Raw genomic sequence first — 144,179 nt, 5'->3', positions numbered from 1 at the left:
TACACAAAGTATACAATGGATTTCGACGGACAGGACAGCGGCGATGAGCCATTTATAACTGCTGTTGACTGTGTCAGTTCGAGCCTGTTGTTCATATTGAACAAAACGATGTGAGCAGTCAAAACCAATCGGACTCCTCTGAGGAAAATTCTGAAGCTGAATCTAACTCCTCTGACCTGCAAGACAGCCGGATGGATAACTTGGCATGGTATGGTTGATTGTCTAATACTGTCTAACATGGTTAAATACTTCACATTACCAAGCCTCCTTAGATGTAAATATGTTTTCGTCCGTTTTTTGTTCTTTATTAAAATAGGGGGTTTGCATGTATATCATACACATGTGCATATAGTACTAAACACTCGTATATTTAAGGTAGATAGGGTGTCTTCCTCCATTTTGGATTTTGAAATACAAGAAAACAATGTCTAGATTTTTGATGAAATGTGCAAATTTTGAAATAAGTAGGTAATTCATGAGAAAGATTTTTCATTATAATATATAATATGTCATGTTTTATCATATTTGTAATTGTATTTAACCAAAAAACCAATACTTTTGCTTGATTAATTTTTTCCAACTTTGTCAAATAAGGGGAGACAACTCAAATGCAAGGGCAGATAATTCAGATAGTGTTACTTTTACCATAGAATGTGTTAGGAATTTACCCATTTTATTATGTAGCAAAAAAACGAGTCCGGTGACCCCATTTTTTCTTCTTCTTATCTGATAGAATAATTTTGGAGCTATCTTCTCATATTTTATCTCAAAATTCTATGGTGTAGTTTTCGTTTTATGACCGAAAATTGGGTTTTCCATGCATAATCTATACAAAATTTGACAATTTTGCACAACCAGTAGTGTGAAAATAAGTCCGGTGACCCATTCTTTTTATTAGTGTTCTTCAACAAGCAGGATATAAACTACATTTTGGCAAATTTTTAAGAAATTCTATGGATTATAATTTAGACACCCCATCTACCTTAACAGTTCCTAAACAACATACAGAGTCAAATAAGACATATTAACTATACGTTTTGATTAAAAAAAATATTCACTTTACACAATGATATTGAATTGATGTTAAAATGCACCATGCTATTCATTTCACATTGATGCATTGTCACTTTTTTTATGAATAACGTTACTGTTTTTTTTACAAATTTACATAATGATGGATCTTACCGAGGATTTTTTGTAAAATATTTGCAAGTCAAATCTGCATGTACATTGTACATTAAATTTCCCAGGTGTGACTGTAACAACTGCACTGCAATGCCCACTGTGGACGAATGCCTTTGTTGCAAGGAAGTTGGTCCGGTTTGCAGAAAAAATGGAAGATGGGGACCTTGATTGTATAACAGACCATGAGGGGTTCACTGGAAACTGTCTAAATAGACATGTCATTGAGGTCTCTTTGTATGACTTTGTTGAAAGGCAGGGACCAGTAGACGATAATGAACCAATTTATGAGCAAGTTCAATTTAATATTGATGATTAAACATAAATTTAACTTCACAACTATCATTTTTCAATAACAATTTTAATCAGAAACATAATAAAAAATATGTCAAGACCAAGCTGATGATGAAGTGCAAAAAAGGCTAAATAAATCAAGCTCGATAAACATACAAAATATACATGTATCTTCATGAAAATATGAACTCATCTTGATGACTTTTTTCAGCATACTGATATATGTCATATATCTGTTAAAATAATATCCTTGTTCAAGCTTTGAGTATCACTGTATCACTTTGTAAAACGAATATGAATAATCTGTTAAATATGCTATTTTTTCAGATTATATAGATATGTTGCGTACAGACGGTTCACTCGTTGGATCTGGCATATACTTGGTAAAAAAAAGAAGAAACGTGATACCAGCATGTGCAGTATTAAAAATTTGGGAGGCATTCCCGTCTGAGGACTTTACTGGGTTCAAATATGCCAGGTCATGATAATTTGAAAAAAAAAAAATTAATTGTGGTTAAAATCTGGGTAAATTTCATGTTTCCACAAACAGAGCTTTGAAAGATAAAAACACTTGACTACATGATGTAAAGTGTGGTAAATACAATGTAAATGGCGAAGAGTTATATGGAACAATAATCGCATAACATATTTAAACAAATGCACGAGAAATGATGTCAGTTTCTAGCGAAACGACTTGTTCGATGTCTTATTAGCTCCTCCTTATCAAATTACGGGTTTGATGCTTAGTGGATGAAGTCTCTGGCACATGATGTGTATGCTGTTTGCAGTCTTATAACTGAGCGTTCACTAATGCATTTTAGTTTCATTTGATCAAACAGTCTTACAATCTTGGCTGTATTATTCCCGCTAAACATTATGGCACTTGCAAGCAAATGATTTCCCCATGGTAGTCTTTCATGACAGTTTTGGGATTTCCACTTATAGATATCATTGTCCCTCTACTGAATTCAATAATTGGAACTGTTACACTCTCTGCATACTGATAGTAACTGAAATAGTGCTGTTTCAGAGACCATGTAATACTTTTCCTCAACTGGATCATTACATTCTTCCATTCTGTAATTGCTTGTTTCTTCCTCATCGTCAGATCCATACTCATCGTCTCCATCTTCTTCCTCGGACTCGTTATAAATATAATCCGGATCATTATCATATTCATCTACATCATCTTCATCATCATTAATCTCATCATTGTCATCCAAGTTTTATTCGGTCGCTGCCAGTACAAGGCTACTGCTTTTAATATTTGCGGTTTTCTTTGATGTCGCGACTATACTTGCTCAATCATTATCTGAAGGGTTACACTGAATGCCTTTAGATTTTCTCTTGGGTTTTAATGTTTGGTTTCTTCTTGATTTCTGTGGAATGGCATCTGTTTTTTATTTTTTTTTATGTTCATGTTTGTGTAATTGGTATTAAAAGATTTGACTCGAATGTTTTTGGTATACCTGCCGGAATTTCTTCCTTTTCCTGAATCTCCATACTGTCAGGTGAGGGTGGCGATTCAGTTTCAGTGTCAATGGAGTCTACGGACTTATCTAATGAATCATTAAAGGCCTCTTCAAGAACCTGTAGGTGAAATTAAATTTTTATTTTAAAATTTGCTTTCATAAATAAACCATACATGAATGTAAAAAAATCATATCCCGTAAATTCACCTTTTTTGTCGTTGTATTCGGGAAAGGACCGGGTCGTAGATTTCCTGTGGAATTGAATAATTGATATGTTTTTGTTTTCTTTAGTAAGACTCACGAAATCTTTATTCGTATATTTCAATGGCAATATACGAACTTCTTCTACAAGCGACTGATTTCATAAAAAAAAAATACGAGAAAAATATAAATCCCAGAAGTCCTGAACATTTCAGTATGACTTAAATAATTTTTTTATTGGATCGTAATATAATGTAAATGAATGTATACCTTTTCATGTAAATAAAATAAATGCCTTTGACAATTTTTTCTAGAACCAAAACGGGAAGAAAGATATACGAATATAATAAATAATAAGTATTGAAACCATACAGATAACCATGAACATATTTTTAACAAAAGTTTCGATGGAAAATAAAGAGAATCAATTGTACCTGACGTTTTTGTCTTTTTCGAAGGCCGACCTAGGCTTTTTAGGAGAAGATGGTCCTTTTTCTGCATCCACAACTACAGGAATGTAGGCATGGCGTCATCTTTTAAAGCTGCCTTTGAACCCGGATATCCCAATTCTGAAAGTCTTTCAGGGTGTCTGCTATACTGATGAAGGGTAAAATGTTTAGAACAAATTCTGCTGTGCTTTGACGGTTTAAAGTCCTGTCATTTATAATAGTGAACCCAAGCACGATTTCTCTGAGAATCTTTTGTCACATTGAGAATTGCTATTGCAACCGTAAACCACACAATACGGCATATTTACACTTATATTTACGAAATAAAAAATAATTACTTCTTACTTTTAAATAATTCTACTACGTAAAGATTTGCTTTTACATAAAACTAAAACATGGATGTAATATGAGATATGAATGGAACCCTACACTCCTGGCATTTATGTTTTATCTATATAGTATTACCACTGAGAATATAAAGCTGGTAACACAAGTGATGGCATAGCCGTGAGCCTCGTTATCATGTCTGAAAATATGCATACAAGGGCGATCAATGCCATCTGTGTATACACTACTGATTATCACATTCCCTGATAAGAAATACACATAACAAAATGAATATATCGATTTTATTAACTCAGAAGGTTTTATTTTACACATGATTATTTGAAGTGGCCGGTGTCCTTTAAGGCCTTGTTGATAAAAATCTAACCGAAAATGCCTTCAACATAGTTTGTTAGAAAAAATGTGTTTTTATATGAAAGGTCAGTTTTTACGGCTTGCGATGAGTCAATTATTAATCCATTAAAGTGTTGATCCGTGTACAAACACAATTAAAAATGTCTCTAATCAGTTCCGTAGGATTCACCGCCATTACAAATTTAATTTTCCACAAAAATATAACGATGGCAGTAAAACAAAATTCCGATAGTAAACACAACAGACCTCAAGTACTCCCTATTCTCAGCGAAAAGGGAAGAAAAACATGGACGTTGATAAAATACCTCACATGTCATGGTTATAGTTAAACTTCTTATAATCGCATTTGCCACTGGACTTTTAGCAACCAACAGTCATTCATAATACTCGTTTGCACATTCACATTGTTTAGCTTATGTTACATGACAGAAGTGGAGATTAGATGTCCAACTAAAGTAACATCTTCATCCGTGGCTGGGCGTGTTCACCTTTAAAAGGGAACGAACATATGTTCTGTCAACCGCCAAATTGGGCTTTCGAAAGGATTGACAAAGATGTTGTGCTGAATTTGAATAGAAGAATCAACCATGTTAAAATTAAAAGTGGTTTTTTTCCCACAGTGAAAAACGTTAACGATGAGTTGGAAATTAGCCTTAATGAAAAAATTGTTTGGTACACATAGGATAAATAGATGTGTTTGTTTAGTCCAAGTTATGTCATAACCTAATGACAATGCGCACGTGATAATACCTGACCTCATTTCATATCGTGTGAATTTTTATAAAAATCTTTTTGAATTATTTGCTTAATATGCAACATTGTTAACCATAAAAGAAAAAGAGCGAGGTTGTTGATAAATTGTATTATAAAGTATTTGAAGCACAATTTCTTCTCTTCACAGAAATTATGTCTGCCCAACGAGGATAGCGATAATTTTCTGAGAGTCTGAGAGTGATTGGATCATTTGGATCTTGATGCCCGTCCAAATCAACAAGTAAAGGGATGTGCTGCCCCGGATTTAATTTTCCTATGGTTAATTTACCAACACCGTATTGTTAGTTATATGTCATATGACACCGGATACGTTTGATGTTCACATTGCGCTTTGTCAAAAAACATAGAATTTAGGTGTTGGCCCCTCATGAATTTTGTACCTTCTCCGGGGGTTTGAATAGCAATTAAGCATAGAACATTGCACGGTACAAAATTCATACAAGGAACTAGCTACACATCAGAACAAGTCAGATTCAGAGTGGACATCGGACAAATCCCTTAGACGACAGAGGAACCTTACAGAAAAGGCATACAAAGTAATTGTTCAGAAATATTGGACAACACTTACCGGAGTAAAACCAAACATTCATTTGTTCATTCAAGCTATTTGTGAAGGTACCTGCACAGTATCAGATGTTGATACGCATGTACGCTTAAAACTTGAACTTTATCGTAGAAACTCGGAAGGTTTTCATAGATCCTTATCATAAATTCGCACAAGATTTAGTGACATTGAAATGGCAAATAATGATCAGGAACTTAAAAACATTGATAAAGAAGTCCAGTTCTATCTTTATAGAGTTCATGAACATCCAGGAACCTCAAAACAGGATTCAATGTCAGAACAAAACATTACTGTGACTCAGAAGGAACAAGATTCATTCTCTGACACTGTGAACGAGCTGAGCCTCTCGGCATCTGAGGAAGTTGCATAACGATCTTGGAGTCGTTCCCATATTCTGTCACGTGCTTTGGACAGGTCCAAATAGTTCGCTGAGCGGATACTTATAGCAGACTTTGTTGACTATGGTCCCAGATACTTCACCAATATGGATCCCTTTCCTCAGATGCTGAGAGGTTGAACTCCTTAACAGTGTCAGAGAATGATTTTTTCCACGATCAAAAAATAATCTGCCCCTTATCATCAAATCTTTGTATTCGAGATATCAAAATATCTTTTTAAACAATAAATTTTGCCAATTCCTCACTAGAGTTATTGATGGCGTATACAATGTAGACACATATTTAAAATCGATCTTTCTGGAACAAAACCTTTTGATTTTCTTTGTATTAAGATTCCACGATCAAAGACCTCAGTGTCCATTATAGATATACATATTTGAAATCGATCCGATTCAACTAAAAACAGTTGTCATAATCTATCAAATTTTAAAAAGTTTGTAAATACAAGTGTTAGTTGAATAGTTGCATTTCTTAAATCAATCTTTTTTGGGGGAAACAAATATTTTCTTACTTTTTTTTCTTTCAGTTATAATATTTCAAATTTTAGAACTCGAGAAGGATGTTATTTTTTTTAAATTTTTTAAAAATTTCTTCTCGCCTTATTCAGCTGAATATATTTTCGATTTAGAAATTAAACTTAGAAATTATAAACTTTAGTGAAGAAAATGAATTATATGATATATTTTTTACCATTTTTAACGTTCTAGATACCCTTTTACAGAACTATATTCCCTTTCCTGGAAAGGCGATGATGTTTCGGTGTTTTGATTTTGTAGACGCGAATCGTAACGCATACCTGAATTAACACCCCGACTATAGATTTTCCAATGCTATTATATTGCATTATGTTTAGATTTTTAATTTACAAAAACTAAAAAAATAAATAGAATAAGAGAAATAATTTACTACACATTTGATTAAAAACAATATTACAGTGGAGTCCCCGATGTCCGCGCGGCCCGTGATATCGCGTATTACCTGATTTCGTCATATCAACACAGTAACACAAATAAAATCGATCTTATTATTGTTTTAGCCTTCCGAAGGGATGAAAAAGAATAAAATTGATAAGTTCAAGAGTTAATTTATACCTGCTATCCAATGATTTACCATATTTGGCCAATTTCCATTAAAAAAAAATACACTATCAGATAAAATTGGTTTTATTTGCATCAGATTGAAATAATTTTTGCTCGGCATCCTTGGCAGTGTGCTTGGTTCAAACCCAGCTATGTTTCGTAGTACAGAATCTTTTCTTTATTCAAAATTAGCTATTTTTTGAAGGCATGCGCGAAATCACCGGACATTGGAGGAGCTCTCAGAACAGGAGTTTCCCTTTTTTTGGACACACATTACATACAAACAGAATATTTTATGAAATAAAAGAATGTTATGAATGTGTTCACACAATCTTATCCAATTATTGGTTTTATCAGTTGCATGAAGTGAAGTCATAAGTCTTAGGTGCGCGGATACATCAGACTGCACCGTACTTGTGGTGTAAACACAAACAAGTGTTCAGACATAATTTCTTTGTTTTAGTCTGTGTACATTTCATATATACACAAGGTGAAGGTGAAGGTTGATCATGGGCAATCACATTGAGTCGAAATGCCGTTGGTACTACATGTGGTGATCACAATTTGTTATTTGGTAGGAATTAATGTATGATGTATTTACAATGAAAGAATGATAAATGTGAAGAATGCATGTAAAAGAGAAAGAAGAAAAACATGCGATGACAAAAATACTCTAATAGATAGAGTAAATGAACTATATTGTACACCAGAGATTATTGGAGTTACTTTAACAAACATAGGAATTGACAAGCAGTTATTCATTAGAAAAGCATGCTGCCCAAATTTGAACAAATTGATGGTTAAAGTAGCTATTGAGCGCCCCACAGTTATCACAGATAGCAAAGAGCTGATAACTCTTTGGTCATGCGGGTGCGAAAAAAAAATTTGTAAGGTATGATAAACCCATTTGTAAGAGAATACGTTGTTTACACATTTGTCCAATGATTTTTGATTGCATATCTGTTTGTCAGAATTATAGTAAAATGAGCTTACATTTATGAAGTTGTTCAATCATAGTCAAAATTAAATCACTTGACAAAAATACATTAAACCCTTACATATTTTTCATGTTAGCATGATTTAATTTGTAGAAGGTAAACATCCCTCTAATCCAGAAAACATCATAAGATCTTGTAGTTTAGTGCATTTTGTAATGACAACTCAATACGCTTCCATAGCTATATCAAAGAATTTAATAGATTTATTTACTTAAGACTAAAACTTAACAGACACTATACCCCCATTTACAAGCTGAAATTTAAAAATGAAGTTTGAAGTGAATATACAGGAATTAGGGGTTTTATGATATGACTGCTTATTTTTACTATCTGCTTGTTTTTAAAATTGCTGATAATAAATTTACCATTATGAAATTGAAGTATGCAATAAAGATTGTTTATTACACATTATTAATATGTTTATACATTGTATATTTACAGATTGTTCCCATCCATACCACCACTACATCTACACCACAAACGTTTACTACCAAACATCAGACACACCCTTCTGCATCTAAACCGCACTTTAACCAACCAACTTTAAAACCGGATTAAGTCCAACCAACTGTAAAACAGGAGCAATATACTACCAGTCGTGATTCTATTGACCATACATTTGAACCGGTACATGCATCTTAACAGCACCTTAACCAACCAACTTTAAAACAGGAGTATGTCCAACCAACTGTAAAACAGGAGCAGTACATTACCAATGTCGTGATTCTATTGACCTTACGTCTGAAACTGAACACACATCGCATTTTACCAACACCAATGTACTGACTCCAGTCTTAATGCAGTATCTATTAAGGAGTATTGTTTATGGATAGTGATTGGTTTAGTATGTAAGTATTAGTAATTTTCAACGATAACAACATATATATGTATATACAACTCGTCTAAACATCAACCCATGCACTGTAGCCGTCCCGATAGACCACACGACCACTTGGGCTTCATTAAAATGAAGCTTTCGGTGGCCGAGTGTTACCTTTCCACATCAGTTTTAATCTAGCGTCGTACTACAGTACATGATATATAAGGCATGAAGATGTATATAAGAAAACTATTAAAAAGATAATAACGATTTAATTTGGCGGTTCAGGGAGACAAAAAAACGGACTTGGAACTGTCACTCCCTGGCACATATCTCTACCCTACCGGCTCTTTAGTGGAGGGTATCACATAATTTCCGATGGTTCATGTCATCAAGAAGAATCTCCTCCACTTCTGGTATCAGAAGGAAGGTGTCATCTCAGCAGTAAACGTAATTCAGGTTGTTTGCATTTAAAAAATCGGACAGACTTGTTTTCAGAGATATGTGTAAACAGAGGGGGTCTCCGTCCAGTCCACTCTTGCACGTACTAGGGATGTGTTTACACTTATGTTATCATAGGGTCACCGGTATGCTCTTTTCAATGCTTTGGCTATCGGTTTGTTTGTCTCCCTAGAACTGGTTAAACATTTTATCTGCGGCCTATCAAATATCCACACATACATATTTTGAACATATACTCGTATTATTAGTAATAAATATTCTATATTCTTTCTACAATTTGTATTGTCGGTTTTTCAGCGCCAGTAGTCCGTTTATTAACATAGTTATGTATTTTTTTGTGTGTATTTCAACCGTCTTTGTTGTAGAGACCACCAATTTGACAAGTTATCAAGGAAACGAGGCTAGCAAAAACGGAAGAAAGGAGACGTATCCCAACTTAATGAACTTGCACGAGGCATTCCTCCAGTCAGACAATTTTATAATAGAGACGAAACAAAAATACTGTAACATGTTCGACGTGGTCTTTATTTTAATGAATATCAGTAATACTCTATTTAAAGAAATGAAAAAAATGTATTGCATAGTTACATTATTTTTACTGTTTTATGTTATATCCCCAGTCCTAGGGAGGAGATACTGGTTTAATTCTGTGCCTTCATCAATTCATCCGTCCATGATTTGTCCGACCGTCCCATGCAACACATCTATTCACATGTAGCTGTTCAAATTCACTTTTCAAAAATCTTACATCATGTGGTAAAAAGTTGGTTCATCGGTTTAAAACGATAAAATGAAGTCCCAAATGGAGGAGGACTGTTGTTACCATGGTTATCATTTAAGGGAAAGACACACTAGATGTCGTATGGATATATTAAATACATCTATATCTGCTAGATGAAATCATGAGTTCAAATTTTCAATCAATTTTGCTACAATCCTTCAAATGTATTTACCAGTTATAACCAATGATAAAAAAATGATCAAAATAACAATTATAGAAAAAAATAACGTGTTTCCCGTAGTAACATTTGTAGAAAAAATAAAGTACATATATAAGGGAGCTACCATTTGATTTTAGGGGGTAAATTGTGATTAAAAGGCAAACCAGATGTTTTGATTAAAAAAAGGCAGGACAACAATTAATGTAAAAAAGGGATACGTTACTAATTAAAAAAGAACCAAATAGAGTGAACAATAAAAAGCTGGAAAGAGAAAAAAACTGAAAACAAATGCAGGACAATTTTGTTCACTCTAGCCCCCCTTTTTTCATCCTTAAAATAAAGAAGTAGCTCCCTAAGAGTTATCTATGAATATAACGGAGGCTTAAAAATTGATACGACTTAATAGATCGTTAATCCTCAATAACGTTTTTTTCTAGTATAATTATACCTGTTAGATCTGTATCGAAAACCTTTGTTGCATACTTCGCAACAAAATTGGGCTAAACCTTTCTTGTGCTTTCCTGTCACATGGTCAGTTTGTAGATCTGTCCTGTCAAATCCCTTAGGACACATTGAACACTGGAAAGGTTTTGCATTGAGAGTGTAACAATCCTTTTAAAATCAGTTTGAAGTTAAGTGAAATAAGGAATACGCCTTTTATTATGAAAATGTGTATTACCATGATTACCTATGTCCAAAAGTGCCCGTTTAAAATAAATTTTAACACGACTAGTTTACTTTACAATAAATATATATTTAAATTCTTTCGAAAGACAATGTTCAGATCCGTGTTAACGTTGCTTTATATAAATTGTTGGTTTTAAAAAATTATAAAAAAAAAAAACTTGATATATAAAGACGAAATTTTAATTTGACATGACCAATTTCTTTCGTTCCATACACAGAAATACAATTATTGAGATGCTCATAATAATCCAACGTGCTAAAGATGACGATAGAATTACTACTATTTGTGTTAGCATTTTGTTCTTTTTTGGCAGCTGTAAAAATGTGTATTATAACATGGATCACATTTGCACAAAATACTTTGGAGACCCTAACTATAAGGCTGATCCAAGACCAGTCGAGAAGGATGTCACACTTTAAGGAAATGCAAGAAAAACCATCTTCAATGTTCTGTCTAGAGACATGCAAATTACTGTCAGCAGTGAAAATACACCTAATTTATAAATATTTTCAATGCCCAACTATTAAATCTAACCTTTTAATCCATGTTTCTATCTTGTCATGCGGTTCATTCAAAATAGATAGATTTATGGGACTTTGGTGGCCAGAAAATTATCACATGACGCACCAACTGTATAAAAAGTAGAGGTACATTTGTTCTGATCTTCAATGGTGGCAAAGATATACATGAAGACATATCAGATTACGTAGGACTTGGTGGCTGTCAAAATCAAAACCAGGCTGGGGAAATGCCAAATGCGCGCATCAACATAGAACTGGAGGTTCTTGAAAATGTAGCTGCAGGAAAGCTCTTATAAATCCAGCAAAATCAATTACAGATCTAAAATTTCATTCATGCTGGGAGAGGAAATGCCAAATGCGTGTGCCCACATAGAAATAAAGGTTGCTGGTTCAGTTGAAATAATAAAAGCTATTGCCAAAAGTTATCTGGGGTCTAGGGGTAAGGAAATCCTCATGTTTTCTACAATTCAAAGATTTGTTAACAGGAAATTTAACCAGATGCTCCGCAGGGCGCAGCTTTATACGACCGCAGAGGTTGAACCCTGAACGGTTGGGGCAAGTATGGACACAACATTCAAGCTGGATTCAGCTCTAAATTTGGATTGTGATTAAATAGTTGACACAGCATAGGTTTCCGACACAGAATGAATGTGGTCTAATGAACTTAAAAAAAAATGTTTGCCTTTGAGTAATTCACTATGCTGTTGAATATTAATCCTCTCAAAAAAATGTTTGAAGAAATTTTCTTTTTATTTATGAAATCTGAAATGAAAAAAATTGACCCTCCAATTTTTTTTTCACATCCCCCTTTCCCTTATTTCAAAACTGATCTCAATTCAAATTTCTAATGAAGTTTGCAACAATAACTACTCATTTAAATACATCATAAAATATTAAAATGTAAAAAAAGTGCTTGTTATCACTGAATGGTAAAGATTGTTTTAATCTATCAGTTGGTAGTAAAAGTGAATATACATTGTATATTGTATAAAACAATGATTTAAGTTGATTCAACTACTATTCTGGACAAAGAAAGATAACTCCAATTGAAATCCAATTGGAATTTTTTGCTATTGCACAATATTGTGCAATTAGATATTTCTTGCTATTGTGCAATACTGTGCAATTGAAAATATTTGCTATTGCACAATACTGTGCAATTGAAGATTTCTTGCTATTGCACAATACTGTGCAATTGAAGATTTCTTGCTATTGCTGAATACTGTGCAATTGAAAATTTCTTGCTATTGCACAATACTTAATATAATAATTTTGGATCCTGATTTGGACCAACTTGAAAACTGGACCCATAATCAAAAATCTAAGTACATGTTTAGATTCAGCATATCAAAGAGGCCCAAGAATTCAATTTTTGTTAAAATAAAACTTAGCTTAATTTTGGACCCTTTGGACGTTAATGTAAACCAATTTTAAAACGGGACCAAAAATTAAGAATCTACATACACAGTTAGATTTGGCATATCAAAGAACCCCAATTATTCAATTTTTGATGAAATCAAACAAAGTTTAATTTTGGACCCCGATTTGGACCAACTTGAAAACTGGGCCAATAATAAAAAATCTAAGTACATTTTTAGATTCAGCATATCAAAGAACCCCACGGATTCAATTTTTGTTAAAATCAAACTAAGTTTAATTTTGGACCCTTTGGACCTTAATGTAGACCAATTTGAAAACGGGACCAAAAATTAAGAATCTACATACACAGTTAGATTCGGCATATCAAAGAACCCCAATTATTCAATTTTTGATAAAATCAAACAAAGTTTAAATCTGGACCCTTTGGGCCCTTTATTCCTAAACTGTTGGGACCAAAACTCCCAAAATCAATACCAACCTTCCTTTTATGGTCATAAACCTTGTGTTTAAATTTCATAGATTTCTATTTACTTATACTAAAGTTATGGTGCGAAAACCAAGAAAAATGCTTATTTGGGTCCCTTTTTGGCCCCTAATTCCTAAACTGTTGGGACCTAAACTCCCAAAATCTATACCAACCTTCCTTTTGTGGTCATAAACATTGTGTTTAAATTTCATTGATTTCTATTTACTTAAACTAAAGTTATTGTGCGAAAACCAAGAATAATGCTTATTTGGGCCCTTTTTTGGCCCTTAATTCCTAAACTGTTGGAACCAAAACTCCCAAAATCAATCCCAACCTTTCTTTTGTGGTCATAAACCTTATGTCAAAATTTCATAGATTTCTAATTACTTAAACTAAAGTTATAGTGCGAAAACCAAGAAAATGCTTATTTGGGCCCTTTTTGGCCCCTAATTCCTAAAATGTTGGGACTAAAACTCCCAAAATCAATCCCAACCTTCCTTTTGTGGTCATAAACCTTGTCTTAAAATTTCATAGATTTCTATTCACTTTTACTAAAGTTAGAGTGCGAAAACTAAAAGTATTCGGACGACGACGACGACGCCGCCAACGTGATAGCAATATACGACGAAAATTTTTTCAAATTTTGCGGTCGTATGAAAACAAAATTACCATATATATATTGCTGCTGATGCATATATATTTTTTTGCTAAAGACATTGACACTGAAAATCTAAAACAAAAACGTAACGTAAACAATAATAACCATTCTTATTCTGAATGATTTCAACATTTAGGTGTCAGACCACCAATTAAAAATCCCTATCTGTTCAACCAAATATTGCAATTTTCACAGCTTTCTAAATATTTTACCTTAAGTTTAACTTCATAGAAACCAGGTATATCCTTAATTGTACATGTATCAGCTTTCTACATGCCAATTTTCACCATACCTTTAAAGCCTTCTAACAAAATAACTGACCATCAAACAGAGGTACTCCAAAACAAAAACCTGATTTTCTGGAAATCTAAAATTAGTATACTAGGGAGCGCATTAATCCTCAATTTTTAATGCAAACTCATAGACAAGTAAATTTTGGCTCAAAATGATCAAGATATATTTCTCTTTCACCAAAAGTTTCATTTCTGCAAATTTGTTGGTTAGTTTTAGTAAACAAGGACTTCAAAAGCACTATTTTGTGTCAGAGTAGGGCTACTTTTACATACGTTCTAAATTGGAGGGAGTAATTGGTGGTCTGACACCAAGAAACGCGTAAAAGCGATAAACTGGTTTGAAAAATTCGATATATCTTTTAATAAGATTATTTCATTCTCTGTACAGGTTTTAATTTACTTCTGTCATTGTATGATGATGACTACCTTGAAGAGATAAAAAATTGCAATGCTACGTACTGTGGAAACAGAATTAAACATAAATATATAATTACGTCATTCAAACATTATTCAGTTCTTAGCCGACAATACAATTGATCTCGTGCATGAGTTTATCAGGTTTTATGGGATGTAATATTGCGGATGCTATTTTTAGTGAAGAAACAAAGTATGACATGGACATCAAAGCTGTGGAGCAAACCAACTAGGGATAAATCAACCAATCTTACGTTACTAGTACATACAGTGACAAAACTTTTATTTTTATCTGAAGGTTAGACTTGAAGAGAAACTCAATTATATTCGTCGAGTAAAGAATACAGTTGCCACCTACAGAATTCCTCTTCTCAGAATTCAAACTCGTGGATCTTTTCTGAAATTAAATTGTTTGGAATCAGCCTCTAATTACATAATTCCAGCAACTCCAATATTGAAAATTCATCAGATTTTACATTGGAAAATTCTAAAATTGGTTATTTAAATTCATATGAACATCTCTGGCTCTTGAAGACAACGCAGGACTCCAAATTGAACAGCTGAGTGTAAAGTTACCGGACTACTACAAGTTATAGACTCGCACTTTTATCTAGACCAACTGTGCAAGCAGATGGGTAGTGTTGCTTTCAAGGATCTGGATGACCTTGGCTCTCAAAGCACATATAAAACAGAATTAAAATATGCCATTGCCAACTTTGTTTTTCCTTCATCGTGGCCAAACTCAGCGCAGCGAATTAAGAAAGAATAACCGGTTGAGTGAGATTCACCTTTGTTATTCCTCCTATGAGCTCATCATCGACTTCACCTCTTTAACATAATTGGAATGACCTTCAAAATTCACTCAAATCAACACAAACAGTGGCAGTTGGAGATATTGACTTAGATGATTCTACTAATCCAAGAGATTCCGAACGACAGATAAAATATTTCAGAAAACAACTTTATTTGGCAACAGAACTGAATTCAACTGAAGTAATTCAATTAAGAGGAAAACCATTACTGTATGAACACGTTTTGGTCACATTAAAAATATGCAAACCAGATCAACTAATTCATTGGGATTGTTTTACCTGTACCACTCAATTTTATTCAGCAGCCGTTAGCCAATTTTCTATTATTGCTTTTGGCATTACTCCATTTATTTTGAAAGACCAGTATTCAAATATTGTAGAAATTGAGATAATCTTTGTTGTTTTGGAATCAGATGCTAAGTATATTCCTCTTCATTCTTACACTATTGGAAATCCCTACTCAGTACATGCAGTGGCACTAGACATATTTGAGCTTTTACAGCAACCAATTGAAGGTGTCTTCAGGATTACTAGTGAAAATTCTACAAGAATCTACAAATTACAGTGAGATACGAATACTTGTGACTTAATATTTATTGGAGTTTGCGGTCCTAATCAGACGCAAAACGGGTATTTAAAAGTTATAGGGAAATTTCGGGAAGAAAGTCCTGAAGTGAAGGAGTATTAATGGAAGTGTTCGCCAAAATTCAGTAAACTAGAATTCAAAATCAAAAGGTGTCGAACTGGAGGAAATATTGCTGGTGGGTGGAATTCATAATTCCAGGGAAAACATTTGCAAACTTGTGCACTTCAGTGTGGTGACATGATTCAGGAGGAAAAAGAAAGAGAGGGAGGCTGGGATTATATGACCTTGACCTCATTTTCTTGGATCATGTTATGTTTATGTGCGAGTCATTTCAGCGTGTTTTTCTATATTTAATGTTTATAGTTATAAGTCATGTAAGTATTCAAAGATTAAAATATTTATTTTAGGTAAAAAAAAATCAACAGCTGTATAATGCAGGAGGAAATTGAAGAATGTGTCAAGGCTGGGCAATCTACACGTTCGGCGCCACCTAAAAAAAGGGAAAAGGCAAATGAGACAATTGGAATAAGAACAGTTTAAAGATCTCATTACCCTTCCGAAGCACCTGAGATTACCCCCGGTTTTTGTTGGGGAATACCCGATGATAATATTATAAAGGAAAGTAATTAAAATATTTCGAGAATTAAATATTTTGTACTGATTACCCTTCCGAAGCACCTGAGATTACCCCCGGTTTTTGTTGGGGAATACCCGATGATAATTTTATAAAGGAAAGTAATTAAAATATTTCTAGAATTAAATATTTTGTATATTTTAATACATGTAGTTGATTTATTTGTCACATTTTTAAAGAGCATTGAAAGACTGCTCCATCCGTCCGTTATAACCGTTCAATTGTTAACAAGGTTCAATTATTTTCCAACTGAATTTTGTTTGCTTGGATACAGTAAACATTTACTTAGTTTCAATGAACACTTACTTAGATGCAGTAAACAACTCCTTAGATGCAGTAAACACTTACTTAACTAACTTCAAAATGGAATCTGAATTGAGAAGATGTTATTTAGTTAAAGTGTCGGATGAATTAGAAAAACTTGAAACATTATTGGCAAAACGTAATAATACGATAAATTTACAAGATATGGAGATGAACAGCATAAAAAAGGAAATTGAATTGTTAACCGAGAGAATAAATAAAGCTAAGGAAGATTTTGATGACAAAAACAAGAGACGGATTTGGTTACGATTAATAAGACAAAAAGTTGGTGCAAAGACTAAGCTCAAAAAATTGATAACAAAAAGAACCTGTGAGAATGAAGAAAAGACTACATTGGAAATAAAGAGAAGTGAATTTATTTCTGAAAAGAATAGGATAATAGAACTTGTTCGTCAAGACAGTAATTCCTAGTAATTAACTTCTTTTTGAATTTAAAGCAAAGAATTTATTTATTTCATCCCATTGTTGATATGCTTTCATTCCTTGACTGTATAGTTGATTTGGAACACCTTCTATTGTCTTTTGTTATGTTAGGATTATAATAAGTTTCTGTACTTGTTCTTTCAGGATCTTCGAACAACATTAGAATTCCTTTCATACTTCTAGCTGGAACATTTAAATTAATATTCCACAATGTATCAGATTTGTTTTTGGTTATTTTTCTATGTCTTAGTATTCTATCGTACAAAATAACCATCTGACCATCAACTTGTTGTCTTATCTGTCTTGCTAATTCTGTATCAGAAACCATATCAAATTCCAAACAAATGTTTTTGATTTTATAACTTGCAGATGTATCTGTTGATTTAATAACTATGTTGTAGTCGTTGAATGTAAGTTCATATTCAAGTCTATCACCAAGACCTGCTTGATAAAAAGGCATATATGAGTTTCTAGTAGTTCAAAATCAAAATATGTGTTTTAACATGTTTGTTTCACCAATACACAATCTCAAACAAAAACAGAAATTTTAAAAGTAGGAACAGGATTTGATGCACAAAAACAATTCTTAGCAAATGTACAAGATGTTATTAATAGTCCTATTGATTTGCCCACTCAGATATCAAATTATCAAAATGTTTTAAAATACGCAAGAAGTAAAGTTGATTATGCTTATGGACTTGGTTTATATATGTCTCCCAGTGATATGGTATTACAAATTGGCACCATTGTTGGTTATAATAATAAAATTGTAATTGCAACAGAAAATCAAACACTCGGTTTAAATGATGATTTAAATAATAAAAATGTTGATTTTACAGGTCTTGATCCTGTTGATTTTAAACCAAAAAAATCAGAACAAGTTCAAATAGAACCAGTTCAAATAGAACCAATACAAAAAAATGAATATAACGAACACGAAGATAATAAAAAAGCAATAATATTTAGAAGTATTGTATTAGGTATTACAGCACTTATTATTTATAAAATTTATTTTTTTAAATATTTCCTAGCAGCAGCATACAATAAACCAACAACCAAAACAAGCAAAGCCCATAAGTTGTTTGCAAACCAATTTACTACGTCTTTTGTTGCAGACAATAACCAAGATACAATAGAACCTATAATACCTGGTAATGCAGCTGCTAATTTTCCTGCAAGAAAAGATAATAGTTTTCCAATATCTTTTAATTGTTTTTTTATCCAGTCTTGTACAGCACCTTTTGATGAAGAAGGAGAAGTAGTTCCACCAGTAAATGCCTCAACAATAACACCAATAATCATTCCAAAAGCAGTTAAAACACTAACTATTGTTATTCCTTGTTCTCTGAATAATGTTCTTATTCTTTCAACTAATGTTTTGTCTTCGTATAACACTTTATTTATTGTTTCTTTAATTCTGTTTACTTGACTACGTAGTTTTTCTTTATTAATATTAATTACTTCTAGGTTTGCACTTCTCTCAGATTCCAACTCTCTTATTCGACTACTTATTCTATCTATTTGAAATTCATCATTGTCTTCTTTAGCTTGTTCTAATTTGGTATTTTCTTTTGCTAAGTCTTTATTTGTTTTATTCAGTTTTGCTAATTCATTTGCAATCTCTTCTTTTACTGATGTCATTGCACTGATTATACCATCCATTTCTCTTTTTGTCATATCTGTTTATGTTCCTTGTTCAATAAATGAAGTTTCTATTTCTTTCACATGTGTTTCTTCATTACTTGCTATTTCTAATAATTCTTGTCCTTCTTGTTGTGTAGATATTTCTTGTAATGGAATTTCTATATTATCGAGTTCATTTAACATTCTCTGAAACCCTGCTCTACTTTCTATTATTCTATCAGATATTAACACCGTATTCTCTTTGAAGAGTGCTAAATTTATAAAACTTTAATACTCCTTTTTGGTAATATGTTAATGCAATATCATTACCTTTTTCATCTTTTACATATAAGATTTGTCTTCCCTTATGATCTTCCCCAACAAAAAAAACCTCTTCATTACGCATAGTTTCACCATTTTTTTTTTATAAAATCGTTTTATCATTTTTTTTGTAGTTTCTTTTTTACGAATTTTAGCATCATTTTCTGATAAATCTCTTGATTTTTCAAATTCCTTATTTATATTATTTTGAAACTCTTCATCATCTTGAAAAGACGTTTCTTCTTCTTCTTCTTCATCATCATAATCATTATTTTTAAACTCAGGATTATCAAACTCATAACCTCCTTCAACCATTTTTTTAAAGAGAATTTAATTCATATTTTGGAGGAGGGTCATTAACATGATTAACTATTGTAATTTTGTTAAAAAAAATTAGATATTTTCCATTTTTTTTTTTAATTCACTTTTTACCCTAGCTTCTGTATCTTCAATTCATTTTTTTCTTTCATTATCATTCATTACTGTTTGTGTTTGTTTTGTTCGTATATTTTCTTTCATTTTGTTGTATTTTTCTAATTCATCCAAAACTGATTTAAATTCTTCTGCACTTATCTGTCCGTCAGTTAAAGACAAGAGTATGTTTACATGTGATTGACAACGTCGTCATCACATGTAAACATATAGCAGACTGGTGCGGTCTTTCGTTTCAAATTAACAGTGGTGAGACATTAATTTTACCTTCAAATCAGTGTGAACGTGAAGCAGATATGGAATCAGAACAACAATGGACTTTTACCCAAAAACAATTGATTAATGATTATAGAATTTACTATCAAAATATGGGATTGTTGGTTAACGAAATTGATTCAAATGGACCAACCGGAAAGATGCCGAAGCTTCCTAAAAAACCTAAACAACGGCTTAGTGACGTTTATGGACCGAAAAAAGTGAATAAGGAAAAAATGACCCCCCAAGAACTGCACAAATATCTAACAGACAACATTGCTGATGTTAACCACACAATTTCTAGAGAAACATTCAGCCAGGCTTATTTGCTTTTTGGCAATGAGAGTGAGACGAACATTGTGGAAAAATTAAATAAAGGGATACGAAATCTAAAACGGCAGGATGCTCAAACACTTTTAATTCATATTAGTTTTGGACATTTTTTAAATCTTACCAAAGCCTGGCTGGAAAATGAAAGGAAAGAAGGAAGAATTAAACAATCTTGGTCTGCATGGTTAAAAGAGAAGACAGGGTATTCCGATGACCACGCGAGGAAGCTACGTGCTCTCACAAAGATTCTTCACGAATACCATCAATTTTTTAATGTGGGATTACCTCTAAATTTCATTTTGAGAAAACTAAAACAAATAGACATCATGCTACAAATTCCAGAACTCAATGCATTCTGGATGAGACCTGTGGTTCTACCAACCACCAATGATCTTCAATCATCGCAAGACGATCCAATGATATATTTAGAAACTTAGAACTTTCTCAATCTGTAATTGTGTTTTTTAATATAGTATATGTTATATTGATTTTCTTATTCCATATAAGGAGTGATCATACATGATCAGTGGCTGGGACAACTTTGTATATATTCCGTATAAGGAATGACTATTTCTCAATGCTATATTTAGAAACGGTTATGCATAACCGGGTAACTTTCAGTGGATGTGACAGTTCTTATCATGAGCGGTTTGGACAAAAGAACTTTGAACAGTTATATTATGTTTATAGTGTTTGACTTGTATGTATTTATTGCACTTTTGTTTTCAAGATTTAAAACTTAGTCATTTCCAATTCTTGTTCATAGAAAGAACCTGTTATTTCTTCGCCTTTTAAATCATTTATTCTATAAGTAAAAGGAATTGTGTTTAAAACTTTTTTAATTACAAATATTTCTTTAGTCCAGCGAGTAGTATAACCCTTTTCAAATTTACCCTTTTTTTTTGTTATTCTTACTCTAGTACCTGCTTTAAATTTAGGTTTTTTAATTTTCTCTTCCTTTTCTGGATATAAATTTTTATACACTGTTAAATCATTTTTTGATTTACTTGCTTCAACAGGTGTCATTTTAATTGAAGAATGTACTGTATTATTATAATTTTTAACTAATTTATCTAATATATCATAATATTTAAAAGTTTCATTAGCAGTAAAGTATTTATACATATGTTGTTTCATTGTTCCTATCCATCGTTCCACTACACTGGATTTTTCTTCATTCTCAGTTGAATATAACTTTATGTTATTATCTTTTAACAATTCTTTTACTTGTCGATTATAAAATTCGGATCCTTTATCTGACCAAATATATATTGGTTTTCTTTCTTTAAATAATGTTTTAAAAGCTTCACTGACTGTTACTCCTGTTTTATTTTTCAATGGAATCAACCAACCATATTTACTAAAAATATCTATAACTGCTAATAAATATTTATAGTGTTTATTTTGTATTGAATATGGTTGCATATCTATTAAATCAACTGCCCATGTTTGATCTATTGAATGAACATAAACACGTCTTTTAGGAAAAGATTTTACAACTCTATGATGTAGTTCATCAGCTAATTTATTTGTTAGATTTGTTTTAGACATTTTTAAGTAACTAAAATGTTTTCTTAAAAATGGAAATAAGAAAACATTGTTCCAAATGTAATGAATACAAGTTACTAAGTGAATATTACAAAGCAAAAGACAAACCACTGGGAGTTAAATCTGCATGTAAAGAATGTTTAAAACCTTCAAAACAAAATCAACACCATCAGTAACATTAACTCCGCGTTTATATTTCTTGTATAGTGATTTACGATTATCTCTCTCATTTATTAGTGGAAAGACCAATTGTTTTTCTTCTGATTATTATTTTTTTTTTTCTTCCGCCTAATTTTGTTCTTGCGATAATTGTTTCGCAATATGTCGCTTTGATATTTGGTATATGATATCAAACAGTTTATGCGCTTTTGAAATTTACCCTGCGTAACCGAATACTTTCTTTGTAGGAGTTATCTCCCCAAACACTGTTTTCCTTGTGCTCACAACTCCTTCGCAACCGTAAAAGATAACGACAAATTTATTTTACAAAATTGCTCGTTATATCCTTTGCACGATTTGTCCTATTTTGACCGAAGCAATATGACCGCTCCATATGAGAGTTATTTCCCCTTATGCATCTGATATAAGTGATATGCATTTCTATCTTATAAACCATAAGTGATAGAGAACTAGGATCTTTTGATTTGAGGTCCTTGGTCCAAAAAAATGAAAATTAGGTCAAGGTCAAAGGTCAAGGTCATATTCTAATATTTGAATTTGGCTTATTTTCACTTATATTCAAAGACCGAAGATATCAACAAATTATTTTTACTAAATTGGTAGTAGCGACATGTCGTAACACATAAATTTTTATTGCAAGGACATGTTGAACATAAAAGGGAGTTTTCTCCCCTCTTGTATTTAAAAATACGTGTTTGGTGATATAAGTCATTAACCAAATATAATTAAGACCTATGGTCTTTTGATTTGAGGTCCTTAGTTCATGAAGGTCATAGCTTAATTTGACGTTCTAGATTTTTACCTTTGCTTTTATTTTATATGTATACATGATAAAGCTATGAAACTTTTGGAAAAAGGTATCAAACCATTTAACCTTGAAAGAAACAACCGGAAGTGACCTTTTGTAAACCGGAAGTAGCTATTATTTGTACTTTATTAATATAAAAGTATATAGAACCAGATATTTTTGGAATCAGTGTCGAGTAAATAATCAAATATAATCGTAAGTAACATTTTTCAAACCGGAAGTAACAAATTATCTCCCTTATTTAAAAAAAAATGTTTGGAAACCAAATATTTTTGGAATCAGCGTACTAGAAGCTATCATTTGACGATTGAAATGACATTTTAAACTTAGTTTCACAACTTTCATATCAAAATACATTGTTTTGATGGAAAGACCTTCAATTGTTCTCTGAACAATTGGTTTTTAATTAATGTTTTTTTTATTTCTGTTATTTTTTGTAGTCTATAATTTTGTCCATCTTCTACAGGTAATTCTGGATATAAATCAGGAGCTGTAGGTTGTTTTCTCTTAAAATCCACATAATTCTTTTTCTGCCAGTTCTCCCGGCTTTTTTTTTTTTTTTTTTTGGGAATTTTTTTGGTTTTTTTTGGGGAGGATTTTTAAGGTGTTTTTTTTTTTCGGGATAAAAATTTTTTTTGGGAGTAAGAAATTTTAGTGTTTTATTTGGGTGTTTTTTGCTTTTTTATGAAAATTTAGGCTTTTTTACTTGAAATGTGGGGGTTTTTTTTTGGGGGGGGGGTGCGCTAAACTCGCTCAAGTACTATACTACTCATGTTACCCATTAGTAAATAAGAAAAAAAGTCAATCTTTTTACAGAAAAATGAGACATTTTATTATGAAGGTGTTTGAGCAGTTTCAGCACAAAACCTGATGATTATTTTTATAAAGGAAACTAATTTAAACGGACGAAGATATCAGCAGGTATTTGGGACATTTTTAAGGCTTTTAATAATTGAAATACATTGTTGTTTGTTTTCTTATTGATTAATTTAGTGTTTTTTTTTTCATTTTAATAGTTGACTATTCACAATTGTAATGGAGCGTTGAAAGACTGCTCCAACTGTTTGTTCATCAGTCACAAAATCAAGTCGTGTCTTTTTGTAACAACCATTTATTTGTGAACAAGGTTCTGAATACTATAAAGTCAAATGCGAAATGGAAAGATTGTGGGACTTTGGTGGTCAAAAAATTTACCACATGACGCACCAACTGTTTATAACAAGAAGGGGTACATTTGTTCTGATATTCAATGGCAGCAAAGGTATTCATGAAGAAATATCAGACTACATTGGACTTCCTAGCTGTAAACAATCACAGGAATGCAGCAGCTATGTTACTATAAGTGAGTGAGAAAAAAGTTGTCTATGTAAATACAAATAGGACATGAATAGTCTGACGAAAGGTGTTTCATCTGGTTTTTTTATAAATGGAAAGTAGATATAACATTAAGACTTTTATTGATTTGTAATAAATTTTATGTTGGGTTTTTTTAATTGACTTTGTTTTGTTTCTTATCTTTTTTTTTTAAATTTTAATGGTTGAATTTTTTATCACATTTAAAGATTGCTCCGTTCGTCCATCACAACAACTAGTTGTGTCTTTTTGCAACAATCATTTATTTGTGAACAAGGTGCAATTGTTTTACAGCTGAACCAACTTGTCAGTTTTGAATACTATAAAGCCAAATGCGAAATGAAAAGATTATGGGACTTTGGTGGTCAAAAAATGTATCACATGACGCACCAACTGTTTATTACAAGTAGGGGTACATTTGTGCTAATCTTCAATGGCGGCAAAGGTATTCATGATGAAATATCAGACTACATAGACTTCCTAGCTGTAACGATCAATGAAATACAGCAGTCATGTTACCCATTAGTAAATAAGAAAACAAGTCATCTTTTTACAGAAAAATAAGACATTTTATAAGGAAGGTGTTTGAGCAGTTTACCACAAAAACTGACGATTATTTTATAAAGGAAACTTATTTCAACAGACGAAGATATCAGCAGTTATTTGGGACATTTTAAAGGCTTTTCATCATGGCAATACATTGTGGTTTGTTTTCATATTGATTTATTTTTTTTAATTTTTTAATTTTAATAGTTGACTTTTCACATTGTAATGGAGCGTTGAAAGACTGCTCCATCCGTTTGTTCATCGATTGTGGGACTTTGGTGGTCAAAAAATGTATCACATGACGCGCCAACTGTTTATGACAAGTAGGGGTACATTTGTGCTAATCTTCAATGGCGGCAAAGGTATTCATGAAGACATATCAGACTACACAGACTTCCTCGCTGTAACGATCAACGAAATACAGCAGTCATGTTACCCATTAGTAAATAAGAAAACAAGTCATCTTTTTACAGAAAATAAGACATTTTATAAGGAAGATGTTCGAGTAGCTTCAACACAAAACCTGACGATTATTTTATAAAGGAAACTTTTTCAACAGACGAAGATATCAGCAGTTATTTGGGACATTTTTACGGCTTTTCATCATGGCAATACATTGTTGTTTGTTTTCATATTAATTAATTTTTTTTTTTATTTATTTTAATAGTTGATTTTTCACATTGTAATGGAGCGTTGAAAGACTGCTCCATTCGTTTGTTCATCAGTCACAGCATCAAGTTGTGTTTTTTGTAACAACCATTCAATTGTGAACATGGTGCAATTGTTTTACAACTGATCCAACTTTTCCATTCTGAATTCAATAAAGCCAAATACGAAATGGAAAGATTGTGGGACTTTGGTGGTCAAAAAATTTATCACATGACGCATCAACTTTTTATTACAAGTAGGGGTACATTTGTTCTGATCTTCAATGGCAGCAAAGGTATTCATGAAGAAATATCAGACTACATAGACTTCCTAGCTGTAACGATCAACGAAATACAGCAGTCATGTTACCCATTAGTAAATAAGAAAACACGTCATCTTTTTACAGAAAAATAAGTCATTTTATAAGGAAGAAGTGTGAGCAGCTTCACCACAAAACCTGACGATTATGTTATATAGGAAAGGTATTTCAACAGACGAAGATATCAGCAGTTATTTGGGACATTTTTAAGGCTTTTCATCATGGAAATGCATTAATTAATTTTTTATTTTTTTTTATTTTAATAGGTGACTTTTTACATGGTAATGAAGCGTTGAAAGACTGCTCAGTCCGTTTGTTCATCAGTCACAAAATCAAGTTGTGTTTTTTGTAACAACCATTCAATTGTAAACATGGTGCAATTGTTTTACAACTGATCCAACTTTTCCATTCTGAATTCAATAAAGCCAAATACGAAATGGAAAGATTGTGAGACTTTGGTGGTCAAAAAATTTATCACATGACGCATAAACTGTTTATTACAAGTAGGGGTACATTTGTTCTGATCTTCAATGGCAGCAAAGGTATTTATGAAGAAATATCAAGACTACCAATGACTTCCTGGTTGTCAAAGCAAAGCAATACATCAGATATGTTACTAGTATCCATTTATAAATGAGAAAAACACAAATAAGACATTGCATAGTCTTTCGATAAGTGTTTGAGCAGGTTTACTACAATATCTGATGGTTATTTTATAAAAGAAAGTAATTTAAAATGCAGACAAAGATATCAGCAGTTATTTGGGACATTTTAAAGACTTTTAATCATTTTTGACAAGTTGTGATCCAAACCTATTAATTCAGCAGAAAACAGCTGCACCTCCATGCTGGGGAGAACAAATGCCAAATGTGTGTGGCCACCCGGAACTAGATGTTGCTGACTTAGTAAAATGAAAGCTTCCAGCACAAAACAATCAGAGGTCTAACATTTGAAAATTGATGCTGGGGCGAAAATGCTATATGCGTGTGTCCACCTAGTATGAAGTAGTTGTCTAAGTAGCTGAATGAAAGCTATCGCATTTATAACATTGAAGTCATGCTGGGGGAGAAATGCCAAAATGCGCGTGTCCACCCAGAACTTGAGGTGTTGGCTGACGAAAGACAGATAATGAATGTCAGAGTTTATAAAACGGTCCATGTGTTTTTTTTTTTTGCAACTGTAAATAGTTATCAAATCAAAGCTACCAGGATTGTAATTTAATACGCCAGACGCGTGTTTCGTCTACATAAGACTCATCAGTGACGCTCAGATCAAAATAGTTATCAAAGAGCATTGAGGACCCAAAATTCCAAAAAGTTGTACCAAAGGTAATCTATGCCTTGGGTAAGACGTGTGTAAACTTAACTTAAATACTTAAAAACTTTTTTAAAGTCTATTTTAGAAAGTGTATATATATTCACGGAGTGTGTACATAGTTAAAGACTTTTATCCATATTACCCTCAAAAGAGGGGTGTTCCTAACAGAGGAAGCTCATACGAAGAAGAGAAGAAGACAATCATTAGTAAGTTTTATAGAGGAAATTTAAAAAAATGTCCATAATATATAATTTTAAATTCACTTGATAACTATATACGTTGGCTGAATTTAGATGTGTTTGTCACGTTCAGTGCAACATGCAGTGCACGATTTGCTCACCCTTCCGGAGCACCTGAAATCACCCCCAGTTTTTAGCGGGTTTCGTGTTGCTCAGTCTTTAGATTTTTATGTGGTTTCTTGATTACTATTATTTGCCGTTTGTCTTTTTCATTTTTAGACATGGCGTTGTCAGTTTATTTCTTTTTATGGGTTTGACTATTCCTCTGGTATCTTTCGTCCCTCTTTCAGTAAAACCATTTTATCATCTATTTCGAATAAAGCTAGATGTATGTTGTTATATTGAGATTTCGAGAGTGCCAACATTTGATATGTCTTTAGAACTAGATAACTGTAATTAATTGTCGATAGCTTAATGTCCTGTTGAAACAGGTACGATGAGGGTATATCACATAGGGACAGAAATTAAGCCTCAAAACGGACCACGAACGAAATTGATTGATTGTTGGTTGCTTAACGTCCAGTGGCAAATAGTTCATGCATATTCGGGACGAGAACAAGTTCACAATAAATACAATAGGTAGGTCTTGTCACAACGGACGCCATCTGGGATGATGGTCGGGGAAATTTGGACTGCCACTTGAAAATGAGGGTAGATTGGATAGGGACAGAAATTTTGCCTTACAACAGGCCATCTACGGACCCCTCAAAGGGGTGTTGCAAGGGTTCTTAACGTACAAAGAGCGTGGCATTCTCTTTACAAAAGGCATCAGATTTAACGTCCCCATTCTGACCGAACCAGATGATAGATAAAATAATTAATCCAAAGATAGGTCCAGAAATAAGGTCGATATAAGAATTTGATTACTACTGCACAGAAATGCTTGCCAGTCACATTATACTTATTTAATTCATTGTCTTTGTTTATTTGACTAAATGTTATTCTCGGATGATGACGATGATGATGATGATGGAAGTAATTATCGACTTAGAAGAGGACAAAAATTGCACAGCTGCGTACTGTGGAAAACAATAAACATAAACTCAAAATTGCGTTACTGGAACATTATTCAGTTTTGGCTGTTGCTTGAGCCGACCCTACAATTTATCTCGTGCATGAGTTTAGCATTGGATGCAATATGGAGGCTGCTATTACCAGTTCACCCTTGAGTGCCTCGAATATAAAGATAACGCAGTCATATTGTGTTCTGGTCAGTTGCCTGGAGTTAGCGGTCGTAATCTGACAAGGGTGACTGAGGAATAGAAATATGGTCACGGTCTTTTCCCGACCGGCAGTAAAACGCTTGCCAAGTGGGGCGTCCTGTTGGCAGTGCGGGATGTATCAAGGTCGCAGTCACGTCCAATCAGAATTGGACGTTAAATCTGATGCCTCATGTAAAGAGAGTGGCAAGCTCTTTGAACGTTATGAACCTTTGCAAAAACTCTTTGAGAGGTCCGTAGGTGGTCTGTTGCAAGGCCATATCCAATATACCCTCATTTTCCAGTTGCAATCCAAATTTCCCCGACCATCATTCCAAATGGCCTCTATTATGACAAGACCTACATATTGTATTTATGGTGAACTTGTTCTTGTCCTGAATATGCATGAAATATTTGCCACTGGACGTTAAGCAACCAACAATCAATCAATCAACAGACGCAATTTTGCACTACAGTGCCGTAAAACGATTCAGGAAGAGGTGGGGCTGTGCCATCTACACGTCCGGAACCACATGCAAATGGAAAAGGCAAATGAGACAATTGCAGTAAGAACAGATTAATGATCTGCTCACCTTTCCGGAGCACCCGAGATCAGCTCAAGGTTTTGGTGGGGGGGGGGGTCGTGTTGCTAAGTCTTTAGTTTTCCGTGTTGTGTCTTCTGTACTATTATTTGTCTGTTTGTCTTTTTGTTTTTAGCCATGGCGTTCAGTTTACTTTCAATCTAGGAGTTTGTCTGTCCATCTGGTATTTTTCGTCCCTCTGTTTTAATCTGTGAAACAAGAGGCATTTTATTAGATAAACTAACAGAAAGTCACAGGACATAAAGTTACGATTTTGATAGGATAAAAGTCACAATTAATTTTTGGACGATTGTGTGAATATGTAAGAGAAAGTATTGTATTTTTTTCTACATCTATTCGTTTTTAAGTGTAGGACATTGTTTATATACTATGTTTAGTGAAAATTTATTAAGTTTTGCTCATGCAAAGGAGATATTTTTGGCACCATGAAGCCATTTAAGTACAAAGTCACACTGACATTTAGTTTTCATAACAATTATTAATCACTATTGATATCTATTGAATAAATTTTAATTACGAAGTTGTTTTAAATATAATATTAACAGTTCAAGAACAAACATTTTTTTTAATTATTTTTGTCTTGTTTAAAGAAAAATATTCTAAAAACTGAATTGTGACATTGTCCTGAGACTTACTGTCCTATATTCTTTTGTTAAGATGCTCATAGGGTAGGAATAAGTAACATTAATCGGTTCTTCGCTGATGCTCAAGCCGACACTACAATTTAACTCGTGCATACGTTTAACTTTGGAGGCAATATGGAAGATGCTGTTTATCGTGAAGAACCAAAGCTTGACACGGATCTCAAAGTCAAAGAGCAGCCCCACTAGGGATTGTTCATTTCTTACTTTACTAGTACATACAGCGACTAAATATTTTTTATTGAAAGGTAACACATCTAGACTTTGAACGTAATTCTTGATCTTAAAGAAGAAAGACGAATTCCGTTCCTTTATAATTAAAAACAGTTAATGCAGCGATTTCTAGATTTTCTTAAAAACTAGTCTGTGCTATTTTTAATATTTGCAACAACACAAATACATAGATAATTAAGATAATTAAGGCGTAACCGGCATGTATTTTCCTTTGTCTCTCACCTAGTTACATAAAGCGACAAAATTATTTTATTTACCTGTATGACAGAGTTCAAAGTACGATATTTACTAACTTGGACACCTGAAGGGATACAAGTTCATTTGGAACTTGATAATGTGTAGAGATTCATTGTTAATATCGGTAATGCGTACTGCATTTCTAGGTGAAGAGAGGGCAGTCGTCTAAATATCTTAGTATAGAATATCTGTCCGAGTACATCATGTGTGAACAGGTATCGAAAATATTTTTGTCGCTGGATGTATTTAGGATTTTAAACTATTTCGACCTTTTAATATTACAGAAAGTAGACTTTGTATACATGATTAACAGGATAGTTAAATGAAAAATATAGTTCATATTTTACATTTCGAAACTTCATTCTCGCGTCTCCATTTAAATATTTCGAAATTGTGAACAACGATTTCAAATATTATGTTTACAGGTTTGTGCAACTGGGTATACTAATTCCACCCGGGATACTATTTAATCAGCTTAGGTACACTTAATTGTCTATATCGCTGTTTCATACAAACTATAGCTGAAGATATGTGAATTTAATGAATGGTATCGATTTTTTTCACTATCATACAGGTGTATAAAATAATTTTGTTGCTGTTAGTATTTTGCAATATCTGAAAGGTGGTTACCGTCCATCTGTTAACAGACTAAATAAACAAACAGTTTTGAAGACTCAAAGGAAAGTAAATAATATCTCAAATAATTTAAAAATATTTATTGCATGTTTTCATTTAACAGATGACATTAATGTTCATCGATTTGCATAACATTTTTGCAAACTAAAAAAGATTTTGACGTTGTTAGTAATGATTGTACATATACCGGTGGGACAAAAAGTCTGAAATAATTTGCGGACAAATGCTTGAATATATGAGAGAAAGATCTTGACATATTTCCTGTTTGTAAGATAAGCAAATGTTTCATAAGCCTAGATAAATGAAAAACTGTTAAAATTTAATCATGACACGGTTGACTGAATAGAAGTATGGTCACTTGGTCTTTTCCCGATCAGCAGTTAAAAGCTTGCCGAAGTGGGGCATCCGCTTGGCTGTCCGGGTTGTATCAAGTTTGCAGTCACGTCCGGTCAGACTGGGGACGTTAAATCCGATGCCTGGTGTAAAGAGAGTACCACGCTCTTTGCACATTACGAACTCTTGCAACAACTCTTTGAGGTGTCCGTAGGTGGCCTGTTGCAAGGCCAAATTTCTCTCCTTATCCAAAATACCCTCATTTTCCTGTGGTAGCCCAAATTTCCCCGACCATCATCTCGAATGGCATTGATGGAGACCAGACCTACCTATTGTATTTATTGTTCTCGTCTTGAAAATTGCATAAATATTTGCCACTGGACGACAAACAACCAATCAATCATCTTAATATACATGAAATAGAATTAGAGAATGTCTTTTTAGTCTCATTATTATGTTAGGCTTATTGTCATTATCAAAAGAGCTGTTGTTTAGTGTTCAAGTAGTACATCTTTCCTCTTTGCTTACGTCTGATGTTCACGCACTTGCATTGAAACCATTGATATGGACATTCCATGTTCTCACATTTGATCATACATCCATATTCTGGTTCAATGCAAAGGTATCAAGTTTCTGTCACGTTGTTGTTGTCATCTTTTGTAGTTGAAGTTGTGGCAGGTTGGTTTTCAAGGTCTCTGGTAATTATTTTTTTCACAAGGTAGTCTTCGATAAACCTGTTACATTTTACCATCATTTAATTCCAGAAGTTGATGTCTAATAGCACGCGTATAACTAAACTAGGTAACGGCTTACATTTCGTATAAACAACAAAGTCACAGTAATTTACTTCCAAAATATACATCTTGAACTGTATCTGTAAAATATATGTGTTTAGTTGTCAAATGCAAGTTTTTGTCAAGACAGAAAGTGAGGTCAGTTGCTGCAGCATGTTCATCTAAACAATGCTACGACCACAACACTGGCAATTTGTGATTACATCTGGACTTTTTCCAAGGAAGGAATTTTCACTGCTATCATGAGAATCACTTTGTGTACAAGTAAAGTCTAAGTGCGGTTGTGCTGTTTTGCACAACTTTGACGACATTCTTCGTGGCCCATGCCAAACTTAACTGCCACCTTTTTAGCTCACCTGGCTCGAAGAGCCAAGTGAGCTATTCTCATCACCCGGCGTCCGTCGTCGTCGTTATTTTTTTACATTTTGCACTTCTTCCACTGCATGGAATGAAACCAAACATAGCTTGAATTTGCCTTATCAGGTGCTGACCAAGTGTTGTTACTTTTTAGCCGATCTATCATCCAAGATGGCCGCCAGTGGGTACTTAGTTTAACATCGGACCCTATGGAAAATGCATACACATGTCTTCTTTAAGAGAACCACTGAATGGAATGAAACCAATAATAACATAGATGTTACTTATGAGGTGCTGACCAAGTGTTACTTTTTAGCCGATCCATCATTCAAGATGTCTGCCATCGGGGTTCTTAGTTTAACAAAGAACCCAATGGGGAATAAATACACATGTCTTAATAAGATGCTGACCAAGTGTTGTTACTTTGAAGCTGATCCACCAGCCAAGATTGCTGCCATGGGGGATTAGTTTAACATAGGACCCAATGGGAAATACATGCAACTGTCTTCTTTTATAGAACCGCAAAACGGAATGCAATATTGAACCAAAGTTGGTCTCCATCATTATGTAATTATCTGTTATGATTTTTGTCTTTCTCGTCAGCTGTGCGAGAAGAAAATGGTTTAAAACCCTTAGAGGTAGACCCTGGAGGTTTGGAAAACTCATTAGAATTACTACCCTTTGATTTCAAATATCACAGTTGAATATGTGGTACATCAGTTCCCCAGATCAACTTAGGACATCGCAGGTTGCAATTATTGCAACCTGCGTACTCTATCATAAAAGGGAACCGATGTTACATCATGAGAAAGAAACAACTGATATGTACGAGTGACATATGATAAGTAGTCAAGTATGTTATTCTGGGCTAGATGACCCTCTTCTCATAACTTACATTTAATGACTCTAGCTTAGGTTTGTTAGGTCCAGACTTTATAATAACTGACCTGAACCGATTCGGACACGATCCGTTCATCGTTATTACAACTGTTAACCCCTGATAACATGATAAAATCAACAATGTCTAAATAATTGGAGTTACATTAGTTATTTCCTAATGATTTTATAAATACTTGTGGGTGCTACCAGCACTGAATGTGACTAAAACAAGCAGTACCTTGATTTATGACACTTGCTGCTGTTGCAATTGATTCAAAACATTTTCAACACACGTATCTGTCAATCCGGATGTATGATCGTTTTTGTTATTGTTGCCTCAAAGGAAGGAAATGCTAACACATTCCAAATTTCTATTTCAAATGAATAATTATCCAAGGTATTCATGGAATTCAGATACAATACTTGATTGTACTGAAACTATGAAATCTTGTTATTCCAAATTCAATATTGATATTTTAAATGAATCATCTTCATGCTTTTCCAAGGTATGCAGTCATCCAGTAATGTGGTCCTTTAATAGATATTGTAAATTTCTTATTTGTACACAATGTACAATTTTCATCTTTTCCCATTTAATCAGAACATCATATCATCATCATGGAAGTGCAATTCATTATTTCCGAAAATAAATAAATAAACACAAAATAATGAATGAATCCACTGTTTCACAATTTGCAACTATTAGATTAGAGATGCACGGACTCGGTGACATCTATATTTCCTATGCATCAAACTGCACATGTAACAGGCTTCTTATTCTAACTGGGAATCATGCTCACACCAATATGAATTCTCCAAAAACACAGCTGTAGACTTTGAGACGAAGAATGCCCTGGGTGACCCTTTATCTAACTTTGATATACCACATACCGATTTAAATCTAATATTAGAGAATATGTTTTTAATAAATTGAAAAATTAATGGAGTAAAAAATATGATAATAAATTAAAAACCAATTTTTCAGAGAATAAGAAGTAAGGATATCATTTGATATGAAAATATTAAAATTTGGTTTTAAATATCTATTTTAGCGTCAAATGACAGCTTATTGAACGCTGATTCAAAAAATATATGGTTTCTATGTAAAAAGATATAAATAAGGGAGATAATGTTTACTTCCGTTATTATTAGAAAGTTTACTTGACACAGATTCGCAAAAATATGGTTCTGTATACTTTTGAATTAATAACGTACAAAAATAGCCACGGTGCATAACCATAACGGCCACTTCTGGCGGAAACGGATACTGCCACCAAAACCAACGGCGACTTTCGGCGTTTTTCCTATGATGGACTCGGACGACGATCCGAATAATGATGATTTAGACAAATCTGTTAGGTAAGTGATACAATTGCTGTGTCCACGGAATCCTCGGATGTGTTTATGTCATCTAGAAACCACTTATCCCAACGAACATGTATTCCTTTTATATTTGATTAGCATTTTAAACTAGTGACTTTGTGTTGTGCAACTCTTTTTCCACCAAAATGATAATTATTTCCGCTTTAATTAGAACAGTATTAGCCATACTTACATGGTTTCGACGTAAACTTTCTTTTGTTAATAACATTTTGTGCATAATTCAAGATTTAAAGTCAAACTCCTTCCTTTTCAAAATTATTAGAAACGGACCCTTTCGCCTAGATCAATAATAATAATTTTGAAAAGGAAGGAGTTTGACTTTAAACTTGAATTATGCACAAAATGTTATTAACAAAAGAAAGTTTACGTGTGTACCATGTAAGTATGGCTAATACTGTTCTAATTAAAGCGGAAATAATTATCATTTTGGTGGAAAAAGAGTTGCACAACACATAGTCACTAGTTTAAAATGCTAATCAAATATAAAAGGAATACATGTTCGTTGGGATAAGTGGTTTCTAGATGACAAAAAAACATCCGAGGATTCCGTGGACACAGCAATTGCATCACTTATCTAACAGATTTGTCTAAATCATCATTATTCGGACCGTCGTCCGAGTCCATCATAGGAAAAACGCCGAAAGTCGCCGTTGGTTTTGGTGGCAGTATCCGTTTCCGCCAGAAGTGGCCGTTATGGTTATGCACCGTGATAGCTACTTCCGGTTAACAAAAGGTCACTTCTAGTTGGATTTTTCAAGGTCACATTGCTTGCAATCTAATGCAAAAAGTTCCATGTCTTTTTGTCGATATCTAATATAATTTCTGAAAATAAGAGATAAGCTAAAATCAAAATTTTGAACATGACCTTGACCTCATTATCATTTTTTGGACTAAGGACCTCTATCAAAAGACCCTAGGCCTCTTTCACTTATGGTTTTCCAGTTAAAAGTACATTTCACTTCTATCAAATACAAAAGGGGAAATAACTTTCATATGGAATCTCTATCAAGCTTCGGTCATAATAAAAGAGATCATCCTGAGGATAGAACGAGCAATTTGGTAAAACAAATTTGTCGGTTTCTTGTACGGTTGAGAAACCTTAGAGATAACGAGAAAAATAGTGTTCGGGGAGATAGCTCTAAATGGGAAAGTATTGGGTTAAGCGGTGTCAGTTTTAAAAGCGTATGTACTGTTCGATATCATATTCGAAATATCTAAGCGACATCTTGCAAACAAGAAAACAGCGAAGGAAAAAAATTAGGCGGAAGAAAAAAAAAACAATAATAATTATCAGATGAATAGCAATAGGTCTTTCCACGGAAAAGTGGAATTACCTAATTACATGAAATTAAACCTAATTTAAGTCAACCTTTCAATAATTTTATGTGCAGAAAAGATCGGTGTGTTATTTCTAGATGTCGTACTAAAATAACACACGAATATCTTTTAAAAAAGGAAGTAGAACCACAATGTATACCTTGTAACTGCAAGTAGGCTATTAAACATGTTTTAATTAATTGTAAAACATGTTTAATAGCATACTTGCATGTTTTAATTAATTGTATTGACGTTGCTGATATTCGAAGCGAGCATTTCAATGTCAATAGTTTGTATGATTTATTTAATAATGTTCCATTTACAAATATTGTTTCATTCTTAAAAGAAGTTGGAATATATTATAAAATATAAAAATGTTATTATATTTAAAACTTTAAATTTGTATCACGTTATCTTACTGTTCATTTTTATTTGTAAATAGTCAATTTGCTTTTATTTAGTATTTTAGTTTATTGAAGGACCTTTTGTATGATTTTAAGAATACGCTTTAAATTGTAAAAACATATTCGAATTAGCTCTCTCCGCGATATAGCCTTTTTGTGCTAATGCAACGTAACACAAAGCAACATACAATCAATCAATCAATCTTGTCTGATTCAATCAGGCCATCACATCATCATGAAAGCACTATTCATTATTTCCGAAAATAAATAAATAAATAATTATGAATTAATCCACTGTTTCACAATTTGCAGCTATTGGTTTAGAGATACTAGTACACGGCGACATCTATATTTCCTATGCATCAAACTGCACTTGTAACAGCTTCTTATTCTAGCTGGGAATCATGCTCAAACCAATATGCATTCTAAAAAAACTTAAAATTGAGACAGTACTTAACTGTAAGGTTTAAGTTTAAGGTTAACTCACATAGTCAGTGGACGAGATAAAGCTAGACCATCTAAATCTGTTGATGAATGATACTTTGGTAAATTGTTATCAATTTAAAGTTCCATCAAATGCGGCCTTCAAATGCTGGGTTGTCGGTCAAAGTTGAGTTGTATAACTCAGCCGGTACCGTCGTACCTGTAATGTATTGCTACATTGAGTTGATGACATCATTGATTTAACGCTCAGCAACAGTGCTGATGTTCAGGTAAATTCCGGTAACAATATATGTTGGATTTTATTTCCCGAACCTGTTAGCTTTGAGAACAGATAACTGGGAACTGCTTTAAAATTTATAGAATAAACGGTTCCAGTATATTTTCTTTTGAAAACTCAAATTATGCAAACATTACTAAATGCAGGTAAATAGCAATTTTCATCAGACATTTCACACAGAATGATGAAAGGACTAAATTGATAAAGGACGAATACCGCCTCTTACTCTGGTAATAACTGACCTTGGTCATAATATAACTTAGCCAAGCGAGTGCAGAGCTAAACACAAGGTACTCTTCACCACCTTTACCAATGGCTGTTTCTCATAAAAAAAAAAAAACTATTGAGGACCTTACGGCATTGACCTCTTTTAGAGACTAGATCGATGCCAACTCAGCATTCTTAAATTCATGGTAGACGCGAACATTTGAATTTTGCTCTCCCCAAGATGGATTGTCAAGGTTTCTTAAGATTTTCTTCGGGACCTCTATTTCTGGATCAGTTTTGTCTGTTGCATTGACAAAGATCATATTCAGTATTAAATCAATAAACAATGATTACCCTTTATAATCTCATATAATAATAATTTCAAAAAGGATTGACTCTTAATTTTCAATATTGATTTCATTAAAACACACATGTCAGATAATATACAAACGAATACTGTATTGTGTCGTAACAATTTCCTTTTCCTAAATTCAAAGTCACTAGTGTCTAGATAATCTTGCTTAATGCTTTCTTGGAGGGCAGTGCCTGTAAATAATTGCAATTTCGCAAATTGTGTATTGTATTGGAATTTGAATCATTATGAAAATATCAGTTCTCTTTTTGGAGTACATTTCAAAATTTTGAGAGAAGTTATAATAGTTAACATCCGTTTGAACAATGAAAAACCCTAGATATTTGTGGTGCAATTGAATTTCAATATGTTTAAAAGAAGTTGGCCTTATTAGCAAAAGAGATAATTTTCATTCTTCTAAATTAATTTACAAAATTTTAAGTCATTTAATTTTCGATCCACTCTTGCATTTGTAGTAATTGAGTTTATAATTGTCGATGCACTCTTGCATTTGTAGTAATTGAGTTTATAATTTTCCAATGTCGAGTCTGATGGTTTCTGAAGAGTGTTTACTTAATCTGATACGAAAGTGAGATGATCTTGAAGGTCAGATGACTGATCATTGAGAGTTATTACTGTATCTGATACGGAAGTGATATTAAGGTTAAATACAGCTGTAACAGTGTATCATAAAAGATGTCCCAATATCGTAATTAGAATTATTACTTGCTGCAGTGTCTTCCATATTTATTAACATCTGATGGTGTAACAGCATTCTGGAAAATTTGGTTCCTGGTTAAAGTGTTGTTAATAAACGGACTACTGGCACTAAAAGAAAGACAATACAAATTGTAGAAAGAATACAGAATATTTATTACTAATAATACAACAAGTATATGTACAAAATATGCATGTGTGGATATTTGATTGACCGCAGATAAAATGTTTTACCAGTTCCAGGGAGACAAACAAACCGATAGCCAAAGGATTGAAAAGAGCATATTGGCAACCCTATGATAACATAAGTGTCAAAACATCCCTCCTACGTGCAAAAGTGGACTGGACGGAGAACCCCCTCTGTTTACACAGACCTCTGAAAACAACAATCTCTCCGACGTTTGAAATGCAAACAACCTGAATTACGTGTACTGTGGAGATGAAACCTCCCTTCTGATACCAGAAGTGGAGGGGATTCCTCTTGATGACCGGAGTGATTCCTAAGAAAGTATTTGATACCCTCTACTAAAGAGCCGGTAGGGTAGAGATATGTGCCAGAGGGGACAGTTCCAAGTCCGTTTATTGTCTCCCTGAACCGCCAAACATTTTCTGCGCTCATTTATCTGGTGAGAAAAACTATGCAACACCGAGTACGAAAGTTTCTATGGCAGCCTGAATGTTATTAAAGACGATGCCAATACCGACTTGTGACAGGTGGCATTGAATTCAGAGGCTTTGGTAGGTGGATACCTCAAAATATGTTGACCTTCGATCTTCATAAACAATCTTGCGGCAGAGTTGACTCTTTTTCTTTTGGCCTTAATGTTCCATGCCAATAGGGCCTTGATAAAATGTCTGACCATATTATTCTGATGTCAGGTGCGAGCACTGTTATTCTCAAAATTGAACGTTTAATGTTCTCTTTTAACTCTTTTGATTTCATAAATACTAAATCATTTGCGCCTAGATGTATAAATATATAATTTGGGGCTGGCCACTTTTTAATTTCACTTTCAAAAGATGAATCCAGATCTTTCCATTTCATTCCTGATTTTTTATCCATTTAACTTGTACTCCTAGCCTATCCATATTAAGGGTATTCACACCAGTTTGGCTAGCAGCTGTTATGCCAGCCCAATGGGGAATAAAAGATCCCATTATCCAAACAGTTGACAGCAGCTCATGACCAGATGATCTATATTAACTGCACTAGCTTGTTCTTTCTCCTTAGGGTCGGCCAACCTTGTCGCTTTACCCCCTGCCCTCTAGCTGGATTCCTTCTCTTCGAATTCCCTCTTGGCATAGTAGATTGGAAATCAAATGAAAAACTAGGATGGCACTTACTTTAGAAACTGGTCAGTAAACAAACGGCTAGGATGGTTCGCAATTTAGACAATGGAACGTCACACTTTTTATACAGGCTAATGTTTCTTCGGTATAAAAAAAAAAGCTCTAAATGTCAACAAAATGTTTGTTTGCGATGATACTCCGGTAATAATAACTAGGCGTTCCATTGTGAAAATTGCACAAAAAACCAAGAATATAGACTAAGCCAATAAATATGTTTTGTTTAACAAAATGTTTGTATGAAGCTAAACTGATGCTATATGAAAAAGTTATCAAGTGCTTTACACTCTTGAGAACTAAATGCACGTGAAAGTAATCATTCAGACTGTACATTGACCTATAATGGTTTATTTGAAGAAAAAAAATGTTATTTGGATTTAGAGTTGTCTCAATGGCACTCCCATCACATCTTCCTATATCTATACTAACAGAAAAAGGCGTCCCTAAATGCACGTGATAGTAATCATTCTTAACAGAAAAAGGCGTTCCTAATTGTAAGACAGTGTAAACGGACACTTTACAAACACATTATAATCCAAAAACAACCTACGACAGTTGCCTAATTAAATTCAGTTATCTGATAAACAATAATTGCTATTATAACAGGTATTTTGTTTCTTTTTTTCTGGTCTACTAGTCGTGATAGATTTCTAGATTGTTCTTTGCCCGGTTTGATTTAGTTTTTGTAACTGACAGTTTTGTATATGTATTTCCATACTGAAAATGACTTCTTATAGAGTTAAGATCATTATCAAATATTATCCGTACATCTTGGAAGATATGAATAGCTACACTATGCTTCTTCGGTGATATTTGTAAAAGGTCCTTCACATATTCAGCTGATAAATCCAGTGAAATACTTATATTTTCTGAATTTTGTTCAATTGATTCAATATTTCCAATTAAAAAGTATCGTTGCATTAAAAGAATGAAACGTTGATTTCACAGCGGTAAAACTGTTTAGTAAAGACGTGGTGATTGCACATAATCCATTTATGAGGAGCACTCAGTAACACACTGTCTCGTCCGAGTCTTATCACTTATAAAGATTGGTGACTATGTTCAGCAAAGATCTGTTTACATAAATAAGATGCAATATACATTTCCAGAATGTACAATGACGAATGTTCATGCACACCCTGCCTGTCACTCAACAGCAAATATCTGTATTACTTTTTTTGCTGTTTTTTTAGTACACATACACACACACACACACACAAACATATATAAGGACGGTAAAGAACTGTATTCTTATAAAATATTGTTTCATAAATGCATTTATAGCTGCGTGTAAATGTAAGCATATTCAAAGTATATATATATATAACTTTATAAGTGTTAGAATACAATACATGTATCTCATAGTACACATTCTTACATAAAGTGTCTTATCATTAATAGTGAACCACTGAGTTTCTTATAGCCCCACAACCATCATAAAGTTGATGTGTTTATACCACTAACGATCGGCTGTATATTTTGCACTCGTGTGTACATGTACATTTAATTTTTATGAGATAATTAGTTATTTTCTTTTGTAAATTACCTTATTTTTTCTACATATATCACGGCTCATCTTATGCTCAACTTTCTATTTCCTTCAGTATTTAACTGTACTCTATGATTGTCTAAAATGTCATATGTTGTGTACTGAATCCCACGATGCACCCAAAATATCATTCTATTGTTGAAGAAATGCTGTAATTGCTGCAGCTTGCACTTTAAATCAATTACCAATACTCTGTCATTGTACTGGGACACTGGAAGTCCTCGTTTTGCCAAAACCTTATTCTAATTGAACAGTAACCCTTATGGAAAATATGGCTTCTTGCAAATATCCGCAACAATATCTTCTCGTCATAACATTTGAAATTGTCTTATGCTTAATACAACTTCAGCATCGTATGAAATTGAAACAAGCAGTTTATATTGGGGACACTCATTTGTTCTCTGTTGGTGCCCTTTTGCAGGTGTGGATCTTTAAATTCAATTCAGCATTGAAGTCACTGTCTTTAACATTAAATTTGTTGATTATGTATATGTGAAAAATGAAAGTAAAACCATCTAGTATATGAACGTACAATCATACTCAAGTGTTATAACATAATTGCACGTATGAAAGGCTACTTCCTATGTTTTATCAATTGGTCTTCGTATCCTGCTCGTACAATTGATTCTGTGATTAGCCTTTACTTAAATATAGTTTATAAATATATTGCTCTCAATCCCTTGTCACAACTAGGAAGAAGAGTTTAAACAAATGTAAAAATGTCATAAAAAAGAAAAAAAAACATGACGTCTATATATACGGATATATATGTATAAAATGATTGTTTCAATAACTATTCTTCATCTTAAAAGGGTTGGCAGGCATATTCTTGTTGCATGAAATAAACGTGGCATGTATACAATTTTGATATATATATATATATATATATATGTATTTTTCTCTGCCCAGATCCAGGAAACTATTAAAAAAGGAAAGTGATGAACACCGTTTAACATTTATATATATTTTTCAGAACTTTCTATGACGACCTACAACGTATAGCCTGAATTATTTTGTTGTTTCTGAGACCATTGGCCTTCTGCCCAACTGACTCCTGTGGCTCAACAAAGCCATCGAACTTTTTTATGGTGAACTAGGAACCTTTGCCATTAACTTACATATTAGGGTTGCCATCCACAATTTTTAAGCTGATGTACATTTCTTGTAAGACACTTAATACTTTCCCCTCTTCAATACCAATTACCAATATGGCTGAACGTAAACTCGATTTTTTATTGAATATAAGTGAATCAGCATAAACAAATTAAAACACATGATTTCCGGTTTTCAAAGCTCTAGGAAAAAGCACAACAATTAATAGTAATGCACAAATGTGGATGTCTGTCTATCCATTTAAGCAACAAAAAAAAACGATAACTAACTTCCAGAACTTGTCTGATTACTATTATAGATAAAAAAAACACAACAGTTTTCCACTTTCCAACTACGAGAGGTTTAAATATTAATAGTGACAAAATGGCCGACTCTTATGCCTTAGCACTTAACACAACAACACTAATAAAGATAATGTAGAGCCTGATCGTGAAATATTCATCGTCAAGCCTGTATTCATTTTAGAATCTGACATTTTTTGGTAGCTCGAAACCGGATATAAAAAATTACCTAACACATACATAACACTTTAAATGCATTGATCTGACAATACCAGTTAACCACCTGGACTTCAGAGTTTTTGGAGATTTTGGCAAGTATACCCAGACATTGAGGAAGACAGAGAAAGATCTGTGGTTAATTCAATTACAGTGAGGGAAAACTCATTAAGGTATACCCAAGAAACCCAAATATGTTGCAAAAGAAAGTCTGTGAGAATAAAAATAAAGAAAAACTCATTATCCGCTGATGATTGGCAATTGGTAAGGTAACTACAAAATATGCACCTCGAAAAACTTAACTACCAGAGATAAAGGTTACGGATTTACGGTTTCGTGATAAACTGTCAAACAGGTGACCGAATCATTCATTGTGAACCCTTTCTCCATACAATCCTAGAAACCAATTTGGCAAGTACTGTGGACCCATTTTTTTTAAGAGTCAAATAAATCAGAACAACTCAGAATTTACATATACCAAATGCCTGCTAAACGGTCAAATGGACTGAAGCAATGTCCGGAAATGTAAGACATGTGGTACATATGGACACATCTCTAACAATAGCACACCTGAGTTTGAAGAAAACAGTCAAGCTGATTCAGAAGTGTCGTCAGATGAAGAAAGGGAAGATGAATCTAAGGAAGTTGAGGAGATTGTTTTTTTTTTTTCACAATCGACCTAAAGCCCTTTAGATACACAACATACTGAAGAAACCAGTAAAAATGCAGATCCCAAATACATTAAAGACACGTGTACCAGAACAAAACCAATCTGAATAAGAGTCTGAAGTAACCACTCTATGGTATGTAGATATAGGAAGATGTGGTGTGTGCCAAGGAGACATCTCTCCATCCAAATAACAATGTATAAAAGTAAACAATTATAGGTCAATGTACGGGTTTCAACACGGAGCCTTGGCTCACACCGAACAAAAAGCTATAAAAGGGCTCCAAAATTACTAGTGTTAAACCATTCAAACGGGAAAGCCAACGGTCTTATCTATATAAAAAACGAAAAACGAGAAAAACATATAAAACATAAACAAACGACAACTATTGTACTTCAGATTCTTGAATTAGGACAGGTGCAAACATTTGCAGCGGGATTAAACGTTTTAATGGTACCAAATCTTCTCCCTTTTTCTGAAACAGTAGCATAACATCACAACATAGAAACCACAAGATAAAATATCAATTGGAAGGGATAACTCAATCAATAAAGTAAATTAACATACTATGAACAAATAAATTTGCATGCTTTCCAACAAATTATCCATATGTTTTTTAATCCACATATTATAATTCATACATCGTCTTTTTTCATTTCACGTAATAAACATTCAGATATATTATTTAATCCACATATTAGGAATACTTCAAAAGTCATATTTAATCCACCTGGTAAATGCCATCCGTCTATCCTCTGAAATCCACATATTATTAGTCAATATGTTCCTCCATAGAAATATACAAGCACTGCTGCTGCAAACTATAAACATTTTGATTGTTTCTAAACTGATTGTAAATTCCTACACCATGTACATGGTCCAACAATTTCTTCCTACTGTCTAATTAGTTATCAAAGGTACCAGGATTATAATTTTGTACGCCAGACGCGCGTTTCGTCTACATAAGACTCACCAGTGACGCTCATATCCAAATATTTATAAAGCCAAACAAGTTGAAGAGCATTGAGGATCCAAAATTCCCTAAAGTGGTGCCAAATACGGCTAAGGTTATCTATGCCTGGGATAAGAAAGTCCTTAGTTTTTCGTAAAATTCAAAGTTTTGTAAACAGGAAATTTATAAAAAGGACCACATTATTGATATTCATGTCAACACCGAATTGTTGACTACTGGGCTGGTGATACTCTCGGGGACGAAACGTCCACCAGCAGTGGCATCGACCCAGTGATGTAAATAGTTATCAAAGGTACCAGGATTATAATTTTGTACGCCAGACGCGCGTTTCGTCTACATATGACTCATCAGTCACGCTCATATCCAAATGTTTATAAATACTAGTATCATGCTCTGCACTAGGAATGTAAACATCAATTTTTGGTAGCATTTATTGTAGTTATTACGAAGATAACTGAGGACCCTTGTCAGAAAATAAAATCTGTATGTCATGGTAAACTGTGTTCTTGGTAATTTCCCCTGTTAGAAATGCAGGTTTCACTTCTAAAGCCAACCTGTGCATGGTTATTCCACTGTTGTAGGATAAATTCTCTATTCATGTCATGTGTCTTGTCTCTGTTAATCAACTGTTTGAAAGTCTCTTGAAGTCCTGCAAAACACTGAGGTTTTATTTTATATATATATTCATCACTATTGTGGCCTTAGGAATCTACTCAGCTAAAAAAAAATGGTATTTGCTCCATGCCTAAACCAAGAGCATAGATATGTACCTATCAGGATGCCTATGAGACAATAATGCCCATCAATGATTGACATCAGTCCTTTTAAAAAATCAGATAGTGTTATTCTTTGTTTCGTTACCCAGTCTCATTACTTTGAATGTTAGTCATCTACGAGTAGGCAGTGTTGTTTATGATATTCTTATAAGTCTACGGCAAGTTCCGACCAGGATCGCTGTACGGGTTTTATTAAGTTTGTAGCCAATTCCGGTCAGAATGGGGAAGTTAAATCCGATGTGATTGACTTCGTCCATTTTGAGACATTTTCCAAGGTTGTATTCACTGATGCATCACGATCACGTGACCGTTAGATAATTAAGAATCATAGATTACGACAAGCGCTGGAATCTTTCACCTAAAAAGTCCATTATTCGGGTTTGACAAGCAGAATTTATTAAATCGTGTTTTTAGAATAATATTAATTAATTAAAAAAAAGCCTCCTTTCAAGGTTTCTGAAGAATTTCATTTGTTGACCGGCAGCCTTCTATGGTTCAAGTGCTTGTTTTACAATAGCGGCAATAAAAAAGTCTACGTTTTTCTGTCTCAGCAGAGGTAAAGATTGTTCAAATGTAATCCTAATTCCTCATTGCTCGTGGTAATTTGTTGTTAAAGTTGCAGTATCAAGAGGGTAATGAACTGCAAAACCACATTTTACTAGCTGACCAACTGGTCTTCCAGGTATAAGTGTCAAAGTGAAAAATACATTAACTGGTGATATCAATTGTTTCTCAACAGGGCTCAAGTCAACTTATTTTCCATTTTCTCAATGTCTAAATTGGCCAAAATAAAAAAAAAGTGAGACCTGTCTAGAATACTCAGCATTACATTTGTCACACTGGAATGTATCCACACTTCGGGACGTCGTTCAGCCAGAACATGTCTCCTGGTGCCTTTTTTTAGCTCACGTGGCCCGAAGGGCCAAAGTGAGCTTATGCCATCACTTGGCGTCCGTCGTCTGTCGTCGTTAACTAGGGTATCTAGTTTATAAATTGTATCCGAAATTTTGATCTATCAACAAACAGGGTCGCCATTGTTAAAAATAAAACATAGGGGTCAAATGCAGTTTTTGTCTTATAACTCAAAAACCGAAGCATTTAAAATAAAATTGATTATCAGGTCAAGATCTATCTGCCTTGAAATCTGCCCTGAAATTTTCAGATGAATCGGACAACCCGTTGTTGGGTTGCTGCCCCTGAATTGGAAATTTTAAGGAAATTTTGCTGTTTTTGGTTATTATCATTATATTATAGAATATTATTATAGGTAGAGATAAACTGTTAAACAGCAATAATGTTCAGCAAAGTTAGATTTACAAATAAGTCAACATGACCGAAATGGTCAGTTGACCCCTTTAGGAGTTATTGCCCTTAATAGTCAGTTTTTAACCATTTTTCGTAAATCTTAGTAAACTTTTACAAAAATCTTCTCCTCTGAAACAAATTAATCCAAACTTGGCCACAATCATCTTTTGGGTATCTAGTTTAAAAAATGTGTCGGGTGACCCGGCCATCCAAACAAGATGGCTGCCACGGCTAAAAGTAGAACATAGGGGTAAAATGTCAAAAACCAAAGCATTAAGATCAAATCTGACTGTGTGGTTGAATTGTTTATTAGGTCAAAATCTATCTGCCCTGAAATATTCAGATGGATCGGACGACACGTTGCTAGGTTGCTGCCCCTGAATTTATAAGTTTAAGGAAATTTTGCAGTTTTTAGCTCACCTTGCTTTTCTCATCACTTGGCGTCTGTCGTCGTTAACAATTTTTCAAACATCTTCTCCTCTGAAACTACTGAATGGATTTGGATGACACTTAGCATGATTGTTCCTTAGATTATCCTGCACAAAGTTTGTGCTTCGATTTTTGATCCGTCAAAAAACATGGCCGCCGTTACTTAAAATAGAACATAGGGTTCAAATGCAGTTTTTGGCTTATATCTCAAAAACTAAAGCATTTAAAGCAAATCTGACAAGGTAAACATGTTCATTAGGTCAAAATCTATTAGCCCTGACATTTTCAGATGAATCAAACAACCCATTGTTGGGTTGCTGCCACTTAATTGGTAATTTTAAGGAAATTTTTTGGTCATTATCTTGAATATTATTATAGATAAAGATAAACTGTAAACAGCAAAAATGATCAGCAAAGTAAGATCTACAAATAAGTTAATATGACCAAAATTGTCAATTGACCCCTTAAGGGGTTATTGTCCTTTAATGACAATTTTTCACGTTTGTTCATCATATTTTCTAACTTTAAAAAATCTTCTCCTCTAAAACTACTCAACCAAATTCAACCAAACTTCATTTGAATGATCAGTAGGGTGTATAAAATAAAGTTTGTGTTTTATTTTCTATTTCGTCAAAAAACATGGCCGAAGGCATTGTATACCAGGTGAGCGATTCAGGCTCTTGAGAGCCTCTTGTTTAAAGATCCTTTAGTACTGAAATACTCATTACACTTTTTCACATTTGTACTGGAACATGTTATCATGTTTTATACTATAAAGGCGTAGTCAATGTTGGGTTTTGTATTCGTTGGTACAACGATGACTATGAACTTCTTTGACTTCGGCAATGGCTTGATTGACGAACATTTGACATCTGTCTTTTAAAATTACTTTTATTATTTTTAAAACTACAGGTTGCATTTCTGTAAGTATTGACAATGCAATTTCTTATAGGAACTCCTTTTACGGTTAAAACTGTACCACTTTTACTATGAAGCTTTGAAAAAAATCTTATCTTAGACTGGAAAGTTCATATGCACTAGAATTTTTTTTCAAAGGTCAAAATATAGGGCTGTGCGGCATATTTTCAACGTTTATATGCCCTAAACTTTGCAGAGTTTAAACTGACACTAATTTTCTTAACTACCCCTACCTCGAATGAAGGGTTACCACATATTTCAATTTAAACAGTATGCACATGTATATTTACTGGTAACATTCCCAAGTTATGTCTCTATGAGATGAAACCCAGAGAGCATAACTTGGAACCAGTATGTAAACCAAATTAATTTTCTTTGAATATTCTAAATCTCCCCAAAAGAGGCGTGGTTTGAGAAACAGCTGTATTTACAAAGTCCAACCTATACAAACATTTATTCAAATAGAAAACTCTCTAAAATCAGTTTTCTCACATTATTACTCATTTATCAGAGTTATAGCCTGAAAAAAAATCACTGTGTATACTCTATAAAGTTTTTTTTACTGAACATTTTATACCCATCCCCTGTTTCTATTTTTAAAAGAATTTGAAAACAAGACATTATTTATTGCCAGCTTACCCTATTTGCATATTTTCTGATATAAAATGCCTAGAACCTGTTTAAAACTGTTTTGATAACATATTGAAAGCATATCAGAATACTATAAATGTTATGTTTAGAAGTCAATCATTACAACATTCAAGATTATATAACATATCAAATCCTGTCTCTGTCTCCAGTCCACATCTTACTGTATGCCTATTTGTCAATTAAAGTTCACATTTTCTAAATTCACTTAAAATTTTATAGAGATGACTGCTAACATCTGATTTTTGCATAACTTCCAAGCATAGTTTTTGTTTTCTATATCAAGAACTTAAAAATCATAAAATCATAGCATTTACAAGCTAAATTATCTGTTTTATGACCCAGGGGGTAGGCAATTTTCTATGTTTTTTGCCCCTGAGGCCTCAAATTTCCTAAATTATTTTGCTGTTTCTAGTAATTTGGAATTTTTAGTACATATTCAGAATTCACTATTGTAAGTTTTGTTGAGATATTTTGTATTTCTAGTTTGTATTTTTTATGCCGTGGTGGCAAAAAAGCAGATTTTGGTGTTACGGCTTACTTTTGGGTTATTAAGAGAACACACACACCCCATAAATAATATTCAGGAAGATCGATGAGTTTCAATGACTGCGAAGAGTAAATATAAGCACTTCTTAACAATTTAACTTACAAATATGGAACTATTATGAATTAATTTTGTATTCAGGACTTTAAGTAAACTATCCCTATTAAAAATGGTAAGTGGAATTTCACTGGAATCCCGTTCAAATCCCACTTGGGAATTCCAGTGAATTCCACTGGACAATTTTGTCGGGATTTTTCGAAGATTCCAATGGGAATTCCAGTGGAATCCCAGTGATATTTTTGAATTTCCACTGGGATTCAATTAAATCCCTGTGGAAATTCATGGCATTTTCCACTGGGATTTTAATAAATTCTAGTGGGATTTCCAGGCGATTTTCACTGGGATCTCAGTGAATTCTGATCGGAATATTTTGCAATTTCCACTGAGATTTCAATGGAATCCCAATGACATTTCAATGAATTCCAGTGGGATATAAATAAATTTCAGTGGGATTTTCATGCAATCCTGTGAAGTGTAATTAGATTCTTCAGATATCTTTAAGTAGTGGTGTTCAATATCCCAGTGATATATATGAAGTGTATAAATCGGTATTTGAACTCCTTTTTTTATTTCATGTCTTGTGCAGTCAACCATCTGTTCTTTTTTATAATGCAATACACGCACATGCTTTTCTACTCACAGGTCTGACCAATGTTAACAGTGAGATTACTTGGCAAATTTTAATATGGAATACCAAAATGAAAACAACTGTAAAATATCGAAATTCTTTATTAAATATACAATATTTGAATCAATAAAATCAGCAGACATTTACACTTATACATTTTACATTAAAACAAGGGATTCAAAAACAAATTCTTATTTTAATTATCCTTTTCCTACAATATTTGTGGGTACACAATACTATCTTCACAATATTTCACTAAGGAAAAAGGAAAATTTAATGGTTGAAGTGTATAAAATGATTAACAACGTCAATATTTACTTGTATATCATCATAAAATTTATACAAAAATATCATTTGGAAACTATCTTTAAAATATTTATCATGTTGTAAAGAGACCAATTACTTTAAACCAGACAATACATTTTCATGCATCGATAACCCTGCAATTTTTTATTATAAATAAAAATGATGTACATCAGAAATAATTACTCCAGGTACCGGTACATTATGGAAATATTTTTTTTAAGTTTGATTTGGAAAGATGGACAGAAGTGGGAATTAAATTTTTCAATCCTCGAATCTTATCGTTGATTCTGACAGTAAGCTTTTCCATAACTCTTCTTTTTCTTCTTTACTACTTTCTCCTGCTTTTTCAAACACAGCACCTGTTAAATGAAAAAAACACCATTAAACACATACAATATATGCTGTATTGTTTTTTATCTTGCCATTTAAATTCCCAATGTATTCCAGATTACATTAAATATTTTCAGACTCTGACACAATCCACCCTTTAATCTATTTAATTAGAATTTTGTCTTCAAGAAGCACTAGCTAAAAAAATATATTTTGGGATTGTTCAATCATTGATGAAAGTGAAATAGTGAAATAATAATTTCGATTTTAGAAGCAAGCTTGTTCAATTTTGTCAAAATAAGCTAAAAAAATTGATGGTGAATTATCCACTTGCAATCTGTAATAATGTGAACTCCAATGTAACCCCTTAGCTAGATATTGATTATGCACGGTTGATGCGCTATTAAAAGAAAATAATGCCAATAAAGAAAGTGAAACAAGTGTAAATCATTTGATTGACTTGTTAGATCTAAGAACAAATCTTTCTTTTACATTTAATTAGTTTTGAAATCCACATTTGAAGTAAGACTATATTTGTTTTGTCATTCTTACATCTAATTGCTTTCCTTTTCTGGTCGTCCACCGCTCCCTTCTTAAATTGATCGTTTCCATATAGAGTGCAATTACTGATCTCATAATCTGATAGGACAGGAGTTATCAAATTTAGAGCAAGCTTTTCTGGAGTTTTTGATGATTTCAATATTTTGTCCAGAATAACCTTGCTCAATTTAACACCATACGTGGGTGCTCCCACATAGGCCATTTCTACAAGTTAAAGCAGGAATGTCTTTAATGAGATATTGTGTATGTACAAGACTTATTTTGGACAAATATCTTTAGACTTAAGAGTATTTCTGTTTTATATCATCCGATGCATCTGGCGTTAATAAAAATAAATGCTATTAAGTAAAATTCAAATCTTTCTTATAGCAGATATTAAAACATATATGCTCGTAGGATCATGTAGTCACTAATTTTAAACAGTAATTTTACTGCACAACAATTCTAGACAGTTATACTAGACCGGATTGGACTAAATAGTATTCAGGTGTATTATTGTAGTATGTAACCAATTTGGCAAAAAATAAAAATTCAGGGATTTGCCATTTATTTTAAGATATTTTTTTTATTAAAGAATTTCAAAATTGTACACAGCTACAGCTAAAGTCTACATGCCAAAGAAATGATTTATTACCTTCTTCTCCACCACATGCTGAATTGTCATCTTCAGATTCTGCTGAAGGTCTTTGTATTACATGTATTATTGATCCTACAAAAAAAAAAGAACAATTATCCTTTCTTATATTCTCCCCATGGTCTTATAACATAGAACAAATGACATAATGTAGGTGTGCTACTCGATCGCTATAACCTTTAATTCTATATATTACATGCATGTATCAAAAACAAACATAATAACCAGTATATCATAATTACAATTCATCGGGGAATACATGTGTCTCTTCTTATGCTATAGCCAGAGTCGATGGTCAGAAGGATGACCGCACAGGTTATAAGTGCAAACAAATGGTCACATGTCATGAATATTCGTGAACGTACAATGAACTAAATTTTATTTAATACAAACAGACAGGCAATTGCTAATCAATAAAAGATTTTGTAATATGATAATACAGATGATCTAACATCAACACCAAGGATTAATCAAGTAGCTCAAGTAACTTATTATTCTAATAAGAAATAATCCAATACCAAATCATAAGTGTAATTTATAATTAATGTTGTTATAAATTCAAATTTAACTGGAGAATTATTGTAAGAATCTTTGAAATCAATCTACAATTGCCATTTCCTACTCATTAGCAGTCGTCTTATCCTCAAAAATCTTTTTTGTTAGGGTCAGTGATTGTTTACTTCATAACTTTCAATATCGACAGTTTCCATAAAAAAAAATACCATCCTCTCTTTACTTTTCATGATTGAATTTATGTTAAAAAAGTGGTATATGAATGATTTTTTTATAAGTTTCACATAATCTTAAAATGAACAATGATCAATGTTACTGAGTTCAGGCTGATTGAACCTAAACGTCTTATTATGGTGTTGGCTTTTGTTGTTTTCAGCCTTAAGTTTGTCACATTTTCTCAAGAGAGAGCCTTCAATAGCATTGTTAAAAGCCGTACGGGTGTTACAATTTTTGTAAATTGGTCTAATCGTAGTTTCTTTATTAGAAACCATACCGAATCTAATAATGAAATGTGTATGTTTGAATTACTTAATTAAGTTATACACTTTTAAAAAAATATATTTACATTAAATTGTAAAAATATTCGAATTAGCTCTGGCCGCGAAATAGCTTTGTTGTGCTCATGCGACGAGAAATTATAAAACATGTCTGACATAGGCTGATCCTTTTGCAGAAAACTTCTAAGGTTAAAAATTATGTATGTATTCGACTTTCAGAGTTGCTGATGAAGGTAAATCTTTTAAGACTTTTGAAATTTATAAAGATTTGCTTTCCCGTATTCAAATGTAGAATTATTGGCAATGAGACAACTTTCAAACAGAGAACAAAGGACGTGGATTAAATGGCCATGACTTCATTACACCAATAACCACAAGGAAATGTTTGTATTGAGAATGACAGTAACGTTGTGTTTTGATTTCCTAGTTAGTATATTTATACAAGTGCATAACACTTATAATAAGTTATTTTTGATACTCTTGGTTTTGTACATTCCCAGAACAAGTTTTGTTTCTCTTTTCCCTCAACTTTAAATAAGTACAAAGCAGCGCCGGAGGTCAATACTTGTGATCGTGATAGATGCATTATCTATAAGTAGAAAACTGAATAAAATTTACCTTAAAACTTTTCCGCTAAGACACATATCTGTTTCTTACGGAAGAATTTGATATGAAACTAGAAATGTATGGCAATTTTCTCGGAAGACAATTGTATCTGTATGTATTATATATTGAAGCGTTAAAGATGACTTGCTTGTAAGATTGCCTGGAAGACATATATATATCTACAGATCTAACATTGTTGGGTTGATGTTTAGACGAGTTGTATATACATTATGTACACAGCCATGTATCATCATCATTGATGGCGATCCGATGGATACATCTGTTGTAGAGTTGTCACTGACTCAGACGTACTTATAAATATAATTATTTTCTGTGACTGTATATTACATTAATTTGTAGGATCCTTTACTATAGATAATTTAGCTGATCTGTAACATAAACATCTTCATGCCTTATATATCATGTACTGTAGTACGCCGCTAGATTAAAACTGACGAGGAAAGGTAACACACGGCCAGCGAAAGCTCTTTTTTTAGAGCCCAGATGGTCGTGTGGTCTAGCGGGACGGCTGCAGTGCAGGCGATTTGGTGTCACGATATCACAGTAGCATGGGTTCGAATCCCGGCGAGGGAAGAACCAAAAATTTGCGAAAGCAAATTTACAGGTCTAACATTGTTAGATCTGTAAATTTGCTTGTTGTTGGATCTGTAAATTTGCTTTCGCATATATATATATATAACTCGTCTAAACATCAACCCAACAATGTTAGATCTGTAAATTTGCATTCGCAAGTTTTTGGTTCTTCCCTCACCGGGTTTGAACCCATGCTACTGTGATATCGTGACACGAAATCGCCTGCACTGCATATATATATATATATACGTCTGAGTCAGTGACAACTCTACAACAGATGTATCCATCGGATCGCCATCAATGATGGTGATACATGGCTGTGTACATAATGTATATACAACTCGTCTAAACATCAACCCAACAATGTTAGATCTGTAAATTTGCTTTCGCAAATTTTTGGTTCTTCCCTCGCCGGGATTCGAACCCATGCTACTGTGATATCGTGACACCAAATCGCCTGCACTGCAGCCGTCCCGCTAGACGAAAATTTTTAGTTCTTCCCTCGCCGGGTTTGAACCCATGCTACTGTGATATCGTGACACCAAATCGCCTGTACTGCATATATATAGGCAAGTTATTTTAATAACTTATTTTATGCAAACGACGAAAACCATTAATTCATTTCTTTTTGATTATTTTCATAATCCTTTGGGGAACCCCTGCATTACGCTCTTTTGACTGGATGCCCATTGGTTAGTTTCTTCACTATGTATCTTATTACACTTTCTTACTTATCTACAGATCGATAGTTTTGTAAACAAGATTTTTATTTTGAGATTTTATAAACTTTGGACTTTTATACCGACACAATGTTTGTTATGTGTAAGCAAGGAACTAGGTAAATTTTATTTAAGCATTCGTTCGTGCATGTTATTCCGTTTGAACTGATGAAGGCACGAATGTAGTGATGATGCAGCTCTCTCGATCGCCATCTTGGATATTTTATGTGCACGAACATAGATTATGAATATGTAAACATATCGTACACATTATAGGAACATTATGTAATAGTGTATTCCACAACAATGATCATGATGATATATACGATAAATCTTTTAAGCACTTGAGTTTTTGAACTTTTACCACTATGGTTGTAAGTCGGAATTTATTCAAGCTTTATGCGGAAGTTGATTTGTATGTTCGTTCTCGTCGTCCTAAATATTGACATCGTACCTAATGTTTTGATACTAATACAGTTTTATTTCACGTCTCACTCAAGCTTTTTCAAATGAACCAAAGTTACAACCTGTGTTTAATTACGCGTCATGTAGCTATAATATGAAATGGCATTGTTGGATTTTATACAAACTGTATTCAGAAGATGTTTCGTTGGTTCGCTCTACAGTAGTCGTTCTATTAACCGACTTTTTTTGTAAGGTATTGATAATACAAGAAACAAAAAATATGATTTTACGTCTCACTAAAGCTTTAACAAATTACCCAAAGCTACAACATTTGCTTTAATACAGCACAACGTAGTGGTAGATATATAGTGTGAAATGGCATTGGTGGATTTATTCCAACTTTATTTTGAAAGAGTGTTGTCTGTTCGTTTCTCATCGTCCTATAAATTGGCGTTTTATCGAATGTATTGATACTAAATAACAGCTTTATTACCTGTCTCACTTAAGCTTTAACAAATGACTTGAAGTTACAACCTAACCGGAATTATGCGTCACATACATGTACATGTAGATGAGTGTGTAATGACATTGGTAGATTTGAAACATATACAAACTTTATCCAGAGGACGTTTCGTTTGTTCGTTCTCATCATCAAGCTTTAACCAATAATTGAAAGTTAAACCTGGCTTTAATTCAGTGCAACTTAGTGGGAATGTAATGGTATTGGTGGAGGCACAGTGGACAAGTTGCAAAATAATGCAGCCTACATTATACAGTTTAAACCATCAGTGATCGATTTGAAAATAAAAGTAATGGCATGTGCGATGCAATCTTAAAACCTCATACATGCATAAGCATGTAGATTTGATGTGAGATTTATAAAATAAATTATAATTTTGTAAATTTTGTTTGTGTGAAAACTATTTTCATGAACAACCCCTGATTCAGTACAGATTGAAAAGTCAGAGAGAAAAGAATACAATTTAACTATACAAAATGCATATACATGTACATGTATTGTCATACAATATATTTGGTTAAAAGAATGAATAAAACTACAGGGACACTTACTGTATATTTGGGTTATTTTATTGAAGAAGCATCAATGGTTCATACATGTGTTGTTATGTTAAACATGTTAAATGTATTTGTTTAATAAGGTTTATATATTTGAATTTTAAAAAAAAAAACTAAAAAAAACATAATTTTTTAAAAACAAAATATTTAGTTAATCAGTTGATGTTTAATTAAACACTGTATCTATTTAGACCATGTTCATCATGTTCATATATATATATTCCTTTATAGAACATAAATTGGCATATATATTTAATTTAGTTAAACATTGTATATTAATTAAAGCTGCATGTACATGCACTTGTTCAATATTTGTTGGTTAAATATTATATACTCATGATACTTGTTCCATAGACATAATAGATTTATATAACGTATGTACACTGTATTTGTAAATTGATGTTCATAAAAGATTGATTGATAGGTGTTTCATCCCACTGTTGGTAATATACATGTACATGTACATATCGCTAGATGGAATAGAATTTTTAGATATACTCAATTTTCTATTTACATGTACTACCAATGTCAATAGAATATTCTAGTTTTGCATGTTAGATATATATAATGTATATACATTGTAGATTAGGTTGAACATGTTTATTTTCAATAGAATGTGATTTTTATATTTATACATTTTATTCAATTTAATTTAATGTATTTATTCTCAAAGAACATTTTTTATAAATACAATATGTATATACTTTTTATTTATATCATTTATTCATTCAATAGAATATGAATTTTATTTATTATTACAGATATATATATTTGATGTACACATTATACATGTATTTGTTCATTAAAATTTGATTTTTAGATACATACAATTTATGTAAACTAAATACAATGTTGCATGTTGGTAAAAGACCAATTTATATTACTTTTAAACCATGTATTTGGTCAATAGATGTTAGTAACAGACCACGGTTTTGGTCAATACATGTATATGTTTATTATAATACAGTATATTAACCATGTATTAGGTCCATGAGGTTGGTAACCAACTATGTTTTGTTTAATAGAATAAGATTGTTATGTATGATATGTATTTGTTCAAAAGAATATGAATTGATTTATAAAGATATGTACTTTTTATGAACAGAATCTATTTTTATTAAATAGAATTTATTTTATTTTTTGTTTTTGTTTTTTGTTTATTTGATACATACATTTAATACTGTGTGTGTTTTAATTTTGTTATTATACATGTATGTTTCGTTTTTGGTCATTTTATAGTATTCATTGTATATTATAGTAAAAGACCATGTATATGGTCATTATATGTTACATAGACCATAGTTTTGGTCAATAGATATTAGTAAAAGACCATAGTTTTTATCATTATATGTTACATAGACATGGTTTTGGTCGTTTGATATTATTATAGTAACAGACCATGTAATTGGTCATTATATGTTACGTGAGACCATGGTTTTGGTCGTTTGATATTATACATGTATATTATAGTAACAGACCATGTATTTGGTCATTATATGTTACATGAGACCATAGTTTTTGGTCGTTTGATATTATATTATAGTAACAGACCATGTATTTGGTCATTATATATTACGTAGACCATGGTTTTGGTCAATAGATATTAGTAACAGACCATGTATTTGGTCATTATATGTCACGTAGACCATGGTTTTGGTCGTTTTGTATTATATATTATAGTAAAAGACCATGTATTTGGTCATTATTGTTACGTAGACCATGGTTTTGGTCTTTTGATATTATTATAGTAACAGACCATGTATTTGGTCATTATATGTTATGTAGAGATCATGGTTTTGGTCGTTTGATATTATATATTATTGTAACAGACCATGTATTTGGTCATTATAGGTTACTTAGAGACCATGGTTTTGGTCGTTTGATATTATTATAGTAACAGACCATGTTTTTTATTTTTGTCATTATATGTTACATAGACCATGGTTTTGGTCAATTGATATTATATATTATAGTAACAGACCATGTATTTGGTCATTATATGTTACGTAGACCATGGTTTTGGTCATTTGATATTATTATAGTAACAGACCATGTATTTGGTCATTATATGTTACGTAGACCATGGTTTTGGTCATTTGATATTATTATAGTAACAGACCATGTATTTGGTCATTATATGTTACGTAGACCATGGTTTTGGTCATTTGATATTATTATAGTAACAGACCATGTATTTGGTCATTATGTTACGTAGACCATGGTTTTGGTCATTTGATATTATTATAGTAACAGACCATGTATTTGGTCATTATATGTTACGTAGACCATGGTTTTGGTCGTTTTATATTATATATTATAGTAACAGACCATGTATTTGGTCATTATATGTTACGTAGACCATGGTTTTGGTCATTTGATATTATTATAGTAACAGACCATGTATTTGGTCATTATATGTTACGTGGACCATGGTTTTGGTCATTTGATATTATTATAGTAACAGACCATGTATTTGGTCATTATATGTTACGTAGAGACCATGGTTTTGGTCGTTTGATATTTTTATAGTAACAGACTATGTATTTGGTGATTATATGTTACGTAGACCATGGTTTTGGTCAATAGATATTACTTTTAGACCATGTATTTTGTCAATAGATATTACTTTTAGACCATGTATTTGGTCAATAGATATATATATATAAGTACGTCTGAGTCAGTGACAACTCTACAACAGATGTATGCATCGGATCGCCATCAATGATGGTGATACATGGCTGTGTACATAATATATATACAACTCGTCTAAACATCAACCCAACAATGTTAGATCTGTAAATTATATATATATATATATATATATATATATATATATATATATATGAATAAATGACTGCACTCATCATCACGCATCGTTTGTTAGTGTAAATAAAAAAAGTTCGTGCGGAATAAATAAATACCTATCTCGTTTATGTTTTAATTAGGATGGTTATTTAAGCATCCAAAATTATACAAACGGTCAGACAACGGTCGAATTGATTTCAGGTCAACTCTCATAATGGTAGTAACAATTTATGACCTGTATATAAAAGAAATATTTCAAAAAAGAAAGTTTACATTAGGAAAAATGTATACACGTACGCACTTCGTATGTAGGTATGCAATTTTTGTCTCGCCTTGACGGAGCAAAAAAGCGAGACATAGGTATGCTGTTTCCGGCGGCGACGGCGACGTCGTCAACAATGTATTAGTTTGTTATAAGGTCTTGTTTATGGTGAACCACAAGTGGTATGTCATTCATATTTGGTATGCAGTTGTATAAGCATTAAATTTTGCCCCGCCCCCTTAGTCATGGTCTATTGACTTTGAAATTTTTTCACAGTTATCATGTATTAGTTTGTGATTTGGTCAGTCCAATGTAAATTAGTATTCAGTTGTATAAGCATTGGCACATCTCATTTCCATGAAGAATATTTGGCCTCGCCCCTAAGTCACAGTCTAATGACTTTGAAACTTATCTTAGTTTACATGCATTAGTTTCCATTGATATTATTTAGCCCCACCCCCTCTACATGGTGCATTGACTTTGAAACTTTTACATAGTTTACAAGTTAATGTTTGTATTTAGGTTTGGGAACTACTTATACTATATAATAAGTCAATGGTATTTGGTATGCAGTTGTATTAGCATTTGCACATCTCATGTACATGGAGATCGTTGACCCATGTAACTCAGTCGTGGCTCATTGACTTTTTATATTTGCATAACTTGTGTAAGATGTTAAAGTATTGCTATAATTGTGATTTCAACATTTGCAAAATCAAAATTAAAAAAGGCGAGACATTTCTCTGTGATAACAGTTTATTTATGAATGTGAATAGTAAAAGTGTAAAACATGTGTGAGGAGAGATTGGTATTCAAAGATTGTCGTTTATTGATGGCTACCATAAATAAAATAAACAATATATAAATAAAATAAAAAAATGGATGTTTTTTTTTAAATTTTGATATATTTAAATAGCTAGGGGCCTTTAGAGCTAACTATTCGGCGCAGTTTATGGTCGAAAGACTGGTGACGTGTTACATTATTTAGTGTATGTAGTGAAACTTCTATTTACAGTCGTTCCAAACTGATGCGTCGCTAGTGAGTTAAATCAAAAACACGTTTTCACGATCTTAGATCTTTAGAAACATGAATACGCGTCTTATCTGTAAATTTACCAGTTATGTCATATTCACGTTGGTTGACCCTTGTATGAGTCTCGATTTGCGTGGTGAGAAAATACGTTACCTATAATTCACAACACTGATTTCCTCTTTTTTAATTATTTCACATTGTGTAGTACCAGGGTCCTTTATAAGTTACTATATCATGTGTAGATATATGGGTTTTGCTCATTGTACAAGGCTTTCCGGTGACATATAACAGTTCATATTGTTTACTTTTTTTTTAATGGATAGTTACCACATTGGAAATACTACCAAATATCTTTATTCGTATTATTTTTGGTGTATGATTATTCTATTTACTCTCAATGGGAAAACACTAGTGAAAATCGTGTCAAAACATAAAACTTATCAGATACTAAACGATGAGAAATCCTAAAATGCATTGAAAATTCTGACTACTAGGAAATGTATGTATTAAAATATCAAAATAGAGTGAGGTTTAAATTATGATCTACTAACGTTATGTTTCGATTTCCTTGTACATGTAGGTACATAAATATAAGTGTTCAGAACTTTTGCTTAACAATTTTCCGTCCTTGTTTTAAAACGTACAAAATCAGATATTATCATCAGGACAAACATTTACATCTATTTATCTATTATATCAGGAAGTTTTTTTTCAGGTTGTGTCAGCTTCCTTTAATTCCTAATTTTAATAACTGAAGCAATATTGTGAGGCAACCAGTTTAATTACAGCGGGACAGTGAAAACAGTAAGTTTTTTTTTGGACATTATAATGGAATTTAATACGATTGTTATACAAGTGAGAGGTTTTGCTCGCTAATCATGCTAAAACACCATGTTTAATTCAGCAATGCCTACATAACACACTTCAGAGTTCCTCAGTGTTTGTTTAATACCTTGATTTACGAGATTTGAACATCAGAAAACTACTGTCGCATTAATTTAATAGACACGACATGGTATTAATATCATATCAGAAAATATTACATAGGTTTTTTTTTAGATTTTCTTTCTTCACGTCCTTAAACTCCTAGTTTTAGTAGTGGTCCAAAGACGTACATATGCATATTGTAAGCAGTTTTGATGTCGTTGCTTTCTTAATCTCCAATTTGTTTAGTTGTTCAGAGTCAAATCATTGTAATCTATTCTTGGAATTAGCGTAAATGTTTATATACTTTTGGAAGTATCTGGTATTTAGAGGTTGATAATAAAAATGACGGACATAACAATAAGCTGTATTTGTCAATATACGCTATCATTTTGTAGAAGCTTAACACATTTTAATAAATAAAAGTAAACATACAGTTTGTTTCTTTTTTGGGGGCCAACGGTTATATCATTGTGTTCTTTTGATAAAATGAGTGAACAGTTTTCATTTATGTTTTTGGATTGAATGCAAACACTTTTTGTGTTCGTGCAATTGGTCTTCTTGGGTATTTTTTAAGGTTTGTTTTGGTTTTATGGGGTGATGCTGACCAAAACGCAATAATAAGTTAAAAATAAAGTGTGGTTATATTGGAAATGCCCGTCTGTTCATAACGTATGCTCTTGTTAATATTACCTATTGTATTCGACGATATTCTTTTGAACTGGTCAAACATCTTCAATATTATATGTTTACCTTGGTTATTTTAAATGATAAAAGTAAAGTAACAACACAAGTGTAAGATGCAATTGTAAGGAAATGTAACGCCAAACTATAAATTCTACATTTAAAAAAGTGTTGTACATGTAGGCTGTGTATTTATAGGATTTTTAATGACAATTCAGAATAATTGATTGTTGTTTGCTTAATGTCCAGTAGCAAATATTGCATGCATGTTCAGAAAGGATGGCAAATGAGAGTAATGGGCTCAAATTTTGTGTTTAAAAGGATTTTTTTTCTAAACATAACAGTATCTATTCGAACAACTACAACTCGGAAAGTGCTGATTAATATCAAGATGACGGTGTTATCAGATTTTATGAAAATATAAATAAATGATCAATAAAAATAATAACAGATTAAAATAATGTGATTCATACACAATTCCAAACGAGATACGTGATGTCTTGTCTTAGGCTCAGATATTAGTGTTGTACCGTGAAGTCTATTTTCACTTCCAGAATAACATCCATCATGGTGTTTTACCAAAGCAAACACATTCATAATTGTTATTGCAAGCGAATGATTCCATTAACATTGTTCTCTTCACGCTTCGCGTTTAAGTCGTCTCAATTTCTCTGAAAAACAATTTTTGTTATTTCAGCTTTTCAACGGTTTGAAGCAAATCAAAATTTTAGCGTAACTGTTTAATTAAAACAGTATTTGCACGTCGCTTTTCTTCTTGTGTCTAAAGTTGGTCTAAATCAATAATATATTTTTCTTCAAAGTACCAGTATTATATTTTTTAAAACTTAGTTATGATAGCATGTATATTAAGTTTAAAAAATAAGTTTGATACCTGGACTGATTATATATTCACTGAGAATCAGTAAAATTTTTTACATATTGAATAGTAGTATGAAGCTTTGAATTCATTGCATACGAAAAACCCATATCTTATGTACGCTTTCATATCTTCTATACAGGCATCATGGACTTAAACTACAGGACCCAACACAACAACTTCGATGTAAATTTGTTTCGAATGTGGAAAATATACGGGGTAAAATGTTTTCCGTACCGTGGAAAGCGTAGATTTACACCATTACTCTACCAATCTACAGATGGAGGGATGATTATTTCAAATGATGTTTTCGGACTGACAATCACGCAGTTTGAACGAATGTATAAAGCTTGTTTAGAAAGAAGGAAAACAAACGAACAGTGGATAATAAACCAAAGATATCCTGACAAATCCTCAAATGAATATTTGGAATACTTACAGAACTGCACATACAGCAAAAAAGGTAATTATAAAAAAGAAGTTGTGGTATGATTGCCAATGAGACAACTATCCACAAAAGACCAAATTGACACAGACATTAACAACTATAGGTCACCGTACGGCCTTCATCAAATACTTTGTTATGTCCTAACCCCTAGAAAATGACATGTATGTACTAGAACTAGATCTTCATGTTCCAGTTATACAAATAAAAATGCATGAAAGGAGAAAATATATCGATATTGAAATCGAACACCATATGCCAAAGACAAACAGACGATACCATGGCTTATCATAGAAGCGATAATAATAGAACGAAGATCACAAAATACTACACAGGTAACTAATGGCTGTGAATTACGGATCCCAGGTGCTCCGGATGTGATAGTTTGTGTTCAACTATATTGTTAGACTTCTCATGACCTGAACAATTTGATTATTGGTCGCGTTCCGTAATTCATAAACGCACACTAGAATTAGGTGTACTAAATTGACAAGGTAAGTACTGTCTGTAAAGTAAAACCCGTATTACACATTGACATTTCTTGTTAATTCCAGTTAACTGATGATTGACGTACTTTCTACAACTTTTAAAATTTTGTCATATGAAAATGTATACATCGATTCGCAACAATAACATTGAATACAATATAATTTTAGTATTAACTTAAAGATAGAAGTTAAATCTACATATTAAGTCATAAAATCACAACAAACTAGTTGCGCCTTAATCGCTTTCAACCCACTAAGAAAAAGTTTAAACCCCAAATTCGACCAGGGCTTTATATCCATACGGCTAAAACTTAGTGATTGCAATAGGTCAACAGTTTATAAGTAGTATATATTTACAGTACATGAACGTATCAACATTTAAAATTCTAATACAAGTGAATTTACTACAAGTAACCGGACGATCGATTTTGTAATCTCCATGACATAGTAACCAACATAATTAGTGTGCTTCCATTGGATGTAAAATGAAATAACGATACCTGGCTTAAGATATAAGATCGGCTGGAATAAATGTCGGGGATAGGACTATCTATGTGCTAACGTCATGATACGGTTTTGTGAAAAATAAGCAAATCAATATTTCTTTTATAGATCACTTGCTTTGGCCTGGAAAAGACCCAAAGGAGAAATACTTATACCAAAACTTAGTTGAAACAGTTGGCACTGAAATAGATATACGAAGTAGACAACGATTATGTATCATAGATATGATTTATAATTCAAGCTATACTTGTAGTACACGAATAACAAGTGGAAGTTTGGCAGAAGGACTAGATTTACCTGGCAGTGACATAGATATAATGTACATAATGCATCATGTTGACGTTATAAACAATATAAAGAATATTAAACACATAATAATCGCACTACACTGGTTATGGAAACAGATATGGAGCATCCTGGATTTGCTAGACTCAAATTGATAGCAGGTGGAGAGGGGGACACGGGCTCTATTTTATTTAAAAGTACTATTACAGGTATATATTTATCCGCGAATGCCTATGTTAATGATATAAAACGACGCAGTTATCATTTCAACTTTTCTTCACATGGCCCTTGTTTATCAACCAAAAGTGAGACTTATGATTTTGCATACTGCCTACGTAGTAAATATTTACCTGATACCGCACTTCGATGGGCATGTCGCTATCGACAGCAGTGGCCCCCTAATTCCGTAATTGACAAGATTCAAATATATGGATGTTTGTTAGTACCTATAGGACCTAAGATCGCATCAGATTGTAATTTATTATGGAGATTATCTTTCTCCGTAGCAGAAAAACAACTTGTTCATTCGTTTAATTTCTTTCCACTCTTATGCTACGGTCTTCTAAAATTAACATTAAAGTGTTGGATCAACACAGACGAGGATGTCAAAGATTTATTGTGTTCTTACTTTATGAAGACGGTTTTATTCTGGGTATCAGAAGAAGTGGATATTGAAACATTTCAAATACCTAAACTATTTGTTTGTTTTTCTCTCTGCCTTGATAAACTAATATCATGGATACATAAATGTTACTGTCCGAACTTCTTTATACCTGAACATAACATGTTCATAGGAAAGATCGATCAGAATAATAATAAAATACTGCTCAATGCGTTATATAATATTAAGAGTGGAGGAATTGATGGATTGATCAAAAAAATATTTTCGCCTGACTATGGTAATCATCGTTTATTAAAAACAAAGAATGAAGCTTCGTTCATTAAGTTAGACTATTTATTTTACAGGATTCGTGGAGGGTTGAGGTCTCCAAAAAACATTTCAAGTTGTTATAAAATACTGGCATGCATTGAATCTTTACTAATTAAGGAATCGTCTGCATTTGCTATTGATGTGTGTAATTTTTATAATGCACAAATCAGTCAATATATAGCGCAGCTACTACCACCACCAGACACAATAAACAAAGAGTACCTCATTCACAAACGTTATCATAGATATTTACAAGACGGTATAAAGACAGATGCAGTGTCGGGTTGGTTGTTATACGCGTCGTTTTACTATGTAACAGGACATTACAACGTAACACTCAGCCTAGCAGATTATGTTCTATCAAGATGTACAACTGATATTGTGTATGCAGCCTATTTGAACTATCCCGATGAAATGGATAAATACAGACGAAATGTACATTCTACAATGCCATTGTATGAAAAGATGCAAAATGCCACTATAGACATGGTTGAGTACTTACAGCATTCATCATTGATCCCAAAAGAATTACAGTTGATGTCCAAAGACGTCAACGAATTCCAAATACCGCCTGTTGTTATGTCTCACTGTCTAAGATTTCTATGTTATCATCATCTTGGAAATACGTCCAACAGAGGGCAGGCATTACGTGATTTAAATTTACCTGTGAAATATAAGTATTTTATTCCAGATCGTTCATTATCTTATTCGTTGAACATTCTTGGGATTTGCTATGAGACATCAGGCGATAAAGACACCCGGCCCGCAAATAAGGATACCAAAACTTATTGACTTCTTGTATAAACTTCATCGTTATCATGAAACATTTTCAGACTAATATTCATTTACGTGTTACATCGACTTGTTCAGGTGTTACATATTTGTTTTTCGTTCATTTTTTTTATAGAAACAAGGCCGTTAGTTTTCTCGTTTGAATTGTTTTACATTTTCATATCGGGCCTTTTATATCTGACTATGCGGTATGGGCTTTGCTCATTGTTGAAGGCCGTACGGTGATCTATAATTGTTAATGTCTGTGTCATGTTGGTTTCTTGTGGACAGTTGTCTCATTGGCAATCATATCTTCTTTTTTTATATTTGTACTGTGTATGGTGTTTCTTATACATTGTTACACATGATAAAACAATATTGATACAATAAAGATCTAACTTGTACGTCCTCATTCTGCATTTAATTACGCAATATGTATTTAACAGATTGAAGTAGTAAATATTTCCTGAAATACTCAAATTTGTTGAATAGTTTAACAACAGCACCCCTCCCCTGGATGGATCGCCATCATTGCCGTGGTCGAAGGGCTTGCATGTCTAAGTTACCCTTAAAGCTATGGCAGGTGAAGCATCGTCTCCTGGCAGGGTCAACCATGCTGGACAGGTCGAAGTATAGTTATCAAATAGAGCGATCCGTACATCATACGAGTTGTCCGAAGATATAAATAAACTAGTTATTCAAATTTTTAACCTTTATCTTATATGTTATTTCTCACAACAGTTTAATGGGGAATAGAAATATGGTAACTTTAATTAAGAAGTCAAAAGGTATTGGGTATCCATACATGACACAAAATCAGTACATGCAGAACACAATAAAAACACACAAAAAGCAAAGTAACAGCGCTTTTATTGCTGTTCGTCATCTCCAAGTCACATTAAGGCCTTCGTCAGGGAGCAACAACAAAAAAACCAAACAATACCCTTACTACACTGCACGTTTACGACGGCTCCCAGTTGAAGTTTGAGCGGAATTCTTTGAAAACAATTCGGAAGAATTTCTAAAATGTAACGCCACGAGTTTGTGCCCGGTAAACGAATAACATACTTGAAAATAGTACATATTTAAGGTAAATCATAAGTTTAGACTTTTTGAAACAGAAGTTTTTTACAATTTGCCAAAATGAAGATTTTACTATGCTTTTTTCAAAAATATAATAAAAAGTATGGGTCACCGTGCTATTTTTCATGCCATGACACGTTGAAAATTGCCAAAATTTGGTCAGGTTGTTCATAAAAAACACATTTGTGTGCATAACAACATTTCTATGAGATGGCGGTATACCATAAATCTACCTTAAAACAAAAAAGTTAAGCAATTAAGGTATCAAATGAAAGGTTAAGGACTGGTGATCCTTGAAAAAAAATGTATGAATGAATTCCTAAATTGAGGGCATGTATTTCATTTTGCTCAGATATGAAGTAATTGGTTTGGTGTATCCAAAGGTTCAAAGTCCTTTGGGAGTTCTTGCGATTCAATCTCTTTATATTTTTGCACTGACTTGTACATGTTGTATCTTCCTTATGAATTTGGATATTCGATAAGTTTGACAAAAAAACTTCAATTTTAAAAAAAAAATTAGGATTTTCTTATCCCAGGAATTGATTACCTTAGCCCTATTTGGCAAAACTTTTTGAGTCATCAATGCTCTTAAATTTTGTACTTGTTTGGCTTTATAACTATTTTTATCTGAGCGTCACTGGTGAGTCTTATATAGACGAAACGCGCGTCTGGTGTATTAAATTATAATACTGGTACCTTTGATAACTATTTACAACACTGGTTCGATACCACTGCTGGAGGACGATAAGTCTTCGAGAGTATCACCAGTTAAGTATATGCACTTCGTTGACATGAATATCTATTATATGGGCATTTTAATAAATTTCCTGTTGACAAAACTTAAAATTTTTCGAAAAACTAAGGATTTTTTTTATCCCAGGAATAGATTACCTTAGCCCTATTTGGCACAACGTTTTGTAATTTTTGATCATCAAAGCTCTTCAACTTTGTACTTGTTTGGCTTTATAATTACATTGATCTAAGCGTCACTGATGAGTCTTATGTAGACGAAACGCGCATCTGGCGTATTACATTATAATCCTGGTACCTTTGAGAACTATTTGTTCATCTGGTGTAATACGGAGGCCATGAAACTAGAGTATCTAAGCCATGAAGACGTTGCGTTTTAGACTGTCATGCAACAGGATACCTTCGGACACTCAAATAGTTGTTAGAAGGGTTTGTAACGTGCAAAGATCGTGGCACTCTCTAGGCTAGGTATCGGATGCAACGTCTCTATTTTGACGGGACGTTGTTGTGATTTCATACACCCTGCATAACAAAACTGATGTTCCACTTTAGGTTTAAATAAGAGTCGGAAGACCACGTGATGACCATATGGGTAGCTTTTGGTTGGGTTAATTTGCTAAACTTTCTTCTAGGGATGTTTTTTGTCGTTAACATTTTGACCATGGCAATGTCTTTTTTGTCGACATGCGTTTTTATCTTTGTTGTCGCTTTGGTATAATTCCAGCCTCCTTTTAAATAAAGGTAAATGAAGTTGAATCATACATATATAAGATTTGAAATAACTTTAACCTTTCAACTTATTCGTATACATTTTGTAGTTTGTTAATGTGTTGTTCAGTTACGCTATTGTCCGAGGTAAGAAGGAGGGGGCGCTCGCTTACATGTTTAACCCCGCCATATCTTGTATGTGCCTGTCCTAATTCAGGAGCCTGTTATTCAGTGGTTGTCGTGTGTTGCTGTATATTATATTTGTATTTTTTTTTTACATAAATCACCCCGCTTGTTTTCTCTTTTCAATTGTTTTACATTTGTCATTTCGCGCCCTTTTACAGCTGACTATGCGGTATGGGGTTCACTCATTTTTGAAGGCCGTACGATGACCTATATGTGTTAACTTCTATGTCATTTGGTCTCGGGTGGAGAGTTGTCTCATGGGCAATTATACCACATCTTGTTAATATAATATTACTAAATTAATACCGAACCGGTTTCGTTTATAATGTGTCATTTAAACTTCACAGATGTTTATGAACTAAAGAACGCCAAATAATTTCTGAAACGATGACACGTTCTGATTATTCTTAACATATAAAGTCGTTTTATGTTATCAAATAAAAATTCACTGTAGCATTATTGACCTAAATCCTGTGTGCTTGTATAGAAATTTTAAAGTACACGGATATCATTTTAATCTAATCGCAAGCAAATGCATGATAAACTGTTAATAACGATATACTTTACGTTTCCTTAGGAAAATATTTTCTATTATTTGAATGGACAAAAATCACTTACACTTTATTAACTAAATGTAGAACAAAAATCTGTTCTGATGATATTAGCGAAGGATGAGTAGAATTCACTCTTTACTTTGTAAAGACAGATGAAGTCAACAAAATTCAAACATAATTGAAGGGTTTGCAATTTCAGAGGCAAAACATTTAATTACTGTTACAAATCCTCACCCCCCTTTTTTTGACGAGAGGATTGCAGTTACGGCATAAGAACATATCCGCTATCATCTGTGAAACGGATATTCCATAACGGTCAACCAATTCGTGATGGCGTCCGTAAAATTTACGAAGGGATGATTTCTAATTCACCATATGGAACTCTTGGTTTAATAGCTTCCCTTTAAGCAGCAACCCTCTATCAAGGAAGTCATGATAGGAATATAAGTAAACTGTATAGGCCATTTTGATCTGAACAGCTCTTAAAGAACTGAAAACATAAATAATTATGCAATGTTTTATCATTCAGTTAATGTTATTTACTTGCTAAATTTAGTACTGCTTAAACGATTTGTGGTTTATTTTACCCAATAAACCGAGGTGGTCTCAGGTGGGGAATTGTCTCATGGGCAATTATACCACATCTTGTTAATTTAATATTACTAAATTACTACCGAACCGGTTTCGTTTATAATGTATCATTTAAACTTCACGGATGTTTATGAACCAAAGAACGCCAAATAATTTCTGAAACCATGACATGTTCTGATTATTCTTAACATATAAAGTCGTTTTATGTTATCAAATAAATATTCACTGTAGCATTATTGACCTAAATCCTGTTTGCTTGTATAGAAATTTTAAAGTACACGGATATCATTTTAATCTAACCGCAAGCAAATGCATGATAAACTATTTATAACGATATACTTTATGTTTCCTTAGGAAAATATTTTCTATTATTTGAATGGACAAAAATAACTTACACTTTATTAACTAAATGTAGAACAAAAATTTTTTCTGATGAAATTAGCGAAGGATGAGTAGTATTCACTTTTTTTTACTTTGTAAAGACAGATGAAGTCAACAAAATTCAAACATAATTGAAGGGATTGCAATTTCAGAGGCAAAACATTTAATTACTGTTACAAATCCTCACCCCCCCTCTTTTTGACGAGAGGATTGCAGTTACGGCATAAGAACATATCCGCTATCATCTGTGAAACGGCTATTCCATAACGGTCAACCAATTCGTGATGGCGTCCGTAAAATTTACGAAGGGATGATTTCTAATTCACCATTTGGAACTCTTGGTTAAATAGCGTCCTTTTAAGCAGCAACCCTCTATCAAGGAAGTCATGATAGGAAATATAAGTAAACTGTATAGGCCATTTTGATCTGAACAGGTCTTAAAGCACTGATAAAATAAGTAGTTAAGCAATGTTTTATCATTGAGTTAATGTTATTTACTTGCTAAATTTAGTACTGCTTAAACGACTTGTGGTTTATTTTACCCAATAAACCCACACAAGTGAGTACCCTGCAAATCGACAGTTTATGAAAAGATGTCTGGTAATAGAAAATGTTATTGCAAATCAGAACTGCTTAATTCCAGAATACGATTATTATGCAGTGCATATCACAAGTTTGTTTTAATGAGTCGATTATTTTTTATTAAGATAAGTAAGCAGGATACACAATATCATTAAACATTGTCGTCTACATACGCTATGCTTTTTAAATGTAGAATTAATGTTTACCGTCATACCTGACTACATATTAATGTCGCATGGATTTTTCGTTTGGCTACCTTATTCTTAGTTTCATATCACGTAATCAAATACCTGGATTATACATGAACAAATATATACCCTTTAGACATGGAGTACACACCAGTATTTATCAATGCTATGTTCGTTTTACTTAATGGTGTAAACGTATATAAAAATGAACGAAGAACAGCGGACATCTCGACCACGCATGATGGAACAGGTAATTAAACATGAAAATAAAGACATCTGTACAGATAAGGAACAGATATATTGTACATTTTTATATATCATTGGTCCAATGTTGTAAGCCAAAGTTGTCCGTCACACTTTATTTTACGTTAACAACTTTGCTTAAATTACATATGACAAAAGCTAGGAATTTTAAGGAAACATATAGTTTATAGATATGGACTACACACCAGTATTTATTAACATATATGCTTTAGTCATAGTACTAACGGCTATATACGTATACAAAAATGAAAGAAAAATGGTGGACATTTCGATGAGGCATGATGTAACAGGTAATGGAAACCAGAATCACTTTAAATCAAATCAGGTAAATACAATGTGTTATTATGAAATAATTTTATTTCAAACATATATTGTAAATTTGTAAAGGTTGAACAAGTGGCTTAAACCACAGATGTCCCCATTTGTCATTAGATTTTAGTTTTTCATTGAGATATTGTTCTGCTTGTTAAGAATGAAACATGTTATTACCAAAAACTACTGATTTTTAAAAAGAAATAATTTAATTTTGGATGGAACGCATCTTCTGATTGACTGCTGTCTTTTGTCTATCAGCTTATACACATAATTTTGTCATGTCCATTGTGACGTCATCAACGTTTTTTCATGATTTACCCGGTTTTAAAGTGGAATTTAGAATTTAATTATAATGAATGACTGTAATATGTTTTCTGTCTATTCGAGATAACACCAACAATGTGATGCACACTTTCGAATAACCCGCAATAACAATTTGATGTTATTTCTCCATAGACAGAAAAAATATTTTAGTCATTCTTTAAATATTTTTGAACAAATACCTTTGCTGCACGTAATATATATTTACAGGAGTGGCATACATCAGATGGGGTAAAAAGCTATGTGATGGACCCAACACAGAAACAATATATTCAGGTAAATCTGTATAATAATTGTTATCCTAGATAATGTCAATCCTACGGTGGATCGCTATCCTTGCCGTGGTCGGGGGGCTTGCGTGTCTCAGTGACCCCAAAAACTATGCCAGCTGGAGCTTCGTCTCCTCGTAGGGTAACCCATGCTGGACAGGTCGAAGGGTAGAGACCAGACTAAAGTGATCCGAACATCGTGAGATGCCCGATGTTTTGAATAAAATAGGCTCTCCAACCCGTTTACCGTGGGTTGCTACCCGTGTCGGTGGTTGACGAGATCTTTGTGGATGAAGGCTATAGGTCAGAAAATACCCGGACGAACGAGACTATAGTTCAATAAGCTGCTTTGGCTCCGATATCATCTAAACGGGAGGTCGGATGGACCCTGTTCGATCAATCGGCTTGTCATGTCGAGCCCTTCAGTTAATCCTCAACAATAAGCTTTCTTGTAACAATTTTCATTATAAACACATGTGTTTTAAATTGAGCTTTTTATATTTCGGATAACTGAAGAAGGAGATGGCTCATGGGTCAATCAAGTGGTACGCTTTCTATTTCGCGTGATGGATACGCTCTGCTTGAGTATACTATTCTTGGAACATCTGGTGCTTTCCGCAGTGGATCTTATGTGCTGATTTTGAGGACCAGCTACATTATATTTGGAGCTCGTTTTAAGCATTAGCACTTGATCCTGGTTCGCCAAGGGAACACAGCATCGCCCTGGTAGGCACACCGAGGTGGGTGGATGACAAGAATGGTGAATCTTTCTCCTTTCATATGGCACAACAAAACCAACCCTCTAAATCAGCTTTAATACATAAAAAAAGAAAATGTGATGATTCAGTGCCATGTCCACTGGTATTAAAGAGATAATAGTAACTGCAATTACGATTATCCCAATATGGCGACGGTAGATATAGGTAAAATCTTTACACTCATTTTTCTTAAATGTAGCATGCTTTTGTCAATAGTTACTCAGCTGCAAGGTTTATCTATACCATTAAATCATATTTGAATCGTAACGGTGCACTGGAATCGTCTGAGCGCTTTGAAAATTGCCGTTGAAAAATTCGGTATGATAATCGTAATTTTTCTTCTTTGATAATCGTAATTTTCTTTATCGGATAATAGTAACTGAAACATAATAAATGTGTCTTTCAGCATTTCAATGGTATTTTGTGTGTTAAAAATGCAAATGTCAAGTTTAACGATGACATAATAATAAATGAAGAAACTTACAGGTTAATATCTAGGACAAATTTACCTATATATATATATATATATATACAGTCATGGGACTAAAGTGAGTTCCCAGTAAAAAAAAGTCCTATCATTTCAACTTGTATATCTATTTATAGCTGACAACAATATGCATAACCTTTTAGTTTAAACATATTTTACTTGCAAAAGTAGCAAAAGGGATTGGACACAAGTTATAACAACATTAGAGACGTCCTCTCCCAATATAAATATAAACACAAAGTACATTAGATAATGGCGAAAAAAACACAACATAGTAGTAATGCATGTAATACATACTTCAAACAAAAATTAGAAATAAAAAGAAAAAAGAAAAAAAAATACAATATAATACGGAATAATAATGAAACAACTAGACTGAAGTGAAAGGTTGTAAAGTAGAAATTTAGAATGTTAATTGACTGCTTTAAATCTTTGTGTTATTCTGATATAAGATTGTACGGACTCAAAATGTCTTTGTTTTGCTGAAAAGAAAGGTCACCGTCACCAGCTAAAAGAAGCTCAATGGATATAGCATAACTTTCTAATTTTGAAAACAGTATTTCTCTGGCTTCGTTGTGAAGAGCGCACTGTAAAAAATAGTGTATACTATCTTCAACAGGGTGGCCACAGCTGCATGCGGGACTGGGTTTAATATTAACACGATGTAAATCTGAATTTAAAGAACTGCACATATTTCTCAAACGTGTATGAATGATATTAATTTTCTATCCCCACAACTAAAATAGGAAGGTGGCTGTATCAATTTGGACTTCATCTTTCGTTTAAAAATATTTATGTTTTGGACGTACGTATGTCGGGGGGAAGGCTATTCCATTCAAAAGTGGTGGATGGGAAAAAGGATTTTCTAGTTATGTCTAGTCTATAACCGGGTACTACATAATTATTACTGTTTCGCAAATCGTAGTTAGATACTTGACCAACAAGCGGGGGCATTAAATCACAGAGATAATCAGGGGCAGTCTCATTATGTATAGAATAGAACATATTGAGCATTCTGGATTTTCTTCTGTTCACAAGCAATTGCCAGCCAGTTTCAAAATATATAGCTTCCCGACTAGCAAACACGGGCAACCCAGTTACTAACCTCCCTGCTTCTAACTGAACATGTTCTAAATTGTCGGCTTCTTGTTGAGTACAACCATCCCATAACTCACATGCATATTCCATAACGGGTCTTACAAAAGTTAAATATATACGAGCAAGATAATTTCTATTCAATACATATTTCAATTTTTTAAGAACATTTAATCTCGTGCTTGCACACTTTAAAATATTTTCTATATGTGTATGGAATTTATCATTGGAATCAAAAGTAATCCCTAAGTGTTTATGACAGGAGACAAATTCTACTAATTGGTTTTGAAATTCTATTTCAATATCATCTAGGGAAGTATGGCAGGAGAATATCATAGCCTTTGTCTTATTAGGGTTAAAGTTAATAAGCCAATCTTTAGACCATACTGAAATTTGTTCTAAATCGCTGTTTAAGACATCCTCTATAGTGTAAGGGTTATTGCTGGAATAAGAAAGAGATGTATCATCAGCAAACAATCGAGTGAGACTTGTCAAATTATCAGCTATGTCATTTACATAAATAAGAAATAGTAGGGGACCTAATACAGAGCCTTGCGGAACTCCTGCATTAGTATTATCAAAAGGCGAATAGGCATTTGAAACGAAAACGCTTTGTTTTCTATTTGAAATATAGCTTTTAAACCATTTATACAGATTTCCATCAATACCATACGCTTTTAGTTTTATTAAGAGGCCACTATGCCATACCCTATCAAAAGCTTTAGAGGTATCACATAATATAAGAGATGTTATACAGCGATCATCAAGTGACATGCATATCCTATAATAAATTTCTATTAGCTGGTGAACCTTTTGATATATACATGTACCTGTTAAAGATACGGAAAATGAAGCAGTTGTCGAGACAGCTATTGTGGTAAGTAGATATTTTGATTTTTTTCAAAGTTTCAATGTTGTGTGCGCGTTTAAGTCCGTTTTTGTTTGTTCTTTTTAGGGGGAGGGGGAGGGGGGATTAGCTATATCCCATATCCCAAAAGTGCAATCCTTTCAATTCATTGCTCAAAATGAAAGTCACGTATACCACATTTTCATATGTCATATATATGTTTTGCCTCCAATATCACGTTTATATTAAAATTCTGCGCGAAATGAACAAAAGTTTCCGTCAATAACTTTATAACTGCATTATCGGATTTAACAGTTGATACCTTTATCGGTAGATATGAGTGTTCATATTTCCCTTTTCCTTATAATTCAATAAATATAGCCGTCCATTTTTTTCCCTTTGATTCCCTTTTTTCTATTTTATACTGATATAATATATGATTTTAAAATTTTACTTCAAATGTTTTGATCAAATACCCATGTATTTTAGGACGTTTCTTTAAACAGTGTGTATGGTAAAGGATCTAAAATAGTTACAGTTTATTGTTACTATTGTTTATTGTTACTTGTGTTTATTGTTACTTTTGTTTATAGTTACTTTTGTTTTTTGTTTTTTTTAGCCTTACCTATAGTCTTAATACGAAGCACTTGACGGACTGAAAAAAACACACACAAATATGTATATTGATAAATAACATCAGAAGGCATAACATGTACATCATCACAGTCGGAACTTGTTTAATTACAAAGATTTTTATAGATTTTAAAACAAATATTTTGTGCTTCAGAAAAATACATGACAATTAGGTTAGGCTAATTTTTGTTTTCATTTAATAGAAAATAACTTATTGTATGGCAAGTATGCAAATACAAAAATTTTCCTTGTTTAGTACCTTCAATATTTGTCTCTACAATATCTTCCATGCATATGTATGCATCATACTTTTCATATACCGAGTATTTATGAATTTTTGAATTAGTTTGTTTCTAATATTGCGGAATATGCGTTATTTTATTCTCCACTTTGCAGTCATTCTTTGAATAAGTATTCCTTGTAAGACAATTTAAAGCCACATCAACTTCAATTCTTCATTTTAGGGCTTTTGGCCAAACTTTAAGAGAACACAAATCCATGTTTGTCAAAGAACTCCACGTTACTTAATTTCATAATACACAAAAAATCCCAACCTTTCTCTATTCTTATATAGCATTAACTGTTTAAAGGATGTCATATTGTTATAATTCAAAATTAAATTTGTGTTGTTTATAGTTATTTTCTGAGATATCGAAATTTCAGTGACAGTCATGAAGTAGCTAAAATGCCAAAAAAATATGGTATGGTTAACAACGAGACAACTTTCCACAAGAGACCAACATGACTCAGATATTAACAAAAATAGGTCACCGTACGGCCTTCAACAATGAGCAAAGACCATACGGCATAGACAGCTATAAAAGGCTCCGAAATGACAATGTAAAACACTTTAGACGAGAAAACTAACGGCATTATTTATTAAAAAAACTAAATTTTATTATATACTAGTATGTAGATATGGGAAGATGTGGTGTGAGTGCCAATGAGACATGCAACTCTCTATCCAAATAACAATTTATAAAAAGGTAAACCATTATAGGTCAATGTACGGCCTTCAACACGGAGCCTTGGCTCACACCGAACAACAAGCTATAAAGGGCCCCAAAATTACTAGTGTAAAAAAACAATAGCATAACATCACAACATAGAAAAACCCACGTTAAAATATCAATTGGCAGACTTAACTCAATCAAAAAACATAAATTAATACACATATGTAGCTGTTTTCCTAAGAACTGTTAATAATATATGCATAAAAAGAAATGTCATAAGATGTTGGAACGTTTCGTAAATAATTCATCGACATAACTTCATTATATGCTATTAGATATATGTTTTAAGTGTCAATATCAATAAAACACTTTCCAGTTACGATTATCTTTCCATTTTTAAATACCATAATTACGATTATCTTTTTTTCCGAGTTACGATTATCATCCCGAATTTTTCGACGGCAATTTTCAAAGCGCTTAGACTAATCCAGTGCACCTTTACGATTCAAATATGATGTACTGGTATAGATAAACCTTGCAAAAAAAAAGTTTCAAAAATGAGATCTGGCAGTTTGTTGGATGAATGTTCCAACAAAAGTCAATCAACAAATTTGCTTACAATGACTACAATTACAAACTTTCCTGTTTCTGCCTCTCCTCACAACAGTTTGAACAGCTGTAAGGGGATCATTCGAGACAGAAGTCAATACCTTGGTGACCTTACCGTGGAAGAAATTGTTGAGGAACTTTCAAGCCAAGGTGTAACTGATGTTGTCAGATTTCAAATAAAAAAGAATGGAAATATAATCAAATTAAATACATATCTTTTGACCTTTAGAACTCCAACTCCTCCTCCATCTATAACTTTAAGGTTGCTTCGGAATCAGAGTTGACATGTTTATCTCTAACCCAATTCGATGCTTTACTTGTCAAAAGTTTGGTAATAGAAGCAAACAATGCCGTGGTACGCAGAGATGCTCCAAGTGTTCTGACGAAGGACACGAGGGAACAAACTGTAACTCTGAATCTTCTAAATGCGTAAACTGGGGTGAATCCCATTTTCATCGTCTAGGGACTGCCGTGTTTACCTTAAAAAAAATATTATTAAAATTAAAACAGAAAGAAACATCAGTTACCCAGAAACTTAACAGATAGCTTCTGTTTTGAATGATATCCTTGTTTCAAACAGACCATCATACGCCAACAAAGTTGTCCGCTCATTCAGTCACGAGAATACACAAACTCACATGACTTGGCCAATTAATGCGGACACATTTACAATGCTGCCTGTTGAAACAGAACCTAACGATAAAATATTAATTCCAAGAAAACCAAATCTTCCAAAACCAGTACTCGGCCAACTCAATCTTCCCTATCATCACAAAAAACATGAAAAAAAGAATTCAAATAAAAAAGAAACAGTTAAATCAGGTAAATCTATCTGGGATCTTCCCAGTGACATAGATGATTCTTCCACCTCAAATAGTCTTCCTTCATCTTTGCATCTAAGAAGTTATCTACTTCATCCAGTACAAAGTCTACTAGAGCTCCATCTCCTCTTCGTTCTACAGAAAAGAAGGATGTCCAAAAGAAGCCAATAAATACATCCTCTCAGAGGTCTTCTGATTCGAGGTCGCGGGGTAGAGGTCGAGGCGGAGTAAAACAAGCTGCGTGTGGTCGACGACTCTCAACACACAACAGATTTTCAACACTTATGGACGAAACTGAAATGGAAATCAAAAGTGTTCCGCCACCCGAAAGATCACAATCTCAGGGTGAGCGAAATAAGAATGCTAGCAAACTCGACAGTATTCGCCCTTCTATTATCAAATAATGACTAATATCATCCAATGAAATTGCCGAGGTCTTAAAATAAATCTTCTCGAGTTAACACTTCTAGTTCAGTCATTTTTAGCTCACCTGTCCCGAAGGGACAAGTGAGCTTATGCCATCACTTGGCGTCCGTCGTCGTCCGTCGTCTGTCGTCGTCTGTCGTCGTAAACTATTTCAAGAATTTTCTCCTCTGAAACTACTGGGCCAAATACTTTCAAACTTTAACTGAATGTTCCTTAGGGTATCTAATTTATAAATTGTATCCGAAGTTTTGATCTATCAACAAACATTGTCGCCATTGCTAAAAATAGAACATAGGGGTCAAATGCAGTTTTTGGCTTATAACTCAAAAACCAAAGCATTTAGAGCAAATCTGACATGGGGTAATAATGTTTATCAGGTCAAGATCTATCTGCCCTGAAATTTTCAGATGAATCAGACAACCCGTTGTTGGGTTGCTGCCCCTGAATTGGTAATTTTAAGGAAATTTTGCTGTTTTTGTTTATTATCTTGAATATTATTATAGATAGAGATAAACTGTAAACAGGAATAATGTTCAGCAAAGTAAGATTTACAAATAAGTCAACATGACGGAAATGGTCAGTTGACCCCTTTAGGAGTTATTGCTCTTTATAGTCAATTTTTAACCGTTTTTCGTAAATCTTAGTAATCTTTTACAAAAATCTTCTCCTCTGAAACTAGTGGGCCAAATACTTCCAAACTTTAATTGAATGTTCCTTAGGGTATCTAGTTTGTAAATTGTATCCGAAGTTATGATCTATCAACAAACATGGTCGCCATTGCTAAAAATAGAACATAGGGGTCAAATGCAGTTTTTGGCTTATAACTCAAAAACCAAAGCATTTTGAGCAAATCTGACAGGGGTAATAATGTTTATCAGGTCAAGATCTATCTGCCCTGAAATTTTCAGATGAATCAGACAACCTGTTGTTGGGTTGCTGCCCCTGAATTGGTAATTTTAAGGAAATTTTGCTGTTTTTGGTTATTATCTTGAATATTATTATAGATAGAGATAAACTGTAAACAGGAATAATGTTCAGCAAAGTAAGATTTACAAATAAGTCAACATGACGGAAATGGTCAGTTGACCCCTTTAGGAGTTATTGCCCTTTATAGTAAATTTTTAACCGTTTTTCGTAAATCTTAGTAATCTTTTACAAAAATCTTCTCCTCTGAAACTACTGGGCCAAATACTTCCAAACTTTAATTGAATGTTCCTTAGGGTATCTAGTTTGTAAATTGTATCCGAAGTTATGATCTATCAACAAACATGGTCGCCATTGCTAAAAATAGAACATAGGGGTCAAATGCAGTTTTTGGCTTATAACTCAAAAACCAAAGCATTTAGAGCAAATCTGACATGGGGTAATAATGTTTATCAGGTCAAGATCTATCTGCCCTGAAATTTTCAGATGAATCAGACAACCTGTTGTTGGGTTGCTGCCCCTGAATTGGTAATTTTAAGGAAATTTTGCTGTTTTTGGTTATTATCTTGAATATTATTATAGATAGAGATAAACTGTTAACAGGAATAATGTTCAGCAAAGTAAGATTTACAAATAAGTCAACATGACGGAAATGGTCAGTTGACCCCTTTAGGAGTTATTGCCTTTTATAGTCAATTTTTAACCATTTTTCGTAAATCTTAGTAATCTTTTACAAAAATCTTCTCCTCTGAAACTACTGGGCCAAATACTTCCAAACTTTAACTGAATGTTCCTTAGGGTATCTAGTTTGTAAATTGTATCCGAAGTTATGATCTATCAACAAACATGGTCGCCATTGCTAAAAATAGAGCATAGGGGTCAAATGCAGTTTTTGGCTTATAACTCAAAAACCAAAGCATTTAGAGCAAATCTGACGTTGGGTAATATTGTTTATCAGGTCAAGATCTATCTGCCCTGAAATTTTCAGATGAATCAGACAACCTGTTGTTGGGTTGCTGCCCCTGAATTGATAATTTTAAGGAAATTTTGCTGTTTTTGTTTATTATCTTGAATATTATTATAGATAGAAATAAACTGTAAACAGCAATAATGTTCAGCAAAGGAAGATCTTCAGTTAAGTCAATTTGACCAAAATTGTCAATTGACCCCTTAAGGAGTTATTGCCCTTTAAAGACTTTTTTCACAATTTGTTCATCATGTTGATTTACTTTAAAAAATCTTCTCCTTTGAAACTGCTGTATCAATTTCAGCCAAACTTAGGCTAAATGAGTTTCAGAGTATCTAGTGTAAATTTTATATTTTATTTCCTTGTATGTCAAGAAACATAGCTCCTATGGCTAAAATAGAACATAGGAGAAAATGATTATTTTTTTTGGCTTTTGAAGAAAATAGGACGATCCAAAAAACATTTAAATGAATTGAAAAGCCAAAATAATCATTGATGAGAGATTTAACCAAAAGAATTAAGGTGAGCGATTCAGGCTCTTGAGAGCCTCTTGTTACCTATTGCATTTTGTCTTCAAGAAACTCATCTAAAAGAAAGTGACAATGTATCTTTAAAAGGATACAACATGTATAGCACATTTTTTAAGGTAGATGAACGTGCTGCAGGCGGATCATGCATTTTTGTAAAGGACAACGTCATTCATAGCACAGTCAAACTCACCACGGATCTGCAGGCAGTTGCAATTCGTTAGACAAAGCGATTACATTATGTTCGATATATATTCCACCCAATTCAATTATAGATAAATCAAAACTCAAAAACCTCTCTGATCAATTACCCTCACCATTTATACTTATGGGCGACTTCAATGCCCACAATCCATTATGGGGTAGCAAGACTGATAATGCTAAAGGTAAAATCATTAAAGACTTTGTCTCTCAAGAAGGATTAGGCATTTTTAATGATGGATCTAATACTTATCTTCATCCTGGAAACGGGTCTTATTCTTCTATTGATATCACTATTTGCGATCCCTCTCTTATTCATGGCGTGTTCATACTGATCTATGTGGAAGTGGTCACTTTCCAATAGTACTTGAACATATTTTTACTTCTGCCCAACAGAGAGTACCACGTTGGAAACTTGACAAGGCGGACTGGTCCTTGTTTGAGAATCTCTGTCAAGCGGAACTTCAGTCAAAGATGTTTGAAACTGTACAAGATCCAATTTTAACTTTGAATACAGTTGTAACGTCAATTGCTGACAGAACTATTCCTAAAACCTCGGCAAATCCGAAACATCCCAGCAAACCATGGTTTGATGACGCTTGTGATCAAGCCATAGGTGACCGTACACAATCTGAAAGACGGTTTAATCAACAACCAACGAAGGAAAACTTGAGTAATTTCCGTATTTTTCGCGCTAAGGCACGGCGGACTTGTAGGCAAGCCCGACGAACATCCTAGAAAAAAAATAGTCTCGGGGATAACATCTCGCACTCCGATGACAAAAGTTTGGAATATGGTACAAAAAATAAAAGGTAAACATTTTAAAGCCACTGTAAAACATTTGAAAGACGGCAATGATTTATTAACATCTGAAAAGGATATTGCCAACAAGCTTGGTGAAACTTTTGCGAAATATTCTTCTTGTAACAACTACAGGGAAGATTTAAAAAAAAGTTAAAAAAAAACAAAAAGAAAAAAATAAATTAAACTTTAAACAAAAAATGGTGAAAATTATAATAAACTATTTTCTCTTGAAGAACTTAGAACATCTCTGTCAAAAGCCCATGATACAGCTTGTGGGCCTGATAATATTCACCACCAACTCTTAAAACATTTGCCAAATTCCTCGCTCGAAGCTCTCTTGCAGCTCATGAATAACATCTGGGAATCTTATGATTTACCATCAATCTGGAAGCTTGCAACCGTCGTGCTTTTCCAAAACCAAGTAAAGATCACACGGATCCTATTAATTATCGACCAATTGCTCTTACCAGTTGTGTCTGTAAGACACTTGAACGGATGGTCATTGATCGCCTTGTTTGGTTCTTGGAATCAAATGAGCTATTAGCCAATATCCAGTGTGGATTCCGACAAGGCCGCAGTACTCTTGATCATCTTGTTCGATTCGAATCATTTGTCCGTAATGGTTTTGCTAAAAATGAACATGTGGTGTCGGTCTTTTTCGACCTTGAGAAGGCTTATGATACTGCATGGAAATATGGTATTTTAAAAGATCTATTTAATATTGGGGTTGAAAGGCAATATGCCAAATTTTATTTCCAATTTTCTCTCTAACAGACAATTTAATGTTAGAGTGAATTCGACCATGTCTGATCTGTATGATCAAGAGATGGGTGTCCCTCAGGGCAGTATTTTATCTGTTACATTATTTAGTCTTAAAATCAACAGCCTTGTTGAAGTTTTAAAAAGTAATATTGAAGGTACATTGTACGTTGATGTTACAGAGCCAAAATATGAATAACATAGAAAGACAATTACAATTATGTCTTGGAAGAATTGAAAAATGGGCCTCTGAAAATGGTTTTAAATTTTCCTTGTCAAAAACGGTCGGGATGCATTTTTGTAACAAAAGGAAATTGCATCTTGATCCAGAACTCACTTTGTAAGGCAACCCAATTAAAATGGTTGATGAAACCAAATTTCTTGGGTAAATTTTCGATAAAAAGTTAACCTTTCTACCCCATATCAAAATGTTAAAATCGAGATGTTTAAAAGCATTAGATATTTTAAAAGATATCAGCAGATGTGACTGGGGTTCTAATCGCATCATTTTACTTAATTTATATAGATATCTAGTTAGGTCTAAACTAGATTATGGCTCTATAGTGTATGGCTCTGCAAGGAAGTCCTACATACAGATTCTCGATGCTGTGCATCACCAGGGTTTGCGTCTCTGTCTTGGCGCATTTAAAACCTCACCAGTTGAGAGTCTGTATGTAGAGGCTGATGAGCACTCACTCTCTAACAGACGTTTGAAGCTTGGACTCCAATACGCTGTCAAACTAAAAGCCTATTCAGATAATCCTGCCTACAGCTGTGTCTTTAATCCGATTTATGAAGATATTTTTGCAAAACATGAAAATAAAATTCCTCCGTAAGGTATACGTTTAAAACCCATTAAGCTTCTTTTGATTTTAAATCTTTTGCTCAGGTTAAAACTTGCAAACGTTCTCCATGGGAACTTCCCAAACCAAAAATGATATTTGATCTCTGTGAACTCAATAAAAATAAAACAAATCCTCTTTTAATTCAGCAACACTATGCTGAAATTTAAGCCAATTATTTAGATGTTTCAACTGTCTATAATGATGGATCAACAGATGATGACAGAGTTGCATCTGCTGCTGTCTTCATGGACAGAGCTGCAACTCTCCGTTTGCCATCTGATGCATCCATCGTTACTGCTGAAGCAGAAGCAATAATTTCTGCTTTGAAATTTATTGCTTCTTCAGATAAATCCAAATTTATCATATGTTCTGATTCACTTTCATGCTTACAAGCTATACCAAATACTAAAATTAAAAACCCAACAATTCTCAAAATGTTATATGTAATGAGGAATTTACAAGTTCTTCTGAAAGAAATAATATTCCTATGGGTTCCAAGTCATGTTGGAATCCTTGGAAACACAGCTGTAGACCTTGAGGCAAAGAATGCCCTGTGTGACCCTTTATCTAACTGTGGTATACCATATACTGATTTTAAATCTAATATTAGAGAATATGTTTTTAATATATTGAAAAATGAATGGAGTAAAAAAGATGATAATAAATTACATGAAATTAAACCTAATTTAGGCAAACCTTTAAATAATTTTATGTTCAGAAAAGATCAGTGTATTATTTCTAGATGTCGTATTGGTCATACTAGAATAACACACGAGTATCTTTTAAAGAATGAAGATGAACCACCATGTGTACCTTGCAACTGCAAGTATACTATTAAACATGTTTTAATTAATTGTATTGACTTTGCTGATATTCGTAAGAAGCATTTCAATGTCAATAATATGTATGATTTATTTAATAATGTTCCATTTACAAATATTATTACATTTTTAAAAGAAATTGGAATTTATTATAGAATTTAAAATTGTTATTATATTTAAGTCGTTTTTAATTTTTATCACGTTATCTTACTGTTGATTTTTATTTGTAAATAATCAATTTGCTTTAGTCTAGAATTTAAGTATATTGAAGGACTTTTTGTCTTATTTTAAAAATATGCCTTAAATTGTAAAAATATTCGAATTAGCTCTCGCCGCGATATAGCCATTTTGTGCTAATGCGGCGTAAAGCAACCAACAATCAATCAATCCTATTTAAATAATACGTTGATCAATACTAATCAATCGATATTTGGTTAAATCAATCGATATTGGGTTAAATCAGTCGTTACAGTGTTATATCAATCGAAATAGTGTTATATCAATCGATATAGTGTTATATCAATCGATATAGTGTTATATCAATCGATATAGTGTTAAATCAATCGATACAGTGTTATATCAATCGATATAGTGTTAAATCAATCGATACAGTGTTATATCAATCGATATAGTGTTAAATCAATCGATATAGTGTTATGTCAATCGATATAGTGTTAAATCAATCGATATAGTGTTATATCAATCGATATAGTGTTAAATCAATCGATATAGTGTTATATCAATCTATATAGTGTTGAATCATTCGATATAGTGTTGAATCATTCGATATAGTGTTATATCAATCGATATAGTGTTGAATCATTCGATATTGGGTAAACTTTTACATTGATTTACACCCCCAAGGGTGACTGGGGAATAGAAATATGGTCACTTGGTCTTCCAATCGGCAGGAAAACGCTTCCGAAAGTGGTGCGTCCGTTTGGCTGTGCGGGATGTACCAAGGTTGCAGCCAGGTCATAACAGAATGGTTAAATCCGATGCCTCGTGTAAAGAGAGTGCCGAGCTCTTTGGACGTTAAGAACCCTTGCAACAATTCTTTGATGGGTCGGTAGGTGGCCTGTTGCAAGGCAAAATGTCTGTCCCTGTTCAATATACTCTCAGTTTTCAGGAGCAGTCCAAATTACCCCCGATCATTTTACCAGATGGCATCTATTATTACAAGACCTACATATTGTATTCATTGTTAAGATGTTCTCGTCCTGAACATGCATGAACTATTTGAACGTTAGGCAACCATCAATCAATAAATACATTGAGTTTCTGTCTCATTGATCTATAACTCGCACCTCATATTCATGATAATAAATTCTAAAAAATATGTTTGTAATATTTAAAGAAAAATATGCAAAAGAGAGAAAAAATAAAGAAAGATAGGCGACAAAAATAAGAAAGAGAATAACGACCTGCATAATATTAAGAATAGAGAATAATAGGTGCTAACACATATATATATATATATAGAATAGAAAAAAAAACAGACAAAATCAAGAAAAAATAAAGAAAAATAGCCCCAAAAATAACAGAATATCTAAATGAATAATCCAGTCCACCCTTATATAATAATAATTATTTTGTCTACAGGTCAAGTAGGTGGTGGACACTACGCACATACAGGGACTAGCGTGAACTATGTTTGTTTACCTAACGACCCGAATATTGCACAGTCGCTGAAACCCCACTGTGATTACGATTTGATATATGGAGCAGAATACCAAATTGGTGCCTATAACCAGCCTCAAGGTATGAGATCAGGGATAGAAAATCGAGACGCTGCATGTGCAGCATGTTTAGCAAAAGGCAAAACGGCATCAATAATAATACCAGGTAAAATATTTAATACAGTCAAAAATACAGGATTGCATTTCAGTTATAAATAAATGGTTAAGAAGCAACTTTATTCCTATGTTTACAGGATATAACTTAATAGGTCCCTGAAAGGCTTTTGTAAGAATCATAACTGATTGTTCTTATGATTAATACTTTAAACTTTAAAACTCTTTATACAGTCATGATTCTTCTTTGTCAAAATTATCTTCCCATTACGCCCTTTTTTTCAATAGTACATTTGAAAGACATTGTAGGGGGACACGTCGTCCATTAAGCTCTTGGACAAATAAATTCATCCACATACCTGTATCACCATTACGAATCTTGTTTGACTGCTGTACTTTAAAAGACAAATATATATATTTGCTATTAGGTATCACTTAAAATTTAGACCTTCTCAATTTGAAACTTTTGTCTTTTCATGTTGGCTTTGGAGCGCTTGCATTGCAATCCAATTCTATCTCAATTCCGAGAGGCAAAACTACTGGACAGTATATTGCTTCAGCCCATAGTTTTGAATTTATCCGAAACATTGTTTATATAAACTGCCGATATTTATTTCATAACAAGAATGTGTCCCCAGTACACGGATGCCCTATCCGCACTATCATTTGCTATGTTCAGTGGACCGTGCAAATGGGGGGAAAACTCTAATTTGGCATTAAAATTAAAAAGATCATATTATAGGGAACATGTGTTCTAAGTTTCAAGTTTGTTTGGACACCAACTTCATCAAAAACTACCTCGACCAAAAACTCTAACCTGGAGCGGGACAGACGGGGGAACGGACGGACGAACGAACGAAAGGCCGGACGGACGAACAGACCAGAAAACATAATTCCAATAAAATGGGGCATACAAAATGACAATAATTGTATGTGTAAGAACGGACGTTCGGATAGACGGCTTTGCATCGGAGCGCATATTACACAAGGGACAATAATATATGTGCTAATTTGAACTAAGACAATAAACCTCTTTGTGTTAAATATTTAAGCAAGAGATACCTGTTACAAAGGATGGACAAAAGAATACAGTGGAATATTAATGGCTGGAAAGTATGATCACTCCGCTTCATTAGAATACGCATGCGTAGATAATGATGCTGAAGCTATAAGTGACGATTCAAAGGATGAAAATGGAATTTTATTTTATCCCGTAAAACAGTCTGCGGGTCATTAAAATGTCCGCCATATAAACAAGACACAGAAGTGTTGTGTGTTGTTTGTTCAAAATAGCAAATTGCACGATTGGTCTAATGTTGTGAACCAAATTTGTTTGCTACATTCAAATGAAATCAGGAAATGTGACAAAATTTTGTGAAATAGACTTTTATCGACTTCTTTTCTGCTACTGTGAATACTCTGATATTTTTCTTTGTGTATATCGTTTTATATTCATCTTTTAAAGTCATTACAGTTCATTCAACCACAGGTTAATAAAAAAAGTGGGGGGGGGGGGGTCAGATGCCTCACATAAATATTTATCATTTATTATAAAAAGTATAATCACAAAAATACTGAACTCAGAGGAAAATTTGAAAAATGGAAAGTCCCTAATCAAATGGAAAAATCAAATGATGAAACACATCAAACAACAACTGTCATATACTTGACTTGGTACAGGCATTTTCGAAGTTCACTGGTTCCGCAAAGTGCGCATCACTTATAACAGTAAGATTCATAACGGTTAACATAATGTTTAGCCTCAATGGATTTCAATTATTGAAGTTAACACAAAAACGATACTTACATTAAATCTATGTTCTTGTCATCCCTTTATCCGTATTTTTAACGTCAGAATTTAGTGTCCGTATCACAATCATATATATTCACAATATTACACGTTACTTTTTACAATTTATACAGGTAAATATTATAGAAAGTCATTGAAAAACACACTAATAACAGTAGATATCATGTTTTCCCTTTAGACCGATCGTTTTGGGTGTGTTTGATTATTCAAAATAAGAACGGTTGATATCCATTGAGCCGTTTCTTTTATTTTTCATGCCTTCATGCTTATTAGAAAATTACAAATTTATGTAATGTGCTATATAAATATAATGTATATTCATGTATATTATGGAGAAGACTAAGTTGAAAAACTTGTGTCTAATCCATTTGTTTTGAACAATAAAATATGGTTAAACTAACAGTAAGATTTTTCAATATCGAAAAAAGGGTAAATGGGTGTTTATTAATTTCATCAACCTCCTTCTTTGACTAATCTGATTGGTTTGAATTGTTTCCAGTTCATTTTTATTTGGTTAAACCAAATTAGTTTTACTTATTTAGACTTAGGTTGAAAATGTTTAGTTTAATTTTTATTGTTTAGAAGGCCAACATCTTTCTACTGTATTCGGACACATTTTTCAAACTGACATCGAGATAGTGTTAGCAAAACATGAAACTAATACACACAGGAAATTGTGATACGATCACGTTATGTTTTGAGGGTCAATGAAAAATACGTTGTCTGCATGGTAAGAACCCTTGCATTCGAATGATGTATTTTAGCTTTTGATTTTATCATTTGATTAAGGACTTCCCAATTAGAATGTTCCTCGGTGTTAGGTATTTTTTTTATTTTACGTTTTGTAACAACTCTTTGGGTGGTCCGTAGGTGGCCAGTTGCCAAGCAAAATTTCTGTCCGTATCGAATATACTGTGCGTAGTTTGGATTTTACCGTGCAATATGATTTTTGAGAAGCTGTATGTTGATATTTATGTGTTTCTTTATCGTGTTCCACTATGGATGGCATATTTTATTTCAGGGTGATATTCAAGATTGCAAATAATCATATAGGATCAACCAGTTACGTAATGTTTAAATATGTAAGACAACTTCTGATAAGAAGCTTTCTCTATGTTTTTTTTCTCAAAGTTCTATGTTAAACTGTGTTTAGTGGTTATGAATTGGCAACACCAACTCAAAATTGGTTCAAGGCTTTCGATGCATCATTTCTATAATATTTTAAATATATTGGTTGTAGTTGTCAGACAATATGGATATGTAAAGTTTTCAGAACGACTTATCAAAAAAGTATGTCAATACCGCACAGGATCATTTACATTGTAGGTGCAAAAACTGTACGGAATCTGATGTACAGTAGTTGTCGTTTGTTTATGTAATATATACGTGTTTCTCATTTCTCGTTTTGTTTATATAGATTAGACCGTTGGTTTTCCCGTTTGAATGGTTTTACACTAGTAATTTTGGGGCCCTTTATAGCTTGTTGTTCGGTGTGAGCTAAGGCTCCGTGTTGAAGGCCGTACTTTAACCTATAATGGTTTACTTTTTAAATTGTTATTTGTATGGAGAGTTGTCTCATTGGCACTTACACCACATCTTCCTATATCTATTGTATTGTGAGTCTGGAAATTTTTCCTTCCGAAAATCCCAAGGCCTGGTTGAAATTATATAGAAAATATTAGGGTTTTGTCAAATACAAAATAAGTTGTACAAAAATTGTATTTTTGATTTATTTGTTCATGATGATAGATTGATATAAGAAAATAGGAAATAAGAATCGTAAAGATTTAATATTGTGACTAAAGTATTTGACTGAATTTGAAATGCATAGTCAATTTTATTTAATCATATTTGTGTTTTGTGAAAAAAAAACATATATAAGTAATGAACCTTGAAGAAAAAGGTGAAACAGATAGGAGCACAGTACTGGCATTACTACCAGGTGTTTATACTTGACATGTAAGTTAAACAATGTAATTAAATTTTAGAAAAGAGAGGCGAAACACCAGAGGATGATTCAAACTCATAAGTCGAAAATAAACTGACAAAACAAACGATATTACATATAACACAACATAGAAAACTAAAGACAGGTCATACGCCTGGCAAAACTGATGATTATATTAGTCTTGATTGGAATTTATTTATTTAAACTTGTGTCGTAAAATTACCTACTCAATCTTGATATTTTGGAGACTTGTTTTGAGTCTTCTACTGTTAAAGTATCACGTGTGGTACACTGTATTTTTGATTCGCAAATAAATCAATAAAAAGTAATTAAAAAAAAACCACAATAATGGAAAATATAATACTTCTAAAATATAACACTACACTAGACGTGAAGAGGGAAATATACCGGTTTTATCATTCGTCTAACGTTTTCACATTAAATGAAGCTCTATATCTTAGAAATATTGACAAATTGTTAAAAGATTATTTTTATTCATAGACCACGGCTGGTAATCTACACACGCAGAACATTTGGTTCTGCAATGAAAACCGTGAGAGGATTTTCCGGTTGTGCTTGAGTGGAGTAATTGTCACCGCTTCAAAAGGTATGTACATTTCTAAATCTCAATTTTCTTATTCAACTGATCAAAATATTGAAAATCAGAGAATGCTATGCTGTGGTGAATACTTTAACGAAGAAATACATGTATCATTTACTGTTGTACGTAGAGTTGAACTCTTACAAAATCAGTTGCCCCACGAGAAATCGCCTAAAAAAGTGACATTTTAATTTTAAAATGGTTCTATTTACAGACCTACAAGTTCAAATTTAGTTTTTTTTTAGGGTAATGGGTATGAATGTTGTTTTTGGCGGCGTGTACGCTGTCCGGTGTTGATAGACGTCTTAATAATTCAAAAAAATACATTTTTTCATTAAGTCATGCGTGAGGGGATCGGTTCTGATTGAGGACATCGTGAATGCGTGAGGGGAAGTACAGAAATTTTTTTTAATCTTTGGCTTTGTGACTTTTGTTGACTCAATAAATGTGATCAATGCTGATTAAAAATCATCACAGATTTGTCCTTATACTTTAACAGATGTAAACTGATCACTGATTCAATAAAATCAAACTATTTAAAATTGTTTGCTCAAATTCAGAAAATGCCATTATTCAAAGGTAAAACTGAAGGAAAAGAGGACTAAAATTGACTCTCTACAAAAAGCCATGGAAATAAAAGTTATCCCAGCCCTCGAAGCGAACTAAACCCCGTGGGAGTAGTCCTGTCGTCAAATATACGTCACAGAGATCACCACATATACTAAAGAAAAGTATATCGCCGATCAAAACTTCAACACTTATATATATTAGACGTAATCTGTTCACCCAAAATCATGAAATTTCCGAAACAAAAAGGGCAGATATACAGATATTATTATTCACGAACATCGATGTAAGCCAAGATAATCTCGAGGAAGACCATAAGGAAGAGCATGTATTAGACAACGAAGAAGACATAGAAGAAGTCACAGAAGAAGACCACGTAGTAGACCACGAGAAAGACCACATGGAAGACATTGAGGAAGAACATAAAGTTTTTCAAAGTGCTTTAGATAAACTCTCAGACGAAGGGAAAAGGGAAAGATTTTTTTTTTTTTCATTAGTGGACGTTTTCCTTTAAAACAACATTGCATTCGACCTGTTTTTGGACATTGTTGAGTGGTTTGAAAGGGACGAATCAAGACGAATGAGATACTCCCCAACATCTCTGCAGTATTTTTGGTTATCGTTGACAACATTTTTTGTTTTTATTCTTCGTGAAACATATTATTAAACCCTAGGTTCCAACAATTTATTTCAATATCAATCTCAGTGATTTTTTTAGCACACATAATGTGTTTTTTCATGAACAATGTAGCCTTATTAAGGTAAGTTTCAACGACTCATAGCTTGAATATAAAGATATGATTTGTACTTCCCCTCACGCATTCACGATGTACTCAATCAGAACCGATCCCCTCACGCATGACTTAATGAAAAAATGTAGTTTTTTGAATTATTAAGACGTCTATCAACACCGGACAGCGTACACGCCGCCAAAATCAACATTCATACCCATTGCCCTAAAAAAAACTAAATTTGAACTTGTAGGTCTGTAAATAGAACCATTTTAAAATTAAAATGTCACTTTTTTAGGCGATTTCTCGTGGGGCAACTGATTTTGTAAGAGTTCAGCTCTACGTACAACAGTAAATGATACATGTATTTCTTCGTTGAAGTATTCACCACAGCATAGCATTCTCTGATTTTCAATATTTTGATCAGTTGAATAAGAAAATTGAGATTTAAAAATGTACATACCTTTTGAAGCGGTGACAATTACTCCACTCAAGCACAACCGGAAAATCCTCTCACGGTTTTCATTGCAGAACCAAATGTTCTGCGTGTGTAGATTACCAGCCGTGTAGACTATCAAAGATAAATACCCGACCATAGAAAAAAACCAACAGCAACTCACTAACTTTGCATATGACATAATAATGAAATATGCACAAAAAAAACAATAACTCATGCAGTTACTTATTTCTACTTGGTTTTAGTCAAAATTAAACAATAAACCGACAATATTCTTTAAAAATGTATTATTTAAAGCCTAAGTATATTCTCCTAAAGTATATCAGGGATTTTTTGTTTGTATTGAATTTTACTTAGTATAGAAGTTATTTATAAATATGTGTACGGTAATTACAATTCCGAATACAAAATCCATTTTAATTCACTACTTTTCCATCCACTAAAACTGTTCCGTTGCTGAAATGCATACAAATTTAAATACCAATACAGGGTTATTTAAACTTTTTGATGAATGAAGTCGTGTAATAAATCACTGAAGTACTACCATATTGAATACCTTTAATTATTTGTGTATACACATTGAGTTTAAACATGTTAAATGTCCACTGTACGTTCGTCGTCTTACCTGACTACTTAATGATTAAATTTGAATTATTCCCCTTTGTTCTATCTTATTCATAGTTTTTGACCCCGAAACACAGTCGTTCGTTTTATGCAAATAATTGAGGAAACTAATTTAATGACATGGACTATTTGCAAGTATTCTTAAATGCTATTGTTGTAGCTTTGATGGCTATGTACGTGTATAAGAATGAAAGAAAAATGGAGACAATATCGACTAAGCATGATCAAACAGGTAATGGGAAGTAAAAACAAAAACAGGACATGTATTACACTAATTTAACGAAAACTTTAAAAGTAAAGAAACATACACGAAACGATAAAAGTTTGTGTAAAAATTGCAAACATAAGCATGATAAATATTGACATTTATGATTAACGCTATTTACATCTCTCACTTTCGAGATTTTTAGTTAGAGCATTCACGTTATATGTATATCTAGACAAGCGAATAGGATCGACAAATTTATTTATACAGTGATATTTTCACTAATTAACTAGCTATTTACCTGTTTAAAGTTGAAAGAAAACATCAAATATGATTAAATATGTTGGTCTTCAGATGTATTTCTTATTGTTTTCTGCCCTTTATTTTCTCTATTTTTTTATTGTTTAATCGTCCAAATTGATTTCTTAAAAATGTAAAATAATATGCAATATTTTGTTAATAGAAAATGAGCTCGGTGTATTAAAGATAGTATCTAAAAGTAAAGAGGACCAAATTAAAGAGTTGAAGCAATTATTATCTACAAAAGCAGAGACAGAGAAACTATCCCAAATAGAAAATCAACAACTCAAGTCAAATGAAAAAGGTTCGGCGCTATATTTTAAGTAATAATATCTAATATATTTTACATATGTTTGACTTGATCAACACGCTTATGTAACCAACACGTGTTCTACTGACTAAAATTTAGTATGTGTTGAAAATATCTCAAATTATCTTTTCAAAGGCTATGCAAGGTGTTGATATTCTTTTGCACAAACTATGGCTTTTACTTAAAAATCGAAATGCATGTGATAATATTATTTTGGGATTAGTTATAATTACCATATATGACACTTAAACTACTTTACAAAAGATGGAGATGAATAAGGTCTGTTTTCTTTGTTTAACCTGGATGAATATTAATGTTGTATTTTTTTTAACCCAACAGGCAATAAGGCGGGGGGAGTCAGAGCTAGGTTCCCGAGTATTACTCATCTTATCAATGTCTGCTTCAATAAGCCTTTTTATTTTGAAAACATACCAAAGGTCAAACAATTCATGTTCACAAATGATTTTCTAAATTTGGATAATGACATTAAAAAAATCATCCCAAATTAAGAAAATCAATTGAGAGGCTTTAATATGTGTTTGATATGGGTTTCTAACAAGTTTTGATGGCTCGTATACTATTCATAAAAATTACTACCAATACATAGATATTATTCAAAGGACCAACAAGTTAACTTTTGGCGCCTGTCAGTTGAAGAATTTGATATCATTCTTCTCTGCTAAATCTCCACCAATTCCTATTCTTTCGACAATTCAAGTAAAAGTAATACATTTGACGACTTCCATGAGATGACTTCGAAGAACACATGCATATTGCTAACCAAATATTTTCAAATTTAATAAAAAAAAAATCCAAAAAAAAACAATGTACCAAAGTCAAAAGAGAATTTAAAATGGAAAGTCCCTTAACAATATAAATGGCATAAACAAAACATATCACTGATATTTATAACATAAATCTGAAATAATCGTTTATACAAGTTGAACAGATTGACTTAAGTCTTAAACTTATTTTTGTGTATTACGTTACGATATTGATTGGGAATTCAGGTAACTCTATTTTGACATCTATATGTCTTTTGTGTCATTAGATTATATCACTCGTATTTAACTATCTTCTATCAGTTTAATCGTATACATCTTTTGAATTTTTCCTGTTTGTGTAGTAACTGTTATTTATATATGCACGGCTAAATATGTGATAACTTCATGGCATACATTATTCTCTTGCGATAACATGTCGTTACACAGGTATAACAGGTTTAAAACAATACTAATTCTTAATAACAGAACAAGAATATTAAATCTCCAACTCCCAAGGGTGACTAGGGAATAGAAATATGGTCACTTGGTCTTCTTCCGACCGGCAGTAAAACGCTTGCCGAAGTGGGGCGTCCGTTTGGATGTGTGGGATGTATCAAGTTCGAAGTCACGTCCGGTCAGATTGGGGACGTTAAATCCGATGCCTCGTGTAAAGAGAGTGCCACGCTCTTTGCACGTTAAGAACCCTTTCAACAACTGTTTGAGGGGTCCGTAGGTGGCCTGTTGCAAGGCAAAATTTCTGTCCCTATCCAATATACCCTCATTTTCCAGTGGCAGTCCAAATTTCCCCGACCATCATCCCAGATGGCCTCTATTATTTCAAGACCTACCTATAGTATGTATTAATTGTGAACTTGTTCTCGTCCTGAATATGCATCAAATAATTGCCACTGGACGTTAAGCAACTACAACCAATCAATTAAATCTGAAAATTAGCAGAAACACATGTTTCCTCGTCCGTAGCCGGGATTCAAACTCATGCTATTTGGATATCGAGACAACACTGCCTGCACTGTGCCAGCGCTTAAGACCAATCGACTACCTAGACTAAACTTATAATTCAGCATTGGGTAGCCTAGTGATAATTTTCCTCGTCAGTAGAATATAAAGTTGAAACACAGTACATGATATATACGACTTGACGAAGAATTTCTGGCAGATTAGCTAAATATCTATCGTAAGATACAGTCACAGGAATTATCATTTTGATAAGTACATCTAAACTAGTGACAACTCTACAATATATTCCATCACCAGTGATGGTGATACAGGCTGAAAACACATATTACATTCAAAGTGACTATAACTATATTTGATTCGAGCGTCACTGATGAGTCTTTTGTAGACGAAACGCGCGTCTAGCGTATATACAAAATTTAGTTCTTGTATCTATGATGAGTTTATTTGTTAAAGTTTATTGTTGTTTTTTTCCAGGGGTGACATACATCAGATGGGGTAAGACAAAATGCGCTGGACCCAGCACTGAAACAATTTATTCAGGTAACAATATATATGTGAAGGAACAGAAGTGTAAACTAGTTTCAAATATACGTTGAGCAATGATTAAAAGAAAAGACTTGATGTTTTCAACAAATTGCTTTCATTTTTTTTTATAAATGTTTATTGGTTGGCTATCGCTGAATTTTTTCTGTCTCATTATTATTATTTTGTTTAACTAAATAACCAATAATCTACGACGAGTAAACACTTTTTTTTCACTTTCGAGCAGTCAAAGAAAGTGGATGCTGATGTGATGCTTTTGTCCTCTTTTCACGACAAATATGTACTTGTTCAAATGCTCAAACAACATTGTTTTTAATATTATATTGTTTTATATGCAATTAAAGCAATTTTTGAAATGTCTAAAAACAGACATTGGAATTGACGTTAAATATGTGAATCACACATTAAACCCTGCGTCATTTAAGAAGATCAACAATCCGTTATTTTATTCATTATCACTACAAAAAGAGGAAGACGAACAGTCTTCATACTGAATATATTTACGTCAGTAACGAATTATAGCTTGTTCAGCCAAATACTCAACTTTCTAAAGTTTCTTTTACCAGTTTTTAACAATGAAAATGCATTCAGAAATATAGTTAAATGCGTCTCATATAATTTTTATTTCAATTGGTTTCACATGTACTCATTATTTTGAATACCGCATGAACAACGATTGTCAAGGTTTAAAACCGAAAGTGTACATTATTTGGTTCAGAATATTCACAAAGCGATGATTCTAGGAAAGATTAATTAATAATTGTTTGTTAAGCCAGAAATTACCACTATTCGGGACTGTGCAATATTTATCGCAGGGTGGGGCCGGTGCAATCATGGACGGGGCAAATATTTTTTTCATGCAATAAATGAGCGGGCGCAAAATGTTTTGAAACAAACATTTGGCGGGGCATACTTAAAAACCCTTTGTGTGTGCATGATTGAACAAATTATCAGAGGATAACAGAATACAACTATCTGAATGCAATATGTTTAAAGGTATAAATATTCTTATCAAAACATTTATTTGTGATTTCTTTAGGAAAAAGTAACTTGATAGAAAAAAAGCACAATTGAATCTAAAACAAAATAACTTAATACAGGGCTTTAATATATTGTTATGTGTTTATGCTTTTAATAATCATTTATTAAAAAATGAAATTCTGATCAACAGAATGTTTAAAATATACATGTACATAGTACGTACAAAGAATTTTGAAACTAAAATAAGAAAAATAAATGTTTGGCACTTTAAAAAAATATTAAATTGCTTATAGTACATTATTATTAAGCCTTATACTTTGAGAAATGAAAATAACACTTTTCATCCGCCTCTTGCTAGAACTAGCTCTTATTTTAATAGTTTCCTTTCTTCAACTATAAGACTTTGGCATAGTCTTCCTTTGAGTTTACAAAAATCCCCAAGTTTGGGTATATTTAGAAGTGGACTGGAAAAGTTTTATAGAACGGATGATATATATTTAAACCTTTCAACTATCGGATAAGGAAACTTAATATAAGTCATTGTCAACTCAGAAATAATGCTAGCAACCTAAAATCTCATCTGTTTAATCAGTTCTTATCCGAGAACACTTTTTGTGCAAACTGTAATCCCTCTGTTGACGATAACAAACATTTCTTTTTCATTTGCCCTAAGTACAATGATGTAAGACAGCTCCTGTTCTTGATTCCATTAACTCCATTGCTAATAATGTTGATATAAATATTGAATTATTACTTTTTGGAAACAGATTATTTTCATATGATATGAATATTGCTATTTTTAAATCTGTTCATAAATATACCAGTGACACTAAACGTTTTGTTTGAGACTTACTTATTTTTTGTTTCATTTAGTTTCATTTTTGATTTTTTTCTCCTCCACTTAAACATTGATTCATTTTATCCAATATCTTTCAAGCCATATATATATATTTCTAATGACTTATAAAGGATATTTGCATGTTCAAGGTTCTTGAATACATGATGAGTAATTGCCTATATACTTAAATGTGCATTGCATTAGTAAGTAACACTGTAAACATATATTTGCTCGTGTGTGCTCATAAGTAGCATGCATGTTCCACTATATTGCATCATTTTAAATACAGTTGTTATAATTGAATTATACCTTGAACATGTAATATGGATAGAGCTTTTATAAGCTGTGCCTGTTGCTCAATCCTTTTCATATCTTAATAAATAAAATATGTTTAAAATCAAATTATTATTAAGCATTGTCTGAATAAATAAAATATCTGGAAAACTATAAAGAATGTTTTGTAAATTAAACATATATGACATAACATATGGTAAATAAATGCTTAAACATAAAACTACTTTAATTGAATTTAATTAGATCTTTAACATAATACAAATTAAATTCTTTAACATTAAAAGCATTACAACTTAATCTATTAAAAAAGCTGAATTATGTCCCTTGGGAGTATTGATTTCCAACAAAAGTCCTTGCAAATAAAAGAAAAAGAAACAAATATATATGCCTGATATAATTAAAGATAGAAACTATAAAATCAAGCACTATTGAAATATTTTCTGCATGAATTGCCAAGAATGTGAACAATTCTTAAAACAGGAGAATATAAATTCTATCTAAATTTGGCCTCAAGTGGAGTTTTTAGCTGGACAAGTTTAACACTGAAAATGCTTCTGGTATGACAAAATATTGCATTATTCCATAAACAGTAAAGCTTAACCAAAACATTTCCCATTTTAATAGATTATAGCTAGAGAAATACCCAAGTGATACATTACACAGCAAATAAGGCATATATCTCAGTCAAAAACAAAAAGTTTTTTCAAATAATTTTCTAGAAATATTTCAATAGTGCTTCTTTCACAAAAATAAAATCTTTATAATATTGAATAATATGATTGATTGATTGATTGTTGGTTGCTTAACGTCCAGTGGCAAATAGTTCATGCATATTCAGGACGAGAACAAGTTCACAATAAATACTATAGGTAGGTCTTGGAATAATAGAGGCCATCGGTGATGATAGTCGGGAAAATTTGGACTGCCACTGGAAAATGAGGGTATATTGGATAGGAACAGGAATTTTGCCTTGCAACAGGCCACCTACGGACCCCTCAAAGAGTTGTTGAAAGGGTTCTTAACGTGCAAAGAGCGTGGCACTCTCTTTACACGAGGCATCGGATTTAACGTCCCAATTGAATAATATGCATTTGAGTTTAAATTAATTTGGCTCGTTTAATTTTCATAAAACTTTGACAAAATGTTTACTTTGACCCTTTGACAAAAATATAAAAATTTAAAGAAATTTGAACCAACAACTTTATCAGCAGATTTCGTTGGTTATTTAGCAGTTTGACAAACACTAAATAACTCACTAGCAATAGATCGTGATTGAAACGTTTAGCTAATTTTACAGAGTTATCTCCCTGCAGTGTAAGGTACCACCTTAATTCGTCCTTTCATTTTACCTTTTAATGTTATCTTCTTTGATTTTATCCGGCTTTCGATTGAACAAACGAATCGAAAACACTTGAGACGTTTTTAGGACACCACGAATGCAGTCATTCTATATTTAATCATTATGAGAAGTTTTGTTTGCTTTTCTACATAAATGAATTGCATTGCAGCCGTTTTATGTCAGTCTGTGTATGTTCTACGTGTGATGCGGAGTATGATTTTGAGCTTCGAAATGAATACGTAAAACTTACTTGCACTTAATAAAGAAAAAAGAAAATTCTATCACCATTTTCATCTGGACAACATTAACAGTTAAATGCTGTGAAGAGTGGCAATAGGAAAGGAACGATACGAAATACAATTGTATTTTGATTTCCTTTCCCGGCATGACAAATAACCAACACAATATTATAGATAGGTATGCCGTTTATACCAAAAATGTTAGTTTCTCTCTTTTTTACCCTAAGATGCTGATCTTCTGCAACATCATTTTTAAGTCTCCCAAACAAAGTTTGGAGACTTATTGTTTTTGCTCAGTTCTTATTAAGTCACCAAAACGGAGTTTTGGCGACTTTATGTTTTTGTCCCGTTTCTTATTATTATGGCACCCTCAATGGAGTTGGGGTGACATATTGTTATTGTTCGTTTCTTTTTTTATGGCACCCTCAACGGAGTTGGGGTGACATATTATTATTGTTCCGTTCTTTTTGTCTTATTATTATGTCACCCGATCGACAATGTCGGGTGACATATTGCTTTTCCTCTGTTTCTTTTTCCATATTATTATGGCACCCTCAAAGTAGTTGGGGTGACATATTGTTATTGTTCGTTTCTTTTTTTCTTATTATTATTATGGCACCCTCAACGGTGTTGGGGTGACATATTGTTACTGTTCGTTTCTTTTTGTCTTATTATGTCACCCGATCGACAATGTCGGGTGACATATTGCTATTCCTCTGTTTCTTTTTCACTATTATTATGTCACCCGATCGACAATGTCGGGTGACATATTGCTATTCCTCTGTTTCTTTTTCAGTATTATTATTTTCTTCCACCTAATTTTGTCCGACCGCATTCTCGGAACCAAATGAACCAATCTAAATGATAGTTCACTATAACAAGTAACCCTGACTTTCGAGTTGCAGTGCAACTTTGGAACTAAAAAATGGCTGCCGTTACCATGGAAACAGAACAATTGTGAAAAAAATACAGTTTTTGGTTTTAATGAATTATTTGGATATGCTTAAATTCAGAATCATTATATTTTGATACAATGTAGGTGCCCACTATATACTGGTTTTGGAGGATTTTTTGCAATCATGGGAACTACTATGTTGCCATGGATACTACACCAAAAATTTCATAAATATGAAAATGCTCCAAATTTTATAAAACTTTACAGTAACGATGAGCAAAATTGGTAGATGTGGAATTTGGCGTTAGAATTTCGAAAATGTCTGCTGTTACCATGGAAACAATGCAAAACAGGTCAAAATGGTTCAAAAACTTAAAAGTGGCATTTACTTTCTTAAAATGGTAGGTCAAATTGATTGAAACTTTGATGGTATGGTCCCTCCCATGTACCAATGTGGTATATGCCATTAACTTTTGGGAATGGTCTCTGTTGCCATAGGAACAAATCAAAATGTAAAAAATTTCAAAAGTTTCAAAATGCTCCAAAATTGATGAAACTTCATATGAGTGTACACTGTCAAGTCTGCATGAGACTTTTGACGTTGGAATTTCCAAAATGGATACCGTTGCCATGGAAACTGCAAAAATGTCAAAAAATTTCAAAATGCTTTGAACTTAATGAAACTTGATATTATTGTTAACTGGCAAGTAAAGATGAGACTTTTGACTTTGAAATTTTCAAAATGGCTGCCGTTGCCATGGAAACAGCAAAAATGTCATGTTTTAAAAAAGGATCTAAATGTACTGAAAATTTGCAGAAAAATGTATAGCCATGCAAATATGTGCATTCACTGTTAAAAGTTTTTGAAATGGCTGCCGCTTAGTGGCAATGGGGGGGGGGGGGGGTGACATCCGCTATTGCTTGCAATGGCAAATCTAGTTATATTTATTCTTCCACACTTTTTTGTCCATTCTATTTCTAACGACAGAAATGAGATTTGTTTTAAAATAATCTAAATTAACTGAAAATTTAAAGAAAGATGTAGAGCCATGTATATTTGTGCATTCACTGTCAAACATTTTTTTAAATGGCTGCCGCTTAGTGTCAATGGGGGGAAGGGTGACATCCGCTATTGCTTGCAATGGCAAATCTAGTTATATTTATTCTTCCACACTTTTTTGTCCATTCTATTTCTAAGAATTGGCTTGAACAATATTTATGGAACTATACCATCATGTTGACCACAGCATTATATAGTGCAGTGGGGTATGGCATCATCAAGATGGCTGCCGTTGCCATGAAAACGAAACAATTGTGAAAAAATCCAGTTTTTTGTTTTGGTGAACTGTTTGGATATGCTAGAACGCAGAACCATTATATTTTAATACAATGTAGGTGACCACTATATACAGGTGTTGGATGATTTTGACACCCGTTGGAACTACTATGTTGCCATGGAAACTACACCAAAATTTCAAAAATATCAAAATGCTCCAAACTTCATGAAACTTCACAGTAACGATGAGCAACATTGGAAGATGTGGTATTTGGAGTTTGAATTTCCAAAATATCTGTTGTTAAAACAATGCAAAAAGGTCAAAAACATAAAAATGCTGCAAACTGGATAAAACTTTATAGGAATGGTCACTGGCATAAGCAGAGTTGTGTTTTGAAGTTGGAATTTTCAAAATGGCCGCCGTAACCATGGAAACAGCAAAAATGTCAAAAATTTCAAAATGCTCCAAACTTAATGAAACTTAATAAAAATGATAATTTGAATGTGTAGATGTGCACTTTGACATTGGAATCTCCTAGATTGCTGCGGCTCGTCTAGCAATAGGGGAAGGGTGCCATCCGCTATTGCTTGCAATGGCAAATCTAGTTATTTTTATTATTCTTCCTCTTCTTCTTCTTCTTCCGCCACTTTAAAATTGAACTTGTCCGCAGCGTTTCTCCAAAACCGCTTGTCAGATTTACTAAGGGTTTCATGGAATGGTAGACTAATATGACTAGGTGAGCCATCAACCTTTCGTTTGTGCATTGGGGTCTTTTAAGGGGTATTTTGGGGGTAGAAAGGAGGGAGGGGTTTACTATCGAACCCTATGGGATTTTATTTTCTAAATTTTTCAAATGAATATAACTTGAAAACTGTAAGTGATAGATACATGCAGTCTTCAGAAATAATTATAGGACAATAAAACAAATCACATGTAATATAGGGGGTCATCCCCATCCCCTTCAATGTGAGAATATGCTTTTATCTTGTAAACGGTCCAGATCCCCACCCCTAAACCATATATATTCTTGTATGGAACAACAAAACAAATCAAATGAAATTAAAGGGAAGTCCTCGGGGTCATCCCCACCCCATTCAATTTGAGAATGTGCTATTATCTTGTTAACGGTCCAGATCCCCACCCCTAAACCATATATATTCTTGTATGGAACAATAAAAGAAATCAAATGAAATGTAGGTAAAGTACCTGGGGGTCAACACCCCCTCCTGTTTAAATACTTGTAAATGGTGGAGATCCCCACCCTAAGCCATATATATTCTTGTATGGGACAAAACATCAAATCAAATCAATATTTAATATGTCACAAGGCTTCTGTTGCAATGTATGTCACAATTATAAAACTGTGTTCAATGATGGCCTTTATGTTAATTAATCTTGGGTCAATCGGTGTTCCTCATTCATAAAAAGAATGTCGAAATTGATCTATTTATCTGAACAAGAAAAAAAAAGCAAGAAATAAATTTAACCGTTATATTGATCAACAGGCCAAGTAGGCGGAGGACACTATACGCACTCAGGGGCAAGTGTGAACTATATATGTTTACCTAATCACCCGGACGTGGCACAGCCTCTGAAATCACATGATGAATACGGTTATCTGTATGGATCAGAATACGAAGTATTTGACTTTAACAAACCACAAGGAATCAGGTCTGGTATTGCTGAACATGACGTCGCTTGTGCAGCATGCCTAGCTAAAGGAAAAATATCATCAATCATGATACCAGGTAAAATATTATTTTTCTCGTGTTAGTATACTATTAGTTAATTCTATGTGTAAGTGACCTAATACAATATATATGGAGTCAGTAAATTCCACATGGGCAGAGAGCGACGCTCGAATCCCCATATGAAAATTACTTACCCCATAATATATCATATAAGGTCACTAGAACACCGTGTAACGCATATATCTTACCAACTGTCTTCAAATGCGGTATATAGACTATATGCCTATCAAAGTGATTAAGTCTTCAATACTTAGTTTTAAGAACCTACTTTCATTTGTATATACAAAAAGCAAATGCCAACAATAACAACGAGTTAGATTTAAATTTGTTTTATGAATGTATTGCAATCGTTCATTATCAGTTTCTTCGTCTGTTTAAACCTTTCAGATTTTTTTTTGAAAGGGAAGTAACTCCTTACTAATACGGATGCCATCACCAGTTGGTTGTCATTAAGAAATGCATGTTTCACAGAAGACTACAAATATGTTCTAATTGGTTTTTTTATTGTAATTGTGCCTAAAATTCCTATAGCATCGATGTTATATTATATTTGCGAGTAATCATATACAACTCTGACGAACAGTGGTAACAATAAAGTATACATGTATGTGCATTGAAAAAAAAATAGCAAAAAAAACCCAAATGATAGATCATTATAAATTGTTAAGAATGTTAACTGATAGGTATTTGTTTAGTTCATAATATTGTTCAGGTTGTTCACGTTTGTGTCATCTGTGAAAAGTTTCTTCATAAAAAATAAGTACAAGGGTCCCATTATTGAACGATTTATCGCTAAAATCCTACGTTAATTTCAATGTCTATACTATATCATTGTAATGTTTTTGCAGTAGTTATAAGTGGTGCAGCTGAAAGGAAATATATATATTTCAATTGTTTCTTCCGAATGCACTCTAAAACTACGGTATAAAGATGTTCAAGGCGTAAGGATAACGTTTTTAAGATTAGTTGGTTAATAGGAAATAAATATGGTTCCTACATTACACTAACGGTAAGTTATTCTTTTCAATAACGGTCGCCGCGTATATTATTATGAAACCATTCCAAACAAGTACTGATATTTTGTGATTCCGCTATGCCCTTTCGAGAAAAAAAACCCAATCCTTTTGTACTTGTGTGTGAAATCACTCATACCTACACCCTTAGTCGCCTATTTAAATATGTTATATATAAAAGAGGAAAAAAACAGAAAAATATGATTTTTCTTTAGTATATCTTTAAAGTAATTCAATTGTTTGATTTACAGAGGTTGTCATCGAAACAATAATTCATGGCTGTGCATATCTTTACAATATCCTGTGTGTTGTATTTGAATGATAATAACCTGTAGTACAAATTTTAGACAAACCGACTTATTGTAAAAAAAAAAGAATTTATCACATGCTTTTACATGTTTCCTGTGAGCTTTATGTGTTTTTGTTAAATTATAACAATATGACCGAAATTGTCATATTGTTAGACTCTGGAATTGATTTAATATAGTCTTTTTTTACATGTATTTTCTTTTGTTCTTAACATATACTGCTAAATTAGTAAGACAGATTTAGTAACACTGTCATATAAAAGGAGTAGCAAATTCTTCTATTCTCAAATATATGGGGTTAATGTGCTGATAATTGCTTTTCAATGTTTCAATTATTAAATCCACAATCCCGTGCGTTTCTACCGTATTATATATATCACTGGGGTTGTACTTGCAGTATCTTAATGTACATGACGAGTGCCACACTTGGAACATGATCTACGTACTGTTTCGTAACACCTGAGTTCACCCTCGGTTATTAGTTGGGTTCAAGTTGCTCTGTGTTCAGTGTTCCATATTTTTTTTTGCCATATGGATTAGGTATTTGGTATGACAAATCGTACATTTAATTCGCTTTCTTAACTAGGCATGCCTAACATAATACTTTTCTTTATAAGGATTTGTTCCCAGTTCACTATTTTTCTAGTGAACGATAGGTCTTTATTATATATGATGAGTTTATTACTACAATGTTATTGTTCATCCTCACGCTTCAATTTATTTGTACCACAGATAACACATTGATTACCGGCCATATGTAACAAGCTTATACGTTAAAAGAGATATTTGATTTTAAATGTGTAGAAATTTATAAAGAATCAATGAGTTTTTTAACTGTGCGAAATACCATATTAATGTGCGTACTGTAAACACTCGTTCATATATACAAAACATCATCATAAACACATGTCGTACTTCATTTTATGAATTGTTTCTATGCATGCATACTTAATATTCTGTTGCTACAATTTGTTCACGGGTGAAGGTTTTGTTGAACTTCTGTTTCATTCAATATGGAAGTACACCACTTATTGCATTGCTTTCTATGTTAAATTCCTCCGTTTCAAGCAGGCACACTTCTTTTGTTTTAAGTTCAAATAAAGTGTCAATCATTGCATTTCAAAGCAACACTTCATGGTGTCTTGTACTGAAAAAAATCAACATACCTTTAATAGCATATAAGAAAGAACTGGTTTGCAGAACTTCGGATTTACCAAAACAGGTACTTCAGATCTGACAAACAGACAAAATATATCCTCTTTTTGAAATCTTGTGCAGTTTTTTAATATTCAAAATTAAAAGTCCAAAAGTGTTCTACAATGATCACCATTCCTTCAGCTTTCATTTGATACCAAAAATACCTAAATATTCTACAAATTTTGAAAGTTACACTCATGCGCAGGAACTATTTTGTGTTAAATACGTACTACTTTCTGGTATGTGCTTTCTGGCCGGGCCCGACTTGGTGGTGTTACACCTTATACATATAAAAAAAGAAGATGTGGTATGATTGCCAATGAGACAACTGTCCACAAGAGACCAAAATGACACAGAAATTAACAACTATAGGTCACCGTACGGCCTTCAACTATGTGCAAAGCCCATACCGCAAAGTCAGCTATTAAAGGCCCGAAATAAAAGTGTAAAACAATTCAAACGAGTAAACTAACGGCCTTATTTATATACACAAAATGAACGACAGCCACTGAATTACAGGCTCCTGACTTGGGACATATTAAGATTAAAATAAGTCTGGTTGAAAACTATGTTTTTATTAGTTGTGTATTGCGTTGAACAAGCCTTCAGTCATCTCGAGTACCCTTAGATCTTCACTTTGTAACTTTCGACTGTATGCTTCATGTGCTTGTTGTTTTGTTTTTTTTTTTTGCTTCGTGCAGATTTGATTAGTGAAGCTATTTCCAACATTTTTTTTCGGATGGTTCTTATTTTGCACTGTTATATCATTGTCAGAGGTTACAGGTAGGGTTGAGCGTTCACACAGAAGTTAAATATCGTTACATTCTGTAAGTACAATTCACAAGTCAGGAGCCAGTAACTCAGTATTTGGTGCTGCCTCTTATATCTGTTTTTCGATTAATATTTTGTCATTGTTCAGGACGTTAGTTTTTCGTTTTGAAGTGTTTCACATTTTGTCATGTCTTCGCATTCAATAACTGACCGTACGGTTTTGATTTGCTCATTGTTGAAGTCCGTTGCCTTACTTATAGTTAGTAACGTATACGTCAATTGAAATGTACTATAGGTTACTGTCTGGTTGGCGATTATGCCACATTTTGTTATTTTATATGATTATTTTAAACTAAAACCGAATTGTCAAAACTAAAATATTTCAGGAAGGAAAACTTGTTACAATGGATGGACAAAAGAATATGAAGGAATTTTAATGGCAGGATACCATAGTCATAAGGCTGCATCAGAATTCGCCTGTGTAGATAGAGACACTGAAGCTATCGCAGGTGGATCGAAAAACGAAGATGGAAAATTATTTTATCCTGTAAAAACAGTGTGCGGGTCACTAAAATGTCCTCCATATGCAGCGGACACAGAAGTTTTGTGTGTTGTTTGCTCAAAATAGCAATGGCAAGATAATGTATTGGTTCAAAGTTGTTGGTCAAAGTTGTTAGCAAATCAAACCATTAAATATTGCGAGACCGACTATGACAAAATCGATCAATAAATTCACTTTGAAAAGATTTCAAAAGAAGGCACTAACTTTTGCATATTGACACTGTTAAAGATTTCTTTATCATTAAAAGCATATGGAGATTCTACCCGACAATTGTAAATGTATATCAAGTGTTTTACCTTACAAAACCTAACTACATTATTCTTAATTATTAAATGATATTATATGTATCGACCTACATGTGTATGGTTAATTATAAACATATTTAAGTATTTTCTACAAATGAATTGTTGATTGATTGTTTGATGTCTAACTGCCAGTGGCATATAGTACATGCATACGTTCAGGTATAATGCAATCAAATCAAAGTACGTTACATCCAGTTGTATATGAAAAAGGGTAGAAAAAAATCTTCCCTTAAAATTGACAGGAAATTAATTCTTTATCTTATTGCATTATAAAACATTGTGTGTTTCAGCGCACCATTATTTTTTTTGGTGATGATTTAGAATTGGTTCATTTTCTTATATGAAATGAAGGATGATTATTTTCTTAAATGCAAAGAAATGGTCTGTGAATTTTTTTCTATATCTCTACACAGGATAATACCTACCAAGTATTTCTTTATTTGAAACAAAGATACAGTCTGCATATTTTATTTACCAATGAATTAACCTATCCAAATTAACATTCTAACGTGAAATATTATCTAATCAGGAATTCTACAGAGGTATAATCTTAATAATTCCTTATGATTGGATTGCTAAATTTCAGTGAAATCTTTGATTCTTTTCTCACCCTATTACATTTAAAAAAATATAAAACGGCAATATTTTGATAAAGTTTCTTATTTGATTTTTATTAGGGTATGACAACAAGGGAGTATGCGTATTTGTGTTTTTTTCTTTAGATACTTCTTTATTTTGTCATAAGAGATCCAATTTGTTATGGTACAGGTATACAAAACTTCATGTATGTGTTTGCAGAACAGTAGAAATACACACATGCTGCTATGCTTTATACTATAATGAATTTATTGATAACTGTTTTGTCCCTCTAGATCTTTTCCATGATTGAAAACAAAAGATATACGTTGGGTATTCACGGAACAACAATCTCATTTCATTCTAAGTAATTGAAATTCAAACAAGGAAGTTAGGTTGAAGATACCGATGTGGGATTAACAGTAATACAAACGAGAATGAATAGACATTATTAATTTATCATGTACCTTTCGTTTTGCACTCACTAAGCCGTGATTTATGTATTAACAAAAGACAAACTAATTCAGTTTTCACCCACACATAATAAATCAATAAATAATTCTAGACACATATAGATTGTAACTTTTTAAGATAGATGTTACTTCATTTAATTTTATAAGAAATCATTTTTAAAGGATAAACTGTCTTTTGTTAATAAATCAATAAATAATTCTAGACACATATAGATTGTAACTTTTTAAGATAGATATTACTTCATTTAATTTTATAAGAAATCATTTTTTAAAGGATAAACTGTCTTTTGTTAATACATAAATAACGGAATGTGTATGATTAGATTCTGAATTCACATTATAATTGAAGGCATAATTTCATAATGTGAATTCAAAATCTAATGCACTCTTTGTAACATAACAAGAATTAACATCAAACGTTGTGATTTGTTAAAATAATTGAAATTAAACAAGTTTGGGGTACGAACAATGAAATTACCCATAGTCCTTTATATTCTGAAACGAGGATTATTTATGGATTTTATTTAATATTCACTTAAATTCACAATGTCACTGCGTCGTGTAAGTCCTCAAACCTCCAATGATAGCTCAAAACTTTAATTTAATTTTAATCACTTGTAAAAAACGTGATGTTGGGAGTACGAAGTGAATGTAACGTTTTAATACAAGTAACACGTCAATTTTTCAATTTTGTAGCAAAAAGTATTCAAAAGATTTATTTGATGTTTATATCTCGGTTTTTTATTGTCGAAATAGTAGAATGTAAAAGTCGGGATAAATGTGTGTTAACAATAAACTATGAATAAATACTCAACTTTGTAATATTCTAGTACAATTGTTTTGGTACGGGATGTACAAGACTTCAGGATAGTACTTGCAGAACAATATATATATATATATATTTATATATACATGCAGTTTTACTATACTTTCATGAATGCATTGATAGAAACGATCATATTTTGGAATGAAAACAGAATGTCCATAATTGAAAACAATTGATATTGGTTGGACACGGAACAACAACCTCATTAAATTCAAAGTAATTGAAATTCAAACAAGGAAGTCGATATACCAATATGAGAATAATCGTTCTATTGTATTGTACCATATTAAACAGTAATACAGTCGAGAACGAATATACATTATAAATCTATCATTTACCTATCGTTTTGCACTAGCTCATCCCACAATATGATTTATAAACGAAAGACAATATAACCTTTTTATTGATATAGGTGATCTAATATTTATCTTTTAACATGTAACCATTTATTTTTAAAAATTGAATGGTTCTTTTCGGTTGATTGTTGTTAGACTGCAGTATCCAACTCGTAGACAGCCATTTTATTTTCTTAATTTTGAAACCATAATGCCAATAATTAACCTAGCTTTATCTGTGATAATTTAGTATTTTTTAAATTATTTACCGAACTGTTTAAATTAATGTTAAATGTTTTGATACATTTCTATTTATTTCTAATTTTTATTTTATTGAAATCTTAGAGTTTTCATACAGTTATACAGTTATCATTTGACAATTATTGATGATGGTAATTTTTAAACTTTCGATTTCCACATTTCATATTCGTTTTCACCATTCAAAGTTCAAAGGGGACACTTAGTGCTTTAATTCAATTATCTCGACCTTAGTATATACTTGACTATTGTGTCGTTTCAACACGATGTTTTAGACGTACCCACACATAACCGTACATGTGAATTTATTAACGATTTACAATTTAAACTCTTTATTGATATATGTGATTTGATGTCTTTCTAAACATGTAACAATGTATTTAAGAATTGGATGCTTCTTTACGGCCGATGGTGCTGGACCGCAGTGTCCAACTCATAGATTGAGCCATTTCATTGACTTAATGTTTGAAACCATATTGCAAATATGTACCTAGTTTTATCTGTGATAATTTAGATTTTTAAAATCGTTTACCAGCCGACCTGTTATTATTTGATGTGAAATGTTGTCTGCGAATTATTATTTTTTTTATATATTTATATTTATTTCTATTTTTTTTATTAAAACTATAGTTTTATATTTGCCAATTATTGATGATGGTAATTTTAAACATTCGATTTCCACATTACACATTCGTTTTTAACATTCAAAATTCGTAGGTGACATTCAGTGCGTTCATTGTTTTATTCCAGCTCATATATACGTATATACTTGACTATGTTTCGTTTCAACACAATAGTTAAGACGTTCCCACATATAACCATACATGTATACTTCAGACAACAAGGATACTGAACATTGTACTTCCTTTTTCAACCTTGGGAGATATAGATTTTAACAAAGATATACATAGATAGATAACTATAGTTTATTGCCAAGTCTTCATGATACAGCGTTTCAAGAACACTTCAATCTTTTGTTTAAATACATCCTTATTGTTTTTAAAGAAATGTGTCGATGATCATGGAGATTTACAGGTATTATCAATAAATAAGCAGGTTATGATAGTGTACTTTTTTATTGCACGTGTATAAAATATATAAATAAAAGTAAAATTCAGTAAATGAAAAGGATAGCACATTGTAAGGTAAGACTTGATATGTCTATTCAAAATTTAATGAAACACTTTTAATTGATTTTTACATGGGAAAGTCAAGGAGGGTCTAAATGGGGTTTACATAATAGAGATTAATGAACTAAACCACTAAAAGGCAAAACAAATAAGAATAGAAAAGGAAACAAAAAATTAGAAAGAATAGAAAAGGACAAGAAAATGAAAAATAGAGAATACTGGGATGCTAAGATATATAGTGTGAAAAAAGTCAGACAAAATATAATCAAGAAAATCGGCCTTAAACATATTCAATATTAAAGCATACAGAAATATAGACATGATTGTATTCTTTTCGGGGAAACAGTCGTCACAGACAAATTAACGTACAAAATACTTTATAAATAAATCTTTTACTGCGTAAAACTTAAAAAGTAAAATAAAAAACAGTAATTCCCTAAGCAAATGGCTTAATCGAAAGCTCAAACCCATCAAACGAATGCAAAACAACTGTCATATATGGTTTCTTGTTATTCGTGGATTAGTAAAATCATCAAAAGATTTAACAATCTCTAGCAGATAAATCTATTCAATATGGTGGTGAACGTTTGATTTTGTTGTTTTTATCCGTTGGTATATATGTTTGTAGGTATCAGCCACATATTTAGTTAAGTGTAAAATGATGTCACAAAAATCACCACTGTCAAATAGAACTTTGGATGGATCTTCACATAAACACGGTAAACACAACGATGAAGCGTCTTTTATGTCATTACATTCGCATCGACGTTCAAGTGGATTGTCAAATCAGCAACTATCAAAACAGCTTCACAACGGAACGTCCGATTTGCCTTCAAAAATACATCAAGTGCATGCTGATACGTCATCACAAAGGCAACGGCCACTTAATGGCAGACTAAAGCCTGGTAATATTATTAATCACTCTTCAAACTAAAAATCAATTACAACAATTGGCAACACTTTTAGGAATTTTGGATCTCAATGCTCTTCAACTTCGTACTTTATTTGGCTTCTTATAACTTTTTTTGGATTCGAGCGTCACTGATGAGTCTTTTGTAGACGAAACGCGCGTCTGGCGTATATATATAAAATTTAGTCCTGGTATCTATAATGAGTTTATTTACAGATGTAGTGATAACACAATGCGATATATGTGTAGTATGTGTAGAATATATTGATATTCTACTGGTATCCTGCTGCTGTTTCGAGCTAACAGTTCCATCTAAATTGCTGTTAACGTCACAGTTCATAATGGGGTATATAAACCAGTCCGTGAGGATTTCTGTTAAAACAAATTCAACGGCTGAGAGTTACAACATACATTTAAGGTCAATGTTAAAATAAGCAAGATAAAGCAATATTTTACAGCGTACAAAATATATCAATGAATTTGTACTCACTACGAAACAGTCTTTCATTTCCGTCTGTTATGGATAGATTTATTTTATATATGTCGTCACTGTATGTATATCATGTTATATGTAGATATAAGAAGATGTGCAAAGGAGAAATATATGTATATTTGAGAGAAGGTAGGGTATTATAGGTTAATATACTGCAGTAATTGCCTTTATATTAGATTTTGTTTATTCTTGGAAAAAATTTATAAATATAAAGCGATACTGTAAAAAGAAAAAATGTTATAAAAACAAATGATACATGTTAATGCTCTTTGTTAGCAAATATTTAAAATTTTTTGTCTGTTTGAAATTTTATATAATTTTATTAGACAACACAAAGGGACAATAAATTGAATCAATTTGAAAATACTTTTCCCGTGAATCGCCAAGGAACTTCAATATTAACAACGCCTAGCTCCTGGGAAAAACGTTTACATGTGAACGGACAAGGAACATTAATTCTCACCAAAAATACTCGGACACCATTTCTTCTTTCTGTTGAGGATGGAAAGGGACATTACCGAATGTTTGTGAAAATTGAAAAAGATCAAGTTTGTTTTATAAAATGTATTGGAGACAAAGATGAGGTGCTTTCATCCGTAAGGAAGAAGGAAGTGGAATTGAAGACGGCAAGATTTCATACTGGTTCAGTTATGATAGAGATAATTTAGTCCTTAAGTTTGGTAAGGGGTACCTAATGGAAGATACCACTATTCTTGTTTATGATTTTCTGAAGGGAACCAAACCACAGGAAGGAAAGAAAACAAGAGAAAATCTTCATCCATACTTCAATGCAGAGGACAAGAATTTGTAAGAAAATACGAACTTCTGGATTTTGTTAAATATGGTATGAATGTTATAATGAAACTCTAAGTAAACTTTATATATTGTCTAAAACATTTCTTAATGGAAATTGATATGGCTGATAATGCTAAGCTAAAAAGAACATATTGTATTTATTTCAAAACAAAACGTTACACGAAGTCACTCAATATTGATGAACCTAAGCGTTCATTAAGACTTATAGTAAGAACAAGACAGTCCTATATGTGCAGTACACCAAATCTGTGCTTTACTTGTTAATCGCAACATAGCTAAAGTAGTATCAAATTATTAGCAATATTCCTTGGTACTTACCTTGCAATATATGTGTTCATGTACAAAAATACATTTATGCCTGGGATATATAAAGGCAAATATGTAAAACAACAGACAATATCTTTGTTAAAACAGTGATCTTTAATTTTTAAGTCATTTTAGAATTAAGTGCCAATGGCCGATCTTTAAAAGTCTACATTAAAGATATTAAAAATATTTTATAATCGTGAGATTAAAATCTGGACCAAGTGTCATCCACTTGTTTATCTTTGAAGACCAGTAGCTGACCTGAAGATGTATTCTGTTTTGCTGTTGTGTGTTTTTTTTTTGGGGGGGGAGGGGGCATATGATTCCTTTATTTGTTTAATCACTGGAGGTAAAGAAACCAAAAATATATACATGAATATTTAAAAAAAAACGGTGAAAAAATCTAAATATTGAAAAATGACATACAGATTAATTCCTCCTTTTTCCTTTCCAGGCGGCAGATTAAGAGTTAAGGAGGAGTTGGTAGAATTTAAAAAAGAACCGTTTATTACAAATATTTCTCCATTGGTCATGGATAGCTCAAAAGTCAATATATTTTATCTCAATGAAGGCAATTATATCTCCTCAGCTAGTCTTCCTGTTGCGTGCAGAGAGTTATATGAACATATAAAAGGTTGTTGTGTAAATATTCACAAGGTGTCACTGGAGTGTTCCTGTCAGATGCGATTCGATACAGTATAGAAACCAAAGGATGCATTCTGAATACAAGATTAGATGAAAAAGCAAGTGGATTCGGAAAAAGAGATATAAAAGGGACATATCTCCGCATCACTCTTGGCCAATGTTTGGGAAAATCACGTATATGCTACAGATTCTAAGCCACTGAAAGAGTTTAGTGCAATGAAAGGTGATGTCACGTGGGTCGATCGTAACTGGTACCAGACGCATAAACCGATAAACAAGAGCAACGATTTGTGCGCTTCTATTCAATGTTATAACTATGACCTGGAGGACAAAACGCATTGGCCGTACTTTGATTACATCAGCAATAACGAAAACATGGCGGAATGCATGCCTGATTCTTTGGATGTCGTAAAATGCATGAAACTCTTGTGATGGAATACAAAGGTCACTCTAATAAGTAAGAGTGACAGCATTTCATAAAAGACAGAAGACATTCTCTCTTTTTATCCATTGCAAAACGTTTATGAAAATTAAACCATTATTGTTCACGAAAAAAAGTACTCTACCAAGTATTCTATAAACAACGCACTTAGTTGCACTTTTTTTTTAAAATTTTTTCAGTATTTACAACACTTTATGTGTTTAGATTTCAGTATATCATTTTCTTTTAGAATAAAAAATAACCCTCAGCAACAGAATACCAAAAACCTCAGCAACACACAACACATTAATTATGTACGACCATTGCATTTAAGCGTTTATATAGCTTTTATGGCGTGTTGTGCAAGTACGGCTGCATTTCTATAAAAGTTGTACAATGGGAGAGTCATTTATAATCATGTTGGATCATTGAGGAAAATGAGGAATAAGAGAATCGACAGAGTTTAACCTTGCCAATCACAAGTGTTTAATGCATACAATCTGTACAATTAAAACCATTTTTACCCCACCACAGTCCAGTATTTGATTTTAAAAATCTATATGCAATATCAATTCTTTAACTACTACATAGCCACGTCCGGTCAGAATATGGAAGTTTAATCTGATGTCTCGTGTAGAGAGATGACCAAGCTTTCTACACATTAAGGATAACTCTTTTAGGGGTCAGTAGGTAGTTTATTACAAGGCAAATCCATATCCAGTATATTCTAAATTTCATTCCGGACGGCCTCTATCACAGCACCTATCTTAGTTATTATAGCTAATCTCTTTTCGTCCTGAACATGCATAGAATATTTTACACTGGGCATTAAACTAGAAACAATCAAATAATTTAAATTGCTGTCTTTGGGGTCGGTATCTCTTGACGTTTCCTATAGTACCCATGAATGTTTAAAACAAAAGAGTATTCAAGGTTGAGAACTAACTCTACAGTAACTAGAGTCTCTAAAGAGCCTGTTTCGCACACCTTGGTCTTAGTGCATATTCAACAAAGGACATTCGCCAACATTGTTGGCAAAAAAGAATTCATGACAAAAAACTGTTTGGTTGATCTTGTATTGCTGATAATTAGGTCTTTCCACTTTTCTGTGGAAAGACCTATTGTTTTTCTTCTGATTATTTTTTTTTTTCTTCCGCCAAATTTTGTTCTTGCGATAAACATTTGTTTCGCAATATGTCGCTTAGATATTTGGTATATGATATCGAACAGTTTATGCGCTTTTGAAATTTACCCTGCGTAACCGAATCCTTTTCTTTGTAGGAGTTATCTCCCCAAACACTGTTTTCCTTGTGATCACAACTCCTTCGCAACCGTAAAAGATTACGACAAATTTATTTTATAAAATTGCTCGTTATATCCTTCGCATGATTTGTCCAATTTCAACCGAAGCAATATGAACGCTCCATATGAGAGTTATTTCCCTTTTTGTATTTGACATTTTGAAATGTATTTTAAACTGGATCACCATAAGTGATAGAGACCTAGGATCTTTTGATTTGAGGTCCTTGGTCCAAAAAAATGAAAATTAGGTAAAGGTCAAAGGTCAAGGTCATATTCTAATTTTTGAATTTGTCTTATTTTCACTCATTTTCATTAACCTTATAAGATATCGACAAATTATTTTGTATAAATTGTTAGTTGCGACATGTGGTAACTAAATAATTTTAGTTGAAAGGGTGCGTAAACAATGAATGGGAGTTTTAGCCCCTATCATATCTAGAATTATGTGTAAAGTGATATAACTTATTAACCATACATATTAGAGACCTAGGGTTTTTTGATTTGAGCTCCTCAGTTTGTGACCTTGAAATTGAAGTCAAGGTCATAGGTCAATATGACGTTCTAGATTTTGACCTTTGCTTTAAATTCATATCTATACATCATAAAGCCATATGAACTGACATTTTAGACTGATTTTTAATATTTCAATATCAAAATAGATATTAACTGGTGGAAAGACCTTCAATTGTTCTCTGAACAATTGGTTTTTAATTTAGTCTGTTTTGTTTCCCCTTATCTTCTTTAGTTGATGCTCAAAACACAAAAGAGAGTTAAAACATCCTTATTTAAGGGGCTGGGTAATCACTCATATAAAGGGTGTTAGTAGATCTTTAAAGTGTCTATTTATCTTCTAGAATGTTTATCATGAATGGCAAAACCCACACAAAATGATAAAAATCGTCATTTAAAGGTAATAACTCCAAGGAGACGTCGGACGATAATCTCTATATTGTCCTAATTGCATATCTTGTCTTGATGATAATTTTTGCTTGTCTAAGTTTCTATCTATCTATTGTAAAAAATTTTGACATAAGTCAAACAATTGGCAAAAACCATCATCAAAGGGCAATAACTCTAATGAGGAGTCAGCTGACAATTTCGACAATCAAACTTATTTGTAGAACTTGTCTTGCTGATCATTTTTGCATTTTTATCTTGAAAACAATCTATTATAGTTTTCAAGATAATAGGCAAAAATGAAAAACAAATGGTAAAATTAGTCATTTAAGGACAATAACTCCTATAAGAAGTCGTCTGACAATTTTGACGTACATGGACAATTGGTAGAGCTGCACATTTTAAACACTTTTGCTTCCTGTCAGATTTTCTCTAATCATAGCAGTTTTCAAGATAATAGACACAACTTGCATTGTACCACTATGTTCAATATTTAGCTATGGCAGCTATGTTGGTTGACAAGCGGGGACATCGAACACATTTGTTTAACAAAATACCCATTTGGCCAAGTTTGACTGAATTTGTCCATGAAGGTTCAGAGGAGAAGATTTTTGTAAAGAGTACCAAAATTTACAAAAAATTGTTAAAAATTTAAAATAAAAGGTAATAACTCCTTAAGAGGTCAGTTTGGTCATTTAAATTATTAGTTTATCTTACTTTGCTGAACAGATATATCGATAATATTTTTCAAGGTAACAACCAAAAACTGCAACATTTCCTTAAAATCACTTATACAGGAGCAGCAACCTAACAACGGGTTGTCTAACTCGTTTCAAAATTTTAGGGCAGATGGATCTAAACCGGATGAACATTTCTACTCCATATCAGATTTACCCTAAAAGCTTTAATTTCAGAGTTTAGGCTAACAACTGCATTTTACCCCTTTGTACTATTTTAGCTATGGCGGTCATGTTGGTTAGTTGGCGGGGTCGTTGAACACATTTTAAACTTCATACCACATTAATGATTGTAGACAAGTTAATTTTGGACCAGTAGTTTCAGAGTAGAAGATTTTGACAAAAGTTAATGAACAACAACGACGGATGACGACAACGGCGACGGACAACGGACGCCAAGTGATGAGAAGAGCTCACTTGGCCTATAGGTCCAGGTGGGCTAAAAATGAATAACTTTTGAAGTATAGTATGATTGCTGGGTGAGTGCTTTGCGCTGCATCAGCACAAAGCTGCAATATCTCTGACAGAGCTTTATCAAATATTTAAACAAAAGACAGTACATTTGTACATGCTTTTAATATCAGACAAAAGATCTTATCAATTACCAAAACTTATTTACAAACCACATTCACAGATAATAAATCTAGTGTGACAGATACGACATCTAAAAATAACACAAGGATCTTTTCTGCATGTATAATATTATTTAAAGTTTTGCTTATATTTCTTGCAATCGTTTGTACATTTTTACGCTAAATCATGGCCCCGAAGTTTATTGCAAACAATAAAAGCAATTATTGAGATCACGCATTTATCAAAAAAATATTGATTGTTTACTATTGTCCAGAGGTCAACTTCCTTTAAAAATTAATAAACATTTGCGGGCTGTTGATATGAAAAAGAATAAAGAATGGAAACTGAAAATGTGCCGAAGAAATAACTTGATAAAAGAGCAGAAATCAGCCTCAGACCCGCAATAAGTGTTCAACGTAGCTAAAAAATCAAGCACCCAGAGGAAGATAAAGATGGCCGCTAAACAATATTGTATGGTAGTTGGGCTAAATTGCCACTAAGCACTTTAGATAAAGGTCGTGTAGAGGTTTCTTATATTAATAATAATATCAATAGTATCTGCCAACAACGATAATATTTCAATTATTGAAACTATTAGATGGAAACTTTTAAATGACCTTCATGGAAAGAGTGTCGAGGGAAACTTATCAACGCAAGTCGAAAACTACATGAATAAGTAATTATACGAATCAGATGTCAATATCTGCTCGATTCATAATTTGTAAAGTCAAACATGATAGTTTGAAGATATAAATAATCAATGAGGAATAATCTCATATAAAACGTAAAACTTAGTATTGACACAGAAACAACTTTAAAGCCAACAATATCAATAGAAATATAAACAGATATAAAAATGGTGAAATTTCTAACTTTATTTGTGGAAATGGTTGTTTTAATCTGTTTATCAGCTTGGAATAAAACAGACAGCGCTATTTCATTTAAGGATGACACTAACAATGATATATCATTTAAGAATGAAACATTTTGTAACACGTCTTTGGAATCGATTGGATCCATATCAGGTAATATAACTCTGAATGTTATTTTATAAATAAAGGCAACAGTAGTATACCGCTGTTCAAAACTCGTAAATCTATGTACAAAAACCAAAATCGGGGTAACAAACTAAAACTGAGGGAAACGCATTAAATATAAGAGGAGAACAAAATAAAATTGTTCACTTGTTTTCCTAGTAAATTATAATGTTTTGAGCTATAAGACAATAAGAAAATTTCAAAAACTTGATTGAACACTGATGAACTCTTGAAAAAATAAGATACTTTGAGTTATCAAACACATGATTGATTGATTGTTGGTTGCTTAACGTCCAGTGGCAAATATTTCATGCATATTCAGGACGAGAACAAGTTCACAATAAATACAAAAGGTAGGTCGATACGATAGAGGCCATCTGGGATGATGGTCGGGGAAATTTCGACTGCCACTGGAAAATGAGGGTATCTTGGATAGGGACAGAAATTTTGCCTTGCAACAGGCCACCTACGGACCCCTCAAAAGAGTTGTTGCAAGGGTTCTTAACGTGCAAAGAGCGTGGCACTCTCTTTACACGAGGCATCGGATTTAACGTCCCCCTTCTGACCGGACGTGACTGCGAACTTGATACATCCCGCACAGCCAAACGGACGCCCCACTTCGGCAAGCGTTTTACTGCCGGTCGGGAGAAGACCAAGTGACCATATTTCTATACCCCAGTCACCCTTGGGGGTAGTTATCAAACACAAGTAATTTGTCATATTTATTTACTCAAATTATAAATTTAATCACCTTCATTATTAATTAAAGCTAATTATTATTAGTAACATTCAAGTAAGTAATTTCAGTTATTCCAAGTAAGATTTCAATTAATTCCATGTAATACATTTAGAAATTATAAGTATTATTTTTAGTAATAAAAAGATTAGTATAATTTTAGTAATGATAAGTATTGATTTTAGTAATTAAAAGTATTACTTTTAGTAATTAAAAGTATTACTTTTAGTTATTCTCATTATTATATTTTGTGATTATAAGTATCATTTCAAGTAATTATAAGTATCATTTCAAGTAATTATAAGTATCATTTCAAGTAATTATAAGTATTATTTTTAGTAATATTCAGTATTATTTTCTCTCTCTCTTGAAAAGTTGACCGTAGATTGTTATTTCCTATTCTGATTATATCGTTTATGATCCTATATCACTGTCAATTAAGCTAAAATTAAATGTTTTAGATACCATAAAGTTTTCATATAAGGGGTGTCTAAATAAAAATCCATAGAAATTGTTTTTTAATTTGTCAAAATGTAGATTATATCATGCTTTTCGAAAAAAAGATTAAAAAAAGAATGGGTCCCGGGCCAGTATTCAAGCTACAAGTAGTGCAAATATGACAGATTTTGTATAGATTATGCATGAGCAATCCAGATTTCTGCCATAATACGAAAACTACACAATAGAATATTAAGATAAAATATGTGAAGATAGCTCTAATATTATGCTTTCAGATAAGAAAAGGGAAAAAAATTGGGAATACGGGACTCGTTTTCTTGCTACTTAATAAAATAGGTAAATTCCTAACACATTCTAAGGTAAAAGTAACTTTATCTGAATTATCTGCCCTTATATTTGAGTTGCCTCCATTATGTGGCAAAGTTGAAAAAAAATTGAATAAAACAAAAATATTCTATGATAAAACATGTCGTTTTCTGTATTAAAATAAAAATTCTAACACATAAATTACCTACTACTCTCGAAATTTGCACATTTTATTAAAGGTTATACCGATTGTTTTCTGGTATTTAAAAATCCAAGTTGGAGGAAGACACCCTATCTACCTTACTAAGCTTTTAGTAATTGCGTTAAAACTTAATTTTGTTTTCTTTTTGATACTTGTTTTGTTACTAAATACTGTTCTATTGAGTCAAGTAATCACCTACTGATTTCACAATTTGTTGTTCAAACACTCATTTAGCAAAGTGAATGACATTTAAGAACTGTATAAACTAAACATTGAACAGGGGCAACTATATATTAATATTTCCGTATCGATTTAACCATTAATAAAACCCTGATTGAAAGATTATCAATACACCGTTTATTACTCTTGACGACAACTGCGTGAATTCATAATGAATTAATAGGAAAGTGTTAATTTCTCTAAAAGAAATGTACACGAAAAATGATGTAAAAGTTTTATACGGATTTTGTGTCTGATAAAACAGGCATATACAAACTGCGTAAAGGGGGCAATATCCATGGATAGGTCGTTGTACAAAATTGTACAATTTGTTCCTGTGTGCAGTGCTAAAAGATTTCAAATACGCGGAAACGATAAAACACCAATACATAATCAGAATAGAACTAATAGGTCTAAGAAAGTGGCAGAATATATTGCTTCTAACTTTTAATTAAAATATATGTAAATTAGATAAAGAGCTCAACAATTTGACGTATCGATCGAGCACAAATATGTAAGGAAAACAAATTAGGAAACAAAAACAAAAACGTTACTAGATAACGTAGTCTTGCTAAAGGAATATTATGATACCGGTTTGAAATACACTTTTAAACTTTTCACAAAATCTTACATAACTATACTGCTTCAATTGAACGTGTTGCATGTAATGATTGGCTTTCATTACAACAATCGTTATTGATTTCTATGAAGCTTGTATTATGATTTAAACCAGGTCGATCATAGCAGGCAAAAATACTGACATCCGTCCGTTTTTTTTATCAATTTGGCAATGTTTCAGGGTAAGACAATAGATTTTTGCTATCGACTATCACATGGAGCTTTATTCACGATGGCTTTTTTTTAGTATCAAGATTAAAGCTCGATTAACTTTTAAGTAATCAACGATAATTCCATCAAGTTTTATACCCGACTTTATTACTGTGCCATACTAAATTGTTATTCCTGAATATTGTAATAGAATCTACTTGTTATACATGCTTTTTCTATTTACAGAATATAAAAATCAGACAGCCTGTGAATTTACAAATCTGAGAAAGATTGTAGAGCAATCTTCTCGAGGAATGTTATACCCTCTACATAAATCAAAGGAATTGGTTTTGATTAAATTTAACGATTCAAATTTGATTGCAATAGAAATCAGAAGTAAATGTTTACATAAATTAGGAGATGTTTTCTTCCGATGGCTCTCAGTCCACGATATACAAAACTTGTTTGGTAACTGCACAAACGAAGTTTTATTTAGAAAATTGTTCTGTGATCAGATAGTAACTTACAACATCAGTTATAATGAACACGAAATATTTCCGTATTTTTCCAATGTAGGGCTATATTTTACAGATAAATCAAACTTCTGCACACCACGGTTTAGACAGTTTGTTGAAACAAATAATGATTGGCTCAATAATAATGATATTAACTTCTTCCTCAGAAACATAACTTCATGTTGGAAATATATGTACTTCACAAATCAAGTAAATATAGAACTGCCTTCGGGAAGCTTAACTTCAGATGAGAACCACTTTTTCAAAGGAGACGTAATTTTGTCTTATTCTTCTGACTTTCAATTATATTTCGCCTCCAAACAGGAATTTTGTGTCAATCAATTTCTTTCAAATCTCTTTTCGGATGGATCTAATGAAGAAGCATTGGGTGCACATTATATCTGGTATGATTATATTATCGAGTTTACTTCAAAAACTGACTGTTTAGAAGTGAACACTGAATGTCGCCGTGGTATAAATACAGTTTACACTATACCAAACAAAATAATAGCATATTCACAACTAGCACTAGCATGCGAGGTAATGGTAGTAAATGTAATTGCTTTATTGTTCTTCTTTCAAAAGGGCAACATATCACCAGTGACAATAATCTTATCGGCTTTATCTGTATCGGACATTTTCAGTGCAATCTTAATGTCTCTTCCTACATACATTGCTCATCAACATGACTTCCATAATTTTGATTATAGCGAAACACTGCCGTTATTTTATATTTTTGATTATCCAAAATGTGTTGTGTATTGCATTGCTATAGAACTAAAATATTGTTTCCACTTTGTTTCTGTTATGTTAACGTTGTTGTTGTGTCTTCAGAAAACGGCTGCCCTGTTATTTCCCCTTTGGAGCAATCGATATTTTCATAACAAAGTGAGTGTTCTCTGCTGTTTATCATTATTGATGGTCAGTCTAGCACTGTTTAGTCCGGTTCTTTATTTTGCTTCTGATATTGAAAATGTTAATGGTACCTGTTGTGGGTTTTTTAATAATATTGATACATACTGGTATATGTACATGGCAATTAACATGTGCACATGTGTGACATGCGCTATCGTATTTTCATGTACTGTTTACATTGCATGCAAACTGACAATCGTGAGAAGAAACCTTCCATGGACTGACAATGTGGTCGTTCAGAAAAGGAATCGAGTTTCAGCAATAATAGTTGCTGTGATCTGCATAATATTTGTGATATCCGAGATACCGCATATAATAACCGTTTTACTGGTAGTGATGGGTTTCTATACACGGGAAATATACATGTTTAAAGTAGTCAGATTATACGAAGACCTATTTTTGATTGTTGGATTTGCTTTGAACTTTGTCGTCTATATTGTAATGAGTAAACAACTGCGACAGAAAGTTTGGTCTAACATAAGACAAATGATGATATGTTGCAAAAAGAATAAATTTATAGTCTGAAAGTTGAAATATGTCTTCATTCTCAGTTATTCCATTAATTTGTAAAATACACAAAAACACAATGATATTGCATACTGTGTTGTTAAGCAACTACATGTCACCGATGCTGTTTTTGTTATAAATTTATTTCAATATGATATAGTTGTTTGTATTGTGCAAAGCAAATGAAGATATGCCGAAATGGTTTTCATATTTAATTTTTATAGTTATTATAAACATTAAAATTTCTGTAGAATTAAAGCCTTAAATATTTCATTTGTGTAACTGAGATTGTAGATAGAAAATGGATGAAAATAATCCTCATACAAACACTTGCACATGTTGTATATACATTTACACCATTAATGCGGTTGAAATGTCGAATACGTTTGTTTTAAGGCTGGTATCAAATGTTGTTTTTTAATGCTTTTAGTTTAATCTGTTATATATTATTGTATGATATTATTAATTTATAGGTTAGAAAATACTTGGTCATCTTTTAGGAAGATTTAATCTTCATAAAACATGACCAAGTATTGTCTGACCAATTGAGAACATATTCACATTTTAGAGTGATCTCACAAAAGTATAATTTTCCATTGAAATATACAAACCTAAGTAAGAGTTCGCTTTCTATAATGAATGTAAATCATAGGTTATGACCATTTCAATGAATGAAATGAAATAGAACAAACATATTTTGTTAAGACCAAAAGGATAAATTACGTTTTTTCTGCTTCAGGTAAAATTTTATACTTATTTATCTTATTTTTTTAATTGTAAAAAGCGCAATGTTAATTATATAAATCCACTTGTTTATTCTTTTTTTATAATTATAAAACTTACTGTATAAGTATTTGAATTCAGACCATTCAACTTTAGATCTTTACTTTTTATTGATAAATGTACATGTATTGTGTTTTTCGAAAAGAATATCCTTTGCTTTATATATTTTAGCAGTCTGACATTGTTTTCTTGAAAGAAAAATGTCAGGTATATTAATCAAATAAATATTATTTTACCTACATCTTTACCCCTATTTCATGTTTTTGTTCTATATATATGTACCATTACAAAGTGTATACAAAAAATGCATATTCAACAATGTTTTATTTTTTGTATTTTTTACTCTTTTAGTTTTAATCAGTAGGCTATTTACCCAAGAAAAATGCATTAGGGGATTGTACACTTCGTTAGTGCAATTGTTAGGAGTTCACTTTCATAATTAATCTACAATGAAAAGTCATTCATGTATAGTATTTCATAGTGCATAATTTGATGCAGTGTATACCAGTACCTATTCTACCATTTAGTTGTGTCAGCATACATTTGTATGAAGCTATCTTTTTGCAGTTATGTGTGATATTTTCACAACTTTAATATCCCTGTGTAACCAGAGCCATTATCTGTATCAACCATCTGATAGGCAAATATGTAATTACCGATGTTGACTCTCTTCGTGTACAGTGTTTTTAATTATTTTAGTTATTCCCCATTCATACATTAATGACGCTTCTATTTTTTTATTTACTTTAAACAATACAGTTTATCAGTATAATGCATAAATATACAGTTTACAAGTTGTATAGCGTTAACATGCACATAGATAACAAACTTCAGAAATATCAGTTACATATTATACAGTTTGTGAGTTTCAGACTACCTATAATAAACATAGGTCTTAAATAGTATTCCTGCACTTAAATGCATAGGGTAAGTACTTTCTTAAATTACAGAGTTCCTTACTGTTTTCAACAGAAAGCAATTGTACTAATTTATAAGTTGACGATCTAGTCCAATAATATTTCTTAATAAACTTTTTACGTATATCATTATAATTTGTACATTGTAAAATAAAATTAAATTCATCCTCTACTACATTTTTATCACACATAATACACATTCTAATATTTCTACTTATTCCATAAAAACGACCAGTTTCAATGCATAGATTGTGTGAGGACAGGCGAATTCTCGTTATCCATTTACGAGCTATTACAGGAATACATTTTTGTAAATTAAATTGTAATTCTACATTTGACACAATACACTTATATATTCTACTCTTTGGTGATGTTTCAAGCGGGAAATGCAACTCTTGTTTAGCTTGATCATATATTCGTTGTTTGGTTAAATGTAAAAATGAACTATCCAAACAAAGTACCCATTGGTTGTCCCAATTATAATTCATACCAAGATCATATAAAATTGTTTTAATACAAGTTGCCCAGTTTCTACATTTATTGCTATTTGCTACTAGTTCTTTGTAACAAGACTTTATAATACAATTTTCACTACCGTGAATTTTAGTCCATAATTTGAGCATCCTAAACTTTCGCTCATATAACAATGGAAATCTTCCTATTTCATAATATACCATTCCATTAGAAGTGGACCTCTTGACACCTAGTAATGTTTTACAATAGTCCAAATGAACTTTTTCTATATTTGGTGCTCTGTGAACACCCCAAACCTCACAATCATACATTAAAATACTACATACATAAGTGTCAAATAAACTTATAGAAGTAACAGTGTTCAGGTATAAGGGTTATGCCTTTTTCCTCATACTAAACATAGCTTTCCTGCCTTGTTCAGCACAGTGGTTTTGAGTAAAATAAAATTTACAATTATAATGAAATAACACACCCAGATAACAAAAATGATTTACAATATCTAATGGTTTACCATTATAAATCCATGTCTCAGTAAGACTAGTTTTTCCACCTTTACGAAAAACTACTATCTTTGTTTTTTTGGTGTTAACTGAAAGACCCCATTTCTCAGTATAACCAGATAAAGTATTTAACATAGTTTGTAAGCCTTGGATTGATTCTGACATCAAAATCATATCATCAGCATACATTAATAAAAAAGTTTTATGTCATGAAATTCAAGTCCACAGTTACCATTATTAATAAAGTCATTCTCAAAGTCATTGACATAAAATCAAAATAAAATAGGGGAAAAAACTTCCCCTTGCATTACACCAAGATTATTAGAAAAGTATTTTGAATAAAATCCAACAAATCTAATACAAGATCTTACATTGTTATACATTGATTTTAAAATGTTAAGCAATTTTCCTCTGATTCCTAATTTAGAAATCGTGTCCCGCAAACATAGACGATCAACTGTATCAAACGCTTTTAAAAAGTCAACAAAGCAACAATATAATCTATTATAATGCGATGTTATTGCAATGATGGCACTTATGCCAATTGAGATATCGGGTCAATCGGTGTTCCTTATTAATAAAAAGGAGGTCTATTTATCTGAACAGGCAAAAAAAAAGTAATACATTAATTGAATAAATATATTAATTTGATAAACAGGTCAAGTTGGCGGTGGTCACCAAACACACTCAGGGGCAAGTGTGAACTACATATGTTTACCTAATAACCCGGACGTGGCAGACCCTCTGAAATCACATGATCATTACGGTTATCTGTATGAAGCAGAATACGAAGTATTTGACTTTAACCAACCACAAGGAATCAGGTTTGGTATAGGTCAACATGAAGTCGCTTGTTCGGCTTGCCTAACAAAAGGAAAACTATCATCAATCATGATACCAGGTAAGCTACTACGACAAAAAAGATAAATATCACGATATGCATTTCTCACGGATAAGTATATACTTCCTACTTATACGACATTTTACAGCTGCATTTGTCATCAGGATATATTTGATATATAGTCGCTGTTTACAAGGCAGTATTAAACTAAGATTTCTAAACAGGGATGTCGGTATAATCTCTTCGCCCGTTTTGGAGATGCCATCACTAGTTATTGAGAAGTTGACTTTTATGAAATGTATGTTTCACACAAAACTACACATATGTTCTAATTGTTTTTGTTACTGGTTTTGGTCGGTGGCTTACTTTTATAGTAATTGCGCCAAAAATTCGTATAGCATCGATGGATACGTAGTTCGTTTCTGTTTGTGTTAGATTTTAATGTTGTGTCGTTGTTCTCTTATATGTAATGCCTATCCCTCAGTTTCTGTTTGTAACCCGGATTTGTTTTTTTCTTTCGATTTATGAGTTTTAAACAGCGGTATACTACTCTTGCCTTTATTTATATTATATTTGAAACTCTGACGAACAGTGGTAAGAATAAAAGAGGGACGAAAGATACCAAAGGGACAGTCAAAAATTATAAATTATATATATACTAGCATGTGTATTACAAGAAAAAAACATAGAAAAAAAACCCTAAAAAACACAAACAAAATGATACATCATTATGAATTGTAAAATATCACTGATAGGTATTTGTTCAGTTCATAATATTGTTCATGTAGTTCACGTGTGTATTATCTGTAAATACATTCCTTCATAAAAAATCAGAAACAAGGTCCCATTTTTTAACGATTTATCCTACGTTAATATAAATGCCTACTAGAACACAGCCGCGAAATAGCGGGAATTTAGAGCTTGGTTGAAAGTATGTATACCGTTGTAGGGAGACATGTTGTAAAAGATTTAGTGTCTGGAGAATTTCAGTAAAAGAGTTCATGTCTGGAGAATTTCAGAAAAGGTATCAAAATGCATAGGTACTTGGAAACAGTTTCAGCCCTCTCCCTTTCTTTCCAAAGTCCGTTATTTTTTTTCTGTTAAAATCCATCATTTCCGCGTTTCTGTATACTATGAACGTACGTATCCTATAAATAAAGTGTTTTTGCTAATAACTATCAATTTCAAGTTTCTTTTCAAACATGTCAAAGGCGATCACTGCTATAGTATAGAGAGAGTCTCTATCAACCCCATAATTATTGTGCTGTCCCCGAGTACTCTTAAGAAATTCATGTGGAATTTTAAAACCGGAAGTCCTGTTTTGCTTAAAAGCGAAATCGCGGACATTTGAAGCCTGGTTGAAATTATGTTTTCTATTTTAGGAAGAATTTTTGTACAAGATTTTACGTCTGGAGAATTTAAGAAATGCTATTAAAAGGTACATGGAGACAGGACAATATTTTTAAGTCCTCTCTCTTTTTTTCAAAGTCTGTTATCATTTTTTTTTCTGTTGTATTCCATTATTTTCGCGTTTCTGTATACTATGAACAGAGACATACATATAATACATTGATGTCTCTGCTATAAACGTACGTATCCATATTAGAAATAATATGAGGAAGGCGCTACCTTAAATGCCAGCTTTATACTAAGACAATGTCCTATATGTTGATTGGTTGTTGGTTGTATAATGCCCAGTGGCAAATATTTCATGCATGTTCAGAACGAATGTCCTAGGGTACATTAACATATTGTTTATGGCTAAAAGAAAATAATAAGTTCAGATGGAAAATGTTTAGGGAACGAACATTGACCTTGAAAAGGCATCAGAGGTTATGGTATTTTTCCTGAAAAAAATATTCTGATTCCCAAATTGACGAATAAAAAATCTGTTCAAGCATAGGACAAAAAAAATATTTTAAATCCAGATATCTTCACCAAAAATGATTTTATCTTTCAGATATGCAAAATAAATTTAACTTTTATATATCAGTATCTAAAAAACATAACAAATTCCAAAACCGCACATGTATGTCAGTACACAGTAGTTTTTAGGTGATATAAGGCCGTATTTGCCAATTTGTTATGATGAACCTTAATACTAGTGTTAAATTTTGTCTAAATAATTTTAATTGATAGCGCTGAAGGGCTTCAGTAGAAAAAATCTGACTGGAATAAAAAAAACATTATTTCTGATCATCTTCAGTTTGTAAGTTCTACATCAATTTCATGTACTAATTCAGAGTCGGTTTTACGTCATTTCTTGCATATATTTGTTTTTGTTACATGTACATGATGTAGCTTACTTTTCATGTTTTTATATGACAGCAAAATAAAATTGAGAATGGAAATGGAAAATACAAGCATGTCAAAAATTTGCTTTCGAGTAATGCTTAATCATGTCATAGTTGTTTTCAAGAAGACACATTTGGTTTCCAGACAATAACTTGAGTATAAGTGAATGGGTCTCTATGAAATTTTACTAGAAGGTTCAATACACAAAAGGAAGATTAGAATGGATTTTGGGGTTATGGTACAACATTATTGGGGGTGTTTTATTTTTTTTCAAAATTTTGGGTTTTTCTTCCAAAAATTACCTTATTTACATTGGTTATACTCATCTAGTATATATAGATGCAACAAATACTGATTTGGCAGGAAATGCACTCAAAATAGGGTGTTTTCAATATTTTATCTGTAATTTGTGCATTTTTCCTATGATAGGTACTTCTTTATAATGTTGATGTGAGTATCATGATAAAAAAATATATTTGGTAAGTATATATATATATATATATATATTCACAATTGACATGCGCCAGTGCGCTGCAAAAGGATCTTCTTTCCCTTAAATTCCAAAAATTGCACTTGATTTTTTTCTCACAGAAACACATGAGTTATTTGGTAAATGAAACACTTTTCATTGTTTGAAACTTTCAGTAATAAAAATTTAGTTTAGCCTGTTTAAATGTTTCACTGATTGTGTGAAAATTTTAACAGAAAATGTACAAAACACTTGATAAAATTGCATTATCTGCAGAATTATTGATAACTCTCCTCACAATATATTCACAAGGACATAGAACTAACATATTGTCCATGCTATTCTGATATGAGTTTTTATTCATACATACTGGCATGGCTGGTGCTGTTTCAAGTTGTTTTCTTTTTCGGTTTCTTGAGAAGTATTTGTTTAACCTGTTCAGTCACTATAAAGTGTTACAATTCCTATTTAGACGCAACACATAAATAGTGACCAAAAAGGTACTGCTTTCACATGAGAGAAGCTAGAAAAAAATTAAATGTACACATTTTCAATATTTTTGTAGGACTTGCTATCATATGAAATTAAGGAGATATGTAGTTAGAGACTTCTGCTGAATTAGAAAAATGTGGGTTCAAATTAGTTCATATTGAAGTTTGAAGCATTCAAAATTAGAATATGTTTTCAACTGACATAAAAACAAAATGTTTTTTTTTATATGCTTAATATACATCTGTGGTCGTATCCGGCGTGGCAAAGCATTTTATTGCCTTTAGGTTTGTACTTTTTTTTTTTTTGGTCCTGAAAATAAATTTGAAGTTCTGTTGTGAAGTTGCTAACATGAGAATACCCAAATTGGACCTAAATTGTCATTTCTTTTACCAACTTTTTTATGTACCAGACAAAAGTTTATTCTGTGTTTTTTGTGTAGACTATCCTTGTCTACAATATAGATACACCAATTTAATTTTGAGTCCATATAGAGTCATTGAAAAATAGGTTTGAAATTACACCCAAACAATCCATGAAACTGTAATGGGGTCAGTACCCAAATTCCATACATCATTACATGTATGGTTAATTTCAAATCCTTTAAAACAGAGGTTTTGTTTTATTTCTTCAAATATTCCGAACAATTTGACATTATTCCATGCTTTAACTATTATTTTTTGAAGAAAAGGATGCTGGTAACAAATTTAATTTGCTCATTTTAAAAAGATGATAAGATAACTTCACATGGTGAAAGAAAACTTGCAAGATTTTTGCAGGTTTTTTTTTGCTGAATAGGTGCAATTTGGTTACTGAGTACAATTTTGGTACTGTGATGTTATATAACCATACATGTGTATTGCTAAATAGGTTGAAATGTGAACCTGATAGTGATATAGTGATAAAGTACTTGGTAGAGTGAAAATGTTTTGATCAGGTTTAAACGGATGCATAAAATATGCAGGCGACTGCTGCAGCTTGAATTTTAAAGGATGTAGCCCACATACTTCCAAGTAATAAAATTAACGGTACCAATTTTCTTGCACCAGATGCGCATTTCGACAATACATGTCTCTTCAGTGATGCTCGTGGCCAAATATTTGAAATCCAAAGCTTATATAAAAGATGAAGAGCTATAATCCAAAAGGTAACATGCCCTGTATATACCTATCAAAGTCATGGTATTCTCATGGGTTATCATAATAACTCCATCTTCCCAAAAAGAATCCAATTTTGGACAATATGGGAGCATACAATATATACAGTCAGTAGTCAGTTCTAAATGTACTACTCAGACTTAAGTCTCTTTTTATGATTAAACTTATAGAGAGGAAACTAAACAGTTTCCATCTCCTGGGACTGTATAAGGTGTGACATAATCAATGAAAAGATTTGTTGAGAGTTTGCCATTTGAAGGAAGTAGAATTAGAAGATTGTGAATTATTTTCATAATTTTTTATGTTTTTAAACTTTTGTTAAGTTTTGAATTAGTCTGTGGGCTACCATAGGATCCAGAGGGGCGACGGTCCTCCTTTTCTTGGGAAAAAATGTTGATTATATAGGGAATCATTGAAGCATGACTGGAGCACCCCGTCAACGGGCCCTTCTTATGAAAAATGCTGGATTCGCCATGAACAACCGTGATCACATTCAACAGTATAATTATCATTGTTCCTTGATGTGGGGAATAATGTGACAGATGAACATAAGTAGTCATGGTCAACCAGTGCTTCGGAGTTTCCCCCGCATACTGGACCGGATGGCCATTATAAAAAAAATCCGAAATGTATTGCTTGCAGAGATTTTTTCTGTGTTCCCATGGCTGGACGGAACTTATACGCTAAATATGTTATCGTTATCTATGATTTTGTGACTTTTAAATGAAGTACCTGTGATTATTTGGGTAATTTGTTTTGACCTCACTGATAATGGAATGGTGAAGCAGACGAAACATGGCGTCAGATGTTGTTGTCCTAACTTCGGTAATGTTCCTGGTACGATAAAATTTAAATAAGCTACACAAGTAACCAAAATTTCTGAATTCTTGTTTTTGCAAACAAATAAAAATTCATGTCGTATTTAATATCAAAATTATTCCGATCTGTCCCGTTTTTTCAAGGTCACGTTGAAACGTTAACTTCGGCCGCCATTAAAAAAAATAATCGTACGAGATTTAACGAGAGTGACGAAACTTTTCAGATGGGTCGTGTAGAGAGAGTTATCGTTCTTTATTCCAAAACGATGCTTCTACCATAAGCGCCAGCTAAAGCTGGCATATTAAAGTGTATTTAATTTTCTATTAACTATTAATTCTAAGTTTAATCTCCATGGCGATCACTGCTATATTATATAGAGTGTCTATATATATTATAGTAGTATTTTAATCATAGTATACAGTACATGCAGATAAACGCAAAAATAATTGTCCTGTCCCCGTCTGATCACTTATAAAATTATGTGTAAGTTAAAACCGAGGTATAAAAGTAGTGGTTCTTACGATCTAAAAACCACGATATGAACAATACTCTGATTGGCTTAATTATTTTTCATTTGTGTTATCTATCATACGATTAGTTCTTAATGTTTAAACCGGTAGTCATGTCTGACATAAAAGTCGGTCTGATGACGGAAGGAATATCCGGACGCCTTTATTTCCTTTTTTCTCCCACAATAACCCAAACTTAATAGTCATCAGAATGGATGACAAATGCGACTATGCATTGAACCAATAGGACACAGAGGTATGATGATCAATTTATTGTGGGAGGATGAGAAGCGACACACAAAATGAGGTCTTCTCGTTTAATGTTATTGTGGGAGGAAGAGAAGCGACACACAAAATGAGGTCTTCTCGTTTAATAGCATATATACTATATCCCAGTAATGTTTAGTAGTAGTTTGAAGTTGTACAGCTCAAAGTAAACATACTATTTCATTGTTTCTTCCGAATCCCTCTCAAACTTTTAACATATGAAAGGCGTAAGGATGACGTATTTAAGATTAGTGGGTTAATACGAATTAAATATGATCCCTAATGAGCGACATGTCTTAATTGTCTATGGTGAACTTATTATTATATTTTTGTGTATTCTAAAGCTTTAGTTTATTTGTGTCACAGATAACGCATTGATTACCAGTCATATGAAACAAGCTAATACGTAAACAGAAATATTATTTTTAAATGTATATAAAATTTTAAGGAATCAATGATATTTTTATGTACGTACTGTGAACACCCCTTCTTAAAATGTCGTACTCCAATCTATGTATTGTAATTATGTATGTATACTTAATATTCTGCTGCTACATTTTGTTACGGGTGAAGGTTTTATTCAACTTGTGTTTTATTCATTATGATTATTCATATTTAACCCCTCCACATTATTTATGTATATGCCTATCCCAAGTCAGGAGCCTTTAATTCAGTGGTTGTCGTTTGTTTATGTGATACATATTTGTTTTTCAATCATTTTTTTATATAAAAATAAGGCCGTTAGTTGTCTCGTTTGATTTGTTTTACATTGTTATATCGGAGCATTTTATAGCTGACTATGCGGTATGGGCTTTGCTCATTGTTGAGGGCCGTATGGTGACCTATAGTTGTTAATGTCTGTGTCATTTTGGTCTCTTATGGACAGTTATCTCATTGGCAATCATACTTCATCTTCTTTTTAAAGTTAAAATACGTCTGGTTGACAACCATGTTTGTAATAGTTGTTTTGAACTAGCCTTTAGTAATTTTTAAAAAGTACCCTTAGATCGTTACCTTGTAACTTTCGACTGTATGCTAGTTTGCGTCGTGCCGATTTGATTAGTGAAGCTATTTCCAACATTTTGTTTCTCAATTTGTTCTTATGTTGCACTGTAATTTCATTGTCCGAGGTTACAGGGAGGGTTGAGCGTTCACGCAGAAGTTAAATTGTGTTACATTTTGTATGTACCATTCACAAGTCAGGAGCCAGTTATTTAGTATTTGTGGCTTGGTGCTACCTCTTACATCTTTCGTTTTATGTTTTGTAATATATAAGGCCGTTAGTTTCTCGGTTTGAAGTGTTTCACATTTTTCCATGTCTTTGAATTCAATTGCTGACTGAACGATATAGATTTGCTCATTGTTGTCCGTTAAGGCTGACTTATAGTTAGTAGAGTCCACGTCATTTGACCTTAAATGGATTGCAGTTTCATTGGCAATCAAGGCACATCTTCATATTTTATATCATGCGTTAAACTTCAAACAAATAGCCAAAATTATCCACTTTATTGAAAAACATATTTCAGGAAGGAAAACCTGTTACAATGGATGGACAAAAGAATACGAAGGAATTTTAATGTCAGGATACCATGGTCATGCTGCTGCATCAGAATTCGTCTGTGTAGATAGAGACACGGAAGCTATCGCAGGTGGATCTAAAAACGAAAATGGAAGGTTATTTTATCCAGTAAAAACACGGTGTGGGTCACTAAAATGTCCGCCATATGCAGCGGATACAGAAGTTTTATGTTTTGTTTGCTCAAAATAGCAATGGCAAGATATTGTTTTGGTTCAATGTTGTTAGCAAATCAGAGAAACATTCAACATTTTGAGATCGCCGAAGGCAAACGTGATCAATTAGTTCACTGTGTAAAGATCTGAAAAAAGGCATTACTTTTAACATGTAAACACTGGGAAAAAAATCATATCATTTAAAGCATTCAGAGCTTTTACCCATCAAGTTGTATTCAATGTTTTATCTGTCACAACAACTTACTTCTGTTACATTTTAATAAATGTTATCAAATTATGCTTAAACTTAAAACTAATACTATTAGCTTAAATATAAACATATTTGAATATACCCTACACACGACTAATTGATTGGTTGTAAGTTGCTTAACCTACAGTGGCAAATATTTAATGTATCTTCAGAACAGCAATGAATTAAAAAATTAATTTAAATTGTTGGTCCTGTAATAGGGACCGTCCGGGATGAAGGTCGGGGATCTTTTGACTGCCACTGAAAAATGAGGATCTGTTAGGTAGAGACATACATTTTGCCTTCCATTAGGCCACATATGGACCACTCAACAAAAGTTTCAAAATAAAATGTAAATTCATATTCGGGTCTGTTTTCCTAGGACTTGCACACAATCAACTTAACATGTGGACATTCTTTTATTACACATTGCTGAGAGGGTGATAGAGCAAATGTATTATTAAACTATAGATAAAATTAAATCCGTTCTGATTTAATTGCTAATTGTTTTGGAAATGTTTGATTCTTTTCTTACCTTTAAAATATAAAAAGGCAGTATTTTGATTATTTTTCTCAATTTATTTTCATAAGGGGTGGCAACAAGAGCGTGTGCGTATGAGGGTTTCATTTTTTGGATACACATAACTTCGTCATAGTCATGATAGTCGAGTACAATTGTTATGGTACAGAATGTACAAGACTTCGGTATAGTGTGTGCATAGAAGTAGAAATACATGCATACAGCTATACTACATACTATATTTAATACATTACTAAATACGATCATATTTTGACTTAACTGTAAAATTAGGAGAAAATGTTTTGTCCCCCTACATCTTTCCCATAATTGAAAAAAAAATGATATTGGTTGGATATTCACAGAATAACAATCTCATGAAATTCTAAGTAATTGAAATGCAAACAAGGAAGTCGGATAAAAGATACCGATGTGAGAATAATCGGTCTGCTGTATTGTACCATAACTGTAATACAAACGAGAATAAATATACATTATAAATCTATCATGTATCTATCGTTTTGCACTAACTCATCCTCCAATATAATTTATTAACGAAGGAAGTCGGACTGAAGATACTGATGTGGAAGACATCGTTGTATTGCACCATAACACATCCTCTCATATGATTTAATGGTTTATTAACGATATACACTTTAACCTTTTTATTGATATAGATGATGTAATATCTATCTTAACATGTAATCATTTATTTTAGAATTGCATGCTTCTTTTCGGCCGATTGTTTCTTGACCGCAGTGACTAATTCTTAAATTGAGCCATTTCTTTTTCTTAATTTTGAAACCATAATGCCAATATGTACTAGTTTTATCGATGATTTTTTATTTTTAAATCATTTACCAGCCGAACTATTATTATATGATGTGAAATTTTGTAGGCGAATTATTAAATTTTAATATATTTTTTTTTTATTGAAACAATACAGTTTTCATTGGACAATCATTGATGATGGCAATATTAAACATTCGATTTTCACATTCAACATTCGTTTTAAACATTCAAAATTCGTAGGTGACATTCAATGCGTTCATTGTTTTATCTCAGCTTACGTATATACTTGGCTATTGTTTCGTTTCAACACAATGTTTAAGACGTTCCCACACATAACCGTATATGTATACTTCAAACAATAAGGATACAGACCATTGTACTTCCTATTTCAACCTTGGGAGATAAAGATTTTAACAAAGATATACATAGGTGGATAAGTATAGTTTATTGAAAAGTCTTTATGATACAGCGTTTTAAGGACGCTTCAATCTTTTGTTTAAATACATCCTTGTTGTTTTCAAAAAAATGTGTCGATGATCATGGGGATTTACAGGTATTATCAATAAATAAGCAGGTTATGATAGTGCACTTTTTTTATTGCGCGTGTATGTAATATATAAATAAAAGTAAAATTTCGGTAAATGTAAAGGATAGCAAATCGTAAGGTAAGTAACTGTCTTTTCAAAATATAATCAAACGCTTCTAATTGACTTTTACATAAGGAAATGACTTTCTACATAAGAAAATGCCTGTACCAAGTCAGGAATATAACAGTTGTTATTCATTCGTTTGATGTGTTTGAACTTTTGATTTTGCCATTTGATTTGGGACTTTCCTTTTTGAATTTTCCTCGGAGTTTGGTATTTTTGTGTTTTTACTTTTTACATGAAAAAGTCAAGGAGGGTCTTAATGGGGTTAACTTAATAGAGATTAATGAACTAACTGAATAAAAGGCAAAACAAATACGAATAGAAAAGGACATACAAAATTAGAAAGAATATGAAAAATAGAGAATACTGGGATGCTAAGATATAAACCAATGACACACGACGAAGGAAAACAGCTACTAGAAACACTATTAATAACCATATATCGGGGTAAATAAAGGCAGCAGTAGTATACCGCTGTTCGAAAGTCATCAATCAATTGAGAGAAATCAAATCTGGGTTACAAACTATAAGTGAAGGAAACACATCAATTATACGAGGAAAACAACGAAACAACTGAAATACTAATGTGCAACAAAAAACCAAATGATAATGCAACAAACACAGAAAAAAAACTATTAGACAACAGGCATAGAAACCTTGGTTAACGACACAAACACTTTTTATAGCATCTAGTTTGATTCGCCGCATTTTTATTTTTTTAGATAATACAAATAGATATTTACTGCGTATGTATATACTTCTTCTAAATTTTTTTGTCGTATGATTGCTGTTTCATTGACATATTGATAGCCAACATTACATTTTATTAACATTTTAAACAATATTTTATTAATACATATGTGTAAATGCTAACTACCAAGGAACATTTGATTGCCAAGTTCCTAAGGAAAATGTTTATATGTTAGTGTCAAAAAAACATTATTATTAACAATGTCTATAACCTAGGAAAAATGATTACTTGTAAACCGCCATCGAACAACAATATGGACAAAACTTAGCTCCAGTTTACTGCCAAAGACATATCAATATTGGCAATGCATATATCCTGCGGAAAATTCAAACCTGTTACTTTTATATGAACATTATATTGACAATGTCTAGATCATTGGAAAAGTTTGAACCTTCGAATGGCCACGAAACGTTTTTATTGATAACTTCTAATTAAATTGTCATGTTAACATAAAAGAAACCTTAAAATTGGCAATGCCTAGGGGACGTTAATCTTTGGTGTAGGGAAAGTGCCATGATTTCGACACGTTAATGATAACTGTTTCCTGGTTAAATTCGGGGCTTGAAGTTTATTGCAAAAATTAAAAGAAGATCATTTTGAATTCAGGCATTTATTTTATTAATCAATTTTTTTTTTTCAATTGTTGAGAGGACTTTCTTTTCTATTAAGTAATTTACATTTTCGGGCTATTTATAAGAAAAAGAATCAATAATGGACACGGGGATTGTGTCAAAGAGATAATGACTCGTTCAAATCAACATAAGGCCAAGACCAAGTCTTCAACGCAGCGGAAAAATCTAGCACCCAGAGGAGGGTTTTAGATGGCCTCTAAACAATAACGTATAGTAGTTAGGCGAAATGGCCACTAATCACTTTAGATAACGATCGTTTAAAAGTTTCTTCTTAATGATTCTTCCAATAGTATCTGTCAACGGACAGGATATTTCAATTAATGAAATTATCGATTGGAAACTTTTTAAACGATCTTAATACAAAGAGTGTCAAGGGAAACTTTCGAAAGTTACATTAAAGGTATTTTAAATAAACAGATGTCAATAATTGCTTTATTCAGAATTTGTAAAAACAGTAAAAAAAGATTCCATCGGGGTGTTTAGACGATATAAATAATTGATGAGGTAATACAACTGTTATAAAACGGAAAATGGACTATGGACACAGACACAACTTTAAGCCAACAAGATAGATAGACAGATACAAAAATGGTGAAATTTCTACCTTTATTTATTGAAATGGTTGTTTTAATTTGTTCAACAGACACAGACAGCGCGAATTCATTTGAGGATGACACAAAAAAATGATACATCATTTAAGAATGAAACAAGTTGTAAAACGTCTTCGGAATCGATTGGATCCACATCAGGTAATATTTCTTGAACGTAGTTTAAACAATTGGTCATGTGTTTAACATATATGTACATAACTATTTAGTATGAAAACAACGTTAACCAAAAATTAATTAAGGCTATATAGTAAGTATTATTAGTAACATTCAAGGAATCATTTTCAGTTATTCCAAGTAAAGTTTTAATTAATTCCAAGTGATATATTTAGTAATTATAAGTATTATTTTTAGTAATTATAAATATTATTTTTAGTAATTATAAGTATTATTTTGAGTAATTCTCAGTATTATTTTTTGTAATTTTAAGTATTATTTCAAGTAATTCTCAGTCTTATTTTCTCTCTCTCTGGAATGTTGACCGTAGATTTTTATTTACTATTCTGACTATATCGTTTATGATCGTATATCTCTGTCGATTACGCTAACAAATATACAGATTTAAATGTTTAAGGATTCCACAAAGTTCTCATGTAAGGTAGATGGGTTGTCTAAATGAAATCCATACATTGTTTTTTAAATTTGTCAAAATATAGTTTATATCATGCTTTCTGAAAAAAGATAATAAAAACTATGGGTCACGGGGCTTATTTTCAAACTCAAGTTGTGCAAATATGACAGATTTTGTATAGATTATGCTTGATCAATCCATTGATTGTTGGTTGATTGTTGGTTACTTAACGTCCAGTGGCAAATATTTCATGCATGTTCAGGACGAGAACAGGCTAACAATACATAGTATAGATAGTTACTGTAATAATAGAGGCCATCCGAGATGATGGTCGGGGAAATTAAGACTGCCACAGGAAAATGAGGGTACATTGTATAGGGACAGAAATTTTGTCTTGCAACCGGCCACCTACGGACCCCTCAAAGAATTGTTGAAAAGGTTCTTCACGTTCAAAGAACGTGACACTCTCTTTACACGAGGCATCGGAATAACGTCCCCATTCTGACCGGACGTGGATGCAAACTTGTTACATCTCACACAACCAAACGGACGCCCCACTTTGGTAAGCATGTTACTGCCGGTCGGGAGAAGACCAAGTGACCATATTTCTATTCCCCAGTCGCCCTTGGTGACTATTAACCTTTAAGTAATCAATGACAATTTCATCAAGTTTTGTACTCGATCGTCATGCCCAACTATATACATGTATCTCTGCCATACTAAATTGTTATTTCTGAATATTGTACTAGAATAAACTTTAATACATGCTTTTTCTTTTTACAGAATATGAAAATCAGACAGCCTGTGAATTTACAAATCTGAAAAAGATTTTAGATCCATCTACACGGGAAATGTTATACCTTGTACATAATTCAAATGAATTGGTTTTGATTAAATTTAACGATTCAAACTTGATTGCTGTAGAAAATAGTAATAAATGTTTACAGAGATTGGGAAATGTTTTCTTTCGATGGTTATCAGTCCACGATATACAAAACATGTTTGGTAACTGTACGAACAGAGTTGTATTTCGAAAATTGTTCTGTGATCCGATAGTAACCTACAACATCAGTTATAAAGAACACAAACTATTTCCGTATTTTTCCGATGTAGGAATATATTTTACAGATGAATCAAACTATTGTGCAAAACGGTTTAGAAAGTTTGTTGAAACAAATAATGATTTGCTCAATGATAATGATATTAACTACTTCCTTAGGAATATAACTGCATGTTGGAAATATATGTACTTCACAAACCAAGGAAATATAAAATTGCCTTCGAAAAGTGCTATTTCGTATAAGAAACACTTTTTCAAAGGAGTTGTATTTTCGTCTTATTCTTCCAGCTTTGAATTATATTTCGCCTCCAAACAGGAATTTTGTGTCAATCAATTTCTTTCAAATCTCTTTTTGAATGGATCTAATAAAATAGCATTTGGTGCACATTATATCAGGTATGATTATATTACCGAGTTTACTTCAAAAACTGACTGTTTAGAAGTGCACACTGAATGTCGCCGTGGTGTAAATGCAGTTTACACTATAACAAGCAGAATAATAGCATATTTACAATTAGCACTTGGTAGCGAGGTAATGGTAGTAAATTCAGTTGCTTTATGTTTCTTTCTTCAAAAGGGCAACCGATCACCAGTGACAATTATCTTATTGGCTTTATCTGTATCGGACACATCTTAATGTCTGTTCCGACATACATTGCTCATCAACAAGACTATCATTACTTTGATTATAGTGGAACACTGCCGTCGTTTTATATTTTTGATTATCCAAAATGTATTGTGTATTGCATTGCTATAGAGCTAAAATATTGTTTCCACTTTGTTTCTGTTATGTTAACGTTGTTGTTGTGTCTTCAGAAAACGGCTGCCCTGTTATTTCCCCTTTGGAGCAATCGATATTTACATAACAAAGTGAGTGTTCTCTGCTGTTTGTCATTATTGATGGTCAGTTTAGTCCTGTTAAGTCCCATTCTGTATTTTGCTTCTATTATTGAAAATGTTAATGTTGTGGATTTTTTAATAATATTGATAAATACAGGGTTATGCACATATTAATTAACATTTGCACATGTGTGACATGGACTATCGTATTTTTATGTACTCTTTACATTACATGCAAACTGACATTCTTGAGAAAAACCCTACCATGGACTGACAATGAAGTCGTTCAGAAAAAGAACAGAATTTCCTCAGTAATAGTTGCTGTGATCTGCATAATATTTGTGATATCTGAGACGCCGCATACAATAAGCGTTTTACTGCTAATGATGGGTTTCTATAAACGGGAAATGTACATGTATAAAGTAGTCAGATTATACGATGACCTCTTTTTGATAGTTGGATTTTTTTTTAACTTTGTCGTTTACATTGTAATGAGTAAGCAACTGCGACAGAAAGCTTGGTCTAGCACTCGACAAATGATGAGATGTTGGAAAAAGAATGGATATAAAGTTTGAAAGTTTAAATTTGTCTCGATTTTCAACTATACTCCATTAGTTTGTAAAATATACAAATACACAATAATATAACGGATTACAAACGTGTCAAGTTTTGAGATTGAATAACAACACAGAGATGTCTGAAGGAGTTTATGTGATATTTTTATCCCCAATTGGAACCTCACAAATGTCATCATAACACCTGTAACTATGTGACGTAGTCAAAAGCTACACACAACACCAAGTTACGTGAAAGGCTCGCAGAGGGGAAATAATGACGTGCATCCGTCAATAATACATTTTTAATACAAAATAAACTATACTTAATTTGATATTTTAAAGTATTATTATGAATTATAACATACAAGATACAATTATTTTCATAGCAAATTACAAAATTCTTTATGTCTGTGGAACATATTAGGTTCGGTTTTTTAATTTATGTGTTGTGAAAACCAAAGCCTCACACACATGCAAACACAAAACATGAAATATAAAAATGTATTGTAAAGAGTTTTTAATGGAAAAAATTGTTAATATGTAGATTAAATGGATTACTAAAAATATTGAAAAACAATTAACATGTAATGAATATACGTGCTGTATTGTAGATTGTTTAACAAGTATTTTTAACATTAAGACGGAGGTTATCCATAATATACGTGTAATTCAGGTCTCAGACAGGGTATATACTATTACATTATCGGCTAAAGACTTGTATCCCATCGTACTGGGCCCAGGGTATATACACTCTAAGCCGAGAATGTCACAGTTTACATACTGTCCGAGACCTGAATAACATATACTATGACATAATGAGGTGTTAATGAACTGTATGTCAACGACGCTTTTTTGTTTCAAGTTTCCTTCAATATTTCATACTGTTTTATTGTGCATTGCAAAAGAAGATTGATTTGTAAATATATGCAGAGATGCTTTACATATTAAATAGTATGGATATTATAGACATTAACAATTTCTGTAAAAAAATGAAGATTTAAATATTTTATTGGTGTAACTGAAGTTGTAGATAGAAAACGGATGAAAATAATTCGCATACGAACATTTAAATATACATTTATCACTGTTAATCC

At 32.6% G+C, this 144,179-nt stretch overlaps 2 protein-coding genes and 1 pseudogene across 6 annotated transcripts; all 3 read left to right on the top strand.

Annotated features, from left to right (window-relative positions):
• The first annotated feature begins 71,258 nt into the window (after nucleotides 1-71,258).
• LOC143051786 (uncharacterized) lies at nucleotides 71,259-90,312 on the top strand. The gene is made up of 4 exons (XM_076224723.1): nucleotides 71,259-71,447; nucleotides 72,308-72,373; nucleotides 86,446-86,688; nucleotides 87,689-90,312. The coding sequence occupies exons 1-4, from the start codon at nucleotides 71,336-71,338 to the stop codon at nucleotides 87,871-87,873; spliced, it is 606 nt and encodes a 201-aa protein (XP_076080838.1). The 5' UTR covers nucleotides 71,259-71,335; the 3' UTR covers nucleotides 87,874-90,312.
• A 2,595-nt stretch (nucleotides 90,313-92,907) lies between these two features.
• LOC143051785 (uncharacterized) lies at nucleotides 92,908-136,058 on the top strand. 5 transcript variants are annotated; one of them, XM_076224722.1, is made up of 5 exons: nucleotides 92,911-93,606; nucleotides 94,043-94,183; nucleotides 96,406-96,471; nucleotides 127,939-128,181; nucleotides 135,653-136,047. In XM_076224722.1, the coding sequence occupies exons 1-5, from the start codon at nucleotides 93,495-93,497 to the stop codon at nucleotides 135,892-135,894; spliced, it is 804 nt and encodes a 267-aa protein (XP_076080837.1). In that variant the 5' UTR covers nucleotides 92,911-93,494; the 3' UTR covers nucleotides 135,895-136,047. The 5 variants fall into 5 exon arrangements, with proteins under 5 accessions (XP_076080835.1, XP_076080837.1, XP_076080833.1 ...); XM_076224718.1 differs by lacking the exon at nucleotides 127,939-128,181 and adding an exon at nucleotides 103,843-104,085 and having other exon boundaries at nucleotides 92,922-93,606; nucleotides 135,653-135,995; XM_076224717.1 differs by lacking the exons at nucleotides 127,939-128,181; nucleotides 135,653-136,047 and adding exons at nucleotides 103,843-104,085; nucleotides 107,764-108,294 and having other exon boundaries at nucleotides 93,399-93,606.
• LOC143051974 (uncharacterized) lies at nucleotides 114,785-115,444 on the top strand (annotated as a pseudogene).
• Nucleotides 136,059-144,179: the final 8,121 nt, after the last annotated feature.

The sequence above is a fragment of the Mytilus galloprovincialis genome, chromosome 11 (assembly GCF_965363235.1).
Source record: "Mytilus galloprovincialis chromosome 11, xbMytGall1.hap1.1, whole genome shotgun sequence".
Lineage (NCBI taxonomy): Eukaryota > Metazoa > Mollusca > Bivalvia > Mytilida > Mytilidae > Mytilus > Mytilus galloprovincialis.
This window is presented reverse-complemented; position numbering and strand designations above follow the sequence as displayed.

Bases quoted from the DNA above. Each gene is read 5' to 3' on its own strand.
- LOC143051786 (XM_076224723.1), top strand. From the start codon at position 71,336: ATGGAGTACACACCAGTATTTATCAATGCTATGTTCGTTTTACTTAAT. The intron at 72,374-86,445 runs GTAAATCTGTAT...TTTTGTCTACAG, and splicing joins CACAGAAACAATATATTCAG to GTCAAGTAGGTGGTGGACAC. The intron at 86,689-87,688 runs GTAAAATATTTA...TAAATATTTAAG, and splicing joins GGCATCAATAATAATACCAG to CAAGAGATACCTGTTACAAA.
- LOC143051785 (XM_076224722.1), top strand. From the start codon at position 93,495: ATGGACTATTTGCAAGTATTCTTAAATGCTATTGTTGTAGCTTTGATG. The intron at 93,607-94,042 runs GTAATGGGAAGT...TTTTGTTAATAG, and splicing joins GACTAAGCATGATCAAACAG to AAAATGAGCTCGGTGTATTA. The intron at 94,184-96,405 runs GTTCGGCGCTAT...GTTTTTTTCCAG, and splicing joins ACTCAAGTCAAATGAAAAAG to GGGTGACATACATCAGATGG.